Genomic DNA, 103,031 nt, shown 5'->3' with positions numbered 1-103,031 from the left:
GGTAAAGCCAATGTAAGCACTTGCTTGACAAGGTGATTTACAGTCTCTCTTAGAAAGTATTAATGGCTCCTCCTGAATATACAGCTAGAGAGATGAAGTCCTGGGAATGATGTTTTGTGGGAAAATGCTTCCTATGGCAGCCATCATCATGGAAATAAAATTTGATTTTCTTTTTTTCTTTTTGAACAGGAAAGTATTAGATCTTTGGCAAAACGGAGTGTCCACTCCCTTTGGCTTGCTTTCAGTTTTCATTTCTGGTTGAAGGGCCCGTGGAAGTATGTGTACAGTCTCACAAATAATGACAATTAAAGGGGTGAGGGAGAGAAAGTGAGGGGAACAGAAAGAAGGTGCTTGCTGCTGTCATTGCATACTCTTCAATCTCTCGCTCCCGTCTACTCAGCAAGCACTGTGCAGCACAGGGCTCTGTCACCACGGTGCTCTGCCCTTCCTGGCTGTTGTCCCTTTGGTATCGAATCCTGCTTTGCTCTGCAGAGCAGGGGCTCAGGCGCCACAGCCTGCTTGTGCAGGTAATATTTGTCCCATGCTTGAAGCCATGTACCTGTGCCTCTCCACTAGCTCAGCTCTCGTTTTAGCTCTTGCTTGTGGAAGCATTGGCACTGCCCTGCAGCCCAGGTGAACCAAATGCATGGACAGGAAATAGGGCCCTGGTGCTCCACAGCATTCGGATGAAATTTATGGAAAAGTGGGACATTAGGTAAAAGAATTGAAATAGATCCTGTTGCCATGTTTCTTAACAAAAAAAATACCCTCCATAAACTCAGTTCCCTGGTTCAACGTGGCAGTGGAGACTTTGCAAACCTCAACTTGTGTATCTGCCAAAAATAAAGAGGATTTGAGGGATCTTGTCCCATAGGTGAGCTCATTTTTGAATTAATCCAGGATCATAGAGCATAGCTCCACCAATATCCACAGAATTAGGGCATTTCTTCTTCCCTCTGCTTTTAGTTCTTAGCTTGGAGACCTCCGAGCACTAAGTGAAAAAGACTGATGAATACTTTTGCCACATGCTTTTATATTTTCTTTTTACATAGCCAGCCCGCCACGCATGGCCAAAGCTGTTTGTTTAGTATGATACAGTTAGTGTCACATATAAAGTATATGTCCTGAAGGGGATTAGAGGAAACAACAGAGAGAGGAGCTACGACTTCTTTGCAGCCATACAGTTTTCTGAAGTCCCAGATGTGTTGCTGGTGAGGGCTGCTAAGAGACCCTGATGTATCCCTACAGAAGCTCTACTCAAAAAGGGAGGTTCAGAGAAGAGGGGTCTCTAGCTGCCAGATGCCGTTATCTACATTGCATAAAAATCCAACAGTTGTGCTTCTGTGCTATGGTAACTTGGTCCTTTTATACTAAAAAGAAAGTTATCATTTTTATTATTTTTAATTGATGGTATTGCAGTATTGCATCATTTCTTCAAACAATTGTGGAATGATCCGAAATGGAAAAAAACCCAACTCTATTTTGTATCGTCTGCCATGATTAGCACTATACATAGATCTTCCCTGAAATGACTATAACTACAGTAATGAGTAAATAGCTTGATTAATCATAAGCTTATCAGAACACCCTCACAAAAACAGGGGCAAGGGAAGAAAGGACTTAACTTTTTTTTTTTTTTGGTGAATTAAAAGCTATTTATCACTGAATGGATTACTAAAGTTGACAACAGCCAAACCACATGCTCAATTTCCAAATAAGCTCCTACACAGAAGGGCTAGGTAGAAATAAATTACTTTGGCTTGCTGTGGTCAGCCTCTTACATGTGGATCTGTGCAAAAGTGAAGGTTCTAGTTTTGAGGCACTGGGATGTGTTGGAATATGCGCTGGTTCCTGTAGATGTTTTTTCAAGCAGGAGGTACATTGAGGGTGACATCAGGAACTGTACAGGGCTTTCCCTTTACTGAGAACTTGTGAACGTGCATGTAGGGATTGAAGGATTGAGTCCTGAGTATTAAAGATATCCAGGTATGTAACCTGCATTGATTTCCACAGTCTGGGCACTCTGATCGTGGGCCTGAGCTGTGGGGAGAGGCACAAAGTGCAGGCAGCACAGGGAGTGGGACCTCTCTGCTTGCTAACGTGTTTGCCACTTGCTTTCACTCTGATGCTGTGCTGAGTTCTGCAGTGCAGACACCAAAATGCAGATGCTACTATATCAAGTGCAGATGGAGATTACATACGGTAACACAAGGTATTTAGAGGTGAGGGGGTTGTATCTTTGGCAGGTGAGGATTTGTCAGCAAATTTTACAGAAAGGGTTTAAGTTTAAACAAAACTTTAAACTCAAATTCAAGGGCAAAGTACCTTATAGGTCATGGGTGTAAATGCTGCTTGGTGTTGACATGAGCCAGTTATTGTCCAGAATGAATTTTTTTTATCTGCGATGACACAAAAGCTGTGTTGCCTGTGCTTGGAGTTTTACAGGGAAAGTTTTGCCCAGGTCTGTGTAAATCTTTTCCTAATAATTTTTTTCTGGATGCTAAACTAAGTCAGTTATTCTCAAGTGAGCGTTCATCTCTAAGACAATATAAAATCTGTATTTTAACAGCTTGAAGACATGAAAGCATTTTGACCAAGAGATGGTAATTCTGTGGCTGCTGCACGCTCAGAAAAGACTGCTATGGGGAAGGTACCAGAACAACTGTGCTAACCATTGCTGATGTGACACAAATATTCACAGAGCATGATAAACATACTACGAATGTGGATATTGCTCTGTAAAAATGCAAAATGCTCAGAGTATGGTAGTGACAGGAGCTGAAGGAATCTATACAGAAATACATAGTCTCTCATTTCTGCATATATTCACACTACAGGATAAAGTGCAAACATATACAATGGCCTGAAACCATATCAATTGGGGTCAGACCCTCCTCCTGTTATACAAGACAAGTAGCACTCCATTGATGTGTAGGCTGCTTTTTTTTCAGCTTTAAATATTTGCATGGTGATGAGCTGTTCCATGTGAGAAAAAGTAGTTGATGCTGGCCAACAGCAACGTGCTCTGTTCGTGGCTGCCTGCAAGATTTTAAGATGTTACTCATGAGTTCTTATGGAGCGGTGTTAATGTGCAGAGGCATTAAGGGTGACAATGGGCGCTTAGTGCATAATTTCGAGGGCAAAGTTTAAAACAGGGCAACAGCAATACATAAAATTTACTCCTACTCATTTCCAGTATGGTATTTCTAGTGTAAAAAGTTGAAATGGTACTTTGGGTCAAGATGGTGGCTAATCAAATATCAGTAGGCTGTGCTGTGTTCATGGGCTTCAGGGGGGTGGTAGGGGTGGTGGCATTGTCACTCCTAGAGCTTTTCTTTCTATTTTACAGAAGGATCTTGGTATTACAGCCAAGACACATATCCACCATATTTCTGGGATATTAGGCCCTCTTCTGGAGTCTTGAGTGATTCCATTGGTACTGCTATCAATTTTGCTCCTTCAACATAATTTAGGGATTTACTTTAGTTTTAGACTAGTACAACAAGGATCTGCATCCATTTGATGCATGTATAAATGAAAAAGAGTTGGGGGTTTTGCATACAGTTAGTTATTCTGATTTCTGTTGCTGCTTAATTAATGCACTGCTTTAAAAGCAGTTCTGTATAGATGCCCAATAAAAACTTAAACAAAAAATATAACCACCCTTTTACTCTACCTAAAGATGTGTAAGAAAGACACGCCAACAGAAATCAAACCACGCCACTACTCTCCTATATACCAAGGGCTGATCTCACCTATCTCCAACCAAGTATTACAACTGCTGGGGGAAAAATGACAGTTGATGAAATTGTTAAATTACTCCTTTATAAAGTCAATGTAGGCAGCAAGAAAGAGTCGGTTTTCAGGAATTTTTATGTCTATGAAACAATGAAGCAAAGGCAAGTTTTGAAAGAAAAGGAAACAGGGTGACCGATGCTATGGAAGGTTATGGGACAAATATTCCCTGCACAAGTCTAGCAGTTGACAAATGGGACAGGAGGGAAGAGGCAGGAGGATGGTGGCAGACTCTTTGTAAACACATCAGCTTCGGTGATGGCTGTTCAGTGAAGCCTCTTGGCTCCCTCTGTTTGCTTAGTTTAAGATGCTAAAAGTTGTGCAAAATGCAGACCTGATATAAAGAGATGTCATTTTGAGGATGCTTTGGAGCAGGGACTGAAGCTGTATATTTAGTTGGTGTGCACATTTCAAAAGCCTTGGGAGAATGTGATTAAGGGGTCAGCCAAGATTAAAATCAGCTTATTTTCAACAAATTATTTTGCCTTCTAATCAACAAATTAGGTTGGGAGTATGAGATGGAATGTCCCAGGGGCTGTGACATAACTTGTGCAGCAAGGTGTAACCCTTTGCTGTGTCCGCTGTGAACAGTGTCACATATGTATTTGACAATACAAAATCCTTCCCCTTCTCCCAACCCAAAAATACCAGCAAATTGTTGTAGTTGCTGCACAGAGGGGTTGTACCTCTGTGAGGATCTGTCTCCTCCTGTTTACATCAGCAGACTAGAAATGGGAGAGAAAAAGGAAAGATCCTTTCAGACTATTTTCCATCTCGATTCAGCTCATTGTGGAGTGATAGGCTAAGTTCATCATGGGAGAGAAGGGTGCTCCTGGCTACAGCTGCTCTAAATAAGTGAACATATAAGTTTCCAGTAAAAGCATAAGCTAACTTAGCTGTAGTGTTGCTTAAACTGGAACACTTTATCTCTACTATGTTTAGGTGAGTGCTGGATATTGGCACATGCTGGTATTTGCTCTGTGGTGTGTCTTCCCCTCAGCTTCACTGGAAACAGCAAAACAAACTTCCCTGTTGCCCTTAAGGGGAATTACACACGTGGAAAATGATCAGCAGAAGAGGCAGCCAGGGTAGTGTTGTAGAGAGGGCACCTTGACTGTGCCATTTCTCTTCAAGCAATACTCCACAAAAGCGATGAAAGGATGAATAGTCTGTGCTTGGTTCACCAGTTTTAGACCTGGGATGTTTTATATAGTCACTTATTAGCTACCCCAAATGTGACCAGACTTCAAAGGCTCTTCTCAGAGCAAATTAAATTTCTGTTTTCTCTAGTGAGTGAGGCATATAGTTAGTACAATAATATTTTTTGGCTTTCCTCTCTCATGCTAATTTCAGAAGGGAAAAAAGTTACCCTAAACAAGTGTCACCTTTTTACTTGTCCTATAGCCTCACTTTTTTCCTGACTTTTATTTATATTTTTAAAGTCACATAGGCTACTGGCCTGGTTTGACATCCAGATGACAGTGGTTCACAGCTAACTGGAAGTGTGGAAGTTCAGCTGTGGTTTCATGTGGCTCCACTATTGCAGATTTCAATTAAAATGAAGGCTACTGAAATGTATCACCCCTTCAGGTACTAGGCTGACTTACTGGCAGTTTCTGGGGCCATTCCAGACCCCCCTGGACACACTCATGCTTTGCCTCCTTTGCTAGTGTGAGTAAGGGACACACAGTCTCAAGTGGATAGAGGATATACATCAACAAGCTCATTGTTTCTTAATTTATCACCAACAAACAGGCAATTAATGAACCCCAAATACTTCTTTGCTGTATACCTTGGAAATCGTCTCCCCTTTGCAACAGAGCACACCTCGGTTTAAATGATGATGTCGTAAACTCGGCCCACTCTTCCCAGCCATTCCCGCACTGCCTGGCGGACACGGATATCTGTCACGTGGCAGGTCAGCTGGCTGATGCAGGGGAACACCGCTGGCTGCAGGGCTGTGAATGTTTGGTCTGGCAGGGCCTGAATCTGGTTGAGAACTGTCAGCACCATGTTGGTCCATGCCTACAAACAAATTGGATACAAGAAAAGACTCCTTAGAAGACCTTTCTAAATAGATGAGCCCATCAATTGCGGCAGAAAATAAGATATCTGGGGGTTGCAGCCTCATGAGGAGGTCTGAGTAATGCTAGAATCTTCATTTCATGTTCGCTGTGTCTTCCTAATTCACATGCAGTACTCCAAGTCTTTATTGACTTTGTATTGCAGGTATCATGCCCACCCTTTTATTTCATCCTGCAGTGAACAAAGACTTTCAATTTTGATGCTTTCACTGACTTGTTCACTTGGAGATGCAAGCAGCAAGTTTCTGTTTAGCAACAGAGCCCACTATTTCTGCTGTCCAATTAAAGAAACCTTCTTAAATACAAAAGCATTGTGACAAACAGCAGCACATTTTCAAAGGCCCTTAAGTGGGCAAGAGCCCTTAGTAGTAAGCAATGAGTTCATTGTAGGCTGTTAGTAGCACTAAGTGCAGCTTTGGCCCCAGTTGCAGAAGCACTCTTCAAAGCTTGAGCAGTATATGCCCAATTACACATCCACTGATATTCTTTGGCAGGACAGAATCAGGCTTTTATCAGCACAAGCTGCTGAAATATTCAGTCCTCATCATGATGACTTCTTTATGTAATGACAACATTTAATGAAGAGATTATAATCATTATAATAAAAGCAACAGAAAAAATACTTATAGGTATCATTTTAATTATTGCTATTATTATTAGTACTCTACAAATATGTCCTACCTGTATCTGAGCCTCGGCATCCCTAACAGATATATTCAGGGAACTGACTGTGGATCCTGAGCGCGGTCTCTTCTCTTGTCTCAGGATCTCTGGACCAGCACTGAATGAATGCCTCATTTGACCTTGATCTATAAGATGTTGTGGCCGCTGGAGTATGGGTGAGTCTGGCCCTCTTGAACCCAGGAGCTCCCCTTTCTTTTCCACTTTGACCTCTTTGGTGAAGGATGTCATGGCCTGTTGCTGCTTTCGTTTCTTGTATTCTGTCATGAGCTTGGAGATAGTTTTGTCAGTGGCTATGGTATAGATCTTGTTGCCAGCACTCTCCCACCATTCTTTTTTCCTGGTTTGCTCTTTCTTCTCTGGTTTAGGACTTAGGGGTGGGGGTAGTAGCAACATTTCTCCTCGGGGTGTCAGGCTGTCCCCCAGCTGGTCCCTGATTTGACTGCGGTCATCTTCTGATGGTGTGTTCTTCCCAGATTGCCCTCCAGTCGATGGGGTGGAAGTTTCTGAATGAAAGGATGGTAAAATGAAGAAAGGGTCACCTTTGAACACTGGAGGCTCCTCTACATTATTCTCCAGGTCCAGATGCATCTGGATATAGTTGTTGCACAGTTCCATACAGAGCTTATGAAGCCGCTTGATTAGCCATCCCCAGTCTGCATTGCTGACAGGCTGTACACTCAGGGATGGTATTCGAGCCCTCCACTGTCTCTTCTCTTTCCCTCGTGGGGGACTGACCTGGGCAGTTTCTTCAAAAATGTCTTCATCTTCTGAAGAACACTGCTGTGATGAGTCTGTGCTTCTCTCATCATCTTCAAAGAGGATCTTCTTCACTTGTTCTGCAGTGATGTTCTCCTGGTTTGTCAGGATTGCACAAACCAAAGCATGGAAGTAGATGTTGAAGCTCATGGCTGACTGGCGATATAAGTTGGCAGCTCCACTAATGCCAGACACTTTTTTCAGCAAACACTTCAACCCAGGTCTAGTGTCAAACTCTCTGGCTGTTCTGTAGGAGTCCAGCAGTAAGTCAAAGATGACAGCCAGGTTTTGCATGGAGATGTACCTGAGAAAACCAGCCAACTTGTTTTCTGGTACTTGTATTGTCATTTTCTCCTCCATGTTATAAGGGCCTTTCACAAATTCTTCCAGTAAGATGTCATATAAATTCTGGAGCAGTACTTGGTGAGACAGCAAGCTCACCACTATGGTCCTGAAAGGAATACTTGGTAAACCAAGCATGAGAAGGACAAAAATAAAATAAAATTAAAATGGTAGAATGTAGAAGTACAGGAATACTTCATATTTCCGAATCTAACAAGGAAGATGCAAATGGAGGGCCCAATTTTCAGAGCTTTGTTACAAAACAGTGCAGGAAGATAAAGTTTTCTAGAATGGTCTTTCAGCTACTCTTTCAAACACTTTCCTAGGATTGAAGACACTTTGGTTAAGAAAAAATAACTGCCCACAGCAAGCACACTAGTGGCACTTGTGTGGAGGTGGTATTAAAACAAAGCTCTCTTATAATTTTTGTCCTTTGTCTGAAGATGTCTACAATTGAGGGATTAAATACTCTGTGTTTCAATTTAATGGCAGCTGAAGGTACTCTCAATATTTCAGCCTGCTATAACCGAGGAGTTTGTTAACATACAAGCTGTGCAGCACTGACTCTGATCCCTGACTCTAATTTCTATTGTAGTTGCTGAACTTTGGCTAAATTGAAATATCCTTAAGATTTCTCCACCAGCATTTCAGCCAAGCTTAACTTTGCCTTGACAAATCGAGGCCAAAGCTAGTTCACCACTTGGTTTCCATTTCCAGTAATGCCAGGAGTACTTCTTAAAAACAAAACACAAAAAGAGCCAACCAAACGACAAACAAACATCTACAGAAACATCAGCAGTTCAGTGGAGCATGCAAAGAAGCTGAAGTCTTGCTGAAGGCACATTGCACTGTTCGCTCTTAAGACTTCAACTTGAACACTGAGAACCCAGCATGGACATACCTGTTCCTAACCCTGTTTCCCACATGTAATCCTGGGTGATGCTTGGCTGTGCTGCTGTGAGTTGTTCTAGATCTCACTGATTTTTGATTTGCACAGGGAAGCAAGGAATAGCAAATTCCCCCAGCCAGAGTTTCCAGGTAATTGACTAGTAAATAACATTGGGAGGCTTACAGGCCAGGGAGGCTAGGAAGAAGGGGGGTGGGACGAGATTGTTGTTTGGATTTAAAATTAAAAACTCTGGAACCTATCTTTAGGCATTTAAAAACAGGCTTTCCGTAAGATCGCAACGGTGATGTTTTAAATTGGGCTGATGTTCTGGTACACTCGGTAAAACTTGTTTTGATTTAGGGAACTATGAGGGGTCGCATTTTAACTAGCACTGCTGTCTAGTGAGGAAGAGATTTTTCAGTTTGCTTGCAATACTGCAGTTTCAGGTCTAAGTCAAAGTAAATATTCATGTAACATGAGAAGTTCAATTGTGGACCTTTAATTTTTTTTTTTTTCAAAAATTATTCTACTTTCATTAAACAACTTTAAAAGTGTTTTCAAAATACCAAAACAAAAAGTCAGGTTTGAGAATGCAACTCATAAAAAAAAAAGTCAAGAAAAACATGTCTTAACTCTCAAAATTTTGCCTTACGTTAACTGACTTATAAAAGCACACAAATGGTCCTGATTGATTTAAAAAAGAGTCTTGATACTACTGGGACTACTATATGCTTGGCCATGTAGACGCTATGGGTCAAACAGAATTGTGCTTCTAAGGTTAATTTACCTATGTCAATTTACTTACCATGACACAGCTGCCAGTGCTAATAGATCAGTAAAATGTAACAGTCTTATTTTCTGACAGTGCTAAAAATCTTGATGATTAATACACACATTGGAGCTCTGTATGGGGAAGTAGTTTTCCACTGTAAAAATCATTATAAGCTCTGACTCAGAAAAGCTCTTAAGAGCATGTATAAAGTTAAATGGGTGCTTGCATTGATTGCAAGAGACTTATCCTGTTTCAAAAGCAGGATCACAAAGCAGATCTGCTTTTCCTTGTAATAGCCAAAAAGTCTATTGCCAAGGACAGTTTAAAGTACTGCTTAATTCCAAAAGAAAGTAGTACAGAACTATAGGTGAAAGCACACACTACCAAAGCTGGTTAAGGATGGATAGTATTTTCTTATTCTGCCCAAAGTTTCGAACTGAAATATATTATTTTTTAAGAAGAAAGGCTCCCTTACCCCAGCTTCCTGTGAAACGATGCAGCATTAGGAAACAAAAGCAAAAAGGGAGAAGAGAAACCCCACAAAGGTTAAAATAAGACTTTTGAAGGGCCACAGTTACTAGCATGCAAGACTGGCATATCACTGCACTGCTGTAGCAAATAATATGAAAAACAGTGGCACAGTCAACTTTTGAGCCCTGTTTTGGTGAAAAATTAGCATTGCTGGAGTGACATTTGCCTATCAGCATATACACTTTCTGCAGTTGTTTAGACAAAGTGCAGTGTGAGAGCATTGAGAGTTTGTGTTAATTGCAAGCTTGATTTACTTACTTGTTGCAAGACAAGCAAGACCCGCACTACCTTTATGAATGCAGCCTGTTAGATTGCATGGCCTTCTGTGCCATGAGAGGGGAGTCCTCCAGCCTTTTGCTTTGTGTTCATTACAGCAAGAAGAATGATCTGCAAACCTTTGGAAAAAGCAGATATTTTCCCACCATGAAGGAAGGGTTTAGACTGTGATCTCAACCTTTCTTCATCTGCGCAGGGCCCTTAAGGGGCCCTTAAGGTTCTCTTAAGGTGAGGCAACAGAGCACCTGCTCTTGGGGGAAACATCTGCACAGCTGTGTACGAATAAGGAAATCCTGCAGGGTCTTTCTGGCTCCTCATTGCAAGCAATAATTTAGTTTTGAATAAGAATGACTAAAGCAGATTTGGTATCCAGTAAAAGACAATTTCATGCCATGTATTACGTACCTTGCAATACAAACACAAACCCTGAATGCAGAATTCTAATTCTTGGCCCTACTGGTGTTACAGCAGTTGTTTAAACCACTGAGTACAAGCAGAAAGAAACATTCTTTGACAGGATCAGATTGTCATGCAAATGCATGAGTTTCTGAGGTGGTAAAACGAAGAAGGACTTCCACAAAAATAAAGTGCTAAGCAAATATGATGTTGCCTAGATCAACATGTTGACAATTTCACAGCTTTGGATGTGGTCTCTGATTTATACTGCTCCAGTTTATCCATTAAATTTTTCTACCTTCTTAATCCAGTAATACTGAATTTAAAAGACCATTAGTGAAGCAGACATAATTTCTAGGTATTATTACAAACATAGAAGTACTTCCAAAGCTTTCTTCAAACAGATACTTTTAACTCTTCCTCTTAAAGAAAATAATTTATATTGGAAACATTTTCCCAGTTTTTCCTACAAAAATTCTTTCCTTAATTTAATCTGCACTTCCTCTACTTGAAGGTTTTGTGTGACCTTATGTATCCTTTAAGCATTTATAACCTATCAATCTTTACTATCTACTGGAAGTGTTTTCCTTATCTAGCTTTCTGCCTGCTCACCAGTGTAAGACCATGAGAACATTTGGAGAGCAGACAGTATTAAACTATTGTCTCCTGTGTCACAAAACTTAATTTTTATCAGATTGGTGTATTTCTTTTTTTTGGTGAGAGCTATGGAGAGGCATGGGTTGTTGTGCTCTGTTCACATCTCCGCCAGCCTAACAATATTTTTATCTGGCTTTTAATGACACAATATTTTACTGAGAGGATATTTTACCTTCTCTGGGTATGCCCATTTGGTTTCTTATCTGGTGGTAGGTCAATGATGAGCACGCACGACTGGGCATGTTCAAATCCTTCCTTGTTGCTAGGGGTCTTTGGGGAGCACTGAGTCTCCAGCATGAAGACCTAGAAAACAAGAAGTTACATGAAACAATCAGTTTAGCACTTGCACTTGTTTCTTGGGGAGCCTGAGAATAGGATTTCCTGCACTGTGAAAGATCTGTTATGATAACTTATTTTATAGTGATGGAGAGAATGTAAAGTATCCCCCCAGTCAGACCTTACCTGGAACACGCTGCTTTGGTAAAACAGCCTCAGAGCCGTGGGCTGCTTCCAGACACCCAGCAGAGCACAAGGCAAAGGACAGGCATCTTTTTTCTTTGAACTCACGCGGGGCAGAATACCAAACACCAAAACAAGCTTTCTGCTGTCTGTATACTACTATCAGAAAATATAATGTATGGTGGAGACAAGACCTGTTTACATAGTTAGCCTGTAGTACCTAGAAAGGTTGGCTGTTGGATTATTTTCAGCCATGAAGACACAACAGACACCTAACTTGCAATTATTTGGATGGGAAATGAAACAACTCTAAGTTGCTGTAGCTTAGTAGTTGTGTCAAATCCCCCCCTGAGAAGGACTTGGGGAGTGCCACTCATAGCATCTATAAGAGAAGTATAAATGCCACATTCCCTGCTTTCTTGAGTTCTCTGCCTTTAAAACTTACACCTTTTTTTTCTCTTCAAACAGTCTGCCACTGACACATTACTCGTGATCACAAGTCCTGGTCTGTGGGTCTCAGATTTTCAAGCAGCATCGGGGTATGATTAATCAAGTCAGAATTTGACACTAAACATCTGTTGGTTCTTTCAATCCAGATACTTTCCTAGGCTAAAACTGTCGTATGTCATATGTCGTATTTACAGTTTTAAGGTACCTTGCAGGTCATTAGGTTCAGTCTGCTGTATTTCAAGGAACTTGTTTCATATAACCACTTTCATAAAATGATCAATCTCCCTTTAGTCAAAAAGACCCCGAGAAGGTTGTCTCCAAGCTTGCTCTGCTGATTAGGAGCTAGTGGTGAGTTTAAAATAATTTGTTAAATGTCAGCATTATAATGTAGTTCTCAGTAACTCCTCAGCAATATATACCCAGGTATTTATAGAGACAAAATCTCCATTCCTCTTCAAACTCTGCTTTGATAGGTTGAACAAATATTGTTTTTGTTTCATATCACAGTCTCTGTTCCTTTAAAATTCTCATTCTTTAACAGAGCAATTAAAAATGTATATGACATTCTAGGTGAGAATTCATAGTGCCACTACTATTTCCTTTTCTCTACCAGAAACATTTCCATTGATGTATGCTAGAGCTGCCTTTTTTAAAGTTACATTACACAACAGGCTCATCATCAGTCTGCCTCAGGTACCTACAGATCTTCCCCCATGCTAGGCATTCCTAATTCCTACTTACAGGGGGACAGTTTTAAGGTGTGGTTGTGGTTGTTTGTTTTCGGTTTTTTTTGGTGTGGTTGTTTCCCTCCATTTTTATTACTTTTATTTGACTAACAGTAGTATTGATAAAAATGTCAGTCTGGTGATGAGGAAGTCTTTGCCCGTAGGGTTTGTGAGGAAGATATTGGTAGAGATGTACTTTCATAAAGAAAAGCCCCAAGTTTAAAAGGTTCTCTGACTTCCCCCGAAACATCAGTCAGTACCTGTTGTGCCATTGCTCTGATTCTCCAGTATTCAGCTTCAGCACTTGGCGAGAGGGAGGGGGCTGCCACTTTCACTTCACAGGCATCTCCACTAAAGCTTTCAGAACCACTGTGGAAATAGCCCAACAGGTTCTATAGAGAGACACAACATCAGACTTTCACTGTGCGTTAAATGAAGTCAGCGACTGTAGCGTTGTCCAGCCTGTTCATGTTCATACCAGATTCAGAGTGATTTGTCCGATTACCATCAGCCAGTCACCTGCTTTTTAGCATTTGACGTATTTGATGTGAAGGCACTACAACTTCTTATGTAGTCTGGTCTGTGATTGGATTTTTTGTTACAAGAAAGATAGCAGGTTGAGAAATAATCTATGTGGAGCATGCAGCTACAGGATCAAGTAAGCAACTTTGTCTTCTGTCCAGTTTTAGCCACTCCAGAGGAAGAAACAGATCTATAGGTTAAGTTTTCACCTCCTAAACTCTTCTGATTTCATGCTGGCAGGGCAATTTAAACTAAGTCTGGATTATTAGTGACTAGTGCTGTCTGCACATGTTTAGAAAAGCTGATTTAAACCTGCATTGCTGATCCAACACCTTTCATTGTGAGTGAATTGACAAAATAACAAAAGCTACCACATAATCCTTATGCTTCTGCCAAGGAAGCAACCTGCCAAAAGTTACTGAGTCTATAACTGCTGTGATTACATTTTGTCTGTCAGCAAAAAGGCAGTTTACCTTTACTGGCTCCAGAGTGGCAGAGAACGCATCCTGCAAGGCACAACATGCAAGCCTCCACATCTCTTCAGTGAAAACAGGCCCTGCTGTCACTAACACATACCTGCAAGGACACAGGAAAATGTTACCACATTCAAGATGGAACTACACAATTGTTACTTGTAATGGGAGAAGTTTCAAAACAGAACAAAAGGCCTTCTCTGTAGCGAGCTAATGATAACCAGTCTCCTCGGTTGTTACCCTGACCTATTTTTGTAATTATAGTGTAGTTTTGACTTTTTTTTTCCTTTGCTTTTCTTGGTTAAGTAGTCATCTTGCCAGTACAAGAACCACATATTGTGTAAGTATATAATGCAGTGCTTACTTTGATTATGACTCTAATAACCTGACGACTGTGAAAGGTATCAATTACCTCTAAAGACCTGGGAATTCCAACAGAAAGACCCTTAATTATTTTTCCTAAGGGTTAATTATTGACTAACTACATATAAGTAACGCACAAGTGCTTTTTATGGGAAAGATACACATAACAATGTGTAAAATACCAGGTTCTGAAACAGACAAGAAACAGCAAGAAAAGGTTAGTAAGTCTAAAATTCATTATTCAAATAACAAGAGATAGATATATTGTAGTCTTCTTTAGAGATGTCAGCCAACTTAATCAGTTCACAAGTTCTTCAAAGACATAAAGACATGCTTTTTTTTTTTTTAATATACTAAAAGAATGAATAGACTGTGTTACCTGATACAAGAGCAGCCAACTCTGGAAATAATTTCTGTTGGTTCTGCTACACAGGCTACCAGCAACTTGAAAAGATCCTTCAGCATGGTATTGATCATATTTTCATAACCAATATCTATAAGGAAAAGATACAGGCTGGTTTTAACATCATTGCCTTTTCATTATAATTAAACAGTCTTGCTACACTTTGCAAAGCCAAATCTTTTTATGCAGCTATCACTACAGTTAAATTTTGAAACATGCATCACATCAAGCTGAAGTGAGAACAGTCTTTTTGATGTTAACAATATAAAATGTCTGGGCTTAAGTGGTACTGGAGAAATTATGTCAGATCCCATTTTCGAATATTCTAGTTCTTTATGATCAAAGTCTTAGTATATTCTTTTGGAAAGTATACTATAGGCTGTGATGATTTAATTGTGAAGATAGCCCTGCTCTGAGTGGAGGCTGGACTAACTTCCCTAAGTTCCTACAAGTTATTTTTTTCCGTAATTCTGAACCCTCTAAAGAAAAAAAAAAAACCAGAAAATTTCAACCCTCTTCCTCTTATTCTATGCTTCAGTAACCAAAAAAGCAATGAAACCATCTCCCCAAGTAGCTATTAAGTAACATGCCACTGATGACTGTCAGTAGATGTGACAGTGCAATGACATACCTGAGTGTATGAAATTTTGAATGTGCTCCACTACAAGTTCACAGGAAAGGCCAATGGCATGCTTGAAATTAGCAGATGCCACATCCCAGTAAGAATGGTCACCGTGGCTGCGATGGAGCCAAAGAGACATCGCGGGAAGAAGAAGATGTACAACTGCGTAGATGCCAAATCCTGGGCCTTAAAATAAACACAATGATGGTTGTATGTTTTTGCTTACAAAGCCTACGTGCACAGTACATTTCCTAAGTTGTTCCATGCTTGAGGCCAGGAGTGGTGCTAAAGAAAGCAGGTGCTGAAACCTTCTTTGTGTGACAGGAGGGGAAGGCAGTTTCGGATCTAGTGGTGAGGTAGTATATGAACATTTAGTCAGCTGTTTACCTGCTGTCTTTCCCAGCGGGTCTACAGGACTATATAATTTTCTTTTCCTATTTCCTGGACACCAGACAGGTGTTTTCTGTGGCTAAGACAGAGTACTGCACCTTTGTGCAGTAAATGTAAGAGTATGTTCAACATACTCTCACGAGATACCTTTTGTCAACACAGAACAATGCACTAACTGGAACAACAGATCACGCTCTGAGAAAAACCCTTTCTACTTGAGAATGTCTCTGGGCTGCTCTAGCATGAGTTACACAAGTTATCAAGCCTTTTCATTACCAGGTGTCTTTGCAACATCCCTCAGCAATTCAAAGAGCAGATCCAGAGTAGGAGGCTGGTGCTGGCGGGGACAGTTGGATATGGCAGTTGTTAATTCTTCCAGCAGAATAATCCAGACATTGATAAGGCCTACAAATAAGGGAATGAAGATTAAAAGAGTGAGATTCTGCATTGACCACAGGAAGTGACGGAGGCTGGGAAATTAACTAAAGATCATGGGTTCTTGCATGTTCATTCTTTCTGTGTAATAGTTGTGGGCAGTATCAGTTTTTGAAATTATGGTCTCCTTTTACTTCCCTCTTTAATAAAAGTTTGTGTTTTGTCTCATCCTTCCTCTTTCATGTACATCTTGTTCTGGTCTTCTTTCTGAGTTTAGGACTCCCACTGGTCCAGTCTCTTTAACCTTTTTTTTATTTTTTTAATTTTTTAATTTTTTAATGAAACACTTTACACATCTCACTACCATTGCAAATGCTGCCCACAATGGTTTGTAATCATTTCGGCTTACCTAAAAGGTAAGGGACCCTAAGGTGACTAGCCATTGTTTAACTGTCTCTATTTGGTACCTAGAACTGAACACCAATAATGCCTCATGAAGTATCATCAGGCTGCACCTCATGTCATCTCATTGTGTTAGCTCTCAGAAATATATAATGGTTGTATTATTAATATCAGGATAATAAAAATATTATTAATTCAAATATTATATTGTGCCAAGAGAGGGGTTGTATTTTTCTCATATATAAGCTGTATCTTCTAACAAAAAGAAGGTGACGTGACCTGAACTTCCAAGCTCCGTGTGTACTCATGTGTGTGTAGACAATAGGAAGACAGTAAATTATGAAGATTTTCCCTTCCTTTTTGCTTTCAGCAGTTGGCAAAAACGACAGTGAAATGTGGAAGAAGCAGCTGATCCATTCTGCATTTACTACTTTCAATGCACTTACCAGTGTCATCATCAAAGTCAGAAAGGATGCACTCAATACCATCCTCACTGCTGGCTGACTGTTCCTGCACTCTTCGGGGCAAGTTAACCAGCCGGCCACTGAGGAAGATGGGTTTCAAGGGCATTCTATAGATTTTGGCTAACAACTGGAGACAGTGTGGGGAGGGGAGAGAGGGGGGAAAAAAAAAAAGAGAGAAGAAAAAAAAAAAGTAGTAAAGTTTGTAAAACTATCATATACAACACAGGTATGTAAAATAAAATATAAGTTAAGAAAGCAGCATAATGTCAGCATCTGTTCTGTTCACCCAGTAAAAATGTAAATGAAAAACACAACTAGAGGGCAGAAGTCTTCTGCTCATTGACAAGTAAGGGGCAGAGGGGAGAAAGAAAGGGAGAAAAGCAGTTTAAATAACACATTTTTAGGAAGGAAGTGTGCTACCTCCTCATTTGTGAAAGTCAAATGTTGCTACTTACTGATTGCACCTATGACCTAAGATGCTTCATTAGATGTACACAGAATATTTTGGAGTACTGAAGGACTAATTAAGTACTGATAAAAGTACCTGTACAGCTTTATCTCAGAGCTTCATTGCCTGCGTTGTCTGTTACCGAACAAATACAAACTTTGCAGAATTGTACTACAGCTGGGATGCTACCAGTATTGTACCAGGCCTTTCTAAAATAAGCCATGTATTTGCAATATATAGACAGGATCCCTTTTTAGTTATTCTTGTTCTTCTGGCAAGTTAAAAGGTATAACAAGATTAAAATGGCTGCTTTTTTTAAAAAGGAGAAAATATTTCTGCCTCACTGTTGACTGAGGGTTATAAGAATAAGAAAGAGTTATTTGATGCATATAGTGTGTAGACAGAACATATACTAGGTACACACATAGCCATTCACTAAGTTTTTTTATGTGAACCAGATAGCAAGGACAGTTTGACATGTCTGCTGTTTATTACTCTGAGCTGCTTTATTGTTTCCTTCTCCTCTCAGTCTGTGTACTGAATCTGCCCGTTATCTCTGCATTTAGATATTAAGTCCTTTCAGCTATGGTAATATCTTTTGTTATGCATTTGTATTGTACTCAGAAAAAACATGGCCTGGGTCCAACAAAAAGACCTGCAGGTACTACAGAAATACAAACAATGTTATAAAATCAGACAAAAAATGTCCTAATAACTCTGGATATTAATCTGTACTGTGTGCAAGGAGATTACAGGAAACATGCCAGCATTCTAATTGTTAAGAGATTTGCCCTGAGCTTCAGATATGTTTTCATGGTACAGATAAGCTGCTGCTGCATTTTAGAGGGGGTATCCTGTTGCTCTTCTTAAGATCTGAGAATTCTCAGGGATTTTTTTTTTTTGTCCTTCATTCCCAACACACTTTACCGTAACAGTTTAAATAAGAATGAATGTAGGTTTGAATATGTTACTACTAGGTTTTGAACATTCACATTTTCCCACATGCTCCTTGGGTCTGAGTGTTTTTATCTTCTCGGTTTTCCCACCATTAGCTGGCTTAGAAGGTATGAGATTCCTTCAGACTCCCACTCTCCACCTGGCAGTGCAGGTTATTACCATCAGGCTTACCGCAGATTTTCTTGTGTTCAGGCAAACCATCTAACCATGATGCCAAGCCTGGAGGTTAGAACCGTTTCCTAGGCCAGGTTAGTACCTGTGTAAGATTGTCCATCGTACCTGAGAACATCTCCTGAGGTAATCAAGCGCGGGAAGGCACAAGTCTGTAGATGCAGATCCTGATCCTGGCACACAGTCACCCATCTCCTTACAATCTACTTCCCCTGGGAACAGGAAAGGCAGCATCGGGAAGGACGGAAGAAACAAACAAAGCATTAGTTTTCATTTTTTCATTCAGTTGTGCCTAATGTCTGAAGAGAATCCAGGAAACATCCTTCGTTTGATCTTATTATGTGACAACCAGATGATTCTCATGCAAACAAAATGGTAATATTTTACATGAATAAATGCTTTAATAAATACATGCCTATTTACTAATGCTTTAGGAGAATCTTTGGGAGTTCTTATAATCATACCTTATAGTCATTTGTCATATTGACTCCACTTTTTTCTATGGATGTATTAATTCCTTGCTCATATTGACCCTTTGTTCAATTTATTCACTGACTTTTTCTATTCATTTGCACCTCAGTGCCCTGGAAAATAATTCTACCACAAGTTCTTCCTTTAAGTTCATTTATTCCTTAAATACAGCATTAAATATTTTCTGGTATAATATTTCCTTCTGCTGTCTAATTCAGGTGTCAAGGTCTCACAGTGTCAACTATATGATATCCTTGCGCTCCAGTGTCTCAGTATCGCAGGTATTACTGTCTCTGTGGTATCAGCAGACTCCTACTTGCAGGTCAGCTTCACTACGTGTATTAAATAAGCAGATCAGTTCCAAGGCACGCTGTTGCAGAGCTCCTCCCTGCTTGACTCTATTCACACCAGCATCTTTCCTGTCTGCACAGACTGCTTTCCTCCCCTCTCAGCCGATGTTCTGCCCACCCTAGAAGACTTCATTCGTAACAATTTCTCCAGTTCAGCCAAACACTTCCCATTCAGTGTCAAATCTGAAGCTTTACTAAATGCTTGTATACATTAACATTTTATTGCCTTAAAAGTTATTTCTCTCCTAAAACCCACAAGATAAATATGAAATCCTTTTATTAAATCCTACTTTATTCTCCTTTTAATACATTTATTTACTTTTTCTATGCCCTTAAGTATTATCTCCATAAGGTATTTAAGTCTTGTCTACTATTAGGATCAGCCAAGTCAGACAACGAAGTTTGCATCCTTTAGTTTTTTGTTAGAATGCATATAAACAGTAGTGTATTTACCATTGCTCATGGCTGAAGTAACCCAAGTCCTACTACCTTTAATACAAAAAAATATATTGCTTTTTGACATGTAACCATAAAGGCAACAAATTTATCTCATGGAAGTAAGGAACCTAAAGAAATGCAAGACAGGCTTTTAAGATCTCCAGAAGGAATGAGTTCCCTCTACTGGTGCTGGAAATGCAAGTTTGTTTCTCTTTTGTAGTAATAATTACAATTCTGGTCTGTCATCACAAGCTGAATTCTGGCCCCATTGAAATCGATGGGGTGAAATAGCTTAACAAGATGAGAATAACATTGAAGACTAGATCTGCTGCAGTTAGGTGATCATTTAAATCAAAAGGAGTCACTTACAGACCTAGATATCTCTATGAATTAATATACATATAAAACCATCCCATTTTACCACTCGCTAGAAGTTTTGCGATTTACATAAGGAAAAAAAAAAAAATCATTGCCACAGTTCAATGAAAAGTGTCAAGATCTAATGATCAAGGCAAACCAGGGAACGTGAACACGGGGGCAAAATGACCCAAGCCCATCTGCCTTTGTTCTGAAGTTGGGTAAAGCACCACCATTACTTTGCTGGGCCACCTTGACTTGACACACCTGGTCTCCGCTGCCCTCAGTAACAGAACAAAAAAACGTAAGAATGGGGACAGTGTTGTTATTTGTAAGGCTTGTGATCTCACTGCAGGTTCAGCAGGTTTTCAGCACAGCATACGCTAAACTACTGCTGCTGAGGTGAGCAGGGGTAGAAAGGAGCCATGTGTCTTCGACTGCTGAGTATAAAAACGTACCCCATTCTGCTGCAGACAATCCATGCTGGCACAATGCCAGGCCATTTCTACAATAGTCTGTGCAAGGTGGCTTTTTTTTTTGGTTGGTTTTCATTCTGGACTTGATTTCTACACTGTGTCTCTCTTCCCTATCATACTATGTATTACATAACTGAATTATCCTCTTCTGCAAGATCAAATTTTGAATATCATGACTTAACAGGATAAAAGAAAAATAAAAATATTTACCCAGTCCTTTGACAAACTTCATAAGGCACATAATATAACTGGTGGCAGCATTAGCAAAGACTTGGATGCTGTCTGTATTTAGAAATGCTTCAAAGACGTCAAACACTGGAGCCTGGCGTTTCCCTGGGGAAATAACAAGATGAGAACTCTTTCCCATCCCCCATAAAAGTGATTTTCCAATTGTTTTTCAATAATTTAACTGAATCTGTAGAATCTCTTCCGTTCTGGGCAGAGGGAGAAATGATATTTGAAGTAAAACCTTCTTTTGCTCATGAGGCAACTGGTATAGCCCTTCATAGCAAGTAACAGAGACATCTTCATTTGCCTGATCTGTGAAAAATATCAGCTTATGCCTGCCCAAATGCTAAGGGCAGGTTTGAGCTCTTGAACTCAGCTCAGTAGCTAACAGTTCTGTTTTGTGGAGATTTCTGGTTTAGTACTTGATAACTACCAAGATGAGATCAGTCACTTGGAAAAGTATTCAGTCTATACAGTGGCAAAATATCCCTGCTTTTCCTAAGTAGATTATCAGTCTTCAAAAGCTGTATACACTTGCATTTTGCCATTGATCATAACAGATCTGAAAGACAGAATTTAGAAGGAAAATCATATCCCTTACACATGACTTGTAACACTTAAAAATGCCTTCTAATGGGGCAAAAGAACAGATTAAAGTGATTTTCCTATATTACTCATACAAGCAACCGTTGGGAGAGATACAGAATCATTCTTAGGGCAAACATGGTTCGTAATGGTGCTAGCAATTTGAAACCTTGTGATTAAGTACCTGGACAAGCACTTGCCTAGATTATCACACTAACTTACCCTCATGTATAAGAGCAATGTATTTCATATCGTAAGAAAGACACTTCGCATAAGATGTGGTGGCTGCAAAGACTATACTTTCCTTTCTCTAGCAGGACAGTGACAAGGGCCCAGCCAAGGTCAGTACTCCTGCACTACTGTTTCGCTCAAGAATATTCAAAACATTTATTTTTAATTCTACTCATCTGCCAGAATCTAACAGATAAAAAGTCAGAAAAATACCTCTGCTCTCTCTCCCACCACAACTAATAAAGCAGATACTTCAGTACAGTTCTGGAGTGTTGCAGTGCCACTGTTAAGTGCCACCATTCAGGTAGGACACTTTAATATATTGAGTCAGTTGTTGTGGCACCAAGGAATAACACAGGGAAACAAAAGCAGATATGAAACAGTCAGTTCAGTAAGTCCTTACCCATAGAGTATTCTCCTACGAGGTACTCTTTAACTTCGGACTTGCTGCTGCTGTGCACTGTTTCCAGAGCACTGAACAGGGGTCTCCATCCTGACTGGATCTGGGTAGAACACATTTCCACCAATTCTCCTATAGAGGTGACCACCTGCAGACCATGTAGGAGAGGTTAAAAGAAAAAACAAAATACCAGAACTGATACATAGATAGAACTTCAGAAGAAATGAGGATGGCTTTAAACACATTCCTAGATTTCACTATGTCAGTCTGGAGTAATTTATTACTAATTTTTTTTTTTTTAAGATAATAAAAAGTTTTATTTAATTGCTTTAAAGCCATGTGTACTGTCTCCATGCTCTGCCACAATGCTGGCTTATGTAGGCAGATCCCTCCTGATTCCTTGAAGATGATGAAGGACACACTGGAAATGCTCTCAAGTGGAGCAAGTGCACTCTGGAGACCATCCTTCTTATGGGCATGGTAGTCAGATACAGACACCCTGATCAAGACTGACTTGCCTGGTCTTGGACATCCTCATCACACAGCTCTAGCTGCATGATACGCTCAAAGGGGCGGAAAAGCGCCTCATTAAAGTGAAAATGAGAAGGCTCATTCCAGTCCGTCAGCACTTCAGTGAGGATGTCATGGATGAAGGAGACAGCCTTCCGAGACACATGTCTCTCCTTATGACAAGCAGCCTGCAGGGAAAGGAGGAGTATTACAGTTGGTCCAAGCAAAAAATTTGCTATTAGCAAAACATTTTTAAGGGAGGTAGGCACTTCATGCTGCTTAACCCTAAAACCAGCTTCACTGTTAACAAGACTAGGGACCGTACTGCCATGAAAATGGGAGAGTACTGCCATGGAAATGGGTGACTGAGATTCCGAGCTGCTTGGAGTCTCACAGATACATGAAGGTCTGCTGTCGATTCAAAAAGCACAGAGCTAAAAATAAATAAGTTAAGCCCACAGAACAGAGCTCATGTGAAATGTCTTTTGTTTCTACTGTGTGACCATTCTTCCCTTAAAAAATGTAGTTTGTGCATATATTGACCATACCTATCTATGCATGACCCAATATCACTTTTTATTTGGCTATTTATGGAGCTTAAAGTGAGAAGTTCTCATCACTTTTGGAGGAGCTATTAAAAAATTAAACACTAAGAAATCTGGATATGAAGTTACTATGGATATGAGTAACTATGCAGGTTATGCTAAATTCTGTCCTTTCCCTGATATTGCTCTTTCCCAGTAATGCCCTTGTCTGCACTGAAGTCAACAAAAAAGACTGAGCAGCACTGCATTCTAAAAACATGGAAGGTACTTGAGTTTAAACTGGCTTGGGATCTCAAAAGACTTAAAAGTGTTCAAAACATGAAAAGTATTTAAAGTCATATCAGATTGGTAGGCAAAGGTGAGACACTAGTTTTCCACATAACGGGCTATTAGGAAAGGAGAAGGAAAGGAAAATATGTCACCATCTTCCCAGTTGAGCTGGTTTTATGTGGGAAAAGGAAGCCTGCATCCTTTAATGGGAAGACTTGTAAGGATGCAGACCTTTACTTAGCAAATAGGTAGATGGTGGAGTTACTTGTAACCTCTTAGGGTGGCTTCATTTTTTTCACCACGGACACACAGGAAGTATCATATTGCAAAAATCGAACACACTGTCCCTGGGCCTGTCCATTTCAGTTATTTAAAAGTGCACTCCTCAATGCCAGTATCACAATATATGAAACAGCATATACAATACCCCAACACAAGTATAACCAGAATTGACAACTTTGAGGGTTGATATGCGTTTTAAGAGCTACCAAGCCTTCTCCAGCTGTTTCAGCTTTGCCATTTCTTGCACACACTCTCATTTTCTCCCTCGCTCCTACCTCTACAAGGTGAGGTGCCACCAGGCTCCAGCAGCGCATGACGTGGAGCAATGGGCGAGATTTACTCCTTACAATTCTGAGCATGGCATCACCAAGTCTGAACAAGTGAAGTGCACTTCTCCTGTCCTGAGTAGATTTTACTTCACCTACAAGGAAGTATCAGAAAATAAATTGAATCTAAGCAACAGCAGCTCCTTCATCTCTAGATGTCTAAATTGGAATATAAATCAAGGTAGAAGTATTAAGTCAGGGGGAGCGGGGTGGTGGAGGAAAAAAAAAGGAAAAAAAAAAGAGAGAAAAATCAATGTAAAACACGGCCTGTGTCTGTGCAGGGAAAAAAGAACAGGAGATTGACCCAAGTTTTAAGAACAACTTATTAAACACATTTTATTTTGATTTAAGTGATTTTTTTTTTTCTGAAACATTTTAAAGACAAAGGCTTGGAAAAGTTAAGCAAGTAGTTAAAAAATTGGTAACAAGACTCAAAATAATAGTTGCAAAAACCTTTGGTGACATCTACAGGAAAGAATAAAAACTGCAATTTATGTAGTTTTAGTTTGTCCTTCTGTATTTATCAAGCAAAGCATGTGAAACAAAGACTGTGAGAAAATACTTCTCTGTTCCCCAGCCAGTAATATGTGTTATTTTGTATTGAAAGGGATTAATCTTCCACTGCTCTTACAACATTTAGAAAGACATTAATTCTCTCATCCAAAATATGCTGGTTCTTTTATCTCTAATGAAAGATGTAAACAGGGAGCACATCACTTTTAATATTAAAAAAAGCATTTAATTGCTCTATCCTAATTTTAGTTTCGTTATTACTAACTATTGTTGATTGCCTACTAAATACATAACAGGGTCACTATTTATTAAAAATAAAGTGATGAATGTTGAGGCCTGGAGACAAGCAAGAGCAAAAACCAAACAACTCGAAGTATCACATTGAGAAAATGACAACACTTCAGGGAGAGAGGAAACTGATTATATTGGAGATATATACCAGATAAAATCCACGTCTGCCATGGGACAGAACAAATCCCATATGACTAATGGCACTGTAAAATTCAAGCAAATTATCTCCCTTTGGGTCCAGTCCACCAATTGAGACAGTGGTGGAAATGACAATTTACAGGCTTTTGTTTGTATGTTCTCCACTCTGCTGGGGAAGAGCAAGCACGACAAATCCCACTGCATTAATCAACATTCTTCAGTTGTGTGGTTTGTTTGCTATCACCTATTTTCTGAACATTTCGGAGGTTATCCCACTGTCAAATGTCTAACCTAAATCCACTGTCTTATGTCTACATTCACTCAAGTTTTCTTACTGGATTTGGCTCCAAAAATAGGGCTGTGATTAGATGTCTGTGGATAATTAACAACCCCAAAGTCCAAAGCACAAATCAGTGTCCTCCGAAGTGTTTCATAGCAGGTGTGGATGTAGTGCCTGCCAAAAAAAGCACTCACCTTTTCTAAAGACTTTGAATTACTCCTACAGAAAGATCTCATTACACTAAATCAGAAAAATTTAAACCGTAAGAATACAAAGCAAGTCCTGTAAGCAGTACAGGTGTATATGAAACACAGAAGCCTGTAAGGGATCTGCAGGCAATTTACCTGGCATTGCAAGAGAGTAATCAACTGTATCTGTGACTGAATGGAAAAGCTGGGCCTGAGAAGCCTTCTTGAGCTGGTAAAGGAAGCCTGCCAGTGCCATCAGGTTTAGCTTGTCAGCAGCATCTTCAAAGAGCCTGTGAGTAAAAGAACAGAATCTAATTGAAAAATTCATGAGATGTAGACTTAAATGTGTATGTAAGAGCAAATCTCTTATCTCTACATGGCTGCTATGTGTTGCCTCTGGTGACACACCGGTTTACTGAGGGCTTTTTCATTTATACAGTGCTACAGAAAGACTTCGATCTAGAAGCTTTATTGATTGGAGGGTGGGAAAGTAGAGTGCTGTAGGACCAGCCAGTACCCTTCCAAGATTTAACTGTGGTACTAAAATAAAAAGCCACTTTTTCAAGGAATCAATGCTTTCCCATTAAGGTATCTTAATAGTATAAGAAGTTCATGAAGCAGTAATAAAAAAAATAATCCTCACAACACGTATCATCATAGCTTCACTGAATTGAGAGTTACACCAGTTTGCTCCATCTGAAGCTATAAATCCTTCAATGAAAAACAAATTAATTCAGGTCTTAAACCTAAAGTCGCTGTACCTGAATTCCTATTTAGGAATCTAAACACGAGACGTTATCTTCAGCTGCAATGAGCTCTGAAGATTTAAGAGTTAAAATCAATACCCTTAAAGCAGTAAATTTATGCTTACATAGGAGATGAGCTCCAGAGAGATCACAGTGAGACTTCACAGGGTGCAGCCACAAGTTGACACAAATATGATTTTCTGACATTGCTCTCCATGAAAACCTTACTATAGCCCTGGGAAACTGGGGATTGAGTCCTAATAACATCCATATTGAAGTAAGAGTGTGGAAATCAAACCTGCATTGTTAAAATTACAGTACTGCTATTCTCTCATTCTTGGAACCAAGTTGTATTGTGAGTTTCCTGAATAAAAGGTACTTTCCATGCACAGAGTCTAATTCTTATGAGTAGAGCAAGTTTGCATTACTTTTTCTTCTGCATTTACAAAAAACGGCCTTCTATTAGCAGAGATCAAGAATGCAAAATATCAGCTGGAGAGAAAAAAGTATTAAAAGCATGCAAACCCAGAAAATATTCAACTCTGGCCTGGGCTGCTGAAAGAATAGCAGAAAAACTGAAGAAGTCTCTGACATATCAGTCTGCAGACTGTGTTGTAGGGACATGTAACCTAACCGTTCTGTGACCATGCGTGGTGGCCCTTCCTCCTTTGGACACCTTGGGGCAGGCTGACAAGCTGTCCACACAGTCCTGACAGAAGCAGCTGCTTTCTAACTGACACCAGTCTTGTGATTCAGTCCCTTCCTGTCAGGATAAGACATTTATTTCATCTGCTTTAATGAACACGACAGGTTAATTTACATGCAAGCAATAAATCCACCACTCTCAGGATACGTTTCATTTACTTGTCATATTCGCTGTTGTGCACAGACGTACTCAGCCCTGTACCTGCACGGCAGGTACTGTAGAGATAAACAGATATTTTAGGAACTGCTGTTCGTGACACACATGCAGCTGTTTTGTGAAACTCAGCTGAAGCAAGTGGCTGCAACAGGCAAAATCAAGCCTGACTGCACGACACAAAATGTCCATTTTGCTCCTGTTTTGGGAACAGGGACTCTGGCTCCTGACAGCGCTGCTTTTACCTGTCAGCTTGTGTGGAGAGTGTGAGAACAGCCTTGGCAGCACTGGTCCCACATAGCAGGCTGCCTCCTCGGAAGTCAAAAGCTCTGCCCTTACTGCTCTCCTTGACGAGTTCCTGAATAGAAACCGGCTGAATGACAGGATTGCTGCTGAGGGTGGTTTCCTGCTCAGGGGTCAGTGCCTGGGGAGACTCTCCAGGCTCAGAGTCCGGGTGCAGCCCTCCAGGTGCCTGCTGTGACTGGGTGATGGTAAGAGAGGGCTGGGAAACACCGTCACTGAAGTGGGTGTGCTCCAGTGTGCTGATGTACTCACACACCCTGAGAACAAACAGGAGAAGCAAAAGATGAATAAAAGCCCCCAAAACAACAGCTCCTCCCCCCACTAATCACCAGGTTCCCTGAAGAAAAGCATGGGTCTGTACTTCAGAGGGGAGTCAGGAGGATAGTGCAATTACAGCTGTTGGCTGCCTCACAGTGCCATCACTCTGAGAAGCCACCTTACATGGAAACCTGCTGCCAATTCACAGGCACTGATTTCTACATCTGCAGCAGATATGATGTACAGGATATTTTCCTCAAACCGTAATCAGATGACCTCTGATTTTCAGACTACACATAGATAATGTGTTTTCTTACATCCTTTGGCTTCCCGTGTGCTTAGATAGCAAATAGTTTAGTGGTGGTGTATGAAAAGCCCACTTAGGTACCTGCATCTGCCACAATCTTCTGGTAACTTTGAAGTTTCTAAGCATTGATTTTGTCTCTGAATAGTGGTGGAAAACAGCATCATCTTTTCTCTTACAGATACTGGTAGTTAATTCACTCTTGACACTTTATACAGAATACTCGTAGAGCATGTAAAGTCCTTTTTCTCAGTCCATTACTTTCAGGCAATGTGGTATAAATTCTGTTTATTTTGGAAATGCTGGCAGGTACCTGAACACATGAGGCCAACAGTCCTGATTGTGGCTTCCCATCTCCAGGCCCACATTAAGGACTGCATCCATGCACAAAACATGAGCAGTGTGCAGGCAGACTCCCTGCACTTTCCCCATCTGCTCCAGTTTCTGCTCCACTTTCTGTTTCACTGCAGCACAAAAAAAAAATAATAAAAAATACCAACGTTAGCTTCTCCATCTTTTAAACAAACACTGGTTTGTATATAGGGTGATGGCAAAGGTATACAGTCTGAAAGCTATAAAAGAACATGACTTTTAGACCAAAAAAACCACAAAAAATAAGAGAAACACATTTCTTCCTAATATACATAAGGCAGTTTTAAAATTAAAATCCCTGTTGATTGATCTTATATGCATGAAAAAAAAATCAATGCCAGATCGACATCCTCCACCCCCAAATTCACATCTCGTTGCCCACAGAATAGATGCAGATTGCCAGTGATAACAGATGTTTCTTTTTGGAGCTGGCTGGCTAGATATTTATTTTTACAAAAATCTCCCTTCCTAGTGAGAAAAAAAAAAAAAAAAAAAGAGTTTGCAGATTTCACATCTATTTCCACACAAAAGTTCCACCAAAGAGCTTTTGTTAATGTACACTTGCCAAAGCAAAACTAATCCTGAGCTGAACTACAAGCATTTGGACTTCATTCTTTTCCTGAGAACCTCTGAAAAGCTTAATTTTCATGCTGCATTGGAATGGAAACAAATTTTGAAGCTTTGCAAGCTTTCATAGAAAGATTTGTTGGCCCCTGGCCACTGCTACTGCCTCCTCTTGCTTCAGTGTTGCCTGGCCAACTCACTTCAGTCACATCTGGCAGAGTGGCCAAAAGCTAGTTTGTGCTCAGGCCTATTCAATTTTGTTTTCTCTACTGAGACACCAAATTTAAGTGCCAAGCAGGGTCATTTGTGCAACACTGTGTTTTGTTATGGGCTTCTTGCCACTAGAAATCAGATGTCAGACACATTTCACATTTCAGATATTGGAGACAACAGTTGACTTTATTGACTTCCACTGGGTTTGAAGTAGTGGTATAGAGATACAGAACTTTTTACATGTCATACATTTATCATGTTTTCATTCCAGCTTCATTTAACTTGATTCAGAAACAGTTTTAAATATCTGATGATGATGACGACAACAAAGGATGTATACAGAAGACAGAGGGAGAGAGATGCAAACTCAGCTTATATTACCACCCAGAATACTAAAAAAAATTGTTTCTCTGATGCTCTCTAGTACTCATACTAGTATCACAAGGCTTAAAAAGTTCACATTTCAAAAATGCTGTTGGCTCATCTGTTGTTCCACTGATTTCAGTTCCATATAAAATATAATTAATGTGACATAATGTTAAGAACCTAGGACAGCACGACACACACTGAAGCCTCTAGACATACAACCCATATGCCTACAAGTGAGTGGTGCACAGTACTAGCATTCCCTTCTGTCCTTCTGTGTATAGCAAAGTACTTTCTAGTTGCATCTTCACAAGCAATGTGAAATAAGGTAGGTAATTTAATCATGTAGTTACCCTGAGCTATAGTATCACTGGGCTCTTGGATTTCTTTTTCATCTTTCTCTTCTTGGACACAGGAGGCAGCAGCCATTTGGGCAAGAGCAGATGCACAGTTAGCAGCAACTCCTGGAAAGCAACAACACAATTATTGTTTAACCAGCATTTCCTCCCTAGTCCCATGCAATCTCAACAACAGGTTGTGTCAAGGAAAGCTGGCTCTAGGGCAAGTATGCTCTATGGGGAGTCCTACAGTCTAGGTTCCTATCCAAGACTGGAACAGGATGTTGCTTTTCTCTCTCCTAAATTCTTTCAAGGAAAGTTAGCATCCTATTTTATGAGTCTGCCATGACATCCCACACGCAACAGTACCTAGAGCACAGCTCAGCCGGGCTGCCCTCCTCAGTCCATCCAGGCTCACGCAGATGGAGTCCTTCTCCTTTTGGTTCTGCTCCTTGGCTCCTTCTGCTCCCAAGATGAAGGCCAGCCCCTTCGAGCTGCCTGCCATGCGGCCAGTCAGTGGTGTGGACAAAGTGTCAATCAAGTTCTTCCAACAGCCGATTAAAAGGTATCGGGCAAAAGCAACTCCTGGAGAGAGAAATGCGTTACTACTACTCCTGGAAAATGACACAACGGCGGCTTTATCATCAGTGGTAAGAAAACAAGTCATATTTGTCATTTGCATGTCAGGGCTACCAATTAACATATAGGATGTACTGACAACCCTTACATTGTTGTTCTAAAACACAATTTATCTAAATATTCTTATGGTATATAACAACCCGCTGCTGATAGATACGTTTATGCTTATAATACAGTCTTAATACCTGCAACAACAGAATCATCTGTCTTCTGGTTTTGGGAAAGAGGAGATTGAGCTGAAGCAGATGCCATCAATTGGCCACCAATTGCACTGCTTCCCAAACCATCGATGTCTGCCAGAACATTAAAAAAATAACAGATTACTATTCGACACAGAGATAGTACAAGGAAAGTGTCCCCTACTGGCTCTTCATTCAAATTAAGTACTAGTGCGCCTGACTTCTCAGGTATGTTTTTTAGTTGCTCTTTTCTGGCAGCCTTCTGAAGCCTTGGCATAAATAAGAGCTGTGGCATCTCATGCTTAACCCAATATAACTAATGTTTTCTTGAAGAGGGCAAATATCCCACTCTCAGAAGCATCAGCCCCTTTTCTCCTGAAGTTATGCATTCAAGAGAACTCTCAGCAAGGATTTCATGGTATTTTTTGCAGTTCAGAACTTCCTAAATGAAATTTTTAGTAGACCTATGTAGGCTCAGTCTCAGCAAAAGAAATACAACCCTTTCTCCAACGCAACAAAAGACCAGCTTCTCACAGGGAATTTAATGTTAGGGACATCAGATTGATTTCCTTTCTAGAAGCCCCTGTCCATCTGTCTCTTCTCCACATACTTCATGGCTGTTGTTTTTCCAAAGTGCTTCTTTCTGCTCTCCACTCAATAGCTAAAAGCAACACTCAGCTCAATACCATTAGCAAAAAAACTTTCAGAGCAATGCCCTTTGATTACCAGTTAATGGCTCAGTTGAAGCCAGTGTTCTCCCTGCATACACAGTTTTAATTACCTCTTCATAATCACACAGTATACACATTCAAGCAGACAGTGCATTTTATATCAATACAATATCATAGACATCCTACTGCCTTTCAGTTGATACCATTTGATTTTTTCCCTCAAATGAAGCTAAGGATTGTTTTTAAGAATTTGTTAGAGTTGCTCCAGATTTTCAGCTTCTCTTCAGTGCCATTTGGCATATCCCTGGCATAGCACAAATCTGAACCAAGGGGAGCTCAATCTGTGGAAGGCTTCCAGGACCAGAAGCTGCTATTTTTATTTGCACTGCACCACAGGCACGCTGAAATGGCTTTGCTATGACATCAAGAAAACAGCAGCCTTACCACCTATCCTTAACAGCTACCAAGTCTACCAGAATTGAAGGTAAGAGACGTTTTGGTTCAGTGAACAAACCTACTCTCCTTGTCTCCAGGGAGAGTTTGTTTTTAAACCCATGTTTCAAAATCTTTCTGTCTGATCCAAAACAAACACTTAAGTACCTGCCACAGTTAAGTCTGATTCCTTCTCTACTGGTAATTTTGTGAAACACCACATGTTGCATGATGACATGCTGTTCTGTATGTAATGCAACGAAGCAGCATATTATTGTAGCTTGTCTTAGACAGGTTTGGAAGTTAGCCTTGCCACCATAACACAGCACTGACCGGTCAGCATGGTGATAAGTGAAAGGCTGTGCTCCTCGGGGCTTCCCCAGTATCCAGCTTCCCCCAGCATGTTCCTTTCTAGTACCTGGTGGTACAGTTCTTCAACCCAGGCCTGGGAAAATACCATCAACACTCCGCTGGACTGGACCTGCTTCATGAATTCCTTCTGCAGAGAGCCATAAAAGCCAGATATAAGATAACAGTAAGCCCTACAGCATGAGCATCAGCCCCTAGATCTACTCCTCAGCTTGAGGGAATGCAGGAGTAGAAATGAAGTTATGCAAATGTAAGAATTAACCGAGGATCACAATGAAGAATGACACAAACAAGGAGCTTTCCCTTCTCTCACTGCAGTTCATGCAAGATGCAAATCATAACGACAGGTCTTGCATAGTAACAATGGGACATGCTGATCTCTCACTATTTCCATAAGGCAGGGGTAGAGTGTAAATTCCAGTGAAACGAAGTTGTGGCACTTAATGCTGCCTGTTCAGCAATCAGGCCCTCTGGCTTGAAGTCACCACAGACAAACTGGGGTCCAATTAGATATCTGAATTATTTTCAATAATACTTAGGTCATGCTCAGGCCCATTGTGCACAGTGTTACACCCAGGGAAGGTTCTGACACACAGAATTGCTTTAGCAGCTGCTGATTTTTTTTTTTTTTTTTAATGTTTAGGAAAACTCTGAGATTATTTCTCTTGGTCAACTTAGTTGAAAAACACAGATTCATATTTTATAACTCCTGCATCCTATGAAACAATTTTTAAAAAGCCCAAAAATCTGAGGAATCCCAGGTGACACAAAAATAATCAGTTCATATTACTAAAACCTAATTATTTTTCACTCTTAACTTCTCATGTCTTCAGCTGCATAAATACACATCAAGTATTAAGCAGGAAATTTGTCATTATGCTCAAAAGCAGTTGCAAGATGAAGGTATGTCACTTGATAACATGCACAAACAATACGTGCTGCATCACATGATGCTAATGAAGATCTGATCTGAAGATAGAGTATCCATTAAAATGACTTCAGTGATAATCAGTAAGCAGCATTCATTCCTCCCTGAATTACAGAGAAGCTGTGTAATTCAGACGCACGACATATATCATGTAAGATTCATAAGTAGCTTGGAGAACACTTGATTTGCAATTATTATTTCTCCACTTAGCAAGCAGCCTGAAGGCTTTACATGTGGGCTGTTTTACATGAAAGGAAGCAAAACAAATTTTCTTTTTTTAACAGTTTTCCCATATTCCCCAGCTCACCAGCAACACAGGGGCTTGGGCAGGCTTCTTCCGGTAGTAATCCGAGTTGGCCAATTTTAGGTTCAGCAGCAAAGTGTAATGTGAGACCATGTAGAGACTGTCTGCATTCATTAGAGTCTGGAAGCTGAAATTTAGGTTTCCCTCAAATCCCGGTGAGTGCATCATACCTAACAAAAACACCATGTGAGCTCTCACATTTTACACAGATTTTGCCTGGGAAAAACAAAATCAGAAACTAACCCTAGCATTTCAGCAGTAACAAATTGCTAAGACAGTTAATGAATTGTCAGTAGAAATTACTCTACTAAATGTACTAGAATAGAGAATAGAAAAATAAGTAGTCCATCTAGAATGCAGTGCTGCAAGGCAAACTGAACACTCCAGTCGCAGTCCGGAAAAGCAACATGCTAAATTTGAAATACCCAAGGAGCACTAGCATGCATTGGGATGACTGCCAGGTCCAAAGCAATGCTAACCAGAGAGGGGAGGCAAAGCCTCCGTACTTAAGTGAGCATAGATTGTACCCCATGGCTTAATGAGGGTGACAGCCCTTTTAAACCCCCTAGTAAATCTGCCTTGGCTGAGTGAGCTGTTGGATGGTGACTGGAGTGCTCAGCACCTTGCAGGGTAATCAGGCTGTGACCATCATTCTCTCCATGACCTATGTGGTCAAATATCTGGAGCCAAGCTGGCTGGATCTCATTACAACTCCAAGCCCTGTTGAATTTAGGCAAGATCTGCTTTCTAGACAGCGAGCATTTGCAGCTCTGTCAGGCTCAGATGCCACCTGTAAGTACTCAGTACTCCTGAAAACATTATTTGTATCAAATGCCAGCCTACAACCATGCCCAGTGGCACAATTCCTTCTTCCCAGGTAGGATGGACAGTATGTACATTTTCCTTCGAGTTAGCTGACCTATTGGTAGAAAAACATAAATCAAGTATGAGCAATACCTAAATGAATCCCCATGATCCGTAGTTTGAGCCATGAAAAAAAACATAAATATTAAGACCCCCCCCCACATGACTCAAAATACTTCATGGTTTTCACGTCAAGTGTGAAATCCATTCATATAATGTCAATTAGGAAAGAGTAAGGTCTAAGCTTTATCCTAGAGGAATGTTTGACGTGAAACAAAAAACCAGCTTCCAAGGTTAGCTACATGATGAAGCAAAGCTGTGTCATTTGTTAACTGCCGCAGTGGTTTACTGTGAATATATTCCTCCCACCATAAAGCTCATGCCTCTTCTTAGACAAAACACAACAAACCATTGACAAAAAAAAAAAAAATCCACACACAGAAAAGAAGCAAATGTTTTTCTTGCCTCGTGAGGGTTTGCAAGCTCTGTGTTGCTGCCTTCTCGGACTTTCCACTGTCGTCACTTTGGGGGCGTGGATAAGGTGAGTAACTGTTTGAGGGCGGATTTAGAAAGAGAGTAACTGTTCCAGGGTGGGTCTAAAAAATGAATAGCTGTTCAAAGGAGCAACCTTTGTGGAAGGGGAGTGACAGGGCTGGCCACAAACCACACCCATACAGGCTGGCCTGTGCTTGGGGTAGATTTTTCCCGGTGAATGTTAACAGAAAATCTTTACCTAGTACCAAAACTGCAACTACAAGCCTGAAAGTAGCCTGTGAGTAGCTCCAGTGGCTCCACCACTGAAGGCAAAGATGCATCTTAACACTTTGTTGGATGGAGGATCATGACATTGATGTAGCTGGAATATATTGATTTGATGCCTTATTTCTCTTAAATATGTACCTTGGGGACTAGAATCTGATAGGGTAATAAAAACCTCAAGGCAAAGAGGTATGTAAAAGAAAAAAAAAAGCTCACTGAATTCTGCATTAAAATATTTTTTTAAAAGGCTACAATTAAAAAGGTGTTTGGAAGTGGCTACTACATATTTGGTATGTATTTGAGCACCCAAAAGTGTTTGGGAAAAATATTGTGCCTAATTTCCTCTAAAATATGGGAAAATAAACAACTGCATTTGAGAGATGCTCAGATCTCGAAAGCAGAAGGTTAGCTCATGTGCAAACTTGTAATGATGCTTAACAACACAAAACCCTTGCCACTAAAAGCTATGGAATCAAAACTGAAAGGAGGTGCTAAAAACATTTGCTATGATATTCACACAGTTGCACACAATTTTTAGAATGAATGCCTTGACACTGCAGTTAATGAGAATAGTTATGTCTGAATTAAGACAATACTGATCATCAACTTTATAAAACTCTGCCGGCTATAATGAACAATGAGGTTAGTGCACTGTCTTAACAGAGAGAACAGTTCAGTGAAATTGGCCAGGTAAAAGAAGGTCCTGAAAAAAAACGCAAACTTAGTCTTTTATAGATTCATAGAATCGTTTCAGTTGGAAGAGACCCTCAGGATCATCAAGTCCAACCATAACCTAACCAACTCTAGCACTAAACTATGTCCCTAAGAACCTCATCTAAATGCCTTTTAAACCCCTCCAGGGATGGTGACTCCACCACTTCCCTTGGTGGCCTGTTCCAATGCCTGACAACCCTTCCCATGAAGAATTATTTCCTAATATCCAACCTAAACCTCCCCTGGTGCAACTTGAAGTCATTTCCTCTTGTCCTATCACTTGCTATTTGGGAGAACAGATCAACACCCTCTATACTACAACCTCTTTCTCACTGTATTAGCCGTACTGAATGATGACAAAAGCCGCATTTAGCCTTAAAATCTAGAAGTCTGCTAGGTCTTCCTCTTCCAGTGCTTTAAAACATTCTAAAGAGATTTGACAGATAAAAGACAAAAGAAGTGGTATAGTCATGCATGAGGGAAGAGGTTCACTAAAGTTTGAGGCAGAGTTCTAGTCCTGGTCTTCTGGCCTAACCTCAAGATCACTCTTTTTTAGGAAAAAGAAAACCCTTGTGACAGAAAAGATGCTTTTGAGCACCTTAATTAGGAATCTACCATCTTCCTGAGTTAAGGCTTATTTGGTCAGCATTTAAACAGGATAACAGGAATATCAGCTTATTCACTCAGCTTCATATCTAAATTATGCTGTATGATGATGGGAGGCATCCCTTCTGACTCTGTATGAGTTTAATGTGTGTGAGAGAGCACAAATGAATGAAGCAATGATTAGGAGAGGAGCAACAGGAAAGGCAACTGTATGTGAATTAAGTTAAAGAAACAGAGAAATATAGTTTAACAAACACTTCTACTTGGCCACTGTCAGGAAAAAGAAACCCTTCCAAAAATACATACATTTATACACATTTTAAACATATTATCAACAGGACAAACTAGCCTTTGCGTGGTATTTTTTTGTTTGATTGACCAAGTCAAGATCCCAAAGGTTCTAACCCTGAAAGACTGCAGGTTCTTCATTTCTTAAAAGGTAAGATCTTTAACTACTTTTCACTTGGTCTGAGCTTTGAGCTTTGCATTTCTTGTCATGATAGACAGCAATATTAAGATAAACAAAAGAGTGAAGAAGAAGAAGAGAGTCGCTTCTCTTTTCTTATCCTTTCAGGAGCTTACTCATGTGGAATTTTTATCACCTTCTTTGCAAGGCTGGTATTACTAATGGTAATGCAGTGATGTAGCAAGCTACTTAAACCTCTTTCAAAACAGGTGATGGTCCCCCCACAGCCTATCATGCTAAGGGGCAACCTCAACCTCTCTCTGATGACAGCATGCACAAATCTCAACAGATCTTCACAAATCTGTGAAGATGTATATTACTGGAGAAAACTTGATTTCTCTGTTGACTGAGGATGTAATTCAGATCCTGTTAAGAGTCAATGGACTGACCTCCCTTTGAATCAGTGCCTGCAGATTCAATTTGCTTTGCCCTGAATGAAGTGTGCTGCTGTGGAGGAATGTGCTTTGTAAAGAACAAACCTCCTTATTCTGGACATGTTCTCTGAATGTGAAATCCTACAAGAGAATCTATGTACAGTGTTGTCACAGTGTCCATGCTCATTGGACAGTAAATATTGGCTTGCAAACCTGAGCAGAAGGTTGAAGAGAAGCTCTGCAGTGCTCCATCCACCTCCTCTATGCTGGGAAGAGCTATAAGCCGAGGAAGAAGAGCTTCAAGTGACTGGATGAACAGCCGTGCACTGTGCTGGTCTGCTTCTTGGTTTTTCAGCAATTTCAGAGAGAGAGCAGCAGTACGTAAGGACCTGTGGCCTGGACAGTCCCGTGGTGTCTGCTCCTCATCAGCCAGGGAGCAGTTGTCAGAGCCTATGTCTGAGACATCTGACCTGCCGGAGTCCTTCTCTGCTGCCATGGAATACTGATCACATGAATCAAATTCAGTCCTAGAAAGGTCCTGGTCATCTACACTGAAGTTACTTTCACTGTATCTGGATCCATAGGACCGAGTCTTGCAGTCAACTGATAAGAAGTTAGTTATATCTGGATAGACTATGGTGTGGCTTCTCTGAACAACATCTGGCTGGTCGATGGTTTCTGACTCTGGTTCTCTGTAATGAATCTCTTTGCTTTCATGTCCAGCTGGAGATGGCAGTGAGTTTTTCTGACTTTCTGGATTATCCTCTGGAGTCGTCTGTCCCATATCCCCTTCCAAAGTGGTCTGACCAGTATCTGTGGTAACACTAATGCTAATATCAGGACTCTTCTCATTTCCCGATTCCCAGGCAGGATTTTCTGAGGACAGGATGCGCCTCTGCCACCTAAAGTCAGCATCATTGATCTCCATGGAGTCTCTGCTTGTCTCGGTCCCATCCTTCAATTCTTCTGTGCGCTGGAGTAGTAGCTGGATCTGCTCTTCACTAAGACCCCTCCCTTGGCTCAGCTCATCTAATGCCCCAAGCAGGGCAAAGACGCAGGACACCGAAGCATAACATGCTTCAATACCACCTTTGATGCACGCTTCCGTCATGCCGTCCATGATACTACAATTAAAACAGAGTTTATTTAAGTGATGCAGCACATATAGTGAGCACATGTCACTGTCATCCAACACCATCCTTCCATAGCCAGGAAAAAAATAAGTGAAATTATCCTGTAAGACTACTCCTGAGAAAGACAACTAGTATTAGAACAAATTTTTATGTCTCCCATGTGGACATTGCCATTCTGTAAAGGAAGTGACACCCAGGGAAACAGCTACCATGCATTTATACCAGCATGCACAGCATGTTTTCCCTTACAGACAAGCACTTACACTGAAAAAAAACCTCAATACCCAACAGAAGCTAAATTTAAAGCCATCTGTGTCCTGAAAATTATCTTTTCTTATCTGCAAGATATTATCTTTTTAAGAACTGATAATCCTTTTTGCTCAATATGACAACGTATAAATTTTCGATTACCTCTTTTGACTTCATCGTGGAAATGTACCTCTAAATAAGCACATAGTTATTTTCATTGCAAGGTTAGGGACCCAAACACAAGAATTTCCAGGTGCAAACCATCATATTTGGGTATTTTGGCAAACTCCACAGGGGAGTTATCTATGCTTTTACAAACAGGTCCAGACTGACAGCAAACCAGTAAGAGCTTTCACTCCTCTTCCATTTTCATAGCTTATTTAACCAGGGAGATACCCTGGTTCATATTTGGGTACGCTTCTGAAGGTATAACAGTTTAAGCGTCCTGGGTGCACAGGTTTAAGAGAGAAGAGGCTAAAGGAGGAAACAAAGCATACAGCTTGAGGAGATCCAGATGTGACTTCCTTTTAGAAATAGACCTCTTCCTGCATTCTGACTCAGAAGAGCAGGGCCCTGCCAAATCACAAAGCCGCCGAGGACTACCAAGTATCTGAAAGGAAAGGAAACAGAAATTAATAGAGGATTATCTAAGCATTATTTAAATACAATAAATGAGTCATAATTCTGTCCAGCCCTGGAACCCAGTGCTGTAATTTCTCACAGCAAAGGAAAACAGCACACTGATGTTCTACTTATTAAAGCTACCTTTCATCTTCTTAAAGGCATAAAAGCAGATAGAGAAGAGCAGAATATTCAACAAGAATCTCATATAGAATGTTCTCCAGTGCTTTACATTTTGACTGAATATGTTTCAACTGATACTGCACACAAGACTATCTTTATGCCTAAATATAGAGCAAGAATCTTGCATCATATTATATACCAAAGAGGGCCTTTCTCTTCAGTGACTGAGTTACAAAATGACAGGAATCATGCAAAGATAGGCAAAGTGTTTCCTTCCAACTCAACCTGCCAAGTGGTGTCCTGTTAATGCCCACCATGAAATACAAGGAGGTGCCTTTACAAACAAGCCCATATTAATAACCAGAAAGAGGCAACAGATAAATCCTGCAGGAAACATTAGATTGAGCTTTTCCTAAATGTTCAACTGTCATCTTCATATTGTTTGAAATTAGAAGAAGACAAGTGCTGGTTCAGACAACAACCCAGTGGTTGGCTGTGTGGTGTTAGGAGACATCTTCAGACACAGAACAGCCTAGGCAGGCACAAGGTAGAACAAAACCTGAACAAAGACCACCATTCCTACAAATTCTGTCAGTTGCCTCCTGTTCCACAATGTTAGAAGAAAGCTGCACATGTGAAATGGAAGAGCCCACGACTTCAACTGCTGCGCAAAGAAGTCTCACAATGCTCCAGCTCTAGTGCTGTCAGAGGCACTGGGCGAGAGGCCAGAATGGACTGGTCTTGACAAGGCCACTTAAGACATTTGCAGCTTCCTTGTGGCTATTCTAATAAAGCTCAAGAAAACGGTATTTTAAAAACCTGGCACATAATCAAGGCACAGGTTCACCTTAATGCCTGGAATATTACACTGTGAGGATGAATGTCTTCTTCTAGCAACAGCAGAGAGTAAGGAAAGATGCCAAAGAAATTGAGAACTGAATCACTGTACTCCATCTCCTCCAAAAGAGCAGTCATGACTCAGTGATAAGATGTGCTCCATGCAGTACCACAGCATGAACACTGAGGAGTTGCCATAGCAGCTTGCATTATGGAGACAAATATAACTATTATGACTTTGTAAAACTAAAAATACTTGTCAGAGTAGCTTTGATGCAACAGCTCTGCTCAGAATGGGCAATTTCAACATCCCTATTGCTAAGGTATGGGATGGTATACACAACAACATATGCTGTTATATAAATATTTTGCTTTACACGCCTGCATTTGCACGAGATCATCCTACCTCTTTCATGATTTTGATGGCCTCTACTCGGTGCTGAGGTGGTGGGTAAAGTAATATCCGGTGATAAAGAGACTGCAGCACAGGCTTCATGGATTCCACTGACCCCACGAGTCGAACCAGTTCTGCTGCAATATAATATATGGTCCGTGCAACTGGCCCACTCAGGGCAGGTGCTGTGGAGGAACAACCTGAACCCCGGCCATGATCAGAGATCCCTGAGGAAGGTGAATCAGCCTCAAGGCAGATGTTGCTGTGAGCAGAGGTGATAGTTTTATCATGGATTGGATTTCCCAGGATTACTACTAGAGCTGGACACAGTTGCTTCCTGAGAAAAAGAGAAAAGCAGCAGATGGTAACTGAAAAAAACAATCTCACAGGAACAGATTGCAAATAGCCCACAGTTAAATGAGATACACACTCTTGTTTTAATGATCAGTCAACAGCAGTGGTTTGATCGAATATCAAATTATGTCTTTTTTTTTTTTTTTCCCATGCATGTCCCAAGCATCAGCATGCTAGTGCATAAGGAAATACTTTTGGGTGCTTTAAAAACATGGTACTGATCTTGCAAGTTCATGTTGCTGCAGAGTGCTGCCCTTTGCAGGATAGCATGCCTGCCTCTTTCATTGGCTGCAACCTCTCGCAAGGTAGAAATGCTACCTTTCAGTCCAACTTGGGAGCTTTAAAAAAAACTGACCAAAACCCCTCAATCTATGTTAACTAGAAGGTCTGCGGTTCCATTACTGAACTGCACATGATGTATTTTTGTAAGTACCCTTAGCTGTGAACCTCTGTTTTGCTGGCTTTTGAGAACATAATTAAAGCCATTCACAGTAACTCAAAGTGTGTGTTGTAACTCCTCATAATGCCACTACACACTAAAAACATCATAATTCCTTCAACTGGCTTTCTGCATGAACACTCAAGTGATTCCACACCAGCAGATCACTCTTCTGTGAAGCAACAGCCAAAAGCAACGCAGCACTTTGCTTCATTAGCTGTTATTTCAGCTTTGCACTCACGCACTTGACATTTTACTTCAGTCTGCAAGACCCTAATTTAAAAAGCCAAGTGTTGCATGAGAATGTAGTCCCAAACCTGATTTTCACCCCTATGCCTCAGAGGTTCAAGCTGGCACCCACAGCAAGCACCCATAACATGTAATGACTTGGCATAAAAAGCATTAATTACATCCTCATAGGTAAGATTTTTATGTAGCCCAGAACTTTCATTGCTTCTCTTAATGTGCTTGCTAAAACAGCTCAGCTTCCTGAAGTCAGAGAAAGAAAACCGTCTTCTAATCAGATACCAGATAATAACTTTGAATCTGCTTTTCCATTTCTTTCTCCAATCAGGTATGCTTCAAAGCATATCAATTCACTGCTTAAGAAACGTGCCTGCCTCTAAGCAGGCATAATCACAGGTTGCAACAGCAATATATTGCCCACACGTTAGTCCCATCAAAGTGCTTCTGTAGTAAACTATGGAGAATACTGTCAGAAGAACATAGGGCTAAATCTTCTGTCTGCTCTCTTCTTTGTCTTCTGTTGAGAACTGACTACAAAGTGCCAGACAGAAAGTTCTGTGCATGTAGGCAACAGCTCCTTAAAGAACAAAGACAACTATCAGTTTGGTTCACAACTTCACTAGACAGCTACTGGATTAGTGTGTACTTACACTGCTATATATTCAAAATGATGTTTGCAGTTTAAACTGTTTCATGTCTTCCTTTTTTTTTTTTTTTTTTTGTTCCATTTCATCTTAAGCATGTATCTGGAGGATGCATATTCCTTGGCAGCAATGCAGGTTAAGAAGTCTTGCCCCAATGACACATAGATACAAATATAAACATCTATAGATTTGCAGCGTAAGCTGGATCATCAAAATGATGTAAATTGAAAATAAAACAGGAATTGTTTCCTTTTAACAGAGATCATTTCAATGACCTTGCTTATAGGATGGCCCCGCAGTCAGTCACATAAGCATAAACAAAGGGTTGGGTGAAATTCAAGAACAGAAACTCCTGAAATGGGTTTGCTGTGAGAGAAAGAATTCTGCTTTGACATTAGAGCTCCCAGACACCCAGCACAGGGTCCCTGTGCAACCCTGCCAAGTATTATCAACCTGAAGACCTCCCAGTCCAGCAGCCACTGATTTTCCTGGGACAGCAAGGGAAGTTACAGGTGCCTCTAAATAGTGCATCCTTAGAATTGAGACTAAGTCAAAGAGTTCCACTTCAAAAATTACAGGGTAAGAGCACAGGAAATACATTTGCCATTAACAGTCATGTATATCTTTTCTTAACAAAATCACCCATAAAGGTCACAGGATGGGCACGGACCACAAGGAATTGCATATCAGTTAAATTCTTGCTTTGTTACTATGACCCAGTTATCCATATGCTACTAAAAAAAAAAAAAGCACAATTGCAAACAAAAAGAGGGAAAAGGATTATTTCAGGTGCTCTGAGGTGATGGTATCGAACAATTTAGAGGCAGATATGAACACTAAAGACGTGAAGCCTTTCTGGCGAAGTGTATTAAAAAGAGGATTTCTTGATAAAGTGGAATCACTACAAAGACCATTTAGCCTCAGTCCTTATACAATGCAGGTCATGAGCATTTCTGGTCACCAGCACAGCATCTGACATTAATTCTGCTTATCTTCCTGTATTACTGCATCAGAGCAGTAACATGATCCTATGAATCTCTACAGCACCCTCCCACGGCAAGCAGAATATTTGTGTGTGTTTAAAGCCACATACAAATCCAAACTATTGCAGAAAGCCTAAGATATTTTCTGTTCTGGCTAAGTACATTAGACTTCATTACAGTGATAATTCACTACAGGGATTTAATGTGCTAGCTGAGCATGAGGTCCTAACCAACCTTATATGATGCACAGAATGAACTAATAGTAGGTTAACAGCAAGCTCTTCTCACGTCTGGAGATTTATTACAGGTTTGTTTGCATGGCTCAGGGGAGAAGGTCCTTTTAATACTTACAAACTGAATATATGCATTAGTTTGCCAATGTACTCACCATATGAGATCAGTGAACCCTTTGTGCTGGTGCATGCTGGGAGAGGAGCTGTTTAACATGGAGAGGATGCACTCCAAGTAAAGAAGCTGAAGTTGCCGATTGTCACTGGCAAAGAGAAAAGATGCTATTCATGTCACATTAAAACAAAGATTATTTAATTTTCTAAAATAATTACATTAGTTCACTTGAAAATCACACCACAACTTACAGAAGTGATTTATTTTGCTTCTTCCTATGGATTTACAATGGTATGGTCACCTTTATCATCCCATTTATTTTGTACTGTTCACATGCAGTGATCTGCTACTTTTTGTAAGTAATAGAAAGAAAATAGATTTAATTGATCAAATTTCAGAGTAAGGAATTTTAAAAAGTCCATGTGAAAAAAGAGGAGGAAGAAAACAGAAATAATCATTCAAATTGGGTAGTTTCTTCGGGCACTCTGAAGGGCATTTAAGCTGCTCTCTTCTGGTTATTTTTTCTCTTTTCTCGGTGACAGCCACCATGGTCAAAAGTCAATGTCTACAGGCAGAAAATTGCCTGATGACATGGCTACCTTTCAGGGCCTTGACAGTTAACTCTGTCAAAACCATAAACACAAAATGAGTTTCATGAGAAAGAATGTCCAAGATCCTGTGGACACCTGGAATTGACACACTTGTAACGTACAATGTGCTTGTACCTACTGTGGGATTTGGGATACAAGTAAGGCTGAGCTTTGCCTTATGAAAGGATCTCCCCATGTCAACTGCACTCACATTCTGGTTTTTATTCCTAAGACAGCTAGGATTTAATCATTATTTTTTTGTTTCAAGATGAGAACTAGAGGAATGTATTTTCTGATGTATGATGGTACGTAAAGGAAGCTGTAAAGAATGGATTTATCTTAACTGAAATTAAGGAATGAGAAATGTCTGTTCTTCTGTCACTGCCTGAATTCCTTTTGTTCACATACATGAATTTTCATCCAAGTAGAACAGTATCTGTTTCACATGACATGCAGAAAATAGTGAATCCCAAGGTTCAAAGCTAGATTTCTATTATAACTACATGCTATGGAGGCTTTAAAACTGCTGGTTGGTTATACATTTTAAAGGTAATAGCCTCTTCCTCAGAACAGTCCACACCTATCTGGAAAAATGTACACATTCCAGATCCAATTGCCTTATTTCCTGACAGCTTTTCTTACAACGTATCCTAATGTATATCATCAACATCTCGCAGCTGACACTTGCATGGGCATGTACAGGCTGTCCCTCCACTCTTGACTGCTCTGGTGCCTCTTACTACCCATTTTTTTGCTGCAGGTAACAAATTAATACTGCACTCCTGCACACCTCAGCATAGCTGTCATGTTCACATCACTGCTGCCACACAACCCAGAGGTTCTGATGCAAAACTCATCTTCCTGAACTCTTCGTCATCACACATAGCTGTGCCTCCCTCAAACCCAAATTCTAGTGAGCTTAAAATTTAAATTAATGCAGTCTTCAGACTAAGAAATTAGAACATGGCAGTACCATAGAACGGTTTGGGTTGGAAGGGACCTTAAAGATCATCTAGTTCTAAGCCCCCTGCCATGGGCAGGGACACCTTCCACTAGAGCAGGTTGCTCAAAGCCCCATCCAGCCTGGCCTTGAACACTCCCAGGGATGGGGCATCCACAGCTTCTCTGGGCAGCCTGTTCCAGTGCCTCACCACCTGCATGGTGAAGAATTTCTTCCTGATATCTAATTTAAATCTACTCTCATTCAGTTTAAAACCATTACCCCTTCTTCTATTGCTACATGCCCTTGTAAAATGTCTCTCTTCAGCTTTCTTGTAGGTCTCTTTTAGGCAGTGGAAGGCTCCTCTAAGGTCTCCCTGGAGCCTTCTCATCTCCAGGCTGAACAACCCCAATTCTCTTCCTGGTTGGGGGGCCTGTAGCAGACCCCCACTATAATGTCACCTGTGCCTGCTCACCCTTTAAACCTGACCTGTAAGCTTCTCATCCATCCCAAGGCGGAGCTTAACGCACTCCAGCTGGTCACTGACATATCAGGTGACGCCCTCTCCTTGTCTTCCAGGTCTGTCCTTCCTAAAAAGCCTGTACCCTTCAATTCCAACACTCCAGTATAGCAAACTAAAACCTCACCTCACTGACCCGGAGGTTCAAAAGTTAAGTTGCTGACAACAAAGTGTTTTGAAGGAGATACCAAAATTTGCCTTGAAAAAAAATAAAGGCTTTTCATTCATGGAGTTAGTTCTTTAACAAGCCACCCTAATTAAATTTATCTTCCTCAGATTCAATCAGAATGCTTTACAATGCTTTGCTCATAGAGAATCTAACAGTCTGGGTACCTAATTACAAGCATGAAGTAAATTATGGCTCAGTAAGTATTTTGAAGTCTTCTGAATTTCTTACTATACTTTATTTACAGCATGACTCAAACTGTTCTAATTTAGTACAGTTTTATGGGGAGCTGGGATAGCAGATAATTTTTAAAAGACTTTCAGTGATTTTTGAGAGATCTTGTTAGGTAGTTTAGTTTTGATATTTAATATCCAGTATTTCAAAGTCATTAACATTTGGTGGACAATGCTTATCAGATGATAGCTGTTTATAGCTTTATATGTGGGCAAAATTGGATACAAATAAATAATCTTTAAACTGGTTTTGCCACTTGATATTGTTAGACGCACACTTTTGAAGGTCTCTTCTTACTGTTCTGTATCTATGCACACAACTAAAAGAAAATAAATATTCCTTTAGAGGATTCAGAAACAAGCTTTTTTTTTTTTCCCCAAATGCTAACACTAATCAAATAATGCTAAGCGAGGCACTCTTCCCTTTCAAATCTTGCTGTAATTAGAGATAGTCATGGGAGGGCATTTTATAGGAGAACTGCACACAAAGACGTCTGTGCTGTCTATGGCTCTGGTAGTTCCTACGCCATAGTTTTTCTCAAAGTGGTAGAAAAAGGAAAACACCAACACATGCTTGTTTTGTGTATCTGTGTATCTGCCATTTCCCCAAGTTCATCACAGGCTACTTTCACAGACATGCGATCCAACCTAAGAGACATTACGCTACATTTAAAATAGTTTCAGATTGAGTTTCCACTACAACTCAGGTGATTTGCAACTGGCAGTAGCAGCAATTTAAATCTTATTTCACTGATACAGAAACAATGTTGTAAAGTGAGAGCTTGTTTTTCCCTTAGAAGTTTCTAATTATTTCTGGCTTGCTATATTTCTATTTTTTAAATAACTGCTGTGTTTGCACAGCTTTTGGTTGCTTTGTTACCTCTTCAAGACCTAAGGCTTTTTTTTGGCTCATTTCTTAACAGACCATTAGTTGAGCTATTCTGGAATGCCACAGCAAGTAATTTTTAACTCATGAGTAAGCATTTAATCTTACAGTACTGGCCAAGAGACTCTAGTATTTTAATGCAGTGTATAGAATAGAGTAACACTCTATTACTGCCTATAAAATCTGCATTTTAAAAGTTAGGCTCATGCATTTCCAAGTAGGTAGAGTGTACAATATTCCTAAATTTAAGACATGTTTGGTAATGCCAATTATTTGAGTTGGATAAATGCTGCCTTTCTAAGGACATATTAATTCATTTCACATATTGTTTCCTCTGGGCTTTTCCATGTCTATTGCAATCATTCTTTCTGCAGCGGTTGCTTTCAAACCAGAAAACTTATCCTTTGACAAGTGTTTTGCTGCTGTATGGAAATTACTTATAGATTAGATTTACTGGAAGCTCTTTAAAGCTCAATGGTGCACAAAGAAGGCAAATTAGCTTCTCATCTCAAATAGACATTAAATTAATGCACCAAGAACAATATTTCCTCTAATAAACACTTCATTTAAGCACAGTTTTGCTCCATAATCCCAGAACTACAACAGTACAATCACATGTATCAGTGAAACTATCAATCTCCAGCTAATACATTCAAATTATAAACTGAAGTAACTCACTTTATGACAGCCTGGAGCTTCTCACAGAGCACAGTGAGGACAGATACAACATCATCACAAAGAGACTCAGTTGAAGTACCTCCAAAAAGGACAGAGATCAGAGGCATTACGTATGTGCAGCTGGATTACAACCTCAGTTTACTTTATGGACTTTCAGAGATGGTCAGAGCTTCTAAACAATGAGCAGGGCTGCCAAAATTCATAGAGAAGATGCAGCAGGCCAAGTCCTAGATCGGAAAGTGATCTCCACACAATGAAAAAGCAGTAGTATTAAATCCGGAGAAAGCATTAATTGCTTACATGCATTTATAGAAGTTTAGGTGAAATTCAATTCAGATAATAAGTATACAAATAAATAAAAGAGAACTGGCTCTAGTACTTCTAAAAGGCAGCTAAAATTTCTATATCTCTCCCTGCATTCTGTCTCCACTATGCAGCTTCTGATGTCTGATCAGGTTCTGATCTTAAAAGAGGATGCTTGTGCACTTCAAAGATTTTATCCTTCATCCACACAAATTCTCCTGCAGAAATCCAGTGAGAAGGTCAAAAGCAGAGATTATTTTTACCTACCAGGGAAGATCTTGGAAGTTAGGCCAGGATGGGAGTACAAAATATTCTCTTGTAATACAATAATTTGGCAAGCATGAACACACCTTTGCTAGTGATGCACTTTCAAAAGCTGCCATTACATAAACCATGTCTCTGGCCTGAAATACAGTAACACAATCATTTCCTGATTCCACATCCTCCTCCAAGAATCTGTTTCGATTTAAGAAAGAAAGCCACTTACTAAAACTTTCTCCAGAGCACTGAAACTCCTTAATTACAGAAGTTAGCACCTCAAAACAAACATTTATTACTACGTTGAGTGCAACACCGTTACTATGTCTCAAATTAAGACATGACTGAAAATGTCAGGAGCTAACAGGGCTGTCTCAGTTCTTACCACAGGTAACACAGAGAACATCAAGCTATGGAGAATGTAAGAAGTCCTGAATATGCAATTCCTGTGACATCAAACAGTACTGTGCTGATGAAAGGAAAGTGAAGAGCAAAAAAGCTGAATTTGAAGGAGTCATTAAAAAAGTGTTACAAATACCTTGACTCTTGAATTTCTGCAAGGTGTCATGGTTTTCAATTGTCTGTTGAGAAAAGACAAAGGTGGTGCAATTGGTGCAAGGGGTGGAAAACCACTGTAGAAGTAATACTTGAACAGCAGAGCTTTCTTAACATATCCATGTCCTCTGTTTCGGGTTTTTTGTTTGTATTTTTTTTTTTTTAGGTGAAGCCTTTGCAAAATGTTTTCAAAATTCCCTTAATATCTGTTTTAACAGTCTTGTAGACTTAAAAGAACTCACATCTCATTGAATTGAATTAGGATTTTTTAAGTCCCTAAGGGATTTTCTACACCTAAAAGAACTCAGCAATAACTAGACATGTAAGTCGCACTGGAAATAACAGAGGAAACCATAGTTTACATTTCACAAAGTATTAAAAAACCAAAATCATTTGAGTGTTAGAGATTTTATCACATTGTCACTGTTAATGTTACAGTGCCAATACAATTAATGGCAGTCAGGAAACAGAAAACACCTCTTGCATCATTTGGTTCAGCTGTGGTATAGGATTCTTCCTATCAGTGCACAAAGGGGTCAAGCCAAATTCTTCTCTCTAGCGTAAACAACAAACTGCCAGGAATCAAATGCAGCTCTCATATGCTTTCTCCTACTCCCCAGCTAAGAATGGAACTAAAAATTTCAGCTTTCAGACCCAAAATGAAATTTCAAAACTTTTTTTTTTTTTCTTTAAATGTTTTGGCTTGTAAAATGAACCTACTTAGCACAGACAGAAGGGAAGTTTAAGTAAACCGATTAATTTTGTTCTGCAGTTGCTCATTAGGATGAAAGTAATCTAGTCTAATAATCCAAAATAGAGGTGATCATCTTAACCCAAAACAGATGCAAGGAAAATAATCTGTAAAACTAAAGTCCTTAAAATTTCCTAAAAAATAGAAACAGACTTTTACAAAGACTACTTTTTTTGATAATATGATAATAAACAAAGGAGCACAAATGAACGTAAGAAGCCAATGTAATTTCACATGTGCCCAGAACATTTACAGTTTTGCTGATGATGTGCTGGGATTTCATCTAAACAGCTACCATGGATTTTAATAATTCAATAAACTGAATTTACTTTTTTGCTAAAAATCAAGCAAAGAATCTCATGATCTTAAATGATCTTCTCCAAAAAAAAGTAGAAGAAAACCTCAATTACACTTTCTTAGTTGAGAATTTGTTTTGTTTATGTGAATTTTTGTCATGCAAAAAACCTTTGGCAAAAGGATTTCAATTTCAATGAACCTTATGAAAACAAGCAAACAAAATAAAGAATGGAAAAGGAAAAGACCAAGGCAGCCTGACAGCAGAACAAAGCCTCTTTTGTTTAATGGAAGGAGAAAAATAATGAACAGCTAAATAGAGCTGACAATGTGAGAGCTGCATTTCCGATACATGGCTCTGAGGCAGGCACAGAGTCAGAGCCCAAAAAAGCTTCTAAACATGATTAACTGTGGAAGTGTCAAATAAAAGCCATAAGGCACAACAAGCCAGCACAATACACGGCATTCAGAGAAACAAAAAGTAGGCAGCCATGGACATGGAACCATTTGTTGATGCCAGAAGGCTCACCATATTTTCTTGCTTTTGTCGTAACTGTAAAGTCAAGTCACTCAACATTTGGCTGAGGGTTGCCCGCACAGCGGTGTTAATGCTCCGCTGGTGATAGCTAGATACATATGTCTCAATGCAAACCTGATGAGGAAACAAGATAGCAATACATAGATATGAACTGTCACTTACCAGTAACGCATTTTAGGAGGATACCAAGGTCTCTTGCATACAGATAGTCAGCCTTGCTTACTATTTCATATTGCTTTATTAGCACATTAAAAGTTTTCGGCAATATGGAAAACCGAGTAAGTAGCATTTAGAAGCAGCACTCAATTCATCATGCTCATAGCTGCAGTAATGGTGAGGCAAAATTGGCAAAATCTTCCCCTTCTGTCAAACCCAGGTGATTTCTGGCACTTCTGTTGCTCTGTAGATAATTCCCTAAATGCAGCTTTGATTGTTCATTTCTGGATTCTTAACTATGACTCTGCAAGTCAGTATCTGCAATTTGAATACTCTCCAGTTCTTTACAAGTTTTTGTTTCTGTTGTATAGGCATTTGCTACTTTTTCTACAATTAATTATCATATACTGCAGCACATCTGAAAGCCTCTAAAGACCTTTCCTAATACAGAAAAATACAATAGCATTTTACCATAAATAACACACAGATGATTGCCTTTCCATAACTGGCAATCAACCTGAGGGCTCCTCAGCTCTGAGATCCCAGAGAAGCCAAGGCAACTGATGGATCATTCAGTTCCCAGATCATGTTATCCAAGTAGGTGCCAAAGTGTAATGCAGCTAGGATGCTGGGGACAATACACCAAAAAATACACTTTCTATCCTTGATCAGATTTTCAGTGGGAGGTGTCGGTCTCTGTAAGAGCTTCTATAACTGTAGTAACCACTGTAACTACTGCACAGGAGCTACTAAGTGGGTAACAGTCTTGATGGAGCTGAGTGGGTTTGCAACAGAACTGTACAATACAGCTTGTATTGTACAGATTGTACATACTGTACAATATTCTCAGACTGTAATCTGAAGAAGCAGCTTTGTCATTAACAATGACTGTTAAAAAATGACTATTCATATACTTCTCAGTCTTTTTTTAATTTATTCTGCCATCATTCAGATCTATAGCTAGTGAGAAGAACAATGAATAAACTGTGAAAAAATATAGTATAAATGATATGCATGAGGAGTATACATAAATGCATCTAGTGTATGTTTTTGAATGAGAAGGATATTATATGATGTAAAGACATTTTTATAGTTCCCCAATGAGGATGAGGTTTTAAGAGGAAAAGATTAAAGTGATCTGAATACACAGGCTAATCAGTACCGGAACAGGCACATGGACAAAACTCTTGATTGTTTCTAACTCCTACTGAAACGAAACCAAGCTATTCCATTGACTAAGACAAAGCCTGTGGGCTCCAGCCTACAAAGTTTAAGATGAATGTGGCACAATTCTGCATTTGTTAGAGTGGAGTGGAAAACAATGTAAATATGTTCCTAAGACCCTTTTGACCTCCTTACATCGGGTGACCTCACATCTCAGCATTTCAATAAAGCCACAAACACGAGAAAACATTACTTTCTCGGATACAAACTGTATCTTAAGTGGGAGATCTAAGACATCACACAGGAAAGTTATTTAATTATGGCTCTTGCCTTATTTGTCCCTATTTCCCAACTACACTGAGAGACAGCAATAGGGAGCTTTTTAAGTGCATGTATATGACTTGTTAAGCTAGAAACACTATGCAAACATCAAACTCAGACTGATTATCTCTTTTGACAATACACTAGAACAGGTCACAGTTGTACACATTTGCAGAATACAAGGGACTGAACTGACTGCATATCTCATTCTTATTGCCCTTCTTCAAGAGTCCAAGATCTTCCCCCTCACCCATTAATAACCTCCAAATTCACAGGATTTTATATAGCTTGAGATCAATCACTCAGTGATGAAGATGGTCTTATAAGTTAAAAGAAGGCCCCAACCAACTTTGCCCATCATTCACCTGAACTCCAATGCACAAAAAAACCCTAAAGTCTGTTAACCAGGTATAGCCCTTTGCAGAGGCCAAACCATTCCAGTGCTGCTGATATCATTCTGTTGTTGTGTAAGTCTTTTCTAGAGTACATGAATTAATTGAGGAAATACCATTTTTAGAGGTAGGCTGACTTTCTGGAAAGAGCATGGTTGGTATCTCCTTCTTGTCTCCCCTCCCCATGCCAGCTAATAAGAAACAGTACCAGCCACCTGAGCTCCAGTCTTACAGAAGGCCTGTGTTCTAAAATGGCTGGGCAAGGTACCTTGTGAAAAGCCATTGATGAAGAAGCACCAGTAAAAATGCGAGAGCTCAGGGCCCCAAGGAGGTGTGCAATGGACATTTTGATCATTTCATGCATTCGGGGACTTCCAGCTCTATGGCATGCAAAACACAACTACAAGCAAAACACAGAAGGGTTAGCCAATAAACACAACAGAGTCAAACAAAGCAAACCTCCATAAGGTAGATGAGAGTAACAAATACACACACAAAACTAAGCAACAGCATGAACTAAACTTTCTTGTGTAGGTCTAGGCAAGCATGGGAAGGTGCACAGAGCAAGGTTTAGTTTGTCTTCAATACTATTAATACTCAACCCACAAAATAGAGCACACTTTGTGTTGGATGCTTCCTTAATTTGAAGCTGATAATATTCAGAAAGATTTGGGGTGCCATTATTTTGTACACATGAATTTAGAACAATCAGGTAGCACAAAACAGCCAGATCATAGCCTTGTTTGTCAGGGTCCTTGGAGAGTTCTACCAGTAACACAGGCAGCACCTTTACAATTCTGCAGTAGCTCCACTTTGCTATAGAGGGCAGGCCAGGAAAACTAAGAGACTGACTTGGAAAGAAATGCCAAATAGCAGGGGCACTGGAGCAGAAAGCTCCTCTTTGCCACCTTTCCATTAGAGCAGATCAGAAAAATAAATGCTAAGGCTAAGCAAATACTGAACTCAGAAATAACTTTATGTTTCCTACTGCTTATACATTGCAAAATTCAGATACAAAGGCACATCGAGTCCAGCTGTTAAGTCTTTGCCTTACCTAAAACCTGGCCAGGAGAAACCTGAGGAAGCATGTACATGCCCAGTGGGACTTGCTAATTAGAAAGACCTAGGTATTCACTGAAGTGATGGTTTCTCAGGGAGCACGAGGAAGATAGTTGTTTGTCTGAACACTCCAAATAGAAACACACATGCCCTATATTACTGCTTGTTCCAGTTTCCTGAAGGAAATTAAATTTTTGTTTGCTTTCAGAGCCACTGTTCACTTTAAAAGAAAAAGGCCAAACTATGATTGTGCTAACTTGTACCACTATACTAGCAAAGGTTTTTAAGAGCCAGGGTAGCCTTTTGGGAATGACAGTGAAGTGCAACTACCAAGAACAGTAGAGTTTAACTCCAGACTATGAAAGAAAACTGCCATTATTCAGGATGCTTTAAATGGATAATAGGCCTATTCTTACTGAAATTTACTGGGAGAACAGAAAATTATTTCTGATCCAGCTTATAGCACACACAACATGACTGATCATTTTCCATGAGTCTTAGGCAGTGCTCTTAAAGATTGAAATCAGAAGGCTTTAGAGCCATGAAATACTTTTCCCAGCAAGGGAAACCAGGACAACCAGGCAATCAGGCCCAGTCAGCAGAGGTTTATGAAAGGCAGGCCCTGCTTGCCTAACCTGATCTCCTTCTATGACAAGGTGACCCGCTTAGTGGATGAGCGAAAGGCTGTAGATGTCTACCTAGACTTTAGCAAAGCTTTTGACACTGTTTCGCGCAGCATTCTCCTGGAGAAACTGGCTTGGACGGGCATATGCTTTACTGGGTAAAAACTGGCTGGCTGGCCAGGCCCAAAGAGTTGTGGTGAACAGAGACAAATCCAGTTGGCAGTCGGTCACAAGTGGTGTTCCCCAGAGCTCAGTACTGGGGCCAGTTCTGTTTAATCTTTGTATCAATGATCTGGATGAGGGGATTGAGTACACCCTCAGTCAGCCTGCAGACATGCCAAGTTGGGTGGGAATGTTGATCTGCATAAGGATAGGAAGGCTCTACAGAGGGATCTGGACCACTTGGATTGATGGGCCAAGACCAATTGTATGAGGTTTAACAAGACCAAGTGCCAGGTCCTGCACTTGGGTCACAACAACCCCAGGCAGTTCTACAGGCTCAGAGAAAAGTGGCTGGAAAGCTGCCTGGCAGAGAGGAATCTGAGGGTGTTGATTGACAGCTGGCTGAATATGAGCCAGCAGTGTGCCCAGGTGGCCAAAAAGGCCAACAGCATCCTGGCTTGTATCAGAAATAGTGTGGCCAGCAGGACTAGAGAAGTGACTGTGCCACTGTACTCAGCACTGGTGAGGCCCTGCCTCAAATACTGTGCTGGGTTTTGGGCCCCTCATTATAGGAAAGACATTGAGGTGCTGGAGAGAGTGCAGAGGAGGGCTACAAGGATGGTGAAGGGTCTGCAGCACACGTCTGATGAGGAGCCATTGAGGGAACTGGGGCTGTTTAGCTGAAGGGAAACCTTATCACTCTCTACAACTACCTGAAAGGAGGTTGTAGCATGGAGGGTGTTGGTCTCCTCTCCCAAGTGGCACGTGATAGAACAAGAGGAAATGGCCTCAAGTTGCACCAGAGGAGGCACATTACGGCCTACACCTCTCTCTTGACGAAACTTCATTAGTTTTAGACTTTAGACTTACAAAGAACTCAAGGAAATTTTTCTATTGCACACAGCAAAGTAATTATGAGGAGTAGTAAATGTGCAATGTTGTAATATATAACTGTCAGTCAGTTTCCAAAAGTGCCTTCCCATGCAAGCCCATCAGCCCTGCCCAACTTGCAGCTATTTCTTCACACTGGACATAAAGTAATACCAGTCCTTAAGATGGTAGTTGTGATTTGGATTAATTCAGTTTCAGAGTATGTGTGGAAGACATACTCTAGGTAGCAGGAGAACATCAAGTGACACAAGCACTGGTATGACAGAGGCACTTACCTCAGCAATCTTCAATACTGAACTCCCATTCAGCTCAAATGTGGAGGTATACGTTATACAGAGCAAGACCTTGAATCAAAAGAGAGGGAGAAAAGAAAAAAAAAGTTTCATCTGTTATTGCCTTCCTTTCCCACCCATGCTCCTTCCATTTTTTGAGCATACATCAGAAGCTTCTTAACACCACGTGAGGGATAAAGGAGATGGCACAATCAAGTCACTTTTTCCCGAAAAGTTGCACTTTCTGCCCCAGGGGTACAGCCCAATGGATTAGTTATTGCTGTCTCCTACATTTGACCACAGAAGCAAAGGCAATCCAGTGATCAACACTGGCCTTGGGCTCGGTAGCCAGAATCCATTCATATTTTATCCACAAGCTTTGCATGATTTATAATCAGTCTTTCAATTCAGTTCTATTAGTATAACAAAGGAGGAGGATGAAAGAAAAATGCATACAATACAGGTTACTACTTAGATGACACAGATACATATGTATTATGTGAAACAAGCCATAATTACTGTTTGAGATGAGGATTTCCCAGCCTAGGATATTTCCCATAAGTGCATTATAGTCACTTGATAATGAGCAGCTAAAAAACAATTAATAACCCCCAGCTCATGTGAGAATGCTTGTCCTGTCTTGAGCTCAGCATGAGCAATAGGAACTAAAAGCCCCGTCCAACACCTTACTTTGAAGAGAAGGGGAGTGGGAGTTTTATGCGATCTACCAGGGTAGTGTGGTTGGTGAGCAGGGCAACGTGGTGAGAGGTGTTGTGGTGTGATGCCTTTAGTGTCTGGAAATGTCCTTCCTCCTTTCCAGTCCTTTCTGACCCACAGAAGACAGAGAGTCTGAGCTGTTGTCCTCTCCTTCAAAGCATAAAATACCCCCATTGCCAGAATTTATGCTTTGCTTGGTCAGAAACAGCATGAGTTTCTTGGGAAGAGTGTGCCAGCAAATACCGGTCATATTAACACTAATGTATTGGTCCCTACATCTTCTCAGCCCATAAGAACTACTGTTCTCTGCTTTGCAAGGAAAATTGGTGCATTAGATAAGTTAGCATTACTGGCTATTAACCATCTCTCTTATTTATTACCTGTTTCTCAGTGGTACTAGGTTTTTATTTTATGGGTAGGTTCCTTAACAGCTACCAATGCAGGACACCATGGTGTAATCTCCTTAGCCCAGAATGCAAAACAAACAAACAACTTTGCCACAGTGTTTCTGATGAGAGCTTGCAAATTAAACAAACAGAAAAAAAGGTGCCAAAGATACATATGCTGAGGAAGATTATTACCCTTAGGTCCCTGTAATGTGTCATTTTTTTGACCTTTTATTGCTTCGTGCAGTTTCCACTGTGCAAAAGGGAAAAAAGGAAGAACCCAGGGAACTACAGACCAGTCAATCTCACCTCTGCACCCAGCAAGATCATGGTGCAGATCCTTCTGGAAACTATACTAAGGCACACAGAAAATAACGAGGCAATCTGTGACAGCCAACATGGCGTTGCTAAGGACACATCATGCCTGACACATTTGGTGGCCTTCTATGAAGTGGTTACAGCACTGGTGGATAAGGGAAGAGCAACTGATGTCATCTACCTGGACTTGTGGAAAGCATTTGGCACTGTCCTGCATGACACCATGTCTCTAAATTGGATTAGATGGATGGACCACTCGGTGGATAAGGAATTGGCTGGATGGTTGCACACAGAGAGTTGCGGTTAATGGCTCGATGTCCAAATGGAGATCAGTGAGGAGCGGCATTCCTCAGAGGTGGGTATTGGGACCGTCACTGCTTAACATCTTCATTGGTGACATGGACAGTGGGACAGAGAGCACCATCAGCAAGTTTGCCAATGACACCAAGCTTTGTGGTGCAGTTGACATGCTGGAGGGAAGGGATGCCATCCAGAGGGACCTTGACAGACTTGAGTGGTAAGACTGTGTGAACCTTATGAAGTTCAGCAAGGCCAAGTGCAAGGTCCTGCACGTGGGTCAGGCTAAACCCAAGCACAAATACAGGCTGGGTGGAGAATGTATTGAGAGCAGCCCTGAGGAGAAGGACTTGGGGGTGGTGGTTGATGAGAAGCTCAACATGACCCAGTAATGTGCACTTGCAGCCCAGAAAATGGACTGTATCTTGGGTTCCATCAAAAAAAGTGTGTCCAGCAGGCTAAGTAGAGTTTCTGAGTTAAGTTTCTTTATAGTATCCTTTTTTCTGTGAAATGGGCAAAATGGATTTTCTCATCTTAAAAGTGTTAGATAGCCTACATCAGTATTATGAGATATGCGAGCTACAGAGCACTCAAACTTGCCAGAGAAGGAAATCTGTTTCTAATTATGAACGATTAAAAATTCTGTACTTTGTATTTCTTGATATGAACTTTGCAAATTTCCCTGCAGTCTGCTGCACTCACTGGCAGATAGACAAGTTCCAGTGATGATGAACAGTGATGCCTTTTTTCCCATCCACTGAACAAATCCTACTGAATAGCTGCAAAGTGAATGGTCAATTATAAAAGCCTTCAATAACCTCATTTATTATAAGTACATAAGTTATAACAGCTGTTATATTCACCTGCTGCTCAGTCTCTACCTGCAAAATTTAAAACTTCAAACCTGAACCATTTTGTTTGGTATTAACTGAATTCTAAACTACTGGCCAGCCTTGCATCCAGCTGTTGGGCCTCACCTTGTCAGCTGTTAACTGCTCTGAGAGAACTCAGCAGTTGGCTAAAAAAAATATACTTAGTATTTACGGGAAAACTGTGATTTGTACTCTCCATTTACTGCTGTGTAAAACATAGGTGTAACACACAGTTCATAGACCCAGAGACACACAACTGTCACCTCCCACCGACAAACCTCTTGTTATTGTGATAAGAGCCAGGACAGATAGCCAGGCTCGTGACTAATCTTATTCAGCAGTCTGCATGTCCTGATTTTCCCTACTTGTAAAACCTTGTTCGCTTTATGTGATTTTCTGCTCTCCTGTACCATCTTGGCTTTGTACAGTTTGTTAATACCCAATGCTTTCCACAGATCAAATCCCGGAAGCCATATACTACAATACATGGAACTACACACCAGTTTAGTCATTCTTATAAGGCCTTGCTCTTCAAAATCTCTTCTCCCTCCCTCCCTCTTATTTTTTTTTTTTTTAAATCCTACCTTTATAGAGCTGAACTGTGAAAAATTAGCACATATATGCCTAATCCATTGACACAAGTGCCAACAATCTGCTTGTGACAGGTGAATGATAGAAAAGTCAGACACCAAGCACAGTAATGATGATCAAAACCTTGCTATAAAGCAATAGAGAATTTCAGCAAAAAGACTGCTGAGTTTTGACTGCTACTTTTTAATAAAATGAGATCTGGGAGCCTACTAGCTAGAGAAAGGGCAAATGATTGGATATAATCAAATCACAGAAGCATAAGAAGTTATCAGCCAGCATATTCTTGGCTTGGTCCGCTTGCTAGAGTCTTCACTCACAAATCATTTGTGAGATGCGAAAGATGGTCTCTGACCACCGCACAAGACAGCTCTCAGCTGTGACTTCCACTGCAGGGCTCCTTTACAGTCTTGGCGATGTTCCAGACACTCAACTTGTGTGTCTTCCCATTTATGTCAAACAAACAGTAAGACAGCAGGCGTCTCTTTGAGATCATGGGATGAAAAACGGGATTAAAAACAAACAAAATCATAATCATTCAGATCCACTAAAAGCATTGAGTCTCCAGACAGCATAGCCCATAGGCTGTTTAACTACCCATGACACTAAGTCAAGTAGTCTGTATGTAAAAAAAATTAAACAAGAAATATACATTTTTTTGTGCAATGACATTTTGTGTTTGCAATGACTGGTAGTGCAAGCAGAAGCAAAATTACAAAGCAATTCCTAGTAACACTTGTACTACAAAACAACACTAAAAATCAGTTTTCACTGTGTGTGATTAGATCTTAATTGGTTTGAACTTTAAAACACACCTTCTTTTTCTTAAAAAAAACCCCCTCAAACTCAGATGACTATAGAGATAGATTCAGACTCACACAACCTCCAGGATTTTTTAATTGGTTTGAACTATCTTGCAAATGCCCAGATGAGATCACATTTCCATAAATGGCTTATCCATAATGAAAGTATTCATTTTAATTACTGTTGAAGCTTTGACTGTCATAGAACAAGAAACACAGTTCCTACTCCCTGGAGTCCCACGGTCTCAACTCTAATATAAGAGTGCATGCACAGACAGTTTTCATGATAAATAAAAACAATTAAAAAAAACCCCCACAACCACCCCTGCCTTGAAAAGTGTTTCAGGTTATATAATGGTCAATTGACACAAAATGTACATTATTTAAATTGCAATGTAATTGAACTGACACTAAAATGTCCACTCATAGCTTAAAAGAGGTCTCTTAAAGAGGGAAAATTTTAGATTGTAAGACTGTTAAGTGTTGCCAGCCAAGCTCCCCAAGTGCTTAGTACACATCTGTAGTAAAAGGCAATTCTCACATGGAAGAGCTTATGGTGGAGTCACATAAAATAAACAAGGTGCACAAGAAAGCAAGCAGTATCCCCCAAGATGGAGAAAAAGGGGAAAGGTATAAAACTTCAAAGGAACTGCAATCTGTCATCACCTGAGGATGCTTCAACACCTCACTGCACAGCCACGTGCTACAGCACTCCTTTTTCTATTCCAACACACAAAGTCCCATTGGCAAAATCCTTTGAACATTTGTGTTTCTCTAGATGGGATGCATGTAGCCACTTTAGTTCTCAAAATGCTGAATTTTACAGCCACCTCTAATCCCTTTGTGGGATTCATAAAGGAATCCTGACTTGCTTTAATTGCAGACTAGTAAATGTGGATGCAATGTATGCTTGGATGATTCTCAAATCCTCTCCCTCGCACCCCCCTCCCCACCCCTAGGAGGAAAAACCCAGCCAGAAAGCAAGGCAGAAAAACTTTTTATCTTGTTCAGTAATTCAACATTTAAAGCAGACATCCAGTATTTCTGCAAAACAGTTTGAACAGCAGGTATCCTTACACTTGGCAGAATAACTAGTAAGCTGCTCATGTTGCATGCTTCGGCCTTGAAGGAAAACAAGGGCAAGAGAAAGGAAGTGTATAATGAACTCATGTACATTGTGCCACCATGTATCACCGTAGAAAATGGCAGATTTTAATTACACAGAGAAAGGAGACAGTGTCTCCCATGAATCAGTAAACCCCTAAGATGTGTTGCTATCACAGCAGCAACTTGTGCTTAGCGTTATGGATGCACAAGGGCTTCAAACAGAAGGGCTGTATCTGGTATAGAAGAACCTCACACATCATCAGTGGTGACAGGCTGAGTGCTCCCAGAAGACAATGCCCATTAGTTCACTAGGCTAAAACAGAACTACCGCTCAACACTATTTATGATATGAAACCAAGTGAAACTTCTGCTTATGTAGTACAGTTATAGAAGGGAAATAAATGATTTAAAGCAATTGCTTAATAGATATTTAACAGGTTTTCTTAACGGCTCTGACAGGGGCTTTTATCTTTAGAATTTAACACTTAAAAGTAGGGAAGATTAAAAAAAGGCTGACTAGCACTGCTCGGATGGCATTTCCACTTGACAAGTTACAGCCTATTTAGGTATACTGCATTACTTTATGAATTAGAAGATCTATAACTGAGCAAAACAAAACTGAAAAAACATAGCAATACAGAATTGAAAAATACCAACATACAGTTTAAAATCTTAAATAAATAAAAAGTTAAAGCTCTAATGCTCCTTTTCTCATTAACAAAGAATGACGCAATAAAGGGAGATTCAAGTAGATCAGTCATGAAATAAAGTGCTATTTGGTCTGCTCAGAGTGCTTGAAACCTCCCCTGAAATATAAGTAGGTAGCATTATGTATCAAGCAAAGTAAAGAAAACGCGGAGAAAAGAAAGACTATGACCGTAAAAATCTTAAGTAGGAAAGTAGTATAAACCAAAAGGAAGAAAATTATACAAAGGAAATTTTCAGGAAGTATCTTTAAAATAAAAGTAAACTAAAAATAAAATAAAATAAAATAAAAATCTATCTACTTAAGGAGTATACAAAAATAATACAAAAATATTTTAAGGCAATCATTTTACATATAGATAAGCAAAATTAGTTTTTCATACTATTTTTCATGCTTTTTAATATTAAATAATATATTTTCATTTTGTCCACGCTACAAAGAATGTTAGCTTAAAAATTAAGAAACAAGACAGAACAAGCATGTTCTCTGTCCAAAAACACTTGCACAACCTTGCAGCTGGGGAAGTGCTGGGCAAGTTAAAATTTTTGCATTAGAATTTCTTCAGGCAAGAAACTAAGCCTACTTTTCTACTCCTGCAAATCTTCTAAGAGACAGGACTGACCCTTCGCTCAGATTTTTAAAGCCTCATGGCTATCTGGACCCACAGAGGTTGTCCAGGGCTATGAATTCAAGCACTGAGGAAAAGCCACAGACCTGGAAAGAGGCTGGATTTATGAGATGCTGCATTCACTGCTGACTGGTTAAGGCAACTCCCATCCAGCACCCATTCAGCCATATCCAGGCTGCTGCCATCTTCATTCAGTTGTACCCATTAAGGTGAAAGCTCAGGTATTTAATTCAAGGCTTTGAATTCTGCTATGCCAGCCAGGCACCTAAGAACCAGGGGAGCTCTTTAATCACAATCTTAAGTATTAGCAGTAGGCATTTACCATAGTTCTAATTAATTTGGGAAAGGCTGAGCTCATCTTGAAACACACAAGGTAGGTCACTCAATCCATTGGAATTAACCTGGTTACTTGTAACTAAGCACAATCATAACATGACTTTTAAAAGTAACCAGAAAAAAAAAAGTAAACCCAAGAGAGTCTGAATGTGTAGTTGGCCTACATTATGGCAATTTAACTTATAAAAAGGCTAAGCAGAGGAAGCACTAAGAACTCTAGCTAGATTCCTGGGCAGGAATGAAGAAAAGAGTCTTATCTGCATTATATTGTGCAAGTCTTTTCAGACTGGCCTCTTTGACGGTGTAAACTGCCAAAACATCTCTGAACTATGGGCTGGACGAAAATCAGTTATTGCCTATGACAGCTTGTATCAGGCACCACTGTCACAAGAATTAATGAACACATTCAGGTGAAACATTTTCCAGAATTTTTCAGCATTTAATTACTTTTTTCTTATTAATATAAATTTTAAACCAGTTCTGGATTGAAGTATACAAAGTTGAATAATGGCTTTTATTTTTTACTTTATTTGAAACATAGTCCTTTGCTCAGCAAGAGATTGGACTGCAATTTATATTGCAAATGATGCTGAAAAATGTTTGCAATAATGCAGTACATAAAATACATTGAGGGGAAAAAGTGATCTGTTATTCCAAAATCATATAGTAATTAAAATATGTAGATTAACAGCAATTAGCAACAATTGGGTTGCTGATTCTCATCCTGATAATGTCTCTCTCCTTCGTTTCCATTTCCATTTTTACTGTTGCACCAACTCATTATTATTTTTAATGGGCAATGAAATCACTCTTTTTGTTCCTATAGAGAACTATTATACATGCCTTGCCTCAAAGAGGCACCATAGGGAACAACATAGTTTACATATACCTTTAAATCAAGTTTTTTCAAGTTCAGCTTCCTCCTCCATTTAATTTAACAGTTCAAGACAAAGCAGAACAGTTGCAAATAATATTCTATTAAGCATAACCAAGTTTTACATGGAAAGATACTTTTCATAAACATTAATCTTAAAACAATGACAAGATCTATATATTTGTGAGAGTTTATTATAGCAACCAGCTCATTTATCAGTATCCAAGAAAAAGCTGCAGAATATAATCATCCACAGAGGCGGGATTTTACCATTGTGTTCTGTGAACATTTCAGATCAACCAGTTTAGAACTGTTTTTCAAATATATTATATAATTTGTTCTCTGTCATGGAGGGCCAAAGAAAAAAAATTAACTAGTTCCCCATCAAACATCCCACATCTTGGAAAAAGAAAAAATTTAGTCTTCCTGTTCAACAGAAACAAAGTTCCTGCCAAGTTTTCTGAAGCAGTTAACAATAAATTTTGCTTGGTTGCTCCAGCACAATCCAGCTTAATCCAATATTTGCATTAGATCAGGTCTATCTCCTTGAACCTGTAATGCATGTTTGTGCAGAACCTAAAACAGGTCAACTGTGACTGTTACAAAACTGAAAATGAGGACTAGGAGATGGCTTTTAGTACTCAAAGAATCACTTTGCATCTTTAAAGCATTATTGTAGCAATCTTGAAAAGAACAATTACAAATATCCAACCCAAAGACAGCATTTCAGAGGCAGAGCTATTTGCTCCATTTTTTTGCCAACCTTACACACGCTCAGTTTTACCACAGAACTCTAATTCAGATTTCCGTTCTAAATATATCCAAAACAAAAACTGAAATCACAAAAAGAGCTGTCTAGTATTATTATGGAGAGATCCTAAACACTATATTAATGGATCAGTGAAGAGACAAAGAAAAAATTGCCTTAACATAACATATTTAGCAATGGTTCATTAAACCTTATTCATAGATTAAGACAACTTCTGGCTGACTCCTCACTGAAAGCCTGCAGAAGAAAATCATAAAAATTTTGCCCATCAGCAAGAAGTACACCTAATTCACCAACAAGTGCAAGCTGGAGTCACTGGGAATAAAAAATGAAATAGCTGTTCACCATGGAAAATAGGTAAATAATGGGAATTGGAAGAGTCTTCTCTCTCACAAGCCTCTTTGGCAGAATATTCTTTGGTTTCAGAAAAACCTCAAGTTTATTTCAAAAAACACCACAAGTAGAGTAGCCATAAATACTATGAAATCTTCTCTGAGGTAATAAGAAACAAAGTTTGGAAGCTCCACTGACAGAAATGTAATATATATTTGTGACTTGTCCAGCATATCATAACACCATTAATTAGAACAGTGAAATAAAGACTAAATATTTTAAAAGACATCAAATCAGAACACTGAGTTTCCTTAATAAAAGGTAATTATTCTCACTCTTGCTTGAAAATTTGTCTTGCTAGCTGTAAATTTGTTGGGAAATCTGGGCACAGACTGAACTGACATACACTGGATTACATGACACAGCTTCATCTGTGACTGAAGAAAACAAAAGGAGGCAGGAGAAAGGAAAATTCTAAATGATCAATCATGCCTTTCTTTTTAAGAACAACTAGTTTACTCACAGAACCCGTTACATTACAGTGTATCCGGTTTATCTAGACAGCTTATTTCTGGGTGAGGACTCATCTACTAATTTGCAATTATTCACTAAACTCTACTTTTTTTTGTTATGTGAAAGTAAGGTTCTCATAGTTAGAGAGGGGTACTGCATTATTAGGAACGCTGTCAACTTATAAATTAAAGTCACCATAACATTAGTGAGATGACAAAAAAAAAGTCCTTGCTGTTCTCTGTTCTTTCCACCCTCCTCACTTCCTTCATATTTGGTTTGACCGGCTTCAACTCCATAGTTATGTTCAAAGCTGAGTTCCAGTTCTTCCAGAAGCCTTTCCTGAAGGAACTGGATTTTACAGTCAGGGTTACAGGTAAAAAACTACCAAAAAAAAAAAAAAAAAATCAAAGAGAGAAAGTAAAAACCACAGAAATGTTAAAGCTAAAAGGGACCTCAATCTAGAGGCTCAGCTATAGATCAGTTTATTTTTCCATTGCTGTGACCATATCTGATAGTGCTTTTGTCAATACTATATGTGTTCCTGCAAACAAAGGTCTAATTGAATGAAGCAGAAGTGCTTCAGCCATTTCAAAAACATCTGAAGCCAGAATTTAAAAGCATCAAACCAGGAGAGAAAATAAGATCTGCCCCACTCCACAACCAAACCCAAACCCATGATATTAATCTTCAATCCAGAACATGTCCGGTACCCCTTTCTGCTGTAGACCATCAATTTGCTTCCCAATCTAGTGCCTAAGATCAACAAAAGGTCCCTACTTGTCAACATGAGATATACCCTTGCATTTCACTCAGTTATAATACAGCCTCATGTCACACAACAGAAGTCTTCCCACTTCTGGGCAAGCCATATTGCATGATCATGTTCCTCTAAGGTAAGTGCTGAATTACTGCCTCCCCATTTATTGTATATATCGGCAACTTCATGGAGCAGTGAGCCACTTTGGTACCTCACTGATTAAACACTGAATTTTATAGTAATCAACATCTCTTCCTCCCAACTCACATGAATATTGTAAAGAAAATACATAAGTAAAAATATTTAGATTTTTTGTTTGAAACTGCAATGAAACTATTGATGTATTACAAGAAGATCAACAACAAGACACTGTATGATTGTGTGATTTTCCATTCCCTTGGTACAGCCAGCTAAGCATAGTAAAGACGCAAACTGACATTACATATGTTAGTGGGAATTTTCAGTGTGATAGCAAACTATCATGGCAACAGCAAAGGTGAATGCTAAAGTGGCCTTATGTCAGCTGCATTGCTCCCTCTGGTTATACTTCCTGGACTACCTGGTTTCTCAGTATTTCTTAATATGATTTAAAGCATCTAAATAGCCTCAATTCCCCAGTGTGAAAATACTAATAAATCTCTGTCATAAAATGTGTCAGAGGTACAGAGAATACAGAGCACAGTCATTGAGATATTCCAAAGAAATACTAGGCTCAGCAGTTAAATAATGTGCAATTCTGCATGCAAAATTTATACAGCCCAGACAGCTTGCTTCATTACACAGGAAATCAAATACAGTTAGTACACCTGTGTTTGTTATGGGTGCCCATTCATGTCTCAGAGAAATCACAGTCTTTTCCCCTTCCTCACTGAAAAGACCACTGCCTTCTTTTGGGCACAAAAGTGCTGATGACATAAGAATTACCCAGAGCTTAGTAACAGTAAGGGTGTCCTGCAAAAAGATAAACAAGGACTTCAGACTATCACTTCTACTCTGGAAATTCAAGGGGGGAATTTCCCTACATAAGCACTCTATATGAGCATCTAAGAGAAAGATGCAATTCACAACTGGTATTCCGAAGAACTGGAGATACTGGCAGCAGTCCCTAACTTGGAGTTTAGTTTAGTATTTGCTTACTACAAAAAGTAAAATTCCACTTTGATTTAAAGTTCATAATAAGGATGAAGAGTACCTCACCTAGCACAGAGGAGAGAGGTACTGTGAAAAATGAAGGCTTTGAGGTCATCTTGGCAGCTGCATTTCAGCAGTATTGATCTTCCCTGGCTGCCCAGGATGCCCTCCAGCACAATCCCCAGCCCTGGCCCCTCAGCCTGGACACTGTCAGCTTGCTGGTTTTGTGATCCTCCAATTCAGGAATCTGTAGAACATGCCATGACACTCATCCTTTAAAAATAAAGAGGATTTGATATCTAGGCATAAATTAGAGAGTGCTGTTTCACTTCCACAGCAGTGGCCCCAACTGCATGGTTTTCAGTTCCAGAGGAGGTCCAGCTAGCACGCCTTTCCATTTATTTACAGTAACCATTTCAGTTACTCTATGTCTTTCCTGTCTAATGCTGCCTCGTCACAATAATATTTGACAGATTCCAAAAGCCTATCAAGCAAGGCAACTAACTGCACTTATGCCTCTCTCCTGCATTCTTCTTTTCACTGCCAATTCCAACTTCCAGCTACTTGAATGTAAACAGCTAATTAAATCCCTTCACACTGACATCCGCAATACAGGTGGGTGACAATAAAACATTAAAATAAATATCCAAAACATTTATTTTGGATAACGCACGAAGTGTGAATTTCTGGTGCACAATTATTGGGAACAACAGCAGAAATTTTGGATAGGATTAAAAACAAAAAAAACCCCACCAAACCCAAACCACAACATTTAAGTGATTTAGGAGCTTACGTGCCAGCAACTTACAATGAAGTCTGTACTCCCACACCTCTATTTTCACATATATTTTGCACAACTGACAGCTTTTATGAATTCTTTGATGGTTGCATTCTTAACATCTGCAAGACTGGTGCAACTGTGTAGCAAGTCACAAAGAAGCCAGCCAGTATCACTGCTGACCCAGTTTCACACAAACCTGCTCATCTTTAGTAGTGTCTAATATCTGCACTGGATAAAGATATATTTAATCTCCTTGGAATTGAGTAACACAGTTTAATGTACAATCATACATTGCCTGGAGGTCACATTTTAGCAGATCCAGGGGTATAAATGCATTGCTGAGACCAGCTGCTTGAAAAACCCCTGACGGTTTCAGCCATTCCAACAGACCTGGGTTAGCTACAACATTTTCAAGTGTTACAGTGGCACCTGCAACCTCCAGGTTACAATGTAAAAAGCTCTCTACTTGATTTGACTTTTAGGCAAGGCTCAGATTTAATGCCTCTGAGTTTTAACTGCCCTGATTACAGTATGTTTTCATCCTCTGGTCTCTTGAAATACTTAAATTGAAATACAAGTTTTGCTTTGTTCTCAGGATATAAAGACGTAGCCTGATTTTTACCATATATGCTCTGCTTTTAGCCAGAAAAGGATTTGTACATCTAAATTTCACTCTGTTGAATGAGAACAATGTTCCCCTTTCTCTTTTGCGCTTAAAATGGAACTGAACATGTTGGCTTTGGTTTTATGTGGTTTGGATTTTTTTTTTCCTTCTCACATATCAAGACAACTTGAAAAGATATTCACTTGTAACTGTAGTAAAATACAGCGCTCACATTCTTTTCAGTGTGGGAGAAACGCATCACAGATACATGTCATGGCTTTCAAAGAAATTGTGTGCTGGCAGATTCTGAATCTGAAGCACTCAAGAAGGTAAAAAAAGCGACTTGCAAAACGTTACTGCATAGCAAGAGAGACTTGCTACTTCAGTAGTACTAGTTAACTCTTCCCTTTTCCCACCAGAGAGACAAAAGGCAGGAAGGAGGCATGCTGGGTTAGGGATACAGATCTGGGTGTCACCACTTCAGCCCCTATGTGGGCAGAAGCCTGCACCCATAAACTGTGTAACAGTGCACACCAATATTCCTCCCTTTTTTCTGCTGCTAGGCCCACCATTCTGCATGTTCTGACACAGAGTGTATATTGCACCAAGGTAGGCATCTGCAGGGGCAAAAGGAACAACTAGTACAGAGCAGTTTCAGAGTGGATAATATATATTCATTAGAACAAGGATATTGCATGCAAGAAAGAAATAAAATACCTAATCTATGCACTTAGAAGTAAAGGACAGTCAAGTAAGTAGACTTAAATATATCAGTCGGGGCCAGGTATAGTAAACATGCAAAAAGGACCACCAGGTTTGTTCCAAAAGTCAGCTATAGCACAACAAACCCTGTAGTACAGAGTTTACACCCAAACATCTGAGAACTACACACCACTGTACTGCTTCACACAAATACAGATATTGGAAGTCACTTTTTTATGGCAGTACTGGCAAGTCATACAATCAACCCAATGACAGGGTAAAGAAATTTGACAGCAACTCCCCTCCAAAAAAGGATCTTCCAGCAGCTACACTTCATAACACACACAGAAGAATGCTAAAGCATTTCTAAAAATGAAAGTTTTCACTGAGTATGGAAAACAATTTCTTTCATGCACTAGTCTAGGGACATTTGGGTGCCTAAACAAATCATACTCCATTATTAGCATTTTACAAAGAGAACATAAAACTAACAAGCTAGAAAGCACCTGTGTACACATAATTCAAAATTACATACCTGCACAGCCCACTCCATGAGCACTAAAGCTCAATACCAAACACAAACTTCCAAATCTACAAGTCATTTATCTGTGAACTCTCATGAGGTGAACTGATTGTTCTGTTGCAGTTTGCGAAAACAGGGACCACCAGTGCACTGACTCTTAATATAACTGTCTCTTATTTAAGCCGGGGAAAAACAAACCAAGTAGAAATGAAAACAACTGACATCTGCCTGCAGGAAGGAGAGAATCAAATACCATCCTAAGGTGAAGATTTCCAGGGCAACAGCTAATTTGTTTGCTAACCGCAGCATTTGGTTATTGCAGCCCCTGTTGCAAGTACTGACGTGTGTGAAACACTAACCTTCATCACTTCAACCTGCAGGTCTTCGTTGAGTGAAGGAGTCACTTTGACGGCATTCAGCATCTGATTAAGCAACTGTTTCTCATCTGAGTCTGTTTCCATGGATACAAACCTCTCATCAGATAGTAGCTTCTGCAGAGAAAAAATGGCAAAGTACAGGTTGAGACAAAATTGCCTCTGCCCAATTCTGTTGTAAACTACTACACCTAAAACTATTAGTGTTTGGTACTATGGTGGCTAGGTTTTCTATGTACAAATTTCAAATTGATCTAATACTACAAAATACAAAACTACAGCAAAAACCAGGAGATCCATGCCACCATATGAGGACAATTAACATCTTTCAAATCACCTGCCATTCTAGTACCACCTTTCCCCATCCCACTTCTCCAGTGTCCAGAAGAAAGCAGACATCAGCAACTGATGTGAGGGAACACAAACCATTCCAAGTAATGCTCTCAGCAAAACCTCTCAACAAATGGGGAGAGGGTGGAACCCTCACACTCCCTGCAAATGCAAAGAACAATGCCAAAAAAACCCCACTCAGTCTGGTATCCTGGCCTCAAACTAGTGCTATCAGATACCCTATCCAGCAGGACACAAGACTCAGCTGTCATCCTGCTTGCTCCAACAGAGCACAAGCACTGTGGAGGTGGCACTTCTGATCACTGACAAGATGTATTTTATGTCATTCAGAAGTTGACTAATCAGGTATGCGACCAAGACACTCAGAGTTAAGGCATTTGTCTTCCCAAATAACCATTGCATGTGATGGAGCCCAGCTTTCCTGGAGATGGCTGAAAACCTGCCTGCCCATGGGAAGGAGTGAATGAATCCCTAATATTCTTGTGCTTGCACATGCAGCTCTGCTTTCCCTATCAAACTCTGTCTTAGACCATGAGTTTTCTCAAATTTACCCTTCCGATTCTCTCCTCCACCCCATTGAGAGGAAGAGAGTAAGTGGCTAGGTAGGGCTGAGCTGACAGCCAGGGATAACCCACAACAACATTTTAAGAATTTCCCACATAGCAGTATAGCAAGTGCTTTAGCACTGTACAGCCTGATGAGACTTAACTCAACTTACAAGGAAAATGATATGTTTTTCTATATAAAGGAGAGTGTTTAGTTTGGTATGAGAGATACAGAGCTCCTGGAGAGAATCCAAGGAAAGGCCACTACGATAGTGAAGGGACTGGAGCTTCCCATGAGGAAAGGCTGACAAAGCTGGGACTGTTTACCTTCGAGAAAAGGTTTGTAGTGGGGGGTCTCATCACTGTAACTGAAGGGAAGCTACAAAGTGAACCAAGCTGGGCTGTTTTCAGTGGTGCCCACCAACAGGACAAGAAGGAATGGGCACAAACTGAAACATAGGAGGTCCCTTCTGAACAGCAGGAAACACTTTAATGTGAAGGTGACTGAGCACTGGCACAGGTTGCCCAGGGAGGTTGTGGAAATATTCAAAGCCATCTGGATATGGTTCTGGGCAACCTCCTCCAGGTGACCCTAGTTGAGCAGGAGGGCTGGACCAGATGGTTTCCTGAGGTATCTCCTAATCTTCACTATCCTGTGACCTACTTTTGGTAGATGAAAGTTGTACTTCATCTCATTTTTGTCTTTTAGCCTATTTTTTAACCTATCTCCCTAACATCAGTTGCATGGTGTGCTGTTATGTCCTTCATAAAACTTCACATAGCATAAATGCAGATGAAGGACTATATTTTTGCCTGGACTACTTTATTAGGCTTCTAGATAGGAGGTAACACTCTCATTTAAGGTGCCATGCTGCAAATACACAGCTTGGCAATTCCAGTTCCTACAGAACTCAAGCATATGTGCAGCAAGTTAGAAGAGTAAAAAAATAAAATTTATCTTCACCGAGTGTTCTCAAGGAAGTTATACTACAGTGGATAGGGAGACATTCATAATTCCTCCACTAACCTTAGTCAATCATCACTCTACAGAGTTCTTCTAACAGGCATACCTGCACTGGTACAAGAGCAGACATATATTCAAATCCCACTAGTCTACTGTTGCTTTAATTTTAAAAGCAACCCCCTCTCCCTCTCCTACTCGTCCTCCCACTGCTCATATATCTGAAACACAGGGCACAGGACCTCTGAGTGGGACCAGAGGACTATGCTGCAAGAAAGCGACATGTGTCTTCTGGCAGAGCCCAATAATTAGAGTGACCCTTCAGAAAGTATCTTTTTTCCTTAGCTAGAGCCTCCCACAGCTATGTCACATCCTGGGACAGGGCACTGTCTAAACAAATGCCTGACACATCCTATGCTGAATTAAGTGAATTTGAATGACCACTTACATCCTTATACTCCCAAAACAGCTTCATGCTTGCCCTTGGAGGGAGAAATTTCTTTTTAGAAAATGGTGGTATGCATTTTACACCCCAGCAGCGTACCAGCTTTTTCCACAACTATCACTCCCCTAGTGGTAAGTATTTACTGATACTCATTTGTCGAACTAAAAGAAAGCTAAACTGATCTAGTTTTTATACTGTCAAACCCAAGAGTCATTTTGTTGCTTATGCTGCAGTGCTGTTTCCTTTCGCAATTTCTTAAACTTTCAAATCAGATGCTACTCCTACTGTTTTCAGTGTACAAAAAAGCATGGAAAGTGCCCACACATAGAGAACACAGCTCCCAGATCCTTTGTTAGCCTCTCAATCTTTCAAGCACTGCAGTCCTCTCTTCTAATTAAATAAAACAGAAAAAAGTTGACTTAGATTTGTTTCCAAGACATTTAGAAGTGGCAAGGCTTACTGAGCGTAGCACAAGGCCATAAAAGGAAGAGTACATCTCCATTTCAGCACAGAAAGCCAGGAACTTCCACCTATCTGCAGAACATTTTTAGCTTCTGTGGAATCACTGGCCTTTACTTGCATCCTAACTTCTGAACACTGTTACAGAAACACAAACATTATTGTTAGGTCCACCTGACTACATACACTTTTCCTGCAGTATTTTTCAAAAGAAAAGCCTAGATTTCCATGACACCCACTACCCACTAACACACTCACTCAAAAGCCATACCTGCATCCCTGCTAGAGCCTGTTGGGCCAGTTTCATGCTCTTCGATTCCAAAGCCAGTTGGAGAGGAAGGAGACACTTCTCCCTGCAGAAAATTAAAAACAGTAAAAATGAGAGGGAACAATGGAACTGAAACTGGTATTCAAAGGAGGAACATTCCAGAAGGGCCGTATCGTTTTCAGTAAGATAATGCATACAGGAATCAAGGAGAATTTCACAACTCAGGGAAGAACATTTACCCTCTAAAGAGAGCTGGCATATTTCTTCACAGACTGTTAAGAACAGTCTTTTAATTCAAATTTCACAAAATATTTCCCAACTGTTAGCCCTCTGTGTGCATACATGAATGTGCAACGCATAATGAAGGGATTCACACATCAGTAGTGGTCCTTCAACTCAGCATGATGGGCATTACACTTCAGTTACCTTCTGTTTAATACTCAAATTGCTAGAAAAGTAGTTTCATAATTCACTTTCTGTTAGTCAAGTTTTGATCTATGGTCTCCTTTACAGTACAGTATGCCCTGTCATTTTAGCTCCCTCCAATTATAAATGCTGTAGACAAAAGCAAATGTACACCTGTACATGTAGCATGTACAACTACTATGACTAAGCTGCACTTTGATTACAGAATAACACCTTTTTAAAAATATTAAAATAACTAACTAACTAGGATAATATTTTAGATGCTTTCAACTCAGTGCTCACATACTGAATTTTTCTAATTTGGTGACCAAACCAAAGAGTGTCTGGAGCTATGACTTCCCACTTCACTCCTTGTTCCTTATCAGAGGAGGGCTGCAGCATCTGAGGAGCACCTAGTAACCACAAGCCCTTTAACCAAATCCTGCTAGTTGGCAAGGAACCCATTCCTGATCAGAGATACTCAGCTGATGTCCAACTACAGTGCCCCTAGAGGTTTGCAACACTTCATTAGGTCACATATCATAAGAGGCTCTTAGCTCTTCATACAGAGTCTATTTTTGCATTTGTATAGACACACTTGCTTCTGGCAAACCATTCTGTGCCAGCCCTTAAGAGTATTAGTTCTCTAGCTATCTGCATTGTACCCCAAGGAGCCCTTTCAGAATTGTATTAATTTCCTCCCCATGGAAACAAGTATGTGCAAGGTAAGAAGGAACAACCAGTTGAGTCTTTTCTTACCCCACTGGAAACCAAAAAGCCCTGACTTGTTCCATTTGAACTATTCTTCTTTATCAAGTCTCAATGCACTCAAACAAACATACAAACCCCCTGTCTTTTCAAAGTAGAGTCAAAGATGTTTAATTTCTAAATATACCAAAATGAAGAGTTTTTCCTCTTTAGCCCCTGTGAACTGCCTTTTACCTGAATTCACTTAGTTTCAGTTGACTAACTCTCCTACAATTTTAAAGGTTCAAGTTCTGACATGAATGAAACACATGCAGTAGGCCAGTGTGCACAGTCTGCTCCTCTTGCACATCCTCCCTGCAGTAACTAGCTAAAGAGAAGCCCCGGGTTAGAGCAATAGTGATTACCAGAGTTTCAGATGCACTGTCAATGCTACCTGAAGTCATGCTTCATCATAGTTTGCCCCTAACCTGCCAACCTCCCCCCAAAACTGGCAGCCTACAACCTGAACTTGCTGTTAAAAAAATTTAAATGTAAATTACCAAACACTGACCATCCCAGCTTTGGGGAACCTGGCTTGTACTCCTTCAGTGGATCCTGCTTGCAGAGAAGACTGAATATCCACTCTGAAAAGTTAACTCTGTTTTGGGTGCGTTCAGTTGGTATTCCCTTCTCTCCACCTTTCCCAAAAAAGCACAAATCACAAGCTAACCCAAGGGGCACAATTCTGCTATTTACTCTTTGAAATGCAACCCCTTCCTTTAATGATAAAGAGTTGAGAGTCACAAGCTCAGGTAAGCAATCCAGCAAGCTTCTGTACTTGGCAAAGACCTCTTGAGAATCTGCAGTTCTTTTCATATTTCCAGATTTGCAAAAGGCCGTTTGGCATAACACCACAAGGAGCTTTTTAAAAGAGGCATGAATTATACAGATTTCTAAAAAGCTAGAAGATGACTACATGTGTGTCTTGAAATAGGTTTCTAACTAAAAGCTAACCATTTGCTTCACTTAGGATATTCTGAGAAACAAGCAGGCACAAAGCCCGGTTTTCTCAGAAGCTCCTTTCTTGAATGTTTCTGGAATCAATTTAACTAAAAGGACTCTTAACACCTGCAAGTTTAGCAGCCAAAACAGCTTGAATTACAGAAATCTAGGAAATATTTCCTCATAAAGTGTCATATGATCCAGATCTACAGAAACTGCCAAAACATTGACTCCCAGGTTCAGACACTAATCCTCTAGCCAGTACAGAGCTGGCTACTCCCTGTCTATTTACTGCCAGCTTTGCCTGAACCTGGGAACATTTGTAGCATGCAGGTAATTTTGACAGGACTTTGAAGTTTAGAGATGTGTCACAGCAATTCATCTCTAACCCACAAAGCACCTTTAAGTGCTAACTTTTACGCTGTGACTTCGACACACTCTCTCTTTTAAAATAAGTTGTCATTATCACCCTCTGTGAGAGAACTCACATTTGAAATTAGTAGATCAACAGGTGCCAAAACAAGGTACCTGTGCATTAACTGGTAGTCAGTCAGTCAGGCACACACAGGAGAAAAAGAAGGGAAAAAAAAAAAAAAAAAAAAAAAAATCACAATAGCTTATAGTACTAACTGCAGGGATGCTAAAAGCTGATGTTTATTTGGACCTGAACCTCTTCAGGGCAGAACATCATGTTTCTTTTAGACTTTCTACAGTTCACTGCAACAGCATGTAAAAGTTTGGGGTATTATTAATACACAACAAATTTCTTCTCACATTGAAGTGGATGGAGACAGGGAGGAGAGGGGAAAGAGAAGGCAGTCAGAAGTCACTGGACTGGATCCAGTTCAGTTTCATTATCATGAAGACAGGTGGGAGCTCCTATGGCTTACATGTAGCTACTCTGCACATCAGTATGTTGCCTACCATCTGTCATCACATACTGTAATGAGCAGAAAACAACAAGAGCTGTTTCTTGAGATATCTCCCAAAATGAAGAGCAAACAATGACAATCAGGAGGATGGAAATCAGGACAGACTCAATTAGCTGAACTTCCCATCCTTGCTTAAAATGTTTAAGTGAAAACCTAATTAAGGCTGCTGCAGCCTGCGCTCCCACTGTATTCTTGGAGAAAATGAATTGCCATTGTGTCATTTCCTGTTCTTGTTACACCCTCAGTCAATTAAATCTTTAGCATTTCCATGCTACAGCTATAAAACACCTGCAGAGATACCTCACAATGCTGATTAGCCTGAGCATCTTCCACACTTCAGTTCAACCTGCTATTTAAATGCATCATCTGCTAGTGTGAGAACACAGGACACAGCAGATAATCCTCAGGCAGAATGGGAGAGGATGATGTAAACTAACACAACTGGTCCCTGCTAAGGTCTGCCACTTAAGAACTGGGTTAAATAAGGCTGCACAAGAGATAATGCAGACCAGAATTTGGTCTTGGAGTGTAATAAAGAAAGGGTTTGAGGTTTCCTCTAATACCTTAGTCCTTTTACATTTTTGAGTGGTCTCACAACATGGGATCTCATTGCTTACTCCACTCTCTGCAGTTCCACTGTCAAGTCACAGTTCATCCATGTGATGCTCTCAGAATAAACTGGTACACAACAATAAACTTCAAAACAAGTTGAAGAATGTTTTCCATTTACGTTACTGTACAGAAACTAGTTTCACACTCGAACTCTTATACTTCCATACTGATCCATGCAGGTGGGGACACACATACAAATACAGTTTTAGGCACACATACCAATTTAACCCTGCATGACACAAGTCAAGTACAGCACAAAGTGGGCATGAAAGGAAGGGAGCACCTTTGACTTAGAAGAGAGGAAGCTGCCAAAAGCTTTGGGATAAGGTATGCTGGGCATTGACAGATGAAACAAAGCAATGAAAGCAGAATCTAGAGGGAAGAAAGAAGTTGTGACGGTGTAAAGAAGAAATGGTAGTGAAGAAAACGGATGTGTTCAGATACAAGTACTGTACTATGCTGAAATCCATGCTAATTGCATTGTTTGCATATATCCATATAGCAGTGCTCTCAAAAGACAGCTCAGTTTAAAAATCAAACCAAAGGAACCACCTTCCCAAAGAGGAAGAAGCAGGGAGGGCAGGGGGGGAAGAGAAAGAACAGAGAGGTGCCAATAACAGATCCTGGCTGTAGTGTTCTTTACCTGACAGCACAAGAGAGTCTGGAAGAACTATTTTAATGCACAGAAAGTAACTGCAGAATTATGAAACAGCTTTCTTAGTCACAGTGTTTCCATTAAAATCTGGTATAACACAAATATTGAACGAGTATAACACGATGGAATTCTCCTCCCTTCAAAACAAATAGTGCCAACAACCCCCCTGTTCTGACCCAGAAGGCCAATTAAAAATAAACAAACAATATATATATATATATATGTAAATATATATTCTAAGGTCACTAGAAACCAGTAGCCATTTGCACTAACTGGCACTCCGTTAGAGAAAACAGCATTTGTTAAGTGCAGACCTTGTTACGTGCAAAACAGAGTAAGCAGAGAGCGCTAAGGACAAAAATTCAGTCCTGTTCCTACTGAAGTTATGTAGAGTTTTGTCACTAGGCCTCCATGGTATCTTAACTGAATCCCAAGTCACCTGCCCAGGATCAAGCAAAAAGGTCAGGGACAGAACCCAGAATCCAGGACCAGTATCTCCAGGAGCACACGTTGTCCTTCCTGAGCCACCCCACTCCATGACTGTCAGCTTCGTAAGCTGCAGAATGAGTCACAAGAACCTAAATACCCTTTATATTCAGCACACTGGGTTATAACAACCTTTCTAGTCATTGGAGTTTGCCATGGCTTATCAACTTATCTCTTGCCCTGCAGGTCTGTCACAAGGGGTACTATGACAGGTCAGTCAAAACAGACTGCCAAAAAGGTCAGAGCAAGACAGATTACTATTGTAAGTAAGAGATAATAAAAATCTTTCTATCCTCATTGTAGCAGAAAAAGTCTTTAGTGAGAGGAGAATAATGGTTCATTAATTCACTCTCATAATGAAAATTATAATGAAGGTAGGAAATGGCCCAGTCTTAACTCCTTCTTGTTAGTGCCTGGAACACAGTCTCCTGGCCCAGCTTTACCTCCACAATTCTGACTTAGAGAAGGGGGCACTATAAATGACGTATTTGTCACTGCTCTAAAAGTTATTTGCCTTCATGCAAATTGTGATAACCATATTAACTTTCAGAAATGGGATTAAAAGTAGAGATTAAAAATAAGACATCTCTCTGCATTATCTTCCCCCTGAAAATTACATAGCAGAAGCAAAATTCAGAACCTCAAGGCCTTATCAGCATGTAATTTGTATTCCATAGCATAATTCACAGCCCAGTCAAAGAACAGATAAGAATTTGATTCACGGCTGTTGCCATTTTCTGATACGCTGTTTGTTAGGCAGGATAACAGTCATAGCCAGAGTCCGACGTTTTTCAGTCAGAGTAACACTGACAGTTCAGAACTGCTGCTCTGTCTTGCCTGTTTAAAATGAACAAAGTGTCACAGTGTGTAACTCCATTAGCCTCACTCACTCAAGCAGAAAAGTTGGCCCACCATGAGAAAATAAATGGGAAAGACGAATTCTCAAAATTCTGGAGGTACTCCCAGCTGCTACCCTTAAATAAACCAAACAGAAGCAAATAGTGTCCCTCTACAAAAAAACACAAAGTGGTGTGATTTGTGTAAAACAAATTCCAGCAGTGTATATATGAGCACATGTACATAGAAAGTAGAAATATCTGTAACTGTTCTTCTCTTGTGCTAAGCTTAGAGAAAGTTGATAAAAGAACCCACCAACAACTTTATGGTTCACAATGGAAGTACTTAAAACTTGGAGGAGGAACAGGAAATAAATACATCCTTTTCAAGCAAAAGCTCTTCAAGATGAAAGCGGATTTTAAGTGCTTGCTCAGAGTCTAGAGAAATTATTATGACCATCCCACTTATGAAGAGTATTACAGTCAAACTCAGAAGTCTGGAGCTTGCAATGTACAAATATATGGCAAGGTTGGACCAGATGACTACAACAGAGCCCTCCAGCACTAAAATGTCTATCTCTATGCAAATACGAGTTTGTTAATAGTACTTGAGACTTCTTAGAGCAATATAACGAAAGACAAAATCTGAAGCCTTCTAGTTAGAACCATCCTTTTCAAGAACAACAACAATATAAAACCCCAAACAAACAACATAAAAAACACCCCAAAGAAACCCTCTCCCAACAATAAGTTATCTTTATGATGCTGTACCACTGCAAGATAATCATACACTGTTATACAACTTTGATACTACAGCAGTTAGCATTGCAGTTTACAGGTCTTGAAAAACAAACAAAAACAGTTGAGAGACTACCGTCAACTGCGCTGATATAAATTCTGACATGCTTCAGCAGAGGCAAGATTTTACCCCAGTTACTCACAAGCACAGAGACACTTATGTGCATGTTTCCCATGTCAAGAGATTTGCCTCTCGCATAACCAGGTGAGGTTCTACCTTTACTAATAACTTCATAATTTCTGGTTGAAAGCCAGGTCACGTTGGACAAGGCTCTGAGCAACCTGATCTAGTTGAAGATGCCCCTGCTCTTTGTAGGTGGGTTGGACTAGGTCACTTTTGAAGGTCACTTTCAACCCAAACTATTCTATGATTTTTATTTTATTTCCTAATCACTTGAAACTTTGTTTTTGTTTTTTTCTTTTAAACAAAACAAAACCTCTTATTCTTTTTCTCCCCAGACAGTACAAAACTCTTCACTTTTATCCAGTTACAGTGGAAAGACTTCATTTCATATGACTTGAGGTTTAACTCTCTGAATCTGATTCTCTCTCACCTCTGCTGCCAACATCAGCTCTCTCTTGGACTTTCCTCTGGGTCTCCCAGCTAAGTATTTCCTTTTCCCATCCTCTTTGTTTCATGTATTCCCTTCTTCCCTTGACTCCCTTTGCTTTTCAAACCAAGACAGAAAGTAATCACTTCTCCCAATGCTAAAATAAACCTGCCTCTGGAGGGAAGCATAAGAGTTGCTTATCAGAGGACACTTAATGATACAGGAAAAAAGCAAGTGAGGAATAATGCCTAAATGTAAATTTGTACAGTTTGTTAGCTACGACTTTAAGAATTTTTCAACCTAGAATGTTGAATGAGATTGCAATTTAATACTGCTTGGTATTAAAGTGACATAGTGGCATTTATATTTTTTTTTATTTACTTACTTTCCAAGATACATGGATTTGCCATAGCAGCAGAAGTATAGCTCTACTCATGGGAAAGGCAAACATGAACAATTTAATCTTCCACCCAGCCTAATGCAGCCGAGACCAGAAAATTCATACAATCGTAATTAAATAGCTCAGCACAGTCACTCGGCTGGAGAGCACTTCAAGTCATTTGCTTCTTCGCTGTACTCACTAATAACATCTTGATTTCAACACAAAGTTCCTAGATAGGAGCCTGATACTGTTGTCAAGGCAAAACCAAAACAGAACAAAATGCACCTTTGCTTGAGAGAAGAGGAAGAGAGATAACAAAAGATTCTACATAATATTAAAGTGGACACGGCCAAAATAATAATCAAGATGCTTCCAGTCTCCAAAGCTGTAGCGTAATCTGTGACACATTATCATCACTCTCCCTAGAACATCCACTCCAGTAGATTTTCGCCCTTTGCACAAGGTATGACAGCCACTTACTAACTCTGCTCTTAAGGAATTGAATAACACATGTAAACATCACAAGGTCTTAATTATAAAGCAATCTGTATTCTTTAAATTGATTGATTTATTTTTTTTATTTTATTGATTATCATTTGAAACACATAATGAAGATGAGGTGAGGAGCAGAGTATCCATGGCTAGTGTACACCTCCTGGCCTGAATTAGAGCACACACTGGACTTGGCTCAGCCTACAATTTTGAAAGCTTATCAAGCTGTTCCACAAAACCTCTTTTCCCTATATTGGGTAAGCCTGGAAGGGAAGCTGAGGGTTTTTCCAGTGGAAACATTTTTGTTTCAAAATTTCAGTACACTGAGAAGAACAAGTAAAGCATCTTACGAGAACTGAATTTCCATCAGAAGAAGTTTTACAATGCTGAAACAGAGTAGGATTGAGGAGACAGAAAAGAGGGACAGAGGTACTATAGCACAGACATCTTGCAAATGAACTTATTTTCTCCATTACAGCTGGATGGTCTAGAGTTATTTACAAAACAGTTTGATGAAGAAACAGGAGGATAAGGTATATTTCTGGTTATTACTAGTTACATTTTGAAGGTTAATGCTGCAATCTGGAATTCCGTTCAACTTTCACAGCAGTGTAATGCTAAATCTTGACAGGCCTAAGGGATGGTTGTTAAAAATATCCCTACATTTGCAACGCATTATGTAATTTTATACTCACTGCACCTTAACATAGTCAATTTCTTAAGCAAACAAACACTTAAGGAAACCAAAGGCAGTCTATTTCCTGCAGCTTAGTTACTTTCCACAGAACATAAATAAAAGAACTGTGAGAAAAGACTTATTATTCCCACTCACCCCTTCATTTCCAAAACAAAGAAAAGTCATGACTTGCACAGCATCACACAAAGACCAGAGCAGAGTCAAGCCTCATTTAGTAGGAAAAGAGTCCTCCCTGTTTCAGTGTCACTTTTCTTCCATTCCCTGGTTTCCCCGCCCAACCATATTTTATTCTCTACAGCAATTATCAACAGCCTCCTGATGTTCTCACTTTCTTCTCCTTTGCAAGCACTAAAACCGATCAGATGTTTAAAACAAACACACACACAGCTACCCCACTATCATCCTTAGACTCTTGGGGCAAGATTGTAGTTGCATTTGTTGTCAGAAATTAGACAAACACTCAAAATTAAGGCTGTTCTCATTTTTTATTGGTGCTATTCCTGTACTGAATTAATTGCCTACATTGCACAGTAACTGTATGTTGGGGGTTAACCTCAAAAGGCAGCTCAGCCTCACCCAGCTGCTCCGCACTCCCGATCTACCAGCTTCTATGAATAAAATCAACTCTAGCCCAGCCAAAACCAATATACAGGGGGCTTTTCTCACAAATCTAGAATTGAGTTTCAGAAGAATCTGTAAAAGGCACAACAACCCAAAGCACTGGTGAATATTAAGGTTCGCAACTACAAAGAATGTCAGGAGGGGTAGAAAGTTAGTTTCAGAAACAGCAAGCACTGCCTTAAAAAAACCCAGCCAACCAACAAAATAACAACAACAAAACCCAACCAAACAAAACCAACCAAACAAACCCCAACAACAACAAAATCCAAAACAAACCCCCAAACCAAAAAAGCAAACACAAACCAAACCAAAAATGCCAAACAAACACCAAAAAATCCATTAAAAAAGAGTGACAGAAATAATATTTCAGAAACCATGCACCTTTTCCCATGACAGTATCAATCCTTCTTCGATACCTTCAAGAGCCATAGCCTCAGCTGACAGGTTTTTAGGGACTCCTAGATCTAGAGGCCTTCCAACACTTTGGGAATATTTTCTTGGCAGCAAGAGTTCAGACATGCATGATGGAAACTGGCCCTATACACCCCTTTCCTCACCAACACTGCTGTCTTTGGGGCCCCAGAGCAGATGCGAAGCTCTTGCTGACATAAAAATACCCACCCATCAGACAGAAATAGGGCCAGTTACATACACCAGATTAAACATGCAGATTGATCCAAATACTGTATTAGACAGTGCCACCCTGCCTTTCTAAACATCAATCACCTCCCCTCACCCATCCTCCAATAACAGAACTAGGAATGCAACATTTTGAATCAAGACAAGAGCATGTACACCATTCAAAACACCAAACGGGCTACGTAAATGCCCCCCAAAAGTCTGGATGCAGTCTGTAAACTGCCAGCAGAGTAGATGCAGCTCAGCAGTCCACACTGCCACTATAATCTCTTCTTGGCCGGGTGCCAGCCAGGGAACTCATCATCCACTTACTGAATGCCAGATAGCCACTGTGTAATGGTTGAGCAGCATGAGTCACATACCCAGCAGTCAGGTTCAGGAGGAAAGCACAGGAGTGCTTAATGCCAGGTGGCTGTGGCAGCACAAGCAGGAAGCAAAGTGCATTAAAAATAAGAAAAATCTAGTAGAGAGGTGTATGCTAAAAACACCACCCCAAAAAAACTCAGAGACACTCATTCCTCCCTCCCTGCTCCTTTCTTCTCGTCGGGGGATCTGATGAATATAGAGATAGATAGATAGATAGATAGATAGATAGATAGATAGATAGATAGATAGATAACCTTCCCTATCCACTCCCAGTGGAAAGAAACTAACAAATTATGAACAAAATTAAGCAGATGGGAGAAGAAAGAAATCAGGAAATCACAAATATTTCTTCACAATGGAGAAGTCAAAATGCATTCCAAGCCTCAAGACTATTTAAGTGAATTATCTGCAAAGTTAAGTGGACTGGAAGTCTCCATGGCATTGGATGTTTGGTGATGATCACATTGCACTTAGTGCTTTTATTATTTGTTGAGCACAAGCTAAAATGTGTGAGCATGTTGTTTTATTTAAGAGTTTGTAAGCTGTATCTACTTCCCAAGCAGTAGGTCAGATGCAAAGTTAGAGATGAAAAAACAAATGGCAGAGTAGAACCAACTTCATCCCCAAATTCCCATGATTATAGGAGAAAAAAAATGTTAGGAGGACAGATATTTTGGAGTTCAGCTAAATTTAAGGCTAAATTTAAGGCTGTTCCTGACTGCTCTTCATCGCACTGCACTCCTGAAGTTAACAAACTGCCCTCAAAAACCAGCACCAAGATGAATAGTACTGGAACACAAACAGGGGAGACAGAACTGGACATAAACTAGTTATTATTGAGGATCCTGCTCACCACTGACTTCTGACTCTCCAGCTCTAATCCCTGGAAATACTGGTTATATTTTGAAAGGCCGATGTGAAATACCAGAGAGATGAAAGCTTTTGCAGTGATGAACACAAGACCTCCCACCAACACAAAAAGGAAGGCTTGAGCCTGTGCCCCCAACTTGATTTCAATTACTTTCTGCAACTTTTAGGTACAGAGATGTGCTATGTACAGATATGCTGAACAGATAAGCAAACATTTGGAAAGCCCTTCTGGCTCTTCCTTTAAGAAGGGATGTAAATTACATACATTATTACGCCAGAACACTTCACTCATCAGCATGTCTCGTGGCCATTACTTTAAAGTCCACAGGGGAAACTTTAAGCTGGCATGAAGAGCAATTTAAACTAGTCAGAGTCTTGCATATGCATCTTCTGCACTCAGCCACATTTCTCTGAGAGTAAAGAGACAATAGCCACATAAGCTCCACAGAACAGCTCAGACTCAAATCTGCAGTGATGCTCCTGCTATACTGACAAAAGAGGAAAAAACATATCTTGTCATTGTTCTGCTCAGAAGAAAAGTAGTAACAGGATAGTAGAGAGACCTGGAAATTACAGGAAATCTCTTGGAACTATGAGAAAGCCTCTTTAGGACAATAAAAACATAAATCCTAATGAAGAATAGTAGGGACGCAGTAAGAAATTCTGTATAAAAGATTCCAGGTTCCAGTAAGGACAGAAACACCAAAACACAACAGCTAAACTACCCACCAAACCACAGCCTCCCTCAAAAATCCAAACCTACCTCCTTCTTTTCAGCACCATGCTGACAGAAAGCCACTAAGTTCTAAATGGCCTATGAGGCATGACTTAATTGCATAAAGCATTCCAAGAAACTCCGGTATACCAAAGTTTTTTCAAAACACCGTGATTGACAAGTGCTTCCCGGCCTCCTATTTTATTCTCTGCTATGTATATAATCCTCATGAATATTAAACCGCTCTGATCAAACATTCTCTTTCAAGGCTCATTTTTTTGTGTCTGTTCAGTTGCCTTTTATGGATCACATTTCAGCCTCTAAAACCACAATGGAGAAACTGGCCAGGAATTAGCCAAGAAGAGAGAGTTGCTCAGTGTAGGTGGTTGGCCCTAGGGCAGAATTTGTCAACTTGAAAATACTGAATTGAATGCAGCTCAACTTAGTAGCAAACAATTGTTTGCTAGCAGACAACATTAAGCTCTTTCTAGCTATTTTCCATGTGATCAGTTCACCAATTAAAACATCAGCACATCAATTCCTTTTATCTAATTCATTATTTATAAGTCATCCATTCAGCCTCCTCAAGCACTTAGCATATATCTAATCTTCACAACACCTGTTCAGAGACAAACATCATACTAGGGGAAGCAACAATGGACCAGTTACCAATGGGTTACATGATTCTCCCTTCTCAAGAATTCACAGGACATCTATGGCAAAGCCTTCAACTGGCTTAAGGTCATTTCCATCTTGGTTCACTTTAATCTTCTTTACTATTTCATACCCCTCCTCAGTAGTCTAATCACAAGTTAAAGTACTGAAAAAGCACACACATACTCCTATCTCAAGGCACAGCTGGCAGAACTCTGTAGGGAAGTCTGTATTTGCTGGAGATTTGTATTTCTTTAGAAAGTGAGGCATTTAACTAATGTCCCCCACTAGAATCAATATCACAGAATCACACAATATGCTAGGTCATCAGCTGGGATTTGCATTCATTTAACTAACTGAAGATATACTCAACAGATCTCTATCAAACTAAAGAATAACATTCCAGGCTGAGTGTCCGGTCACTGCACTCCCAGGTGCTCTCAAACATACCAGGCACTTGCTATCTAAGCACTTACCAGATAAGTGCTGGAAACAGCTCCTAGATAAATGCCGCAGCTGAACCACCCAACTAATAGCACAGACTTGAGGAAACTACCATGTAGCCTGCCTGGTGCTCAGTAACAGAACCCCAACACAAGAGAGGATACTATGACTAGCTCAGGAACAAGCCAGAACATAGGATTAATCTACCCCAACACTATGGTGAAGATAAGTATGTGACTGGTACAACACACATAACAATGCCTGAACTCAACTAGTCATAGTCTGAGGAAATGAAAAAAGATAACTTGTCCTCCCCATTCTCACACTAGGATCACTGTCTTAAAATAATACATTATGAAGAACCTCTATTCATCTAGAACCATGTTTTCAAAACCAGCAAATGGCCATTTACTTTTTAAGGGGGAAAAAGGGGAGTATGCAGTTTACAACTTCTCATGAGCAGACTTCATTCTTCAGTTCCAGAATGAAAAGGACCTCAGTAAGGGCATGGCCATCCTGTTAAACAGCAGTAAAAACAGCACAACTTGCTAGTGGAAGCCAGATGCTGCTTCATGGAGAAACAGTAACAATACTGATTGGGGTACCTACTAGATTCCCTAGTTCTGAAACTGAGTCAGTATTTATGTCAACTGGACAGGAGAGATCATAAATCTCTGTTCCCCATTCCTATGCAGTATAGATGTGTCCCAGATAAGTCCCCAAACATACTGTAGAGAAATGCTGATATACTTCTGTTTTATCCTGCATATTCTAAGGACACACCAAACTTTCCTACTAAACAAGCTGGAACATTTTCCCCCTCATGAAGAGGTCTTGGAAGAGACCTCACAAATATCTATTTTTCTCCTAAATGATTTGGCACGCTGCCTTTAACACTTCCAGTATGTTACCACTATAGATCTCAGATCAGAGTTGTGGATTAGGGTCACTTGGTAGAAAGACACCACATACCTTCACTCTATCTCCAGTATCACAGAATATTCCAGACCACATCCCCAGGCTCTGCTATTACACCCCAAAAATATTACAACAGAAAGGGTGAATGGCAGATTCAAAGTGGATGAACGGCCAGGGTTTGATGTGTTATAGCAGATGATGCAATCTGCACCTCATCAAGATGAAAGAAGAGAGGGACATGGTCAGGATTGCCCATCCTGCATCCATCTTGTCTGTATTTCTGGTCTTCGCCATTGCTCTGTTTTCAAGGCTATTCTTTTCCAGTGTTAGGAAACAAGCTGTCACGGTGCTGTTCTTTAACAAATACTAAGCAAAGATGAACTTTTTTCTGGTTTGCACATCATGCAGGCAAACTCCAGCCCAAGATGCAGCCTAGTGTGCTGATCTGGAGTCTGGCAGTAGCTTGTTAACAGAGAATGAAGAATAAGCTCAGAGTACAGGTGACAGCAACATCTCCCACACTGTCTGAGGTTGTATGGCAGAACCCTACCAAGGATCCCACAACCAAAGCTTTTATTCAAATTCTCTAGCGCAGCCTTAATTTTGTAAAGCATCCAGTAATACTGAATACATTGTTACCGGCAAATCTAATGTTAAGAGCTTACTTCATCATAGCTAGACCTGTGAAGGTATTAGCTTTGTTTGAAAAGATGAGTATTTACAGTAGGAAAAAACCCAAAAAACTAAACAAATACAACTTTAAGAATATTAGGTGAAGAAAAGAAAAAGGCATATCTATAAAGAGGCAGTAGGCAAGTGAAAAAGGAAGATGTGATAACAGCTGGCTAACTAATTCATACGGAATGAGAACAGTACTTAAAAACAGAGAGACCATACACTGTAAAGATGAAGGGTGATAAACAGGAAGAGAAAAAGCCAGCTTTCTCCAACCACAGTGCCAACAGCAACCATAATCTAAGTCTAATGGAACTACTGGGAATTACTTCTCCAGCTGTTCTCAGCTGCCCAGTCTGTGTCGGAAATGAGTATGTCTGGCACTGGTCATGTCAGACCTATGTTACATCCACTCCCCATTGACTTGAGGCCCCCTGAGGCTGCAGCTGGCAGGTTTTTAGAGCAGCAAAAGAACTGCTCTTATTCCTTCTCTATCTGGTGACTGCTCTGAAATAACTAGCTCTTCAATCCCTAATTTTCCTTGCACAAAGCTGCACCAAGCATACCTGAAAGGAGCAGTGAGGAGTAATGAGGTGATAAAAATACTCTCAAGATAGTAATATTGTGGTAAAAAAGTGTCACCTCTGTCAGCATGTAACAGCAAATATCTAGGACTACAGGACAGGCCAAATTTATGGCAACATTTTTACATACTCTCTTACAAACTCAATCACCTCTAACTAGAGTACTTCTGAATAAGAAGGGATACCTTTGCATCTGATAGACTTCAATTAATTTCTTCAGTGGATTTGTTGAGGTGCTTTCTGAACACATGCAAATTTTTAGCATCCATTACATTCTTATTAAAGTCAAGCCTAACCATTTCACACCTTAACTATAAGCTGTGTGAAATAGCATCCTGTTTTGAACAGTGCACTTGCTAGCTTCTTTTGATGCTTCCTGACCGTTCTGTCAGAAGAGACAGTGAATAATCTTGCCTATTTACTTTCTCCATAGCAATGAGAATCTCCAAAATGAGATCTTAAATAGCTCTAAAACTGAGGGCAGTGCCACCTCCCCCATTTTACAGGTGTACAAATGGAGGCAGGAAGAAGGGAGAAGGCTTACTTAAGATAATCTAGCAGGCTAAAGGAAGAAATAGGCATAGAAACTGTATTATGTTAATTCATACCCAGTGTCCTAGTTGTACCATAATATAACCTTTCAGTTTCGAGAATATTTATTTTCAGTAAACAAAAACTGATCTGGATTTAAAAGAAAACAAACACAGTGAAAAGCATCATCACTTGTACTGAATGCTGTAATTCAGAAGGAAAACTCTCCAGATCATAAAACAGCCCTCCTTTCTAACCAAGTGTCACCATTATACATACTCACGCTCATTTTAACACATTTCCTCACATTTTATTCATGGCTAGAGGCCAAAAGCTCATCAGCAAATTATGCACTACTACCAACCCAGATATGTATATCTACAAACTAAAGAAATCACATAGACTCATCCCTCTCCTCTGTCTACCACATTTTTAATTCAAAATTTTACTCCAATTTTAGTAACACAGCTCCACAGATTCAACATTAAATCTTCTTACCTTAGCTGGTATGGAGGTATCTTGATAGCAGCATCAGGAGAATCCAACGTTTCTGTAGAACCAAAGGAAAAAATTGGGCTTTTAAAAGAAACTTTTGAGTTCAATCATAGTAATACATTTGGCTACAATCTCTGAACCAACAATCCTAAAGTTTATACCTACTCCAGCTGGCAGAACAACAATCACTGCTGCTCTGAGTCTTCAAAGATTTACATGAATCAGGACACTATGTGCCCAATGAGAAGGCACCGGGTACCATCTTCTCCTCAGTGAACTCCCTTTCAACATATCAGCACTTCAGCAGCACATATACCAAAACTGGAACAGTACAGATGGTATTAGTATGGCTGCTGTGCAAGGATAACACAAAATGAAGCAACCCAGGGAACATCAAGCTGAAAGGGCAGTAATGATACAGCAACAGGTATGAACTACCAGAGATTGCTGTAACTATGTATGGGTGAAAAACAAAAATTTAAAGCAATTTTGAGTACCACAGTTATGCTGATGTAAGTTAAGGGTCTTGTTGACTAATGCTCCAGGCAGTTAGTATCAAAAGCACTTTAAGCCTCAGTCAACCTCTGAAAATGGGTGGATGCTCATATTCCCTTAAAAGAACATCTCATTGATCATTATTTCCATTATATAGCAAGGATAAAAGAGCTTACAGAGTCCAGTAGAAAAAAAAATTAAAAAATAAAAAATCCAGCTTTTAAAATAGGTGCCTGAACGTGAGCCAGCAGTGAAAACTGCACTGGACATTTTTTTACAAAGATTCAGGAAGGGAATGAGGATTTTCAGAGAAAAGACACACACACACGCCCAACATACACAGAAACTGACAGCCACTGATACCCATATCTGCCTCTCAAGACCCACGAAGCAGACCCAGAAGGCGGCGGGGGACGCGGATGCTCCGGGACCGCAGCCCCTCCAGCAGCGCGGAGCTCCGGGCATTTCCAACCGCCCGAGGCGCTCCGGTCCCTCCCCGCCCGCTGGAGGCTCAGCGGCCAGCGCGGAACAAGTTTGTTGAGGTCCCCCTGCCCCCGTCGTTATCAAACCTCCCCGCCGGCGGCTCCTACCCCGCACCGCTAAGGGCACTGGGATGGCCGGGCCGTGCTCTGCCCCACTCCCCGCCAGCAGCCCGGCCGCGGCAGGGTCAGCCCGCTGCCTGCGCCCCCCGCCCCTTACCGATGGCCCAGGTGCAGCTCTCCTTGATGGCCCTGTGCTTGCTCCCCGACGCCTCCTTCTGCAGCTTTCGCAGGATTTCTTCCATCTTGCCTCCCCCGGGATCCTCGCGTAGCCGCGGGGGCAGCGGGGCAGATGCCGAGGAGCAGAGGGCGGTGCGGGCGGCAGAATGGAGCCGGGGCTGCCCCCGCCGCGGCCGTGCCTACGCGGGGACGGAGCGCGGCACCCCGCTGCCGCCCCGCCGCGGCTGATGAATCACGCCGAGTTCCATGGCGGGGACACGTCAGTTGTTGCCGCTGCAGAGTCCCTCCTCTGCCTCCTCCTCTGCTCCCCCGCGGTGGCGCAGCCAGGCTGGGGCCGAGCCTGGCCCCGCCCGCCGCGGGCACAGCCCGGCGGCCACGGCTTCTCTCAGCCCCGGGGACGCAGGGCGTCCCTTCCCGGCGCCGCGGGGAGAGGCAGCGGCTGCCGCGCCTGGGGAGCGGAGCGGTGAACGGCGCCGCCAGACCCGGCCCCTGCGGCGGTAGGAGCCGCCCCCGGGGGAGAAACACGGCAAGGGCGGGCTGCGGCCTGTCCGGTTGCCATGGCGACGGGCGGGCGGGGGGCGCCGGCAGACCTGCCCCGGGGAAGGGTGCGGGAAGGCGCTTGGTGTTTGCCTGAGGCGGCTGAGCGGTTCCAGCCGGGCGCCTTGCGGGGTCGGGCGGCGTCTCCGCATCCGGGGGCTGGAAGGCGCTGTCTGAGCTTTGCGGAGCTGAGGCGGGGGCCTGTTCCTGGGCCCGCCCGGCCTCCCGCCAGCCCCGCTACGGAGGGCGGCGTGGAGATCTCTTACCCGGGCAAGGCAGCCCGGCGGTCCTTTTCCTGCAGTCCTGCTGCAGGGCAAGCCCTCGCTCCAGCCTGTGGAACCAGGCGGGGCGGGGTGCAGGGAGTCAGGCCTGCGTACCGACACCTGTGCAGGGGCCACTCATCCTCTGAAATCAGTGACATCAAATAAACGTCAGTGTGCCATACAGGGTCTACAACTTCGTTCCCAGCTGGCACTTGCTGAAGGTCTTGACTTAACCTACTCACCTGTGTTGCCCAAACAAGGCAGTCCCTGGGAGAGAGAACACTCTACTACCTCAGACATTCCTCCTCACAGCCCAAATGCTTTTTACCCAGCAAAGCTCCTGCCTTCTTCAGTTTGTTGTTTTAGTGCCTTATCTCTAGGATATGCTACTTCCTCCTTTTTCTGCAACTACATCAGTTAATGTTAACTGAGTGTTTCTATGATGTTGTCTTATTGCAGAATATCTCTCAGAAGATGCAAGAGGACAAGCAGTCTAGGAAAAGAAAAAGACAACAGATAAGAAAGGCAGTGAAGGTAGCAGCTGCAAGTATTAGTGGTTATGTCCCCTACTGCTAATTGGAAGAGTACCAACTGTGAATTACCAGACAGAATATTGGCACCTGGTGAATCACTCATAGCATTTCCCAGAGGATATTGGGCTTTCAAAGGCTGTCCTTTATCCAAATACTTACAAGGGCTGATCCTGCTTGTGTTTGAAGTATAATGAATGCATAATCCACAGTTGCATTTTAAGGCCAAAGCGTAAAACTCATATCTGAAGAAAAGGATTTAAAATGATGCCAGAAAGGTCTGGAGATGGTTAGGGAATGCCATGAGCTGCAAGACTGAGGATTAAAAAAACCCCAAACAACTCTGATAGACCATTCAGATTCCAGGGCATAAACTAACATCTAAGAAACTGGAAGTAGTTTCCTGAAGTTTCTTACCTGACTGTGCTCTGCTGCCTTCCTTGGAATGAAAAACTGGAAATAGTTAGTGGCCACAGTTATCAGTGAACCCTGGTGCTGTAAGTCAAGGCTTGAAAACTGAAGTGATGATGAGTTATCTCCCACCTATGTTCTTCCTCTTTATTCCATGGTGTGCTTAGTGGAAATGAACATAGGGATGGTTTTTGTCTGTGCAAGTCTTTGATTTTATTTTTTTCCTTGGGGCGAAAACAACAAGAAGGGTTGTGATGGTGTTTAAGGTATTTTTAATGTAGAAATTATGTACCAGGGATCATCTGGACCTGTGGAATACTAAAATATAAATATGTATCTATTAACAGTAAATAATTAATTGCTTATTTTCAGGAAGCCACTGATTAAAGTCAATTAATTTCTAATTTGAGATTATTTTATAGCTACATGCATCATCAACTCACTAGTTAATTCCTCTGTGGTCTCTAAAGGAAGCCCTTTGTAGCTGAAATCCTCACCAGAGCTACAGTGTTTTCATAGATGCTGATGTCACTGAGCCAAGATTTGCATTTATGTGTGTTTTAGTCACTGTCCAATGTCTTCAGGCAAAATGGATTCTGTGCTGCTAACACTTTTTCCCAGTAGTTATTTCATCAGAGTGAGAGAAATAAAAATCATGTTCAGGCTCTCTAGAGCATCTTAAGGCCTGTCTATAAGATTATCCAGATGGAAAAACAAGTAGGCCATGATGAATCTTCCCAAGCCCATGTGTGTGAGTGCCATGAGTCATGTTGCTGACGCTTTTCATGTAAATCCTTCCATCTCCGAATGAACCAGAGTCCATCAGTCTTTGTCTCTGTTGTCTGTCATAAGCACATAAATACACAGTAGCCATGTCTTGCTGGAAGTCAGTCACTGAATGTGCCTTGGACAGGGAGGAGATCACATTTAATTGTGTGATTTGGGCTCCGCTTCAAGACAAATGGCCTAGGAGGTTTGAAGGTCTAGGTACAGAGTAGGGATGATGGAGTAAAAACCTTCTATCTTCTGCCATGAAGAGACAACTAAGCTTCTATAGTCACTCTTACAGCTCGTAAGTCCTACTTGCCATGTCCTGGCTGTTGAAAGCCAGCAGCTTCCTACAGTGGTAGGGGCTACCTAGGACTCAGCTCTGATGTTCCCCTGCACAGCTCAAACTTTGTCCATCTGGAAGTCAGAAGGATCCTGTGCAGATCTGGTACCTTCAGGATGCAGTGGTTATGGATCACTAAGATGCAGTGGGAGATATGCAGTGTGCTTTCGGGACTCTCACCTGGCAGTGCTACTGATTGTTTGCATTACAGGCATGCAGATTATATCTGAGACTATACCTACAGCTCTGAACACAGCCAAGAAGCATGTAAGCAAAGCCAAACTGCTCAAGATACCCAGAGTGACAAAGTTCTACTTGTACAGTTCTCTGTAAGCTAGTGAGCAGAGTTCAGGAGCAGCATATGCTTGCATTCAGACATCCACATGCTGCTGTGGCTCTGCTCCTTCTTGTAGCCAAGGAAGGCGATGTGGTGCTATTTTAAATCTCTTCCCATAGCATATAGCCATATTGCCCAGGCACACACCTGCCCTGTCACTGTAGCCTTTGAGCTCCTAAAAAAGAATCAAATGTACAGTGGAAAAGTATGAGACAAGGGCATGTTAGGCTGTGAGATAACTGCATATATTTGCTATTAGTTATCACTCATTAATTACCTGTGCTTTGGCTGTTTTACCAGTGTGCTTGGTCAGGATCTCATTGTACACTGTGGATGCTGGACAATGTGGACCAAAGAAATGAGCTGTGTCCCTGAGAACTTTCAGTTTAATTACAAAATACCAGGAGATACCCTTAATGACAGGAAAACCACCTTGTTCCATGGTTCAAAAATCGCACTTAGCGAGATTTTTCAAAATTACTTTTTTTCCCAGAAGCACCCCCATGACTGGACTGATGAGACTTGCAAAAGAAGCTTGGGCAACATGGCCCCATCAGCACCTTCATGACACGTGATATCAGAGGCAGGTACCCTTCCTTCCCTCTCCCAGAGGGCAGCAAGTCTTGGACAAGCAAGACCCTTGTCAGGGTTTGGTTGTGGTTTTGGTTGTCTAGACTGTAACCACGTCATCACTGATAGGGTGGCATCTGTCACTGTTTGCCTGGTTGCACAGTGAGTTACCAGAGGCTTGCTGAGTGCTCAGTGAAGTCGCTCCAGAGCAGGTGCTGCCTTCTGCAGCCTCCACAGTGTGACCTTGCTGAACAAAGGCAAAGCACAGCAATGACGGGTGCTGCTGAGTGCAGGGATTATGGAGGTGAGGAGAAAAACCCTCTGCAGTGGGAGCTGTGAATACAGCTAGCATGTGTTCAGCACTGTCTGTTCAACATAACCTCACATCGTTCATTCTGTAAAGAACAGTTGAAACAAAAGTAAAGTCTTGAGATCCATGCCAAGACAGAAATAAGAGACAAGACTCTCTGGCCCTGCTGAGACATGCTTTCTGCCAAGATAGAGGAAAACCAAAAATCCCTTTAACTGCCTTCAATCTACCATAATCTTCTCCTCTCCCTGAGGAATTGCAAGGGCAATCGAAGAGGGTATCAGGAATGCAGAACAGCTATTCTGGGTGAGATCAAGGTTCTTTTTACCCAGTAGCTTATTTCTGACAAAAGTCAGTTGGGGATTCTTAAAGAAAGGGTAGAAAGAATATAGTGCCCCTTCCTCTGGTAAACTCTCCCATTTTCTATTAATTTGCAGACAAGGTACTTCCTGAGACAGTGGTTTTATCTTTACGGATTCAGTAATACCTGACAGATTTTTCTTCTTTGAATGTATCTAATTCCTTTTGAACCTTTTCACAGTCATCCTATGGCAGCAAGTTCCACAGCTGAATTGCACACAAACAGAAGAAAATACTTTTCTTTTTACAGTTCCATCTTCTTTCTTTTTTTTTTTTTTTTTTGCACAGGTTTTTGGTGCTACCTAGCTTTTGTGCTGTGAGAAACTTTGCATAAGCTCTCCCTATTCATGTTTTCCCCATCATTCATTATTCCTTATGCACTGAGTGTGTCCTGCCTCAGCTGCTTCTATTGCAGTCTACAGCAGACTGTTCTTCATATATGATCTTTGGTCATACTGATTGCCCTTCTCTGTACCATTTCTAGTTCTGCTCTACCCTGAAATATGAGAGTTTGGAAGGAAGAATGAATACACTGAAGAAGGCAGCAAGAAGATTTGAGCTATAAAAGCTCTTTCTTCCATCAGACTCTACTGAAAAGGCTTTGAGTGGAAAGGAAATTACAAGTGACTGTGGAATTATACTTGTTATCAAAAGGGTTCCAAGTTGGCCAGACAGCTAAATGTCAGAGGACTGATCGAGTCCCACCTTTCTCTCTGTAATCCAGAGGACTCCCATAGTCTTAATTTATGGAAGGGGAGTTTAGAAGTCTAACAGCAGTACATTCAAAGGCTTGAATACTAAAGTCAGGATTGTACTGTCTAGCCAATCTCTCTTAAGCTGTGAAAGAGACTGAACTGACAAGTTTTCATATAGCTATATGAAATGGAGGTCACTCAAAATTACAAATGCATTATACATATTTGAGGTCATAAACTGCTTTGAAATTTGTTGAGGCCTTTGACTGAGAAAAAGATGTTTCTCATTATGAGGAAACAAGGACATCATGGCATCTACAGCTGTCAGATGCTCATGATGCAAAGTCAAGAAAGGTCAGCAAGACCTAACTACATCTCTGCTGGCTGGGAAATGGATTGTGATTTGCATACCCTCTTTGGTGTTAAGCATGTAAATAAATGGGTTGAAGTACTAGAAATATTCCTAGAAAAGCTGAAATTATGTGCGTTTTCAACCTAATATGCTCTTTTTAAGGTAGATCAATAGATTTTCATGCCACTGTTTCAAATTTTAATATATCTCTCTTGTGACAAATCCGTAAATTTCTTAAGTATAATGCAAAGTAAAGAGAAGCACAAAGGGACAAGTTAAATAGAAGTTTATTTAATAGTGTTGATTTGCAGATTCTGTTCTGTCACAGACAGATCAATCTGAAATGAATTACCTTGTTTCGGTAGAATGTTGTCAGTTTTACAATGCAATGGTGGCAAAATTCAAGTCAGAGTGTTTTGGTTTTTTTTTTTAATGCATTCAGATAATATTCACATATAAAGATCAAACAAGAGAAAATGTCCATGAGTCTCTGAGATGTGGATTGACTCTGACAGCTTTAAAGACCAACTTGAAATTTTAAAAGAATGTGTTATGAATTAAGAGAGCAAGTTAGCTCCAAAACATAGTTTTGTTCCTGTTTACTGTTCTTTTTTTCTGCACAGTGATAAGTAAGAACTTATTTAAAGGAAGGCAAGCCCTGGGCTCCAAAGGCCCTTCCAAATGATGTAAGAATCCGTTATTCCCCATATGCTCATCCCTTTAGATGCTACTTCTCATCATATCAAAAGCCAGAGCATGTTCAATACTTTCAACATGAATTAGGAAACTATCGATCACTTTTACATCTCTTTCTGCCATCTGACTGGGCACAGGACCGAGTTTCTGGATTTGACGCTTAAATTGCAAATTAACAGTAAAATCAACTGTGGTATAGTCATATACTTAGAGGTTTTTCTTGAGATGTTCTTCAAGACAGCACTTTGTTATAAGCTGACAGATGAGCTTGCATATTGAGTGATGCCCTTTTATATTTCACTGCTGGTATTAATCAATGTGAAATCAATGCTCAGATTGTTGTTGGTGTATACTTTCTGGATATATAATCAGAGGGAATATAGCATTCAGCTTCCAACTTTTTAAGAGCAGACAGTAATTGCCTCTAAGTCATGATCTGAAAATCCAGTGCTAACTGGATATTGAACCACACAAAAGCTCTTATTACAGCAACAGGCACACAAACACACAGCCCTGTAGGCTTGAGGGAGATCACCGTATGTTTTTTGAGGCTTTTGGAAATTGCTCTTACATTAAATGGAAAATCTAGCAGAAAGACACGTTTTCCAACATGTATTTTGAAAAGGGATTTCAAAGAATGGCATTTCAGAATTCTGTGTTTGGATTTCTGTAGCTTCCAGATCAAATACGCTCAGCCTACAAAAAAAAACCTCGGGGGAAAAGTGATCTAGTAACCTGGGCTACAGATTCATCTGTTTTCTATTAGATTGGATTCTTTGCTCTCTGTGGTATACTATAGTGTAAGCAGAAAGAAAAAGATTAAAATATTTGGGAGATTATTAGAATGATGGGCCTTTAAAGAGCAATGACTATTTATAGGGATACAGTCTGAATGTATTTAGTTGGCTTGGTCTTAAACATACCTGGCAGAAGCCTTGCTTTCAGTGCTACTGTACGCCTCACTGATTTCAGTGATGTATAATTTGACCTATGCAACTCTTTTCCCTCACATTATGTTGCCACAATTGCAACCAGCGGAACTATCTGATTTCAAGTCTCACTGATATGAGAAGAGAGAGGCTTTCCTACCGTAGCCCTTTACTTTTGCAGTGTGCTCTCTCTCCTTTGATCTGTAGGGGCTTGGATTGCTGTGTGGTAGCTGCACTGGTTTGCCCTTTTAATTTTATTTATTTATTTTTTTTAAATGTGTGTTATTTCTTTTTGTTTTTATTTTCTTTTTTTTTTTTTTTTTTTTTCCCCTGGGCCTTTAAGGAACAGGGAGATATGAATAATAAGAAGCCAGTCCACTGGACTGAAGAAGATTGCTCTTTTGTGGGAGGATAAGGTACTTGGCTTTTCAGGTACTTAATTTCTGAGAATAATTTTGTGCATATGGCACATTTTACAAAAAGACATCAGATTTTAACACACGAGTTCTTCTGTGTAAAATTTAAACACCAATGAATGTTTAGAACTGTACAAAAATATTTGACATTTAGCTTGAATTAAAGATGTTCTGCATTAATATTGCTATTATTTTCTGACAGCTAGTTTACAAAAGGTGATGACTCTGTCCTCTTTTCTTTCTCATCAGTCTTCACTATTCCATCTGGTACATTCACATGTTTAGTTATAATGGATACACAAAGACACAGTTATTAAAAGAACATTGAAATGCAACTTGTGCATCATGATAAAGTGTAGATGCTCATGCAACTTCATGACTCCTCACAGTCCCAGCCTCCTTATTCCCTCTACTCAGCTCTGCCCCAGCTCATCTGTGCTTCACTGTGTCTCTTCTCTTTCTGCAGCTGCTCTCACTGCCGTCCTGTCCCACACTTCTTCCCAGGCCAGTCAAGGTTCACCTTGCCCCATACTTCACATTAGCCTACTTTGCCCCTTGCCTATGTGTCCCCTCAGTCAGCCCTTCTGTTCATGTCTTTTTTATTTAAAAAAAATAAAATACTACCTACATGTGTGCAGGTTTACAGATATAGGAAAACTTCTGTTTAGTCCCTTACAGTGTAGAGTATTAGCATAAAACTATAAAAAGACTCTTCAGAGATTTTAGCTGATAAAATCTGGTGGCCTTAATGAACATGTGCAGACTGATTTTATGAAATTTTGAGAGATTTGGGCAAGTTTTCAAAATCGCAGAAAAAAAGCATAACCCTGATACATAAACCACTCAAACGCTGTGTTTTACTTCTTCATGAAAGAAACAGGGACAGTACATCTTCTCAAAGAAAGGTTATCAGATTGCATTAACATTGGCAGAACATTATCTTTTGCCTAGAAGTAGTGAAACTAATCTGATCGAAATGCAAAGCAATCCCCCCTGCTCCCATCCAGATGGAAGATTTCAGCCCCAGTTAGTATTTGGTGAAGTGAGTGAAAGTAAGATTGTACTGTGGCAGTTGTCAGATAACCTTAGGATAGTCATACCTGTAATGCCAGCCAACTTTATAAATGAGATATATATTATAGATGCAATATTTATTTCATACAGTCACATGTCACTAGCAATGAGAATATTGTTCATTTAATTTACTGTGCCTTTTCTAATCTGTGTGGAAGACAAAAACATCTTAAATACCAAGTGAAAAATAAATATAAAAATTAAATAATTGTCTCTCTCTCTCATCCTCCTTCCTTCCTTCCTTCCTTCCTTCCTTCCTTCCTTCCTTCCTTCCTTCCTTCCTCTCTTTCTTTCTCTCTTTCTTTCTTTCTCTCTTTCTTTCTTTCTCTCTTTCTTTCTTTCTCACTTTTTTTTTTAATTAAGCTCCCAGGTTCCATTTTTTTCCTGTCAGCCTTGTGCAAAATGTTGTAAACTAACTTACTGTTATTGGCCACTGAATGCAAACACAAAGACACACCTTCCTGCAGCAGGGGTCAATTGATATGATAGGATTTCCCTCTGGCAGTGGAAAGAAGTCCTGCCGCTACCACAGTCCTCCCCAATAACACAGTTTGACATACCTCACCTATTTCTTGCAGTCGCCAGATTCTTTAGTGTATGTACATGTTCTCTACCTTCTGAGGAGGGCAGCAGCAATTCGTGTATTTTCTGCCTTCATTCTCAAAGGCTGCTGGTGTAAACAGAGATTAGCTGCTGTAGGTGTTTGCAAGACTGTGAGCTGACGTGTGTCCTTCAAAGTAATGAAAAATGGTCCAGTAGCATTTCACCAGCAGAAGAGCTAGGCCCATATTTTTAACACTGAAGCATAGATATATAGGCATATATATGTGGATACATGCCATAATGTAGAGTCTCTAGTTTCATAATCCTAAGAGAAAATTGAATGACTGGATGATAATTAAATTTTATTAACTTAATTAACTTAAAGAGAAATTCAAGGAATAGATATACTGCTTGTTAATCTTTTCATTAGTGATCTTTACGCAATATGCTCGCAATGAATGTAGTTCTACAAGAATTTGCATTCCACAGATTCATGCAACACATTAGATTGTAATTTCGTTTCTTAAGGGAAAACTCTTAAATGGGCATTAGAGTGATTTATGTTATGTTGTATGGATGGTTTATGTATTTTGTATTTGTGCTTAAGAATGCAGCAAGAATACTACATGACAAGCTGTGTGTTGATATGAGGATTTATCAGAGTGCAATATGTAAGCTTCCCATGGATTATGAATCTTTATTTGACACCTGTGTGTGCTGAGTCTCATGACTTTTTACCCCTCTCCTAATTAGTTGCCCCATTAAACTATTCACCTCAATGCTTTCTGATGTTTCTTCTCTAGCAAGCTAGCTGCATAGATTTCCCAAATTCTCACATGGCCAGAAAGCCACAATATTCACACTTGTGTTTGTTTAACTTTTTCCGTGTTGAACATGGCACTGGGACATATTTTCAATGAATGCCTTCTGTGCTTCTCAGATATCTCACACCCTTGCTGTGGTGTTCAGTTACCTACAAAAGCCGTTTGTCGCCTCACACATTCCTCCAACATGGGCATTATCCCTTAAATAATTCACACTCCATTGTGCCCTACTGCCTGAGCTGCCTGAGCTGCTGCTTATAATATTTCTATATAAAAAATATTTAAGGACAGTCTTTACATAAAGCTCACATAATTTCATATAAGTACAGTTGAACCCTCTTGTGGAGTCAGGTTTGCTTCAAGAAAGCTCCAGCTCAGCAGGAAATTTTCTGTGTCGTATGAACTATTTTCCTCATGATTTGTGTCTGAATCATGAGAAAGAGCATCTTCAGTGCAAGCTGCATTGTTGGCAGAGCATATACAGGCAGTTAAATCACTTTTATCTCCTTGATGCTCTTGTGATTTGTTCTTTTTGTTTGGTTGGGGTTTTTTTCCATTTACAGTCGGGGTTAGAACAGATGGCAAAGGCTTAGCTTGATGTAACGTGTCCATAAAATAAGCAAAGCTGTCAGTGAGCCTTCTCTCCAGCAGGCCTATTTCACTTTCAGGAGGCTTTTTTTTTTTCCACTGTAATGAACCTGAAAAAAATGTGACTTTAGGAAGAAATTAGTAGCTCTATGAGCAGCAGAAGCTGATGGTTTTGTGGTTCTCTGTGACCTCATGATAGAGCTTCTCCCTTAGGGGAGGAAAGTGATACTTTGGGATTCTTGGCTCCACAAGGCAATGTGTTTTGACAAAATTTGCAGCGATTCCTCAGTTTTGCTGCTTCTGCTCTTGTGTCATTAAAAGATGCTTTGGGAAAGTAGGGAGTTACAGGAAGCTGACAAAGTCATGGAGACATTAGCACTGCGTGTGTTCATGGCTTGATAGAGCAAATCACCTCAGTAAGTGCAGTCTCAATAAGTTCTTCTCATCAAGTTCCAAAAGGAAAAAAAAAAAACCAACTTAGATTTTTTTTCTCCCATAGGATTTGAGCTAAATATCTTCTAAAGTTGTAACTTCATAAGCTATTCCTGCTGTGATTTCTGATGCCAGAAGTGCCCAGTGTGTGCCAACATATACAGCCCTCTACAGATAGACAGTAAAGACTGACTTTAGGCTTTACCCAAAACACTATCTAAGCAGAAAACACAGGTTAAACAAACTTTAATTTTACTGATTTCTTAGCTAAAGAAATTATGGCATGGACTGCTCACATGATTTTGCCAAGGCCACACACAAAGTCTGAGAAAGAGCTGTGTCTGAGGAAGAGAAAAGAACAGAAAATTTCTCCTAAGCCACAGATCAGTGCATTAAGCACAGTTCAGCCTTCCTTTTCAGAGTACCACCGGGTAGTGACATGTTATTCAAAGTTGCCTTGTTCTAACAAATGAAGGAGTGGCAGCTGGCAAAAGGTAATAAGAGCACTGGGCAGCAGAGATTATAACTGCCTGTACCATGCATTATACTGTACTTATTTTTAAATGCTCTTAGAGAAGAACAAACAAGAATACAAAGGAAGCTGAAATCTGACACCTGCCTATAATTTATAATACTCATTATATTTTTGGGACAGCCATCTCTTGGCAAGGTAAGTTCTTTTATTTATAGGCAGGGGCTGTTCATGATTTGCATGCTAATGGATTCACATCTGCAAAACCTATAAATTAGCCTCTAGCTCATTATGGCAATGCCATTGTCCCACTTGCCAGTATGTAGTTTGATCCCAAATGTTTCAGATGTCCACAAAATAAAGGCAGTCTGAGAGAAGAGTTTCACTGTTGCAGTATTAGCACACCAAAAAATACTACCACCCCTCCTGCCCCCCGCCACCAAACTCCACAAAAAACCCCAAAAGACCCCAAACAAACAAACAAAAACCCCAAACAAACCAAAACAACAACAAATGCCTCGGAGGAGGTGAAAGTGCCAAGTGTTTCAGAAAGATGAGCCCCAAAACTCAAGAAACTGGGAAACTGCTGCTGTGTTTTGAGGTGCTTATGCCAGTTCAGTCAAAAGAATTAATTTATAGCAGCTTTTTAATGGGTTCCCAATAAAAGTATCTTCATAGAAGATTAAGCAATTTTGCTGTGTATCTTGATTGTATCCTAATGTGTCAAACATGAACATCCTTGTTACTGTTCACGTTCTGGTTGTGTCTAGCTACCTGAAATGGACAGTGAGGTCTTTTTTTTTGATGAGTCTTATAAAGGCCATCCCTACTTCAGGTAGACACGAGTTCATGATTATGTCAAGATTTTGCTCCTTTGTTGAGCTGGCAAAAAAATGAAACACAGTATAGGCAAAGCAAACTCATAGAGTGCATATTCTCTCCCATCCAGATGTGTGGATGACTCCTGTGTGAATTCACTTTGTCAGAGTTAACTGGATGGTATAAGACCGCTGGCCCCACAAGTAAACATTGAGCTTCTGAAATCTCTGCAGGGTCTGCTTGGCCACCATGGATAGGATGAAGGATACTCCCCACAAGCCTCAGATAAACTCTGGCTTGCTCTTGTAACTTCCAGCTGGTTACCTTTAACTGTGCTGAGACGTGTGGACTTGCTCATCCTTAACAAAGAGAAAAGTGAAACCCTTACAGATAAAACACTAACCGTACCTACATCATTGGCAAGATCTTAAACAAGGTGACAGAGCTGCTGTTAGCAAGATTGACAGATTTTGTTAATTTATGGACATGTAACATCTTGCCCATATTTGCTTCTGCATATCCCACCGCTTGCATCCTCTGGCCTTTTCATCTCTGCCTCCCAACCTCTCCACCTACTCCTCCTTGGCTGAAGAGTCCTCAGAAATCCCCCTTCTTTGCTGTCATATTGCTATAGGTAAATGACTATAAATGAGAAGAAGGCCTGAAACAGAAAAGCTTCAACTGAGGCTTCAGAGTTGGAGGGGGCAAGGCAGGATCCAGATATACCTGCATACAAATGTAGCAGTATCTTTATTAAATGTCTTTATTGAATTCTGATTGATAATAATAGCAGCTTATCTATTTATTTACCTATAACACTCTTGTTTGTCAGAGTAGGTGGGAGAAGAGCAGAAAAGCAGAGCGTTTCATGAGTCATAACCCAGAAAAAGCTCTGCTGAGAACACAGCTCACACTGCTCTGCAGCAGAGCCCGGGTGATAAGCATCAGTGTTGCTGTTGTCTCCATGCAGTTGGTTTCATATTACCATGGATGACAAGATTCACTGTGACGTATTCAAATGAGGCTGTAGGTAAAGATAGGTTGGGACTTCTTCATTTCATTCTCTTATATTTGTCTTCTATATACTGCCATAAGAAAGGCAAATTGCAGCATAAAGAAAAATAACTACTTGTTTGGAATAAATCTAGAAATGTAGAAAAAATATTTTACTTCTAAATCCATGGGTTTTACCCCAATTCTGTTCATCTGTACTTTCGGTCTTGCAAAGAATTGCACAAGGCTAGATCCAGTTATGGGGCCTGGGGAGGGCTTATACATCTCTGCTGCTTATCCCACTACACGAGTGGGCAGTGTTCATGC

At 40.4% G+C, this 103,031-nt stretch overlaps 1 protein-coding gene across 1 annotated transcript; it reads right to left on the bottom strand.

The window, feature by feature from the left end:
* Positions 1–5,628: 5,628 nt before the first annotated feature.
* On the bottom strand, positions 5,629–89,507 carry ARFGEF3 (ARFGEF family member 3; the record flags this gene model as incomplete). The annotated part of the gene is made up of 36 exons (XM_080342427.1): positions 5,629–5,820; positions 6,561–7,782; positions 11,355–11,485; positions 13,077–13,208; positions 13,812–13,914; positions 14,554–14,668; positions 15,209–15,385; positions 15,866–15,994; positions 16,813–16,957; positions 18,515–18,618; positions 20,709–20,831; positions 21,946–22,090; positions 22,461–22,640; positions 23,825–23,970; positions 25,442–25,575; positions 27,136–27,450; positions 28,069–28,219; positions 29,624–29,734; positions 29,978–30,193; positions 30,433–30,540; positions 31,863–32,028; positions 33,134–33,300; positions 34,460–34,543; positions 37,127–38,037; positions 38,793–38,905; positions 40,283–40,607; positions 43,325–43,429; positions 47,295–47,373; positions 48,394–48,436; positions 49,985–50,107; positions 52,295–52,426; positions 55,037–55,105; positions 69,138–69,269; positions 72,185–72,266; positions 88,232–88,283; positions 89,423–89,507. The coding sequence occupies 36 exons, from the start codon at positions 89,505–89,507 to the stop codon at positions 5,629–5,631; spliced, it is 6,747 nt and encodes a 2,248-aa protein (XP_080198553.1).
* Positions 89,508–103,031: the final 13,524 nt, after the last annotated feature.

The sequence above is a fragment of the Nesoenas mayeri genome (genome assembly GCF_963082525.1).
Source record: "Nesoenas mayeri genome assembly, chromosome: 3".
NCBI classification, from domain to species: domain Eukaryota; kingdom Metazoa; phylum Chordata; class Aves; order Columbiformes; family Columbidae; genus Nesoenas; species Nesoenas mayeri.
This window is presented reverse-complemented; position numbering and strand designations above follow the sequence as displayed.